The sequence below is a fragment of the Haliotis rubra genome, unplaced genomic scaffold, assembly GCF_003918875.1.
Source record: "Haliotis rubra isolate DU_JTF1 unplaced genomic scaffold, ASM391887v1 Scf627, whole genome shotgun sequence".
NCBI lineage: Eukaryota > Metazoa > Mollusca > Gastropoda > Lepetellida > Haliotidae > Haliotis > Haliotis rubra.
In genome coordinates, this window is record NW_025767332.1 from 525,501 (window position 1) to 643,684 (window position 118,184).

The following is a 118,184-nucleotide window of genomic DNA, read 5'->3' on the forward strand; positions in this document are numbered from 1 at the left end:
TCTGTCAGACCTTTCACAGGTAGGAGCACAATGGACCGACCTGATGAAGAAACACTTAAAATTTATCTTTGAAGTCTCGCCAACAGGCCGTGTGACTGACGCACCTGCGTTGGTAGCCAGCCCTTGAAGCTCGGTAATACTAGCTCTCCAGCAGCATTCTGAAGTGTAACACCTCATATTCACGGATCACAATCCATATACGATCCTTTCAAACTGAGCTCCTGAATCACTGGACAATCACTGAACTGTCAGGCCCAGACTTGATTACACACAGACCAGCCATAGAACTGGACACAGCATGAAACACATATGTTAAGGAAATGACTTCATCTCCATCCCAGGTAACTTTTATACCCAAGAAAGTAAATTGATTGGCGCTCTATTGTAAATCAATCGAATTTCCTCAGTGGACCACTGATAACAGTGTGTAAAAGAGTTTTGAATAGTGGCCTGTCCCAAAAAATGATCAGTCCTGAACAAATACAGCCAATCCCAAAAACTAAAACGCTTCATTCAAACCAAGTTAAGTTTATTTTTTCAAATATTTCCCCCGACCGAAGGACAGGCTTACTTATTTAAAGAGTTCGTTCTTCAGAAAGATTGACCGTCAAGGACGGGCTATATTTTATACACTGCTAATAATGAATTGGTACTGATTATTTCCCTCCATGAAAAGATCATGCACACCTGCTATCGAACACAGAACAATTCTTGGGGATGTCCTCTTGCAGTGTCCAGTTGGTCAGTTTTCGCATCCAGTTCCACATCGTGTATAATATCTTGACCAGTAATCTGACAAATCATAACAGACATGAAATGTGACAAAGAAATCTTTATTTCTTTGAAATGTATACTTTACTTTGACATACCTCATAAATTGTACAGACAAAGCTACACTTGTCATAATCACTGTCAGTTACACACAGAAAGCATATAGTTGTGTTCAAGCCTGGATAGCTCCATGTGTGGCTCATCACCAACAGGCATCAGGGCGTGACTGACCTCCACAAGGAGTGCATGGACCTGTTAAAAGACGACACCTCCCTGACCGAAATTCAACTGCTGTGTATGTATGTCTGGTTTAAAGATGAGCAGCTCCTACCATTCAACCTGTAAATGTGTCTGGTGACTACTAATAGTGTATTTCATGATATCTGTACCAAAAGATAAAGCAGGATGGGCCAGCGGGGATTTTCGTTTATTTATTTAAAACACATGTACTGATTCAGCACAAGAATCAGTTGACATAATTAAGACTTATAACTAAAATATTTCTGCTTCTTCATCTTGAAGGATGAACAGGTAGGTGGCAATTCAATGGACACACACACTCACACACATAATGTTGTCGTAGGGATCTGAATCTCAGTCATCAACATGACGAGTAAACCCATCGCCACTTGATCAACCACCCTTCTTTGTTTACTCTAAAAAACCCAGTATGTCCTTTTCCAGCATCATCCAAGCATTAACCCCTTAAATGTCATGACTGATGGTAGTCTCTAAAAGTGATGATCGGTGGAGCTTGTTCACAGCATACAATTTGTCACAAAATATCTCATCGATAAAAGTGATGCTGTTCCAGGGATAGGACTGTATATGACATCAGTGTGATGGACAGCAACAGAGCAAGATCATGAAAGAAGTAACAGATGCTGATGAGCAAAACCTGGTATACTAAAGCGTAAAGAAGACGGTGCACACTACTATAATCTCAACTCCTTGAAGTTGGGGAAACTCAAGCTTTTGGAACAAAGGATGTCGGACATGGTGACACTTGTTCTGACTGCAGTGTGACTGCTGTACATGTGATCTGGACAAAGGTGGCTATACGAATTGTGAGTCTGTAGCATGATACCCACAACCACAATATAAAACACAGGTACATTACGGACTACACTTATCAAGCATAATGATTGTACACTGCAGGAGCCCTAGCTGGGAACGGGACCAGATCATGGTTGTAAGATGCTAGGGAAACACAGGATTATGGGCAACTGCATGGGCAAAGCTTCCGACACTATGATACAACAAAATACCTGCTACCATCTACAGCTCTACAGGATCCCCTACAAACTGATCACGTATTTGTCCCAGTCTCCCATTGCTGTTCAACTGACAAACATGGAGTCAGTTTATAAAAGTCTTGCAGAAATAAAACCTTTGTTGTCAACCAAAATAAAAAGATTACAAAGTATGGGTTACCATCAGAGGAGTCAGCGATGTATAAAACAATGATAAGAATACTGTACAGAGAGGCCATAATCATATAGTTCAACTTTTCCATCTTGCATCAGAGATTTATATGCCTCCATTTCAAGGGAGGTAAATCTTGTCAGCAAGACCAGTCTATGAAGGCAGCCTTGATAGGATAGCTTTGGTTGTATCGATACAGGTTTGGCAATACGTATTGCAACACCAGGGATGGGATACGATGCACGCACAAAAATACCCAAACTGATCTGGAATCTGTTCAGCAGACTTTGGAACATTTCTGTATGAACTGTATCATGACCAAGCCTTGGTGTTACTGTACGGCAACATGTGCTGGGAAAACGCTGTATCGAAACATCCCGTGGACAACTATTTACAATGGTGAGAAGGGCTTTAACAAGACGAGAGCAGATTATATCAACACTGCAGGACTAAACCACTCGTTGTAGTAATCACAGACTCGGACAAACAACACCAGAAAAATACCTGCTTGAAGGGGTTACCTCCCTTTCCATGCAAGCTGAACAAGAATTGGAACTCATTTTCTGAGGTCGTTTGTCGTAAGAATTTTGCTCTCAATATGACAGCGACTGGTCCACCTAAATGTCAAAGCTATGACAAGTTTAGTAAGGAATAAAATAGAACATATATATACTTAATGACACTGTTAGAAGCAACCATCCTGCTGTTATGACATAAACGATTAAAACAAGGCTATAATTCCAATACCCTTTAGACTGCTGAGAACTCTAATAAGTCAAGATGTCAATCGGAACTCCAGTATGTTATTGATTATGTTTCAAGTACAATATTTAGAATGGAATCACCAGATCAGAAACAAAAGTTCTTCTCGAAATGTTCAGGAACTTCTCAGCAGTCTTCAGGTTGTCTAGATTCCCCTGTTTTGTTACATCACAACCACCATCAATCTTAACATCAATATACAAGTTATCTGTCTAATAACAATATCTATACAACAGGGAATCTCTGCAGTCGACCTTGACCCTGAGTTAACCTTGACCTGGAAGATCAAGGTCATATCGTCATCTTTAGGTTCATGAAACCAATCTGTAATTTTCCATTCCATATTTCACAAAGACGAACTGGTTATTAAAAATATTTATTTCTTGACATTATATTTAATTGAAGGGAACTGTAATCCCTTCGTTTCAAAATGGCCGTCTGGGATGAAGGAACTGAAGACAACAATGAAGTAATTCCAATCCTGTGATTAACTCTTGTGAGTATTGCTCCTCTTTCAGACCGACCTGGCCTTGATGAGGGATACATCAACACACCACCCATTCAGTATCAAATGTAGATGGTGGAGAGCCAGCGATATGCTTGCATTTATTACAACAAGATATATATTGAAATGACAAATCTGTTTAACATTAAGTGAAAATCATCTTTGGTTAAGAAAAACAAAACAACTAAAGTGTTCCAATACAACAATTTCCAATGAATAAGGAAACAATATTTTCTCCTTAGTTTTGACAATAATACTAAAAATTCTGGTGCAAATATCTAATAATCAAGAAAATCAGAACATGAAAAATACATAATTTCTGTTTTAATGACAGCTATCACATGAAGTCAAAGAGCCAATTGAAATGTGTAGGGAGAACATTCCCTTGTGCTGTTAAAAGAGAAAGGGTTAACAGACCATCACACAGACAGGACATGGCAAGATTTGTCACAGTTACTCCCATCAGTAGATATTAACTCTTCCACTGACAAATACATACTGAGAAATGGAAAAACTGTCTGTGCATGATCTGATGAAAATCAAACCAAACTGTGATTCTTTATATTGTAAGATACCAATTTACAGACAGCTTACACTACCCTTAAAGGTGCAAAAGTTCACATAAAAACACAAATAAATTTCCCCAAATCTTACACAATCGTGTGCAGATGACTGTTCACATGTGACACAGATCCCTTGCACCATGAATACTGGTTGATTCATCATTGTGTTCCTATTTGTCTCCGTGTGAGTGAGTGAAGGGTGGTTCATGCCTTGATGCTGTTGTGGGCGCGGCCGCTGCTGCCACCCCCATATTCCAGCTGCTGTACGCCGTTCACCATGCGGGACTTGAGGACCCCATCCTCCTCTACCAGCACAGTCTCCTGTCCATTCTCAACAACTCTGAAATAGCGAATCCATAAATAATGTTATTTGTTATTTCAGGCCAGTCAGCAATTAATACAGGCTTTTACCTTGACGAACAAAATTAGGGGTCCACAGGACACCCACTTACTACTTTTGAGGGTCCTAACGTGAAATACAAGGGTCATGTAAGGAAAGAAATGACCTAGCAGTCTGCACTCTAAGGTTTAATGATTAAACATCATATCAACTTTATATTTCTAGTCACAAATTTTGAACAATGAATATATTGTACGTCCCAGGGAATGCAATAAAACATACATATATTTCTGCGTCCATTCTTTACATTTGTGCGTATTGGACGCACATTTCTGTGTGGTGTAAAACCCTGTAACAGCTGTATGATGTTGACTGTAATAATCTGGTCTGGGTGAACCAAAACTGAAGCATGCACACTAATCAGTGTTTATGCCAGGGACAAACAGTAAATAGTCATCCTGGCCTTCAAAACCAGTTGATTAGAACTTTTCTTGCATATGACCACAAACATCGAGTTCTGGAAACCGTTTCTGACCTGGAATCCCCATGTGGAAAGAAGCATGGGGTGTTGTAGACCTGTTGTGCCCTGTGACCTGGGAACCTATTTTTCTGGTGAATTGATTGAATTAAAATCTGAGAAAGTGAAGATGGGACACTGTCGGGCAGAAACATATACACTAGAGAGAATGCTATGATATTTATAGCCGACTGGGAAGTACTGGCAAACGACAGGCAAGGTACCATTCTTGAATGTATTTATGACCTGGTGAGGGGATTGAAACACCAACATTCAGCACTCCAGACAGATACACTAGACAGAGACTACATATATTATCTAAGTTTCTAATCAAACTATCTGAAAGCGAATGACAACAGCACTTACTTCTTCGTGACAATTTTCTTGCCGTTGATATATTTGGTAGAGGTGGAAGTAGAGCGAAAGTGTCCGGCTCCTGTGGTGGGGCCGCTAAAACTGGTACTAGAGAACTGAGAGAACCTGCAATACAAACACTTATATATCACACAATGTCATAGCAGCAATACATCACACAGTGTTATAACATGTATACCACACTGTTATAATCCAATTGATGCAAGTGGACCAGTGTTTATAACATGTATACAAGTGTTATATCATCATATCACATATAGGTGTTATAACATGTTTAACACATATACATCACATGTCCAAATATTCTCCAACCATATAAAGTGTACATTCTATGACAGTTGTAAATCTATGTGTAAAAGCAAAGATGGGTCAATAGCATTTTTTAAGGTGAAGCATAAAGGGCTGTTACTGTCACAAGTCTATGCTAAACATAACAGTCCTCAGCTGACATTTAAGTAGGGATCTGAATATCTTGAGTCCATGCAAAGATAAAAGCTATGACAGCTTTTACTCAATACTGAAAAGGCTGCCGTTAAATGTTAATATCTAGAGTCTGTACCAAAAACTTGAGAGTTTGATATTTTTTAGGGTTAAATACTTTGACATTAACTAACTCAACTTACTTGACCATATGAAATTTTACAAGACTGGGACTTTGGCTAGTTGCAGACCGTACCAGATGTATATAACTGCTTTAATGTTTGAGTGTATCTATGTAAGTCTGTTCTAAACTAATCTGTAGTTGTGACAACTGTAAGGCACTATTACACAAGTCAATATGGCAAACTATGCAAAAGAATTGGTGTTAAGACGGTCAAAGTCTTTATAAGAAATAAAAAGCATAAACTATCTGCCCTTAAACGCGCCCACTGATAATTTAAAAAAATCTGTAAGTAATCTTCGCAAGTTACGATGCTGTGTTAAGCTTGTAAAATACCTGTGTATGTTACAGGTATTTCTCCCAGATTTAGAGCAGTGTAGAAATAGGATGAACAACTGCCTTGTAACTTTTAATCAACATTTACACAAGGTCAGTTCCCTACAGCTCAAGAGCTGACAAGTATAAATCTTATACTGTTGTCTTCAGTGTCCATATGTATGCATTTTCTATGCACCCCAGGTGCTTGTTAAAGTGAATAGGGCATATACAACTGTCATAGGTCTGTACTGAAAAACAGTAGTAATCGCAGTAGTAAGCCACATATTAATCTCACTATTTTAACTGTACATATTGAATTATTGGGCTTCAATATTGAAAAACTAAAGGGTGACAGTGATCAGAGCTAGTTTGCATGGATTTCAACACCAGTATTATTCAAATAAAAAATAAGGAGGTGACACAGAACAGTTCCTTGTATAACAACACTCTGTAGCTATAAAGATCCACACAATGTCCTTTTGGATTTAATTAACTGCTTAACAGATGACACCAAGGTCGACAACAGTATGAAGCTGTACCCCTAGGGATTGGTCAAACTGTACAGGAGCTGTGCTATGGTCTCTAACTACAAACAAACCAGGCAACAGAATGATTTGAAAACAAACAAAACAATAAATATAACAGAATATATCTACACAAACACAAAAGAAATCAAAGAATCATGTTAGTGAACAAAACAAAATCAACTCAATCAAATGAAACAAAATATTATCAAAGATGCTTTCTAACACAACCAGGAACTATCAGGTGCACTAACATCTTCTTCATGAAAGGTGTATTAGTACAGGCAATGATGTCATCATCAAAGGGAGATAACTGGTAATTTTAAGAAGTGTTGCACTCTAACAGAACTCATCTGTCAACATCACCTTGTAACTAAAGGATTTCACAAGCTGAGAATGATGGGGCACATTGCAAGTGTTCAACATTTACCTGTCACTTTGACAGTTAGGTACAGCAATTGTGTACCGAACAAGAACACCTGGATCAGGCCTCACAAGGAAACAATCTATGACGTCACCAAAACACTGAATGTGGATAACACAACTGACAAGTTCATTTCTATTGACACTTCTTGGATATTTCCTTGGTAGGCCTGGGGAAGGGTCAGGCTCAAGCAGAGGATCTGAGGCAATGGCTACTGATCTGGGATTTTCCTTGTTTAGGCCAGACCAATTTTAATTCTTGTTTTATGGATCCGCTGGTCGTATTTTTTCAAGAATAAGAAAAAAATTAAAAAAATAAAACTTTTTTAGCCGCTCGAAAAATAAAATCCTAATGTTAAGGTATACGGGAGCGAGACTTCAACTACGCAAGTCAGTTTGTTGAACACCAAAACACTGAATTATCTAACAATAGTTGTGTTAGAAATGAGTGCTCCAAGCACCTCAGCGAGTGTAAACTTGAAAAACAATGCCTTTGAAAAACTCATGTGGGTTTTTCCTTCGACTGGTGACACTCGTTTTCCCGAGGACAAAAAGCCGTAAAACAAGAAATAAAATTGGTCTGGCCTTAACAACAAAAACAGCCTATTCTCGAAAATGCTGGGTGATGTCCCTATACTATATCATGCTCTCAATTCCTCTAGGATCACTTGATCAGACCACACATAAACCTAGAACAATATCTCTGTGTGTTTCATATTGGAGTAAAACATTTTGTCATAATAATTGTGACCCTGCTCAACAAACTGATAAAGTACAAATCCCTTGTGCATTTACTGGTTTGACAGCAGTTAAAATTAATGTATGGGCAATACAGCAAAGACGACCAGGGTCATGGAGTTACCTCCCTTTTGGGGGATTTCACTGTTTGCCATTTTGACTCGGGCCAATTTCTTGTACAATTTCACAAGTCACAATATTCCAATTAAATGATGGAAGGATGTTAGTGAATAGCTGACTATAGAGGCTCTACATGAAGCGAAAAGCAGAACATTTTACTCTACGTCTAAGACTGCCGGAACATTTATGGCAACCCTTCATCAACCCATAACAGAGCTGTAACAATACACTAATAATTTTACATAGAAACACTGTGAGGTCAAACCTAAAAACATTTCAGGTGAAATTTACAGTTACTGCTTGAATAAGAACCAAAACCAAACTCTACCATCGTCAGTAGATTGTATTATAAATGTCGAAGATAGCCATTTGAAAGTTGGTTCAAAAGGGACACAGTTTAGCCCTTTGCTAATTATCTTGCAAATGCTTAATGAGTGCAACTAGGCGGCTTCTAATGGATGATGGGATGCAAGATAGCTGATACAAGGTGCTTCTCAAATATGCAATGTGATAAATAACATGGACTTCACAGGTACTGAGCATCTAAGATGAAGAAATACGGTACCAAATGGCACATACTTCCACACAAAGACATCATGGGTCATGAACTTGACGATTCTGATTCCACCAGAACAACAGACATTTGGTTCAAGAGAAATAAACAAGTAAACATTTCCATACGTAAACCTGATTTACCCCGTAACTGTCAAGCAACTACAAATACTTTTCAGCAACATCTACCTAAGCTGTAAAGTTAGAATAATTCTAATTCAACAACCAGTGTTTTCACAGGAATACCCAGTTGATATTTTAGCAACTGGTATGTAACGCATTAAGATATAATTATTAGATTGTCATCCTCATCTACACCCACTACCAAGGTTCCCACATCATATCATATTGCATCCCTCCTGAAGAACCTACAGATTAAAAAAATCCATACATGCTTCGTGCAAATTACATGTGAACAGTTAATGTACAATAGAAACATAAATATAATTCCTCCTGCTTCCAAGTTTTGATCACTGAGGATGAAAATCTAAAAATATATTGTGCCGTAATCTGGGTTTGACAGTTAAAGCGAAGATCATTCGCCATGACAAAAACACAGGGAGACAAAAGGAGGTTCGACTAAACATGCGATCATGAGATGCCATGCTTCAATCTATACGGAGGTGGAATTACCCTGGCGAGGCCGAAAGTCCGAAGAAAGGGTCATCAAAGATGGAGGAGAACCCAAACCCAGTGTGTACGCGGGGCACGAAGCCCCTCATGGGGTGGCTATAGCTGCTGGGTTGCATACGCTGCTGCATACGGTCCTGGCGCCGTCCCCCGGGCTGGTCACCACGGCGACGACGGTGTGGTCGCCACATACTGAAACATGGCCGCTTGGTGACAAGAGAGATAACTCTATCCTGACATCCTTTGTTGTAGTCCTGAGCTCCCAGAGTGAGGCTCATGTCTCCAGCAACCAATCAGCTTGGTCGCATAGTTCATTTAGTATCTAACTAGGTTCTGACTCAAACAAGGGGCGCTACATTAGAGTTCTTAGGATTAAATTTCAAAATCTTAATGAAACAAGAATGAATGTCATCAATAATTGTGCACTTACAAACATTGTTATCTTATAATAATACAAAGTACCATTCATACCTTGATCAAGTTCATTACATTTATATATTTTCAATCTTTCATTAATGTTTTTTTTCTTCATGACATTTAATTAAATTATAGACATTACAGAAATGATTCCAAACAAATTGCCAGAGCCCCTTGTTGAGTCAGAGAGAGCCACGTTTTGGCCGAGAAGCCATGCAAATCTGACAGCCCAGAAGGACGAATTCCTAGTCACACCTCGCTCTACATCGACACATTGTGTCACACATTGTACTCACAAACATTAACTGCACATTTACTTAACATGGCTCAAGTCCGTCGACATTATCATCTGTATCAATGCACACCATCTTTTCAAACGAAAACATTTCAAGCGTTCTAAAACAAATGGCTGATGCCATATTTACTTCCTTTAACTGTACTATCATCAGAAAAGTGAACAATCTTAACACTAAAGTGTCTATTATACCTTGAGCCCTTTTAGACATTACTCGCACCTTAAATTACATGAATGTCACATAAAAGAAGAGTCATTCCAAATAATTTCTGAAAGCTGCAGCACACACACACTGAATTGTTTTTGTTATTCTTTGGCTCTGGCATGCTTGTGGCACTGACAGAGAGACTGAAATGAATGCAAATGTCTTTAGTAAGCATTTAGCGAGGTTAGAAGCTTGTGCAGTGAAAGGTGCCGCGAAGAACGTATCAATGTATCCTTCCTTCATTTAGAAATGTGCCCAGCCTACAATGTTTACACAAGCAAGTCTAACTAGACTAGTATCTCAATCTCAGGTAGGGAGAACCTAACCAGACACTCTAGGGAGTTATCGCTAGATATACACCCCTGGTATATCACTAAAGTAGACACGAGGAGCTGTAATAATTGGGATGCTACCATCTCTCTAACAACCTCTCTACGGGGGCTTAGGGATGGAGTGGAAGCAAAATCTCCTGGTTTCGGGACTAACATCACGTAAGACAGTTTATACAGAATACATTACATCGAAACACATGTAATAACATCATGATAGTCAATGTCAACAATACAAATCTTGATGAACAAAATGAACTTAGATGCTCAGCTTTGACAGTACAACATTGCAAGATTACATGGTGATTCAGTATTGCAAAACAACGAACATGCCAAGAAAAGTCTCAGTACTACTACTTTCATGACAACTATATAAATGCCATGCCATGCATTATTCATGTACAGAAAAACGAACCAAACAAATCAAGCACAGCTGAAGTGCAGTTGGACCAATCACCAATAAGAACAGTATAACAACACAGAACCTTAGTAACAAATGGAGTAGTAAAATTAGTGTGTGGTGGATAAAACGTGTGACTGTCATATTTACTGTTGATGTTGAAGATAATATGCATCAAATACTGATGTAAAAATACAAAGAACTTGTTACATGTTAATGGATTTTCTCTCCCATTCTACTCAGAATCCTAATCATCATCATCATCATAACAATAATCATCATCTTTGAACATCAATAACATTCTCAGACAGATTCTGCTGATGAATCTTACAGACATATGTTAGAGTGGATATTACCGATTGGGTGCAGCTCTAGAAATGATTTAAAATGTATACTGTAGACCCACATATTCCCGATAGCAAGAGTGTACAATATGCATCACAATATATAAAATGTATATAGAAGACCCACATATTCCTGATAGCAAGAGTGTACAATATGCATCACAATATAAAAAATGTATACTGTAGACCCACATATTCCTGATAGCAAGAGAGTACAATATGCATCACAATATATAAAAGCCTGTATTGGAAGATCCAGTCATAAATCATATTCATGGACAGAAAAGACACAGAAAGTACAACCAGAGTATCCCCCTACATAGCAAGAGCAATACAGCATATACCCTACATCTGTACAAAAAAACATCCCAACAGTTAAAAGACTAAGAGACAGAATAACAAGATACAAGTACACTGAACATCGAAAGGAATCTGAGAAAAATATTAATACAAATATAAAGAAAAAATCAACTGGAAGAAATTAATTTTAGATAAATAAATGCAAAAATTCTACAGTAATAACATTAAAATAAAAACAAGATAGAAATAGAACTGTATCATTGATAATACAGTGCTTGAAAACTATCTTATTCAAAGAATTCTACAAATTCTATCAGAATCTATAAAAATAATAGATGTAGAAAGAATCCTTTTGAGAAGGATTGCTTAAAGAAAACAACGGAATCACAGACTTCTACACAGATTGTAGAAATGGACAAAAAGAAAGAAAAGAAAAAAAAACCCTGGAAAGGACCATTTTCTGAGTCCATGAAGAAACTACTCAACTGTAGAGAAGGCTAAAGCGAAGTACAGGCACTGTCTTCCCCGTCTACCTAGCCCTGCCTTAGACACTACAGCTTTACAGAAGCAGTTACACTACATCCAACCATGCAATCCTCTAGGGAAACTCCAATGAGTCGGAGTCATGAAAATGTAACGATAACAAACTGTGGATACACAAAACAGGCTGTAGAACAGGTTCACCCATCAAGGCAAAGTGTCCAAGTTTTAGATTTTAGAATTTTTAGATTGATCAGATTCAAGAACATATTTTACGCTGGTGAAGCAATGTTCAATGCGACGATGCTCTCTAAAGATGCCATCACACTATTGCTGGAATATTGCTCAAAGCTACATAAAACCCAACTCACTCCCTCTCTAAAGATGTTCCACATGTAATCTTGATAGCTTCGGGTTACAATTAAGGCAAGATACTTTATTTATGATAACTTCGTTAATATCTCATGATATGACATTTCCATGAAGATTCGCATACTATTCTGGAATCTGATATTGGACAGAATCTTGTGAACACTAGTGTTTTAGCCTGATTTGTTACATATCCACAGTCTGGGCTCAACAAGAGCCTGATACTCCCTGTCATTTGTTGTCTACAGCAGCATTCCAAGGGAGGTAACTGTACTTACCCAGACGATGCAAATGGATCAGAGTCGAAGAATGAGGAAGAAAATACACTAGAACCCCCTGGGAAGCCTGTAAAAGAATGTTCGAACATCGAGCCATTGAAGTCTCCATTGCTTGTACCTACAACAAAATACACCTATGTCAGTCAGCTGACCTTTGACCCATGCCACATTTAAATTTGTCCCCAATACCAGCAGCAATTAAAAAGCGGACACCTGATTCTTTCATAACACCATACTCATTCCATGAACAATGAAAGATTAACCATAGCAATATGAAAGAATCAGATGGTGTTCAGCTTCTGTGCAGTACATATATACTGTACTAAAGGTAATGAAAATTTGTACTTATTTTCTTCATTTTATGGATTATTCTCCAAAGGGTATGTTCTCCCAAAGAATACATGATTTTGGAATCTGGTGATTTTGGAACGATACCTCAAGATAAAAGGTGACTAAGTGCTGGAGCTGTTACAGGTGACAAGTGGCAATGTGGTACAACGGCCATGAGTGCCTCTGTGTACCTTGTGTGTAGGCGAGTCTGACAACCGGTACGTCCCAACCATGGAAGTCGGACATCCATGAACCACTTACCTTATTGTTTAGTCCAAGCATATGTTAATATATCAACGCAAATAGCAGGAAAATTATTGATGCAGCTGGAGTCAAATTTACCCAATCCTGCCACAGGATCTGAACCAAAAACCTGGGCAGATTCCATGTCCACATGACCAAAGAGGTGAACCAGGAAGAGGACATACATATGATGACATGTAGCTGGCCAAAGTAGATGATACTTGCAGCCATTGTGACTATCAAATCATCCTTTCAGACAAGTCCAACAACAAGCATGGGGTGCTGGGCACCTGTCTTATCCGGCTCTGTGATTACCGAAAGCGCTCACTATACTTACTACGGCCATCGTCGCGGGTACCAGAAGCTGAAACTAAGGTATTATTAGGCAAACATGTTGACAACATCCTCAAGTCTCGGGTACACTGCCATAGACACTGGTACGTCGCAGCCGAATAACACTTGAGACAATCAAATTACACTTGAGACAATCTCTGTATTATAACTTACGGTGCCTAACATTTACACCTACCTAAAGACAACAACAACGTTCATTACAATTGAGCATGATTTGTGTTAGCATCTCTACCTTTTGAAAGTAAGCATTTGAGTCCTGCATATTGGAAGTTTATAATTTTAAATGCTTTTCTTCAGAGGAGTCACCTAGACTTATTCAGAAATTCATATTCAGTTCCCGGTCTGCAGCAAATGACAGTAAAATTTCGAACTTGAGCTGAAAGTTTCCCAATTCATCAGAACTTGCAAAACTAAGAAATACTGCAATTTTGAGCATTATCACACTTTTTTTCAAATTTTCCATCCGAAAGCAACTTCGATAAATCTTTGGTTGGATTAACAACCAACAGCTTGAAATAATGGTAATAGCTTGAGAAACACATTCTTCAGAACGTGGTTCTTCAGGACCAACAGGCTGCGTTGTACGACACAACCTTAGAGCTACGACTGTCGTGAGTCTACGTTTAGGTATTTGAGTTAGATCACCATAGCACCAAAACCGCTTTGTACAACAGCTCCCACAATGTTTTCATACCACTGAATATGTGTGGCAACAGCCATGGAACATGTAAAATGTGCATACCAAAGAAGTTCCCGAATGGATCGTCTGTTCCGAAGAAGTCTCTGAAGACCTCCTCCGGGCTGCGGAGCGTGAAGTGGAAACCAGCGTGGCTGAAGTCATTGAAGTCGTCATTTGTGTATGAGCTATTTGACAACCCGTCCTTGCCGTACAAGTTATACACTTCCCTCTTCTTTTCTGTAAGAAATGAGAGTAACTGATGGTCAGTGCTTAGACCAGTGTGCAAAATAGTTTCCAAATTTTGCTAGCCAGTCGGGGTAGCTATGCCTGAAAGTTACTAGCCCACAAAATAATTTTCTAGCCCGAAATTTGAAACTAAGCAAAATATTACAATAGATGAGAATAAGATATTGTCTGCATGACACTAAGATGTAGTCATCAGTAAGCTGCTAATATGATGAACATTTTTATCATAATCTTGCATGATTTAAAAGTGTATTAAAACTTAACAAGTCGAAGAGAGTGATATATTCACAAAATGAACCCATGAAAACTCACTAGCCAGTCGAGCCAATGACTGTGGAGATTTACTGGCCCGACTGGATTTTTACCAGCCACAGGATAGCGGGCAAGTGGCTATTTTACACACTGTTACACCCAATCTCTAAGTACAATAACATGAACAGTTAGCTCGGTCGCACTATTCAGCAATGCATGAGACTGATGGCCATCATCCACCAGTCTGCTGGCCTGGCAGCCCAAGGTCACCATTACTGACCATGCTCATCTGATATCAAATTGACCTGACATGGCCCTTATTCTTAAATTAACATGGCCTTCTCTGACATAAGGTAAATGAATGCTCTCAGCACTCTTGTTTCAAAATGTGTGTGAGTGTTGGGGGGGTGGAGCACTTTCTAATGTGCCACTGGATGCCACTATTCATATGCCCCATTGGGTATCTACATACTGATGGTTACCCATTTTCTGCTTGGTGTCCTACCAGGTACCCACTTTCTGCTTGGTGTCCTTCCAGGTACCCACTTATTGTCAGATGTCCTAACACATCTACTTACTGTCTGACAAAACTTCATATGCCTCAGAGATTTCTTTGAATTTTTTCTCGGCTTCATCCTTCTTGTCTGGGTTCTTGTCTGGATGCCATTTGAGTGCTAGTTTCCTGTATCTGTAACACAACATGAAATGTCATTAACACATACCGTATATTACCGTAGATAGGCCAACCCCATAGATAAGCCGACCCCCAAACTTGACCCTTGAAGTCAGTGTCAAAATGGTATGTTTCGTACATAAGCCGCCCCCGCGATTAATCGCGGCAAACACAGACCACAGACAACTGGCAGTTACCAATAATTATAACTTTGGTCCAAATATCATACCTATTGTAGCTGGATGATCACATGTCAACAAACTGGCTTGCTTATTTTACCCCATTCAACAATCATGAACAGATTACTGCCTCGTTTTCCATGGACTGCTTATTTACAGTAACATCGGCAAAAATGTGTGAATCTAAATGGCTTGCATATTTTACCCCATTCCATGTGCTTACATAGAGTATACTACACGAGGTCTCATTACATACGAGTTATACGAAACGAGGTCAGATACCATAGGAAGGTCACGAGTTTCGTATAATTCGTATGTAATGAGACCGAGTGTGGTATTTTATTTATTACCCACGTCTTACATGCAGTAAATTTACAAAATAGCGCATTTTATATATTTTTATGGTTTCAAACCGAAACCAGTTTCATAAAGAGGTTGCGGAAGAGTTTTGTACTGTAGTACAATATTTGCATGACGTCACACTGTAATGAAGTCACTGCCTTGGTAACCGACGTCACGATGTATGTCAGTTGTCATCAGCTCGTACAGCCTTCCTACAGTAAACTACTCCGTAGCACCCGTTTCTTGGTTTGGAGTTGCTTCATTCGGCTAACATCACTGGTGGAAACATTGCGTTTATGTTTTTCGACGGACATAATGTCTCAGTTCGACTCACAATTAAACAGCGACACGGCAATATTCGCAATGTTTACATTCCCACAATGCATTTAAGTTGTAGAATGAATGAATTCACGTGTTTGTTATGAATGTTTGACGTTATATATACGTCAGAATGTGACCTAATTGAGAGGTCATCGTTAGAATCTCAGGTCAAGTTGTTACGACACAGGTCAACGTGATATGACACTCGTGTGACGTACGAGATTAGTATGCAACTACCCATACGTTGACCATATGGGTAATAAAACTTCCGCTTACCACGTTCATGAGGGTCCATATAAACTTAGTGTTGATTATAAATTATTTTACATTTATAGAGCAAAAACTGCAATTAAAATTACACAATGCTGGGATATATTTCTTTGGGTTAAATAATAGTACTGGAGAGGAAGGAGGAAGGAAATATGGAAATCAAAATGAAGAAGTATGTTGTAAGTGTATTTCTATGTTTTCTGAGTTTATTAAACTCATAGAACGGAATATTTGTCTTTGTTGTTTGTATCTGTTAATTTTTAATAAACATGTATTTGGACAAAGAGATAAAAAAAAAAAAACCCATGAAACTGAAAATAATCTTAATCTAGGCAGATATGAATTGATAAAAAGATTACTACACTTCATTTTTCATACCTTGTCCGATATCATGGCTCAAACCATATCTGATCTCGGCCTGACGGCCTCAGTCAGATATGGGTGTCTCGGTATGATGTCGGGCAAGATATGAAAAGTGAAGTGTAATAATCTCTACATACATAAGCTTGTATTTTAGTGCTAGCTAAGCGAGACACTGTGACACAAGCTAGAATCAGATCCAACCACTCCTTCTCTATCCATGTACTGTCAATGTGGTCCTAATTATCCAGACAATTGTGTCATCCCAATGTGGCAAAACCATATCCCGATGCCATTTGTCCCTGCCAATCACTGCTGCCCTATGTACATCTAAACCAGGGCCTAGATTTTCGAAGCTCTCTTAGCGCTTAGTCATAAGTTAATGTATGGAACTAACGACTATCTTAGCGTTAAGAGAGCTTCGAAAATCTAGGCCCTGCTGTTTAGATGACTATGACAACGATGGGGTACGTGGAACTACCCCAGAAAAAAAAGGAAGAAGTTTTCACAAAATATCAAACAAAAATCTATAGCACACTCAGTGACTGAATTGACAGAAAAACTGAACGGCTAGATGACAAAATAAAGGTACAAAGACTGAAATGCTGCAATGAAAAGCAACGAAGGCCACAATAAACATAAATAACCTGCTACCAAAGCAGAATGTATCCCATCATTAATTTCCCTTCACATTCTCAGGTTGGCACATCTGATGGATGAACTTGGCTATAAATAGCTCCCTCATCAGACGAGAATAAACGGGATAACAGGAGAAATAACTCATTGCTAGACTTGCTACACATTCTCCTCTACACATCAGATGGAGCCTATGCCTAAAACAGTTCTTCCTCAAACATTACATATTCGATTCTCATACAAAATAAGTTACTCAAAGGGTGAAGAACCAATGGTACCATGTTGCCGGATATGAGACATCCACAGAAAAGATCCTAATTAAGGAGCACCAGTCGACTGATGTAGCTACGGTTACTGCTGCATCGATCTAATACCATCACACTAACGGGAAAAGGAATCACGACTAGCACATCATTTCTTAATCTTAAACACCTTAAATCACAGTCTTTCAAACTCATTACTTCCAGTCAAAAGAAACTTCATTCAAGGTCCAAATTAATCCTATTAACGGACTAACATTATTAAATATCAGTAGGATCGGGTAAGAAATTAAAGGTCAAGTATAGCCAATTAATGACCAACTGATCCTGGACGTGGTCTCCCAGGGGGGATCAATCTGTGGCGGTGTAAACCCTAGCTGGGCTTCCTCCTCCAGCAGCATACGGAACTTATTAATAACTTCTGACACATGGTCCTCACTAGGAGCACTACTGGTAACCTACAGACTCACCTGTTGGGGGCAGCATGGGAGGGGGAGGGGTACGGGGACCAGGGAGAGTGGGATGTTGTGGGAAGGGAGAAGGGAGCTACACAGGCAGTAGTGGTGTAGTGGGATAGGGGATGTTTCTGTGTAAGAGGCATGTCTGGGTATGTGTTTCTTGCTTGTCAAGTGTCAACCTTGGATAATAATAATAATGTGTCCATTTATACAGCGCCAAACTCCACACTAGGTATGCTAATAGCGCTAACAATCAAGGCACAGCACATTATTACCATGGATAACCCAAGCTGCCTGTTAGGCGCTAGAAGGTTACAGTCACAGTACTTTTTCCACCGTGTACCTATGGGTGACAAGAGTCAATCTTGAACAAACTCACTTGACTAAGGTGAGACCAAATGTGCTTCGTTGTGGGGCAGGACTGAAGCAGCAGAAACTCTCAAGAGTCAAGCTGGGTAAAAGGTGTGTCAAGCTTAGCATAAAGGTGTGTCAAGCTTAGCATAAAGGTGTGTCAAGATAGGTAAAAAGGTGTGTAAAGCTAGGGGAAAAGGTGTGTCAAGCTAAGGGAAAAGGTGCGTCAAGCTAGGTAAAAAGGTGCGTCAAGCTAGGGGAAAAGGTGTGTCAAGATAGGTAAAAAGGTGCGTCAAGCTAGGGGAAAAGGTGTGTCAAGATAGGGGAAAAGGTGTGTCAAGCTAGGGGAAAAGGTGTGTCAAGCTAGGGGAAAAGGTGTGTCAAGCTAGGGGAAAAGGTGTGGTGTGTCAAGCTAGGGGAAAAGGTGTGTCAAGCTAGGGGAAAAGGTGCGTCAAGCTGGGGTTAGGGGTATGAGGGACTTCGGAGAGGGTCGTGTCAAGCTTTGTCAAGTTTCTTCCATAAGTAGGGGGCATAATCATCATATTCAGGTAGTGGATGTGTCCAGCTTTGGGGAGGGATGTATTTAGCTAGGATAAGCAGTATTAAGGTGTGTAACAGAATGTGTCTCAAGTATGTTAATGGCTGGTCTGTTCAAACTTCAAAACCCTCAACAAAAGAAGCACTTGACTGATTCTCTTCAGTAACCAATGTTAGACAAACCATCTTCCTGCAGATTAACTTATCAAGGTACACGAGAACTTTTCTCACACCAGCCTATGTGAGATCATTCCTCAATGAAGCTGAACCACCTTGCTGAGTTTATTCCCTCTAACTTCTAACTGAAAAAGGTCCTCCTATGAGAGCCATTAGGCCTGACTATAGCAGACAACGGGAAGCTGAGACTAGATGTTATGACTCAACCACTTGACGCGTGTACAAACAGCTCCAATGCCCGCGATGCCAGAGAGACATCTTCATCCACGATGTGGAAAGGTGTATTTTTAGTTGTGTCTACAGGGCAGTTCAGCACAAACAGGGGGAGGTGCACTATGCTTTGTTTCCGTACATTAAGGAGAGGATACGTTTCGGTCTTTAAGTAAAGCAATGATCCATAACTGAAGTATTTAGTTTTGTAACATAATCAGACTAGGTTGCTCCTAGTTCCCTTGCTGCTGTCTTAGTCATGAATAACGACCAATACTTTCCTACTTCTCAATTTCCTAAACAGTACACACAGCTCAACCGATTGCTGACATTTTGAAAAGAAAATTATTCTCCATATTTCATTATTTTGGGAATGAATCACACATAATGGATTTCCTCATCACGCAAACTCAATATTTACCACAGATGGAATTCCTAGGACTACAATGTATCAGGCCCGAGGGGCTCACCTTGTTATTGAAGATTATGGACTGATCTGCTAAAGATAGCAAAAACAGAATATTCATCCCCACACTGGGGCTGTTTGACATTCACTGATGATGCTGAATGTAAGATCTGAGGACTTCTTCTTCTCTTATCAGTGTGCTTTGTGTTGATTCACAGATGTGGAATTACATCGGTTAACATATTCTTGAAATATGAATTGTCAAGCAATCACTGCAAACACTGAGATCACATGATACCTGCCCCTTTGATGTTGTGTGCTGTCTTGCCAAAAATATATCGTCATGCATGATTGATTTCCGGAAAGTGTGATACAATATTGTGTTTTGTCCATTGTTGGTAATTGAGTTTTACTGTCTGGATCCAGAAATCGGATTTGCAGCTGAATAACGCATTTCATGCAGTTTATAATTCATTTCAAATAAATATCTTCCTATATGTGAGGTGTATGGATATCTGGGATCCAGATAAACAGGGTTCCACTGTATAACATGTATGACTTAATCCACTTGTCCAAGGCTTGTGTCAAGCAAAATTCTGTCTGGTCTAGAAGCTTAAGTGATAACAGATTATAACAATAAACTCTACAGAAAATGAACTGAAGCAAAATATGGGCAAGTAGTTGATTCCTCAACTTAGCATGCATAAATGATGATGATGATGATGATGATGATGATGATGATGATGATGATATTACTACTTACGATTTTTTTATATCGCTTTCAGTTGCACTGCGCGGAAGCCCAAGGACTTGGTAGTAGTCTGCCTTGCTTGTAGATGGCATCACTGGCTACTGCGTGGACACCTCACGCACGTTTACAATCAGCAAGTATCAAGTATCTGGAAACAAACAGCACAAATTAAACACAAGCAACCTTAACATATGCACAGTCAGGTTGAAGCTGCACTTCTCTGCTGTGTTACATGACTGTGTGCCAAGTATACAATCAGGTCTGTCACACCACTGCTCTCAATGTCTGCATAGTCTACTCAAGGCAAAAGTACTGTGAGTGAGTGAGTGAGTGAGTGAGTGAGTGAGTGAGTGAGTTTAGTTTTTTACGCTGCACTCAGCAATATTCCAGATTTATGGCAGTGGTCTGTAAATAATCGAGGCTGGACCAGACAATCCAGTGATCAACAGCATGAGCCATATCTACAAAATTGGGAACCAATGACATGTGTCAACCAAGTCAGCGAGCCTGACCACCCAATCCTGTTAGTCTCCTCTTTGGACAAGCATGGGTTACTGAAGGTTCATTCTAACCCGGACCTTCACGGGTGAGTGAGTGAGTGAGTGAGTGAGTGAGTGAGTGAGTGAGTGAGTGAGTGAGTGAGTGAGTGAGTGAGTGAGTGAGTGAGTGAGTGAGTGAGTGAGTGAGTGAGTGAGTGAGTGAGATCCCTGTAGGGAAACCTTCTCCAACCCTCAACCCCAAAGAAGTAATGAAAAAGTTCATCTCTAACATCTCATCTCTGACATGAACATATTTTTTAAGGAAAAAAATTAAGGCACCAAGAGACTCTCTTCACTTCCTAAAACTGGTAATCTAGACTTCAATGCTAAAGTGCAACAGTTTCCCGTACTTGTTGAGCACTAGATACAAATACCAATAGTTGAAAACCTCAAGGTCATCACATGCTAGCAAGTTTCCAGCACAGATTAATGTTGTTTGCAATAAACAAAGTCATTCTTTCCCACTTAACATGCATTGTAACTGCAGGCTCGCTCATGATCTTTCCAGAAAATTCCTGCTACCTTACATCAGGTTTGGAAGATCACCAATCTACTAAGAATAATACACTTTAGGAATTTAGTCAAAGAACAAATATTTTGTTTCCGTAGATACTTGTCAGGATACTACCTTCCTCACACAATATCAATAACATGTAAAATTATGGTGAGGTAATTTTTTTCCAATTGTAAATAGAAACACTACTCCCACATGCATTCTCTGAATAAGTAGTGGGAGGAATCGTGTACAAATATCACTGACAGAGTACACACAACAGAGAGAGCGAGTTGGGTTTTACGCTGCTTTTAGCAATATTCCAGCAATATCACGGCAGGGGACACCAGAAATGGGCTTCACACACTGTTCCCAAGTTGGGAATCGAACCCGTGCCTTCCGCGTGACGAATGAACACTCTAACCATTAGGCTATCCCACCGCCCTTCAACAGAGAGACATGACCACAACCACACTACACAACCAACAAAAGACCAGCTTCCATTACACCCTAGGATGCGTACTAACACACTCTACTTATAATCCCATTTCCTCTAGACATCAGGTCAAACACCATCCGGCAGTGTAACTAGGACTTCGGTCTTCCTGTTACCGATTGAAAACTCAATATAATCCACATTCTTTCTTACCCTTGTGTCCCTGTATTCATTCAATTTTACTCCTAAATTCTTCAAACTTAAAGACCAGCATTTTGAAATCAAAGTCAGACCAGACAATGATCAGAGAAGGTCTTGTTTGTTTACTGTTTCACGCTGCTGTCAGCACTATTCAGCAGAGATCTGTCAACACTCAAGTTTGGACCCAGCCAATTAGTGATTGACATAATGAACACCGGGCAATACCTTCAGAGTACAACTGATGTTACCATTCAAGTCATCTGACCTACTTTATATTAGGACACATCCATGGACAGAACTAGATTGCGAGGAACTGATTCTAACCTGGTAAAACGCAAAAGAAGATTACGCAACAGGAAGCTAAACAGAAGTTATATTAATCTCATTTTTTCCCAAAATGACAAATTCATCCTGATCATGTTTTTTCCATCACACCCTATACAATGCTTACAGATGCTATTCTAAAGATTTGGGCATTTATACTTTTTATGAAACAAAGTTCATAGACCCCTATCATCATGTTCATGCCTGTTTTGTTTTTATAAAAATGATTGAAGCTAATCTATTGTTATATGTCATATGTAATAATTCAAACTGATTTACAGATGGGCAGATGTAAATATTATAACAATTATTTGAATTCTGAGATGTTGTTGTCTCCTGTGAGACCAGCAAATCTGGGGCTCCTTTCATGAAGCAACGTTTACTAAGGTAAACCTTAACTCCCATTCTTTAACATTGCACTAAATTTACCTTAGTGACTTATGATCACCTTAGTGCTTTGTGAAAGGAGGCCCTGGGTTCAAAACTAAGAGCACCTGACATATGAAAAAGAAAACAATGATTAACATGTTCAAAATCATCAATTTTTTGGTGTAGTTTTGGCCATTGGACCTAATGTAATTATGTAAAAGGAAGAATCAAATCCTCTCTCTCTTAAGTGATCCTGCTATCGTTACAAATCACCACACTGAAACTTACATTAACACGACAAAACATGACGAAATGCGAATTGTTTAGTTTCCATTTGGGAATTTGTACTGACATTTGTTGCAGATGAGGGTGAGTGAGTTTGGTTTTACATCGCTGTTAGCAATATTCCAGCAATATCACAGGGACACCAGAAATGGACTTCACTCATTGTACCCATGTGGGAACGAACCCAGATCTTCGGCTTGGCGAGCAAACACTTTAACCACTAGGCTACCCCGCCGTTCCAGTTGAAGGCATGAGGCCGAGTACAGACCACTAAACAGGTGTTTATACATCACTGGAATATTTTACCATAACAAAACACATCAGTAAGCAAACTGTTTCCTATGTGCTCTCTGCTGAAACTACTGCAGCAACCAGTGAACTAGATTCATGCAACATCTGGTGTTACTGTCTGTCTGGGGAATATAAATCGTTATACAATACTCCATTCACACACTGCTGGCCATATTGTCGATATAAAACACAACACAACTCCATGTAAGTGATAAAGAGGCCATTTACCAACATTACCTGGTTTCCTCAAAACAGTTCATCCTTACTGTTGATAAAACAAAGCATTTCATTTTCAAATCAACAGAACAGCAGATAGGACTGTGTTCAGCCATGCACTATGTATTGCATACACTATGCATTTAAAAACTCTCTATTTGTTATGCATTGATAACTGTGGGTTCACCGAAGTGCTTTACATGGTCCAGGCTAAAGCAGGGCCCCAGATAAGGGCCGTATCGCCGTATGTACGGATATAAAATAAGCACGATATGGTAGGAAATAATTTAGAAAACATGGCAGATACGCACCACAGCAATGGTGCATGGTCTTAAAATCATTTACAGACGTATTTATCCGAAAACGTATTGTTTTATTGTTTATTGACCAGTTTACACAAGAGTAGCAATGTTGTGGTGCATACATGAAATGAAACACGAGATTACTGATTAAATTCCAGTTTTTCCAGTACTCCTACATTGAAAAAAATAAGGAGTACGTACTCCTGATGTTGAAAAAATATCTGGAGCCCTGCTACAGTCAGCATAAAAGCACTGCTACAATGTTGAAATCTACCCTGCAGTTAAAGTCCTAGCCCAAAAGGGACACTCAGTAGTCCGTCCTGATTATTACTGGTCTGGCACCAGCCAAGAACGCATACACGCACACACACACACAAATTTGCGGGCAACTGAGACAGGGTCTTTGGTGTGAGAAATGGATGTTTAGTTTTACCACTACTTCATATGTCCAATAGCAGGAGTTGGTGAGTTTAGTTTCACGCTGCACTCAGCAATACTTCCACCGATAATGGCTGCCCAATAGCAGGAGTAAGACTTCAAAGTAATCATATACACGCGATAAAGGCTGAGTCATATGTGTGTTCAAGAGCTAAACCATTACTGCATATGTGTACTCCACTTGAGCACGTTAAAACTAGGATTAAGTTGTCCTGCCAAACATTCAAAACATGTAACCTAGGATGACTAATAACAAGTTTTGTCCATACAAGCTTGGCTGAAAGTGTAAGATCTAGAAGTTGCTAGTCTCTGGGACCAAATATAACAAGCAAAGGTGGACAAAAACCATTTCCGAAATTCAGAGAGCAATAATGACACTGGACCTGGCATTGTTTGTGGGTCATTGGCTTACAATCTGTATGATGACACAATGCCATGTAGAAAGTGGTCAAATGTAACATATGGGAGGCATGTACACAGAGGACTGTGAAACCTTGTTAATCTGAAAAGTCTGTGTTAATCAGATTTCTATACTGGGGGTTGATATGTCCAACTGATCCTAGCTCAACAGGAAGATTCTGGATGGAAAGCAGTGTTTCTGGATTTACTAATTTCAGCGTTATGGTGTCTCTGTTAATCATGAAAGTTAAGACTGTCTTAGCGCTAAACAGTGCAGGTACGTAAGTACCTATACATGGTATATAACATTTACCCTCCATAAACTTTTTGTTATTGTGCAGACGACATATTTCTCTCGATAATGTCACGATACAACACTATGGTCAAGTACAACGCTTTCAAATGTGCCAGTTTGTATCTTCAATGAAACAATTTTTATGGCTCTTTGGCAAGTAACTAAAGGAAATGAAAGTCATGGCATATGTATATAGGTGAATTTATATTGGAAGTGTTCAAAATTAAAGACGTTTTTCGGAACCTCGCAGTTTGATCCTACAGTACTTGAGTCAAGAGATCCCATATATCTCAGTAAGGCTGCCTTAAGCTTCATGTTCAATTTAAAACCGGGCAAATGAAAGCTTACCTTATATTTGTTCCACGTCCAATAACAATGTCGATGTTGGTCAACTCACACAAACCAGTGTAATTCACAGCAAACATGAACAGGCAGACCTGTGTCTATCAACGTCAGTGAAAGCTTACTAATCCAGTGTTATGCTTCAACAGTTCTGTCCTACAAAGATCCTGTTTCCTCAGGAACTGAGTACAGTCAAATGTCACAGTGAACTACCCAACAAGACACTATCTAGAAGTTTCTCATGTAGTGTATCCCTGCAACACACCAGTACCACGCTCTGCTGATGGTTGATCTGTCACCATGGAGTATGCAGTATGTGTACTTGTTGTGGGACAGCCTGTATCAGGGTGCTACACACATTGTATACCACATACAGACCACGGCACAGCTGGAGGGATCAATACTTGCAGCCTCAACCACACCGTCTCATTACTTGCGATACAATTATACAGTTTTCAGAAATTTAACAGTGAGGCCTGGGGATGATTTGACTGTTTCAATGTTAACATGAACAAAACAAGCCCTTAAAAAATGTCCACAGTTTAGCAAATATCGACATCCAGGGGCACCTGCAGCTGTAGTATTTGAATAACGAGGAATGAATTAAAACTTTAAATTGAAACATTAGGGCTGTGACGAGGACCCTGTGTTGATTGCTGCTGTGGTATTTGAGTGAGTGAGTGAGTGAGTGAGTGAGTGAGTGAGTGAGTGAGTGAGTGAGTGAGAGTGAGTGAGTGAGTGAGTGAGTGAGTGAGTGAGTGAGTGAGTGAGTGAGGTTGGTTAGATATACACGACTTTACAGCAATCTTCCAGCAATATCACGACAGGGGACACCAGAAATGGACTTCACACATTGCACATGTGGGGAATTGAAACCGGGTCTTTGGTATAACGAGCGAACGCTTTAACCACTAAGCTACCCAACCGCCCCTGTGGTATTTGAACAACTGGCAAACCTTGATCGAGTTAAAATTTAAGGTCACAGCGGCAATGTTTTAGTCATATCGTTACCAGAATTTGAACATAAATTGGAAAGTTCTACAGTCTTAACATTCAGGCTGTGAGAAAGAAGCCTTGACATACCAACCTAATCTGAAACACTTTATGAATGCACAAAAGAAACTTAAATATGATCATGTTCACTTGTTTATATCTCCAAAATCATGGAGATATCAAACCAATTCTCACACAACTTACATACGGCTATCTCATATTCCCCCACAAGGCCCCATAATATCTACCTTCTAACATCTCATCTCATATAGGTCAACCTCATATCTAGCCCTCACATAACCTAGAAAATATGTCATGCCCCCTCCCTGTGGCAAACTCTCTCAGTGTTCAACAACACTGTAAACGCAGCAGTCAGCTTCATTTAACATCTTCCTATATTAAATGGAGATCAGGCTATGTCAAGTCGCAGTCCTAACATATTTGATTCAAGTCTTTCAAACATAACTCCTATTGTCTGCCAGCTCGTAAAATATAGAAGAAGGTCAAAACTAGGCAAGAGATCAAGTGGTCCTTGGCATTGATTGCCCTTCTGATACCAGTTGAGGATTTATAGGGTGTCTACTGCAAACACCTCGGCAGCAAATCTAGGTGACCCCAAGATTCCCCTAAACTTCAATACCTGACCCTGTATTCTAGTCTATAAGTTATGAGTATCTCAAACACAAAGAAACGATGTCAAGGGTCAACATGTACAAATCACAATATTTGTCCTTTAAATAGGTAAAATGATTTTACATTTTGTTTGTCGTTTAACACCACACTCAGCAATATTCCAGCTACATGACAGCAGTCTGTAAATAAGCAAGTCTGGACTAGACTATCCAGTGATTGACATCATGAGCATTATCTACTCAGCTGGGATACGATGACATGTGTCAGTGTAGTGAGTGGGCCTGACGACCCTGCCAAGCCTTTAACAAAACTCAAGGGTTACTGAAAATCAATTCTAACCCAGATCAATTTACTATTGATGATCATATATTCAACATAATGTCGTGAAAGGCAGTGGCTATCATTTCCGAGTCGCACGCGGACAACCAACAATTAACAAATGGGAAGGTACTACCACACTCAGCAATATGCCTGCTATGACACCCACCTGAAAGTAATCAGGTCTTGGCTGGACAAACCAGTGATCAATATCATGAGCAATGACCACATCACCAGGTCATGCCACTGACGAACACCATCTATCATTTTGTTATATGTTCACAGACATCAAAACAAATAAATAGTGAGAAAACATGGTTTGTTTGTTGTTTATGCCACACATAACAATATTCAAGCTATGTGAGAAAGGCCTGTATGGGGCCGACTCGTCCAGACAATCAATAGATAAACATTATGAGCAATGACCAGCACCAGGCCTACCAAACAAAACTTTCCCACTGTGCAGAAAAACGCAGATAAGCCGACATTAATCGTGGAAATAGCAACATAAACACATTACCTCACTACTGAAACAGTAAAAACGTCAACGAAAGACTATGACACTGCAACATTTTTGTATCAGCGAACTTTGACCTCTACTGTGCATGTGCATTAAGATCTGTGCTTCTTTCAAATTTCCGAGCAACCTTGAATCGCCTCGCGTAGTAAAAGTATTGAATATGTCGAAATAATTGCAGTCAATCATTTCATACGAATGGCAAGTAAACTAAACAAGTGTGCACACAAGTATGATGACGGTAAATGTCAAATAACACGACAGAAATACTTTAAAAAGGGAATGTAACTTTTGTCCAAGCTGCAAATGTTAACATGTGGTCGAGACTTCCTTTTCCATGTGCGCATGTGCAAAAACGAAGTTGCGGGCTCTTTGTTTTTTATCCAGTTTTAGCGATTTAAAGTTGGTGTTTTTACTGTTTCAGTAGCGAGGTATTATGTTTATGTTGCTATGCCACGATTAGTGTGGGCTTTTCTGCATTTTTCTGCACAGTGGGAAAGTTTTCTTTGGTAGGCCTGAGCACTTTGGTAGGCCTGAGCACTTCTTTGGTAGGCCTGAGCACTATTGGGTTATGATGACACACCATGGACAAAGTCGCTGTGCCAGACTACTGATCCATTAAAATATCTTTTACATCCAGGATAGGTGACCCGTGAAGATTGGGTTAGAATTGGTCTTTAGCACCCTGTGCTTGTCATAAGAAGTCAACTAACGGGGTCGGGTGGTGAGGCTCGCTCACTTGGTTGACATGTCATTGTATCCCGATTGTGTAGATCAATGCTCTTGATGTTGATCACTGGATTGTCTGGTCAAAACTTGATCATTTACAGACCGACGCCATATAGCTGGAATATTGCTGAGTGCCGTGTAAACCAACCAACCAACCAACCAAACCAGGATAAGTTGCTAGGGATACATTCTAACCTAAAATACACACAGGGTAATACATTCCTATGATGTTCTTACATTACTTACAGATAACTAAATAATTAACAAGAGAAAACAAGGTATTAATAAAGCATATATGATGTGCTTCTCCGTTTCCTTTCAGCGATGTTTATGTTACTGTCCAGCATGAATATAATTCTTTTAAGCATAACTGTTTCTCTTGCATGTTTAATGTTTATGCTTAATACTATCTTTCTCATTATTATCGTGAAAAGACAATATGGGCCCTGTAACCATAGTAACCAAACTGAGCCAAACAAAACAAACATGTTGTCATGGTTGTGAGCCATAATTTGAGTGTTTCCTGGTACTGCACTATCATGAACTTAATGAGACATTGATTAAATTCTATTTTCTGTTGCAGCTAGCAATATTACAACTACATACCACTAAACTTTGTCTCGAGAGTGTCTGGGACACTTAAACCTATGGCCGACAACATGGTCGAAGCCATTGTGGCAATTGGCAGCTTTATACACTAGTCGGTTGCCGGAGTCCAGTAAGATTCTGTTTGGTCTCATAACTCAGCCAATAATAATCCAGAGAATAACACTTTACTGAAATGTATGCTTAGAATCTATTAGGGATAATAATCTCAAAAGCTTTTGTCAAAGACTGTTAAAGTTATGAAATTCAAACTTTCACTGCAAGCCCAAGACCACTAAATAGCTAAAATGAAAACTACAAATCAATCTGGCCATATTTCTGGATTACATAACTTTACCAGTTCTCAATGCTGAGATTTTAGCCCAAGAATAGCTACAAACTGACAGCTAGTGACATACATTTTGCACTCGTCTTCCTGACATGTCTTGCCTATGTCTTTAGGAAAGCCATTCTAGTCAACAACCAGTGAAGATCCGGGTTAGACTTGATCTTCAGTAACCCATACTTGTCGCAAGAGGTGACTAACGGGATTGGGTGGTCAGACTCGCTGACTTGGTTGAGACATGTCATTGTATCCCAATTGTGTAGATTGATGTTCATGCTGTTGATCACAGGATTGTCTTACAGATTATTTACCCCCGACATATAGCTGGAATATTGCTGAGTGGAGCGTAAAGCTCAACAAATTCCCACATGAACGTATGTCTGTTTTATCAGACGGTTTGACAATGCAGGTATCTGAAAAACACTTAACTTCCCCTTTGCACTTCACTAAACTAATAACATGATTGTTGAAATGAAACAGAAATTCAACAGAACAACAGCATGAAAAGTGAGGTACGAGGTAGACGGTGAGAGTTACCTGCTCTTGGCTGCAGGGGGTCCGGTGGGGCCCCGTAGGGGTGGTCTCACAAGACAAAACGAGTTTTTTTGTTTTGTAAATATTTTATTGAAAAATATAGTTACAACTGTCGTAGGATTTGACATTTTAATGCTTATATGTACCCCAAAGAGGACCTCTTCTGAAAAAGAATCTAAATTTTTAAACAAATAACATAATTCATCAGGGGAGGAGGAGCCATGTCGAGAAAGTCATCACTTGTCATCAAAGTCAAACGTACGTTGCTGTTGCGAGATCAGGAAATTCATGGTTGTGGCCTGCCTTGTGGCAATGATAGTTCGAATGCTCTGCAAATGGGTTATCAGTGTGAGGAGCTCTTACTGCCAGTGGGCAGGCACGGCAGTAGTAGTTTAAGAACTAGATGACGGGTGGTTGCGTCTAATCTTGCTGTGAACACTGAAGCTTCTGTAGTAGATTTTAGTCCTCACATTGGTTTATATGAGCTAGAGAAAGCTAACCCCACAAAACAGAAAGACTCATTTAACTGGACTTTGTCTTCACAATGACTTGTTCATCCTGATCAGTAAATGGCAACAAACAGCACAAATTAAACACAAGCAACCTTAACATATGCACAGTCAGGTTGAAGCTGCACTTCTCTGCTGTGTTACATGACTATGTGCCTGGAATACAATCAGGTCTGTCACACCACTGCTCTTAATGTCTGCATAGTCTACTCAAGGCAAAAGTACTGTGAGTGAGTGAGTGAGTGAGTGAGTGAGTGAGTGAGTGAGTGAGTGAGTGAGTGAGTGAGTGAGTGAGTGAGTGAGTGAGTGAGTGAGTGAGTGAGTGAGTGAGTGAGTGAGGTTTTCAGCTGGATCCCGCAACATCACAGCCACATCAGACCTGGCTATCCCCGGAGGTAGGTGAAGCTTCCTTCTACTCCACACCTACTGTGAGCATCGCACCCAGCCTGATGACTGGGAAGATGAGTCTCTGACAACTCCGCCACACAGCTGGGTAAACATGACTAGGTACATTACCACTGCCCCAGCCAATCATCAATACACTCAACATCTGGTCTCCCTACACAATATTTATACCACACATTCAGGTCCACAGACAACAACTACAGGAATAGAGACGTGCAGAGCTTAAGTCAGGATTTCATCATCACTGGTCATTACTTGGGTTCTCACAACACACTTTGTAGTAATATACCTCTTGATAGCAGGGATTTAGAGGACACAAATTCCTGCAGCCTGTATGCATAAAAATTGACAATGGATGCAACAAAATATATTAGAGCGTCCAGAGGGACGCAGAAAAAGTCTAAATACTTTTTGTAAAAATTCCAATCAAGTGACAATGTGTTATCACCGAGTTTGCTACTAGCTGGGTTATGGTATTATTTGCAATATAATTACAGTTACAATGTGATGATCATGATACACAATAAAATAACAGTATTAATAATAATATTTATGTGTCTGGGACCCCCATTTCATATCTAACAATGTTTTATTAAAAGAAAATCACAATTTCATTGATCATGCATGTATTTGTTGCCTCCTCTTCATTCAACTCCCGTTTCCTACCAGTGAAGATCTGTGTTGAAATTGGTCTTCAGCAACCGATGCTTGTCGTAAGAGGCAACAAACCAGATCGGGTGGTCAAACTCACTGACTTGGTTGATACAATTTGTCATCATATCGCAATTTGGTACCTCGATGCTCATGATGTCAATCACTGAATAGTGTGGTCCAGACTTGATTATTTACAGAAAGCCGCCATAAAGCTGGGAAACTGCTGAGTGTGGCGTTAAACAATAAACAATGGTAAAGTGAAGTCCACTGGAAAACCTCAATAGTCCTTCCTGAATGACACTAACCTTAGATAAATGGACTTATATTAACTTAAAAACTTCGATCATGAAAGTGTACTCAATGAATCAAGCTGTATAATCTGTATAAACAAAAACAGAATATATTGCTGGTTGCTATCTATTCTATGTAAATAAAAAACAGAATATTTTCCTGGTTGCTACTTAAATGTTAATTCAAGTGCAAGTAATTTCTAGAGATAGCGGAACGCCCAGTGACGCCCATGTAAATACTCCATGAACTACAACTATGATGTATGGGTTTTCACATGTGTAACTCTGGGTTTTCCTTAAACAAGATGACAGGAGGAAGCAACACTCTATCCATCACCGATGAAAGTGGGGAAAAAATGACAGAGCATCATGGTTTTCAAACATGTATCATATGAAGATCATATCTCCTGGAAGCTGTTAGGCAGTAGTTGGTCATACACACCCTAAAACTAATATTTCCAAAAAGCCAAAGCAAGTCTATTATAACTGACATCGTCTTAAATAGCAATTAGAGTGAGTGAGTGAGTGAGTTGGGTTTTACACCGCTTTTAGCAATATTCCAGCAATATCAAGGGTGGACACCAGAAATGGGCTTCACACATTGTGCCCGTTTGGGGATTCAAAATAACAATTAGAAGCTGGTATGATGAACAAGTTAGATATTTCAACCCTCGGATATTTGTAACTTTATCAACTCGTGTTGATATAATTGATATCAGAAGACACTTGGGTGAGATTCTCTATATATTTTATTCTTTGTCACTGCAGTTAATTCAATGTTTCACTGTACACATTGAAGGTTTGAAGGGCAGTGTTACATCACTGGTTACTGTTACTTCACAATAATCATTAATCTCTCTGCTATTGAGGCTGGCAAGCTGGAATTTATTTACCTTAGACACTGGCTAATAATGGTTACAAACTAAAAATGTTAGCAGAATGATAATGAACTAAAAATAGAATCTCACGTTTGTGTCTTCGAAGCAGAAAGGTGTTAAGATTCATTGATAAAAGCAAAAATATCCTAGGCAACCCATGGATATTTGAAAATTTCTGAACATCTTCATACATCTGCTCTCAGAACACATGCTGAGATTCACTGTTAGAATAATGTTCAGGAATGATAAATAGAATCTCACCCATGTGTCTCTTGCTGTCAAATATTATCAACTGAAGTCAATAGAATTCTAACATAACCCTAACCAAAAAAGTGTCTCGCCAACCTGTTGCTACAGAGTAACACATAGTCTCTGAATAAATATAATAATTATTTTGATAGAGACAAAGAATTCCTTTTAAATTGAAAGGAGACGCTAATGGTTAGAAGTGAGCCCCCAATGAGATTCAAAACTTGGGACTCAATCCACAAAATATTTGTGAAATTACGACTTGATATAGGCTTACAAACGTCGTAGTACTATGAGTGAGTGAGTTTAGTTTTACACCACACTAAGCTAGACTCAAACTATATGGCAGCAGTCTGTAAATAATCGGTCTGAACCAGACAATTCAGTGATCAACAGCATGAGCATCGATCCACACAATTGGGATATGTTTGGACCCCGTTAGTCGAATTAGTTACGACAAGCAAGGGTTACTGAAGATCAATTCTAACCCGGATCTTCACGGGTATGTAGCACTATGAACGCTTTGTGGATTGGGAACCTGAACCTGATGGAGTGAGTGAGTATTGTTTTACGCCGCTTTTAGCAATATTTCAGCAATATCACGGCGGGGGACACCAGAAATGGGCTTCACACAATGTGCCTACGTGGGGATTCGAACCCGGGTCCTCGGCGTGACGAGCCAACGCTTTAACCACTAGGCTACCCCACCGCCCTGAACCTGATGGAATCAAGTCTTGCTTCATTTCAGGCTGTAGCATCGTAGAAAGGGCAGGTAAAAAAGGTAAATAATGCAGCTCAGGACTGCGAGCCAGACTACTGTTGCTATACCCAAACAGAATCAACATAGAGCACATGTAGTTTAAACTAGGGCTGTAACAAATACACATGTGGCGAATATGATATGTATCATGAATATTGGGTAACGAATACGAATAATTATTCATGAATACAATATTGTAGTTAAGTGATTGATGCACAATATGGAACGCCCATGTTGACAGTTCGATTTGTCACAGCAATAATCAGTGATCTCATGACACTCAAATTTGGTATGTAATAGTTATAGTCGGACAGTACCATGTGCAGTCTTGGCAAACTAACATGACTTGCACTTCTGCAATGCTAGTACATGTTCCATTCTTGCATATCTCACTTTGGAAAGGACATAAGGGTTCAAGTAAACCATGCTCCCTTAAAAAAATCGTAAATATTCGTTAATATTCGGTTCTGGTGACCACGAATAATGAATTGAATTCATGAAGGGCTACGGTTTGATTCACGAATATGCGAGTGAATCATTACAGCCTTAGTTTAAACATACCTGGTGAGCTAGAACTATTTATCAATAGTATTAAACATGATCAGTTGACGTCAACACCGCCAAAGTGTTTTTTTCACTATAGAACTTGTTGAAGCCATGCATAACCGTAAATGTTCCACAAGAGATATATAATCCCAAACTACACATTCCATGAATGGCACCAGAGCACGTCTATTTACATCATACAAGTACCCCTCTAACAACAGAACCTCACACATTATGCCTATACTAGCTGGCCTTGTTAGATCAAAACTTGAGTAGACAAAATGCACTCCATGTACAACTGTACTTCCATTCAGAAGGAGCTGATCTTGTTTGGTTGATCTGTTTAAACCACCTATTTCAACACTTTTTACAAGAAAGAACCATTTTAACTTCGACATGCAGTATCCTAATATAATTATAACAATAGTGAGTTTGGTTTTATGCCGCTTCTAGCCATATTCCAGCAAAATCATGGCAGGGGACACCAGAAATGGGCTTCACACATTGTACCCATGTCGGGAATCGAACCCAGGTCTTCGGAGTGACAGGCTAACGCTTTAACCACTGGGCTACCCTACCGCCCCAATTTTACATGTCAACATGGTCAATATCTAATTCATCATGAGATAAAAGTATTCATTCTGGACAGTGTCGGGCAGCTCACATTAATAGTGCTTCAGGTAACTTCTGAAAGAGAGTGTTATTGATGCTACTTTGAACAGCATTTGCGTTATATATTCTAGCAAGTAACCATGATGAGGGAAGAGAGCCCATGGGGGAATCAAACCGGGGTCTTCGGCGTGACGTGGATATCTGACAAACTATGTTCTAAATCGTCACACATTATAGGATTTAAACTGTAATCAGCATATGCTTGTGCTACTAAGGGAAGCAAGTCTGCACGGCAAAGCCAGCACCTCAGATGACTGAACAACAAAAGCGCACAATTCACAAGAATTGTGATGAGATTGTGGGCATACAGGGATATAGAATGCAACGCTAAAATACGCTAGGATGTAAATTTGCCTGACAATTTGTACTTCTCTTTAGCCAGGATACATTTCCTTCTGGCACATCTGTCAATGTTTATCTCTCAGCCCAAAGACCCACAGGAATTTAACTGAAACACCAATGAGCAAACAGCGTTTAATGTCTCGATAAGAGGTCTGATTTACCTAATGTAAAAACTTGTCAGCATATCGCTGTACAATAACAGTCATTGGGAATCCAGTAAATTATTGTATGATCAATATATCAAAATGTCATCCATATGCATATACCCATGAGATGCAAAAGGACATGTTACATTAGAACAATCCTCACACAAAATCAGTAGCCCAACGCTATTTATTAGATGTGGGATACGTAAGGCCTATAAGTGACTGACAGTTACAAAGTTTCCTTTTGTTAAGGAGGTAAACACTTGTCTGATTAAAAACTTTGACATACCATCTGTTGCCAGAGTTGAGAAATGTGACATTACCGGACAGAATACAAAGCTGAGGTGAGGTGAGGTTAAACATCACGTTCAGGATTTTGGCAATTAAGTTTGTGAAATGTCAGATCTTTCTAGTGTTTTTAATAACAGTTCTCTGCTAATTTTCAGGGTAAAAATAATATGATAAGAATGATTAGAGATGTTAAGTATTCATGGGAAATATGCTGAGCTTTTCCCATAGATTTTATCTGCCATCATACCTTGGAACTTTTATCAGATATCAGCTCAAATATTCATGAAAGGCAGGGGCAGTGGGGTAGCCTAGTGGTTAAAGCGTTTGCTCATCACGCCGAAGGCCTGGGTTTCGATTCCCCATATGGGTACAATGTGTGAAGCCCATTTCTGGTGTCCCCTGCCATGATACTGCTGGAATACTGCTAAAAGTGGCTTAAAACCCGACTCACTCATATAATACAGAAAGGCCCTATCAGGATACAATGTGCAGCTTAAATGGGTGCTGTGTTCCAAAGAATGCTCCCTATTTTGAGCAGTTGTAGACGCTGGCAGTAATACACTGTCTCTGTGTAATTAGGGAAAAACTAAAATGCTAAACTGATCTATATCATCAACAATCAACTGGTAGGCAATCAAAGCAATGTTTAGGGATTCTATCAATTTAGATGGGACTGCCAAAGAGCAAGAGCAAAGACCCCCTTAAAACATAGGCATGAGTGAGTGAGTGAGTGAGTGAGTGAGTGAGTCCTCAGACATGACCACTCTGGTGAAACCCATGGCACGGTCATGGTGTTGACAAACAAAGCATAATTGTTATTGGGGAAAACCAAAATTCAAACCTATGATAATAGGTTACGTATGTGTATAACTATAAGGGACACAAATCTGCACAGTGAATTGCTGTGCTTCAGACAACCGAGCCCTACAGCATCATTCCATCCCGTCATGCACTGAAGTGGCTGGTGAGCCATGACGTCCTCACTAGTGGTTAGAAGTGTGCCTGCTCTGACAACAATAACATGCTCCACTGATCACACAGGGGCAGTCGTATCTAATGTCGCAATTTTATTACAGGACAGACTGTATGGCTGCTGTCCCCTATTCACTTGCTTAATTGTGCATGCCAGCTACTTGCCCCATAAAAGTAGACGTCTGCCTACTACTGTGTTCAAAAGCTTCAAACACATAACCCACTGTCATTACAAGTGTCAGGTGATCCCAACTAAAAAGGACACCCTGGGATACTAAAGCATGCCACACAAAATACCTAAAAGCTTATGGAAATTTTACTTGAACCAGTTTGAAATCATGCATCAAAGTCCAGGCACCTTAAAGTTAAATGCTGCTGATTTTGAGGCCCAACATATGATAGTAGCAAGCGTCATACACCCCAGGACTCAATTACTTCGAGGGGTGCCTCTGAAACACACAGCTTTGAATCAACACTGGCAATTCATAGCTATGTCTTTCAGTGGCATTTAGAAGTTGTACATTGATGTCCAAGATATTTTTATGGATTAAACTTCTTTTTAAATTTCTCTCATAACGTTTCGAGACCATTCCAGGTCCCTTCATCAGGTGAACTGGCAGTTAGGACTATGACGTCGTCACTATGACGTCATAACTGAGTTATGACGTCACAATGCAAGTGACATCACAGTACACTAGGGAGAGTACTGTATAAGTGAGTTTGAAGAGTTAATTACATAATGATGAAATTCATGCTAATACACAACAACTGCTAATAACACAAAGGTTCCTTGATAGCAGGCTTTCCAAAAAGAATAGTAGACTCTTATTTACTCACTTATACAGTACTCTCCCTAGTGTACTGTGATGTCACTTGCATTGTGACATCATAACTCAGTTATGACGTCATAGTGACGACGTCATAGTCCTAACTGCCAGTTCACCTGATGAAGGGACCTGGAATGGTCTCGAAACATTGTGAGAGAAATTAAAAAAGAAGTTTAATCCATAAAAATATCTTGGAAGTCATAGCTAGTTGAATGGCTACTACATAAAGTGAACAGTTAGCTTTTGTTAGATGATGCCCATGACACAGATGTTGTACATGATGATCAAAACAACGAGTTTACATTTGCTGCTGATAGACGAAGAACCACAATCGGATTCAAACCATTCAATTTATCACCCGCAAAATGTTGGCCACACGGGCCTCGAGACTCCCTTGGTTAATATTTGGAGAAACATTAATCCAAGAGGAGTGGAAAGAATGAAATTGTCGTGAAAAAAGGTCTGATTGTACCAATCCATTTTGACTTTAACGAGAAGGGTTTTAGATAGTCTCAGTGAATGAATACAGTTTTACTCCGCTTTTAGCAATATTCCTGCAACATCAGGGCAGTAGTGCTGGGAATTGGCTGAAATCTCACAATTGATGATTGCTTCATTACCAACGAACAATAATCAAAAAAAATTGGTTAGCGTCATTTTTCAGATTTTCCTATCCACGTTGTTATTGCAGATATGTATAACATGATGCAACTCGCTTCTTAAAGTGATGACTAATATATCATGAACATAAACTTCCTGGAGTCTTCAAGAAATATTCAGTCATGACTTTTCAGTTAGTGAAGTGTGTTTTCTAAGAATTAAACAAGTTTTTAGGCCCTGACAACTTCAAAGATATGTTCCATCATCAAGTGTTTCAAACACTAAAACAGTAGTTCCAAAATCGTTTGTGTTCGATTACGAGTAAATGTGATCGATTGCTTGGTCGTTTGGTCACTGCGACCAATCTTCGATTATTTCAATTAATCGGAACACCACTACAGGGCAGGGGCACAGATATGGCTCTCACACATTGATCCATGTGGGGAATCAAACCCAGGTCTTTGTGGTGATGAGCAAACGCTTTAACCACTAGGCTACTGCACCACCCCCAGGTAATTGGCAGCCATGAAGAAACACTATTTTGGGGTATATAAAATTCTTCCATCACACCTACCGGAATGATGCATCATGTCAAAAACTGGATGAATCAGTCTTTGTATCTCTTCTTTTTCCCACCATGAATAATAAACTCATAAATTTCTGCTAGGTAATCAAATGCTAACTGTCCATCTTAAGCAGCTAGCAGGAAATGCCAACTGACACACTCAGAGATGATCATAAAAAGGATAGAACATTACCATCTAAAACGATGCCAGCCAAGAGAATAAATAAAAGTGTAAGCGTGTAGGTCAGCTGAGATCAATCTTCAGTGACTCATAAAAACTGGTGGCTTGCTGGTAATTAAAAGAGACGGTACCTAGAAAACACATTTAGTGTTGATTTCCAGCTGCTCTTCATGGTGTTAAATTATGTGTTGTGACTAATTGCTGTTCCCTGTTTCTGATCTTCACCCTCTAAGCAAATGTTAAACCTCAACTAAACCAGCAAAAACAGAATCCCTGAAACATGTGAAATGAACAACCTTTGCGAACATTTCAAAAGTTTAAATTAGATTAAAAACATTATCCGTAAGCCATCACACGACCATCCTATCACACAACTATCCTACAGCGAAATAGATAAAATGCTGACACGTCCAATTTTTAGACTTTCAGAAAGAAAAGGTTAAAAAAGAAAAGAATTTTTATCTGAAAGCATAAAATCAGTATTTCATTTAAGTGAAAAATCAATATCTGCCAGAAATACTTTGAGCCTGTCTGAATGACACTATGATCAATCATGACAAGAAAGAAAAAAACATTAAAAAGATACATAATATAACATTTGAAGTTTCTTATCAAATAACATGTTGACTTTATCTTGTGACCTGTGACGTTAATGGCTAAAAATATATACTTTGTGACATTACTCGATGAGATAAATAACATGTTGTTCAACAAGCAAACAAGATATCATCTATCCCTAAACTGTCCATTGCATTCCACACCTAGCACTGTTCTTGGCTCATTCAGCATGATTACTGGGTAATATAAAAAACTGGGAAACAAATAATAAGTGTGCAACATGGTGACAAAACAGTGTATCACTTTTAAGGTTAAAACATTCATCCAGTTGACTCAAATGGTATTGGATAAATCCTAGTAGGTCCTAAGACAAATGCAGATACAAATATTAATCGTCCATCTGGGAATGTTATTATTGGGAGTTCACATTCTTCAGATTGCAGTCTGGTGCAAACACCTACTATTCCTACGAATCACAAGTCTTTATGGATGATCAACTTCTTTATTGTGTAATAGTGACATTTCGGTATAGATACTTATATTACACAATAAAGAAGATGATCAAAACAAGATTTGGTATAGATACTTATAACAATAAAGAAGATGACCAACTTGTTTATGGTGTAATAGTGACATTTCGGTATAGATACTTATATTGCATAATAACGGAGATGATCAACTTGTTTATGGTGTAATAGTGACATTTCGGTATAGATACTTATATTGCACAATAAAGAAGATGATCAACTTGTTTATGGTGTAATAGTGACATTTCGGTATAGATACTTATATACAATGCACAACTTGTTTATGGTGTAATAGTAAAGATGATCAACTTGTTTATGGTGTAATAGTGACATTTCGGTATAGATACTTATATTGCACAATAACGAAGATGATCAACTTGTTTATGGTGTAATAGTGACATTTCGGTATAGATACTTATATTGCACAATAACAAAGATGATCAACTTGTTTATGGTGTAATAGTGACATTTCGGTATAGATACTTATATTACACAATAACGAAGATGATCAACTTGTTTATGGTGTAATAGTGACATTTCGGTATAGATACTTATATTACACAATAACGAAGATGATCATCCATAAAGACTTGTCATTTGTATTACTTACAACTTGTAGAATGTTTCTAAAACAGTTCACCTACTGGTCAGTTGTACAGAACAAGAACTTGACATTATTCCCATTAGTTAGTGTCAATGTTTAGACAAGCAAAGCTTGCGAGACCTTAGTCATGGACCAGATGTAAATTAACAACTATAGTCTCTGAAATGAACAGATTTAACAGAAAAAGAGCTCATAGTAAAAATAAATAAAAATATAATGAAAAGGATCCCTGAGACTTTCTTCATTTTCAGAAGCTGTGGAAATCTAGACTTGCCACATTTTCTAGACTTGAGTGGGATTTCTTGGATATATTTGCTTCGGGGTCTTTATGACAGACTAGGACCAGATGCTAAAGTCACATACTGTACATTTGCAACATCCACAATCAAATTGCTGCATTAGTATTACAAAAACAACTGTATCCTTCAGAAATATTTCACAACTTTTAGACCAACAATGAGAAGCCAAACCTATCAAAAGCAATCATCCTGTTTGAGGTACAAGCTCTTTGGGATTCCCTGTCTTGTTCTACTCTGACAAAGGTCTACATCTAAAGATCAGACATGGTTCCTTGTATATTGTTCAAGAGACTTGATAGAACTTGGAATACCAGCAAGGGGAAGATGAAGTGATTCACAGGCATGACTGTAGACATGGTGGAGCGAGACATATGGTTTTACTTGCAGGCCTAACAGCCAGGAACTTCTGTCCTTTCAGAGAATTAGACAATTTCTCAGAGATACTTGATGAATCATAGAGATTATGAATGAGCCAAATTGCCTTGAGCTGGTGGGTAAAGAGCTGAATGAGCCATAGTATAGAAATAGCATTGAAACATTCACCTATCCCAGAAAACTGAGACTGGAGCAATTTCTTCTTGTTAGCACACGTTCAGTAAACTGAAGAGACATCATCCCATTAATATGTAAAACATACCAAAGATAATGCATGTGCATGTGGTACCAAGACAACTAAATGCAAGATGTGATGCATAAATGTTATCTTTGGGCATTGCTAGATGGAGGTACATACTACTCAAAAGATCTTTAAAGAAAACCTTTTTTCACCGACTTTTACTAGTCACATGAAAATATTGGGTTTTCTTTAAATTCTTGGAGCAGAGAACATCATAAAACTTGAGTCTAACTTCCTATTGACATGTTTAACATTTACTAAATAATTGACTGTCTGTCCAGCATCAATCATCAATCAAAATGGATGCTAATTCCTCACTTATCCGTTTCCAGTCCACCTTTGGTGCATCCAGCTGCAACACAATCACCAGTTAACTTCATGTCATCCTGGGCTGTATCATGTCCAACCCACCACATGCATCCACAGAATAACATCAAGAAATGTTGGATATCTGCCTTCTTTGAGACTGAATCATTCCGCTTCTAATGCCATATCGTTGTGAGTTAGTTTTAGTTTTACATACATACATACATACATACATTTGTATATCGCAGATATCCAGCTCAGCTGCTGAAAAGGCGCTTTGTTTTTTCCCTCGATCACTGGATGTCAATCTCAACGGCACATTGTATTATCAATCTCAACTTCCTGGGGAGCATACAACTCTTGCAGCACTAGGCGCACCGAGTTAGTGTGGCTTTCCTATCCTTACGAGGTACCCATTCACAGCTGGGTGGACTGGGACACGTAGTCACAGTAGTTTGTCCAAGTTTACTGCATGTTGCTGTACCCACAACTAGGTGTTTGCATATATTCATGTGGCCACCATCTGGTCATATACCAATGGATTCGTGGGTTCTTTTAAGTGCACAGGGTTGTGTACTGTACACTAGGGGTTGTGACAACACTGAACATGCTGAAAGAGTCTGCACACAAAGTTGACTCCAGTGTTCACAAATGGTGTTTCAAAGTAACAGGACATTGGGTCCTGTAAGTTTAAGATGTCTGTCTGACCCATTGAAAATTCACAGGACCCATAGAATAAAATTAAACACATTTCAGATTTAACATTTCTTATAATTGGCATTGAAATTATTAACAAACATAAGAAAAATTAAGATAAAATAAACAGCAAACAAGTGTCACATGTCACATATAACAACTTCAGTCAAAGTCATTGTGAAATATACAGTCGGACACTGGGGCCGGTGGGTTGTGGACTTCTATCGGACCGTTGCAAAACTGCCGGATTTGTCAGAGGGTCAGACACTATTCCGAACACTGTGACTCCAAGGTTTTTACACCCCGGTCACAGGTGGGCTCAATCCCGTCACCTCAAGCTCGCTGGATCACAAGCCTGGCGCTTTAGCCAGTTTGCCCACCACGCCTGCTTTTAGCAATATTCCAGCTACATCATGGCAGGGGCACCAGAAATGGACTTCACAGATTGTACCCATGAGGGAAATTGAACCTGGGTCTTCGGTGTGACAAGCGAATGCTTTAACTACTAAGCCACCTCCCCGCCCCTTGTATCAAGACCACAATGTACCTACTGACTATAGATCTCCATCATGGAGTTTTATAGATAACAGAAGTTGTAATACCAGAGGTCAGAATACTACAGCATCGTGTTCTTAGAACATGACAAGCAAACACTTTAACCATTAGGCTACCCCAACCCCTTTTCAAACTGAAATGAATACAATTATTTCCATGAATATACATCATTGTATGCCTTTCTTCAGGTGAGTTTGAATTTATATGACAACAAAATGGGCATTAAATGTTAAACAACAGTTCCGAAAGGCTGTAACTGAATTACACAAAGTACTGGAAACTGACCCTTGAAAAGCACAATAAACAAGATGTCTCCCGCACAAACAATATTGATTCTCATACATGTGACACCTGTTTAGATTTTCCTGTAACAGAAGAGCTTCTTTCAGGGGGAAATCACGATTGCAGAAATAGATGATGCTAGAAAACTATTTACAACAGTCTTAGAAAAACGTTTGGATAGAACTGAACGACTTAATATCCGAAGCCCAAGCTGGCTTTAGGTCTAGTTACTCTACCACTGACAATATATTCACTCTACAAGCATTGATCTCTAAATATTTATGCAAACCACGTGGTAGGTTTTATTGTGTATTTATTGACTTTAAGAAGGCCTTTGACTATGTAGACAGAAACAAGTTATTATTTAAACTAGCACTAAAGGGTTGTCATGGGAAAATGTTGAATATACTTAAGAATATGTATTCATCAGTTAAATCATGTGTGAGACCAAACTCAAAAAGAACAAGTAACTTTACCACATCAGCAGGTGTTCGACAAGGATGTGTTCTTAGTCCTATACTTTTCACCTTTTTCATAAATGAGCTTGTGACTGAAATGTGTGATAAATGTGATCACGGTATGTTTGTTACACAAAATATTTATGATATGATGCCACATTTGTTTGCCGATGATGTTTCACTGTTCTCTAATTCTGTTTCTGGGTTGCAAAAGCAATTAAATGTGCTCCAATCTTTCTGTGAAAGATGGAGATTTCAAGTCAATTTAGATAAAACTAATGTCATTGTATTCAGAAATGGAGGCATTGTTGCTAAACGTGAAAGCTGAGTTCTAAACAACATAAATCTAAACATTATACCATATTATAAGTATCTAGGTATTCTATTTTCATTAACGTTAAATTGGGCAAAAGCATGCCAAACGCTAGCAGCTCAAGCTTCACATGCAATGATGCCTCTATTCACATTATTTCGAAAAAATAGTTGCATATCCTTTCTAGCAGCTTGTAAAATATTTGATAGCAAACTTTCACCAATACTACTGTATGGGTCTGAAATATGGGGGACATGATACTTTGAAGTTATATAAAAAGTTCACACACAGTATCATAAACGTTTCTTACAGGTTGGCAAATTCGCATCCAATAAGGCTATACTTGGCGAAACAGGGTGCCACACAATGTTTGTTTCAACACAGATAAGGGTTATAAAATACTGAATAAAAATACTTCATATGAATTGTTCTAGATATCCATACCAATGCTATATAATGTTAAAAAAATTAGATGATGCTGGAAAGCAAAACTGGGTGTCAAATCTCAGAAATTTGCTATTTTACACAGGTTTTACCCCGTTTGGTTATCACAAAGTTTGGGTGATTCTATATTGTTTACAACTATACGGTTGAGAGATATTGATTGCCAAAATTGGCATAGTTTTATATCATCTTCGTACTATTTAAGTAATTATAGTAGCATTAAGACTTTGTTGCAGCCTGAAAAATATTTATTGTGTCTCTCGGATAGGTCTTTGCTAAGAGCCTTATGTAAATTTAGAATATCTCTTCATGATTATAATATTAATCACCTACGTAGAAACAAAAATGAACATGTATATAAATCACTCTGTTTGCAATGTGATCTTAACGTTATGGAGGACGAGTTCCACGTCCTGTTTATTTGTAAAAACTATCATGACCTGAGATGAAAATATCTCCCAAGCCTATCTAATGTTAAGCACTATTCAGTGACACTCTTGTGTAATATATTAAATACAAATAATGAGGATAACTTACAAACACTCGCCATTTTCCTTAAAAATGTATTTCTATTGAGATGTAAATGGGAATAGAAATATTGCTGTATTGTTCACCACGTGACATGCGTTCTATCAAATACAATTGTATTCTAGGCTGTGAGGCCGAAATACTGAATAAATATATATCATATATCAATATTGATTCACCCATGGATGCTTTCATCTGTGAGTGTTTCTTCTACCATGTCTGCTTCAAGAATACAACCATCATGCATTAGTCCATGTTATTGTTATGTCTACATGTGCTTGCCAATGTTTTACACCTGGGCTTGGACACCGACCAATATTGTAAACGCGATATGGGAGCTTCCTGAATGTTATGTAATGGTGTAATTGTAACTCACCATGTACACTGGAGGTCTCTATAGATCTCTCACAGTAGAAGCTGCAAAGCTGCATAGGCCCTTACAAATAGTCCTATGTTTTTCACTGGTATTACCAGCGATACAGGAGCAACAGTAGCACCAAACTGTGTAATGTGGTGTTAAACAGCAGCAGTCTTTGAAATCATCGGTAGTCCAGTTTCATTGGTGTGTAATAGCTTGATGTCGAAGGAAAACCAAAAGCGGCACAAGTTTGAGACATTACAACTTAGGTGAAATCTGCATGCACAGATATTTTGATGACATACCAAGAAATATAATCAAGATTTTAACCTTCATTCATAGATTACAGGTGTGCCCCAAAATGTGACTGCCTGTGAATAGTCCATTTCACAGTCCCTGAACCACATTATTTTTGCTTCTGCCAAGCCCTTCCAGCAGTAAATGCCAAAGCTCTTACAAATCAAGTCTAGATTCCCTCAGTTTCTGAATCTCCCATCTCACTCCTCTTCAACATAAATAGATTTATTTGTTACTATCAAAATCATGTAGATTCAGAGACTAAGCATTAGTCTACATCGTGAATTATGGTGCCTTAAATGACTGTGCCACCTGTGCCCCAAAATTAAACATATGAGTCAAGGGGTCATGACCTTAAATGTTATTAGTTACAAACAGAAATGGTTCCTGGATTTAAGTACCAAAGAGCATACCCAATGACCCCTAACTTTGAACACTGGTGAGTAAAGATGAAACAGAGTACACTGTCAACACATAGTACACATGGTAAACAGAAATTTATACATTCATTCTCTGTCAGATACTGAAAATCCATGAAAATCCAATTGCATTTCAACAATACACCCACAGGAATAATTCTTCACACGGACTAAATATATCTCCTGCTTGGCAAACTCTCCTAAACATGCCATTATCGTGACTACTTGAAACATCTAAAAAGATGGACAACATCCAGATTGCAGCATTGACTTCTTCGTACTTAGATACTGGACTGAGGATGGCTTTATTCTGATGACGTTAAAGAATAATACAAACTTGAACATGTCGTAAACCAATACTGTGTCAAAAAGATAGCCACTCTGCCCATTATGGACTCGGTAACGTTCCATGGATGAATATTAATAAAGACATGGAATGGAGCAAGGATAAGAAAACAAGTACTCTACAGCTCTCCAAGCTACGGCAGTCAAAAACGGAGTCTGCTTGTAGTGGTTAGGGAAATATGTGCTATTTATATCACAGACTCTGTAAAAACAAACAGGGATCAGGGAACAAGTACAAAAGCTGCTAATCATCAAGTCTCGTTCAAATCTTAACCAAACGTAGCAGTAGATTTACCTTCATCAACATTGTGTCAGGACGTCATGGTATTTCTTCCTCACTCTACAGTTCCATGTCTCTCAGCCTACTAGTCAATACCTCACAGGTCACAAACCACTGACAGTCCAACCAACACGGAGCAGTCTGGCTGAGCTCATCAGTTACCTCTACTTGCTTCCTTCCTGATCCTCCCCACCTGTGAGCTCCAACATTCCCAAGCCCTAGTGTTGGTGTGTACAGTTCATCCCAACGCGATACTGCCACCAACACACCTTGTCTGGAGACTCACAGCTGGCGGCTACGTAGACTTGAAATACTGCAATATATCTGTTAAATTCTACACGAGTTATTGGAGTACTATATATCTGTTATATCCTGACAGGTGTTGCTGGAATGTCTGTTATATCCTACACCAGTTGTAGGATTACTATATATCTGTTTTTATCTTACAGTTACAGGTGTTACTGGAATGTCTGTTATATCCTAAATGAGTACTATAGAGTACTATAACTGTCATATAATAATGAGGTCTACTATATCATACATGAGTTACTGAAATACTATATATCTCTTCTATCCTACTTGACTTATTGAAGTACAGTGTACTCTGTCAATACCGGCATCAGTCGGGACCAAGTAAAAATGCCGGTTTTGACAGAGTGCCGGTTTAGCTAGGTTCGCTTATGACGCCTGCGCACACGGAAGTTCGCTGTCGTACTGTCACTTTAGCATTAACAAGATGTTTGAATAAGAAACAAGGCAGTGCCTGAATGCACATTCATATTGTTTAAATCAAATAAAAATGTCTGAAATCTCTTATTAAATTTCAACTGATCATATATTATCGCAGAATTAAAATTATAAACTATTTTTCGCAATGTTATTGCAAACAAGCGATTCTTGTTTATGCTTCGCGGCGGGTCCACAATGGCATTGTCAAAGAGCAAAGTAGCGATGTTTCAAACATCGAGGAAATCATTAAATAAATTGAAATCAACAATAACATTCATAAAAGTTGTCAAGCATTACATATAAAATTACTATTTCCATTCTTTGAGCGATCATGCAATGTAAGTCAAGTCACTGACAAGTTACATCTCGGCTTTCACACGATGCTTAATGTGAAAATATATCGTGAAGCATTTTGTCATAGGCCATAACCTAGCACGATATGTCCAATCGTTCCATGATTTACATTATAGGTAGCGATGTCTTTCTTAATATGTTCAGAATAGCATTATTTTACCCAAAACTTTTCGTCTTAATCTAAAACTTTTTACCGTTTACGAGGGACGGTATCCATTTCCATAATATGATTGGCTGCTTAGGTCGCGTGTCTGATTTTGACCAATCACGACCCTTATAAGCAAAGTGTAGTGAAAAGCGTCGTTAGAAACCAATCTTTATCCAATAAAAATCGCTTCTTACAAATGTGAAAATATAGGCAAGAGTACAGTGATATTGTTGATGTTCAGAGCTTTTCGCATCAAGCGATTCGCCTCTATGTAAGTGACACGTGCCACTCACTAATTAACAAGAAACTGATTGATACTTCCCGTTTCTGAATAATCTCGAGTCAATACCCATGAATCAACAAAATGTAAACACTTGCTTGTTTATACAGTCAAACTGCCCACTACATGTATTAATTACTCTGGGTAAGTGTTACGTACCACTCACTGATTAACGGGATACTGATTAACACTTCCCGTTTCTGAATAATCTGGGAGTCACAGCTTAATTGTGTTGTTACATCATTTGGACCTAATTGCATCAAAGGGTTACGCGCGTCTTTCATGTGCCGGTTTTACAGATTCGTTTTCATAACAACTTGTTCGTTGGGACTGAAAACAATGCCGATATCCTGAATAGACAGATGCCGATGTTTACAGAAGTTCCTTAATGATAACAACGTGCATTTCTGCCGGGACTGAAACTCTGTGCCGATGTAGACAGAGTGCCGGTGTTAAGAGAGGCCGGTATTGACAGAGTCCACTGTACTATATATCTGTCAAATCCTACAAGCGTTATTGAATTACTATATATCTCTTCTATCCTACTGGAGTTATTGGAGTACCACATTTGTTATATCCTACTGGAGTACTATATATCTATTATATCCAACAGGCATTACTGGAATACTGTATAGCTGCTGCTACCTCCTACTGGAGTTAATGGAGTACTATATATAAGTTACATCCTACAAGAGACTAACAGCTAGTTGCTACATAGACTTGGCATCGGGCAATATATGTTATATCCTACATGAGTTACTTGAGCACCATATATCCTTTACATCCTACGGAATCAAATGGTAGTTCCATTATTAGAATACAATGCATTTGTTAACCTGAATGATTGGATTGTAATGCCATTCTTTGTATCTGTACACTACATATGGGATAAATCTTGCATGATTTGAGAGTTATTTTGTTGGCAAGATGACTAGCAATACAAATGCTATATATCAGCTATATGTATATTACATATGACTGCAACTAAGATCCATCTGTTACAGTGTATCATATATAGTGATTATTACACGAGAAAGTGTGTCATACGACTTATACGAAACGAGTGTGAAATTTTGTATTACCAGAGCAAGAGCGAGGGCAATACAGAATTCTGCATGAGTTTCGTTTATTATCCATTTTATTCATGTACATTTGTGCAGTAAAACACGGTGAGCAAGTGTGACGGCCCTCTTCACTGACATAACGTTCAATTGTTTAATGATGTCACAGATGACGAAATACAGAAACAATGGTTGCTAGGCAAAAATGATATGTGCACATGTGTACATATGATATATATGACACTGGTTATGTTTCACCATATGGGTAATAAACTATTACATCCAATGTGAATGTGTTAATTCCAAACAAGACATAGTATTATATAACAGAACCAAATCTGTTTTCATTGCTACATTTAACATCATCCACTTGACTTACAAATTCAGAGATTGCGATGCAATCATTTTGAAGGTTGTCATCAAGGGCTTTGTGTGAATCAGTATTTTTATGAAAATAAGCATGCCTATACCTTTTGATGATCTAGTTGAACTTAAAACATCATAACAATTATGTCATTCCAATTTATTTTGTTTCTTAAACCAGTAAATTTGATCTAAACCTGTAAACTTGAGAGTAGAATTCCCTGAACACTACCAAATACAGCAAGAATAGATCATTTGTCCCGGATCTATCAACTAACCCACAAACTATGTTATCATCCAAAACAGTAATATCCTGTTGAACACACTTGCATTCAAAATGACCATGCCCATGTTTAAAGCTGTGTGATTGAGAGTGCAATCATTTTAACAGCTTGGATGCATATTTAAATTTTTGAATAATTTCAGTTGGTCGAATTTATCACATTTTCCATTAAATTAAATCATGGTATGTATTACTTTTATAATTTTAGTCGTGTTGCCAGGGCACATTCAAAATATTTCATCCGTGCCATGGGACGCAAATTAACTGTTGTATTACCATGATTAAAAAATATGGAAGAGAAATATAATTATTTTGGGTCAACTATTCAGCTGTAATATCCTATATAACAATATGACAAGATTATTAAGGGAAATACTTCATGCAGGTCACAAAATGAAAATTACTAGCACCAGTTACCCTGATTACCACTATTCATTGACAGCCATGTCCTTGGTCGCAAAGAGCTGAGGATTATGAATATGAGTTGGATCAGTATTGAGTTTGTGAAAGTGAGTGAGTGAGTGAGTTTAGTTTACGCCACACTCAGCAATATTCCAGCTATATGGTGGCGGTCTGTAAATAATCAAGTCTGTACCAGACAATTCAGTGATCAACAGCACGAGCATCGATCTGCGCAATTGGGAACCGATAACATGTGTCAACCAAGCCAGTGAGCCTGACCACCCGATGCCGATTAGCCTCTTTACGACAAGCATGGGAGTTTGTGAAAGATTTAAGTGATTGCGACCATACATTGCATAACGTAACCAATTAGCATTTGATTAGGATATACATTTCTATACCTTGTTAAGTTTTCAAAGATTAGTGGAGTACGGTGTGGTGAAATTGGGTTTAAAGTCGCCTGCCAGATTACTGCATTTATGAGTGTGGAATAATGTTAGTTATCAGAGGTACAGATAAGCTGTGTATCCGTATGCATACATTATGCAAATATTTATGTGAAAACCCAATTCTTATTAAGTCTATTGAGTACAAGTGCGGCTTGAATTTTTGTAAATACTCAATAAATTTGATCTTACATGCGTACACACAAAAATGTTGATTCTATGCGACAATGTGTGATACTTTCGATTCTGATTGGCTGAGAGCTCATCAAAACCAGCTTAAATGACAGTTTTAGGACTGCTAATTAAAGTGACCCGATTCACAGCGTATACAACGAACTTGTTTACCCTATTGTTTGTAAACAAACATGTCAGACATATCGGCAGCATCTTTGGTGTTTTTGAAGTAAAAGCGAATGGTTTGAAGAAGAATTTCTTGACCCTAATCCCAGTGAAGAAACTTCTGAAGCTGTAAAATCCGTCAGCAGCGAAAAGCGGCAGTATATTCAAAGCAGGTCCAGATCATGTTTTGAACACACGCCGCGGCCCACACATGCTAACCTGACCTGACAAAGCATACTTGTTCCTGAAATATAGCATTTATGTTGTTGGAAATATCTTATTTTGTTCATTACAACCTGTCCCTCAAGCGGGACGATTCCAATTGCCAGGAAAAAGGTCCCTTTGTGCCTTGTGTTTAGCGTCAAATCGGTTTTAAAATGCTTATCAGTCATGCTAGAATGAAGATAAAGCAACTCTGTTTTCAATTTTATGCGGTCCTTTGTCGTTGATTTAAAACCGGCTAAATGTTTAATTTAAAATTAAATTTATATTACATTTAGCGGTCTTAAATCATCATAAAAGAAAAACAGAATAGCTTTATCTTCTAAATCATAGTGATGCGGATGATAGATCAAATAACTGAGGAATATTCAGAGGTTCTTTTTCGACACATGAACTTGGCAACTTGCAGTCTTTCTTATCGTTTCTTATATTACAGATCCAATATAAAGAACATTCAAACTTTATTATATTTTTTACAATTAATGGAAAATGGCAAAATATCCAAGTGAGTTTGAGTGAGGTGGGTACAATTTATTTGTTTACTCGAAGGAAAATTAGGATACCCAATTGAGATGAACACAAGCAAGTACATAACTCAATGACCAAAAAAGTTATCTGTAGCTCTGGTTATATTGTGCTGGACCACTAAGATAGATACTGCAGATTTGCCCATTAAGTCACAGTACACTGTGGCAGGCTTGGTAATGAGTAATATGTTTCAACATCTTATAGTATGAGTCTAAATGTGACCAAGATATAGAACCACTTAGATATGCTCTATCCCCTACACCACAGGATGTCACTTGTGGAATGAATAATTGATTAGAACATGCTCTATCCCCTACACCACAGGATGTCACTTGTGGAATGAATAATTGATTAGAACATGTCATGTATAATAGCCAATTACTTGCACATCAGAGGAAAGCAATACCTGGCCACATTCAGTCGGCAGTAACACCTGTATCCACAAGCACCTGCAGCCAGTCTAGAGTCTCCTCCCAGTCTGGTAGAGCTATCCATGGGATGCATTCCTATGCCTATCTCTATGCAGTTCACCCTGCCTAATTTAGCCGCTTGAGTCATACTGCTGAAAACCCAGAGGTCTACAAGACCTGCACTTCTCATAGCCATCACACCCCATTTCAACTTGCCCTCAACTCTTTGGGAACCCACCTGTCAGCTGACATTTGTATCCTCCTAGAAACGGGACTGTCCACTAGAAGCTCACCAGTTGGACAGGAAGTCAGACGGCAGGTACAGCATGGTGGTATAGTGAAGGGGAAGAGAAGGGTTGAAGAGGTTGCGTGTGGGGGAGGGGCAACCGTTCCTTCCGCTACCTGGCAGTACTAACTGCTGACTGTCAAGATTACCATCTGTTATGCATCAACATTAACAAACACTGTCTTTAGTCCATGGGAACTTTTTCATGATACCTTCCATGTTTTAGTTTAACTTTCAGTGCTAAAAGGAAATGGCTCTAGGGATCATCAAGATTACCATCTGCTTTCTATGCAATCAATACAATCTTTAGCTACACTATACCTGGTTCAAAAAGCCCAAAAGAGGGAAACTTAGTAACCCCCTCAGTGATATACTACTTTACATGCTGCTACAAGAAATGACTGTTCACCATCTGCTATCCACATAGAAACAGTAACAGATATAGACAGCAACAGTTGATTACCACATCATCTCATCCTGCAATCTTACAATATACAGGGTTGTACCTTGCCCTACAAAACTAGGGGTCCAGAGCACATGCAAAAGGTCCATACAGGAAATATGAGAGACATGCAAAGTAATGAGTGAGTGAGTGAGTACTGTTTTACGCCACTTTTAGCAATATTCCAGCAATATCACGGCAGGGGATACCAGAAATGGGCTTCACACATTATACCCATGTGGGTAATTGAACCCGGATCTTTGGCGTGACGAGCAAACACTTTATCCACTAGGCTACCCCACCGCCCCTGCAAAGTTATGAAATAGAGTAGTGCACTGTACTGCAAGATGTAATTATGATGATTATAACGTTTATCACATGACCTGTATACTTATTAAAGTCTTTAAAGGACATAACATTGTTATCTCATCATTAATGCCTGGATTAATCCCTGGCTTCTGTCTGTCCATTGCCATTACCAATCAGTGCTGATGAAGTATTGGCTTCCCTGGATGTTATCTTATCACTGTTGTTGCTTCACGTATACTCATATACCTAGTTTCCTAGTTATTTCTTTCACCTTATGAAGGAGGAAGAATATACTCCGAAACATTGTGTTCCTCAAAATAAAGAAGTTGACAACCATAAATTCTCGCCTCTATGGATACTCTTTGAAAATTTGGTCCATTCTATACATTTGCGTGTACTTGACACCTATTTTTGCATCCTTCAAAACCCTGAATATACATTCCCAATAGAAGGTTAAACCAACAAAACCCAAAGACTAACACACCAAAGGGGATCCTTTGGGTCATCACAAAAGGTATTCACATCAAGGAACCCACCATAATTGTCAAACATCAGGGTTATGACACCATCCCTTTAACGCCGAGGTATGTATAGTCTATGAAACCTCATTGACTTATATATACGGTGTGACAAGCGCCATGCTCCAAGTATGCAGAAGTGTATATTATTTCCCAGTAACTATTGTGGAAAAGGTTTGAGTTAATGGATTTCTAAACCAAAAGACGTTTGAAAACCAATTTAATTTGTAGATGGTTTTACCAGGCCCCATCTGGGTATTTTCTAAGCACTACAGCAATATATTTAATATCTTTAGGAAACTGACTAAATTAAAAATCGAGGCATGACTCAATCCTATCAAAATACACAATCAATTAAAAACATTTCCATCAATATTTGCAGCTAAAAATGCAGTTCAGCTTGACATCTGACACCAGCCCAGCCAGCAGTAAGCTATTTCAGTACATCCTCAAGTTTGTCAATGAAACACACTCTGAGCAGTTTCCTCCTCTGTACACCTCACATCTACGTTGAACATGATGATGCTACCTGACAACACGCTGCGTGGGAGTGTTTGCCAAATCAGTACCGGAAAAACAGACAAACACTGTGTCTATCTCAATCTCAGCTCCTCTGATAACCCAGAGAGTCGGGTTCCTACCATTGGTTGGAGTGGTTGCACAATAGCAGCAGTTTAGCCAAGCTATATATCCGACATCGATGTCCACCAGCAATATTAGGTAGATACCACAAAGAACTGCATACCATCAAGCTGTGAAAGATGGCAAACAGAAAAGTATACATGATAATACTAAGTATAGACAAGTGAAAAATAAAGAATGCCCATTGCATGACAACTGCTGTCAAAATTAATGTTTGAACATCTTGAACAGGAATAAGATAAAGGGCACCAAGAAGTCTGAGATTCTACTTAACCTGGGGACAAACTGACTCAGGCTAGCAAACTGGCAGAAATTACTACCCCTAAAATACTGGCAGTTGCCACATTAATTACGTTATTGTAACTGTCACCTAATTTTTTGGTATTTTTCTTTCCTCAACATAACCTTTTCAAATAATACAAAAAGATTGTTCCTTATCATGCAAAAGAGTACTGAAAATAACTACGTAATCCGTATGTCTATCATGTTACTTTAAGCTTGGGAACTAAGAATACACACCTATAACTAGTATGTCTCACAGTCCCTGAACCACATTATTTTCCCTCCTGCCTATCCCTCCCTACAATGCTAAAGCGCTAAATGAAGCAAGTCTAGAATTCCCTAGGTTCTGAATCTCCCATCTCACTGGGCTCCTTTTTGATTTTAATGGATATATTTGTTACTATCAAAATGATATATATTCAGCTATAACCAACAAACTACTAGGTAATGGCATCCTTTGTTGATCACATATAAACCATATACAACCCACAGAGTTAGGCAGAACTGAGTTCATAAAAACCTTGAGTGCACTAGAGCAGATATCAGTTCATGCATGCACACTAGTGAATTATTTACGTCATCCCGAGGGCATTGTTGTTGTCTTGATGTGAATCTAATAGTCGGAATGACCTATTTTCACATTGGAAACTACATCATAGCTGAAGATATTTTATGTCATTCAACATTTGTGATCTATGATGGTGCTCAGTGCAGTTTTCTAAAAGTGTAAGAAATAATAAGTAATAAAGAAATGATCACATCTACTAGTGTGAAATAAAGGATTTTAGGAAACTAAGATATAACTTCCTGCATTTCACTTGCTCTCTCTCGGTAAAAACAAGAATTCTGATACGTTTCTTATTTTCAGGTCACGTTGCTATAGCTATAATAATCTGTATATATCACCTACAATGTATAATGTTTCAGCTATTTTAATATCAGCTGACATGGTTAAAACACTTCCTGGTCCTGCATTGTAATGTATATGCCATGAAGGTGTATGGTAAGAATTGATATCTTTACATGATACTACAACCCGGTATACATGAGTTTATCACCTAGCAGGGACAGTATTTATCTCACTGATAAGTACTCTCAGTACAATAAAACGGATATATATAATACATAACGTAACAATAATGATGAACAATTTGGCCCAGTTAATATAAGAGACAAACTACCAGAAAGGCAATCATATAATACCATGCCTTACATAATCCCAAACCATCAGCATGTCCAGCTCATTGTTATTCGCTACTGAACCCTCAACTCTGCAATATTACTGTTAGATAATTGTGGCCTGTAAATATTGAAAGTCTGGGCCTGTGAATCCAGTGATCTGTACTGCACGAAACATGCAAATCCGCCAAGCCACCAAGTCTGACTACCCAATACGCTTAGCCGTCTCTCACATTATAAGAGTCACAACAAGTAAAGGTTGCTAGGGACTTGTTCCAACACGAAATCCACACTTGGGTGTATCTCATTAGAAACCAAGGCAGAATTTGAGCCAAAAATTATAACACATATGTATTTTTTAGCTCACATTTAAAATTTTTTACTTGATAACTGTTGAATCTCACTTGCAGCAGACACAAACTTATTTGCATTTTCCTGACACGAAAAGCCCACATATTTCAAGAAAAATATCTGACATTGTTGATGTAAATAATGTTTGTTTGAAATGTATACTTGATATCTGCTTCTGTTTTCCCAATACTTGTGACTCCCATACTTTTTGTTATACTTGTACATGTTGAAAACTAATTTCCTGGGAGTCATCCTGACCTTGAGATCTTACAGAAAGGCTAGGAAACCCTGGCTTCAAAACATCAAAGTGTTAGGACAACTGTTTGCCTTTTTGAACACACGACAAATGAGGTCAACACCATATCACAATACAACCAATAAACATGAATGAACTAATTTTGTTTACATATTTACCTTAACCATGTTTTAACTTACATGTCATGCATACAGGCAAAAATGTCAAAAACTGTACACTGTAGACATGGCAGCACAGGACAGGTTCATCGTAACAGGTGGTGCATACTATTTTATACTGTCCCCGAACAAACAACAAACATGATAAAATCACCCCACTGTCAGTCCACAAATGGAATGTCCAAACAATCTCAAGCAAACAATGGCCTTTGTCCAGGCAATAACAGGGCCTTATGGGGTCTCTTGGCCCGAATAAACACTCTCTTGTCAGCTATTTAGTATTGGAATAAATTTACCTATAAGGTTAAATTAAAATAATTCTATAAGAGAATCCTGACATATTACTGGACCCTTTTCCACAAAGCAACTTTAGAGCTAAGGTGATCGTAACTCCATTACTTTAACATAGACTTACAATTGTCATAGTACTACAATCACATTATTTGACAGGACCTAGACGGCAAGGGATGAAATGCGTTCAGGCTGTTTCTGTTTGAACTTAGAAAAAGATCAAAGTGGAATTGAAGCAACTGAATGGGAACAAATAGCCGCTCTGGGGTCTTTTGGACAAACTAGCCCCAAGCCAGTCCTAAGAAATGGGCAAATGGTAACTGAAGGGTTAAATTTGTAGCATAAACACACTGGTCAGGTATTAGTTGGATAACTGTGTGTCCAGGCTACAAGCAAAAGAGCCAACCACTTCATTACAATGGTCAAGCAATCAAGCAATCAAGAAATTGCGAGCCAGGGCACAGTCTTTCTACTGATTGAGAAAGGAGCATCAAGGTCTAATGTATATGGTTTATAATCCATCCACTTGTGGAAGATGAATTGGGGATTATGATGATTATCTGTCCTGTCAGTGAAGAAGTATTGGTGCCAGTCCTAAACCTTTGCTGAAGAAACTCCAGGTTTCTTTCACAAGGGACGGATAATTGTACAAGTATGGCGATACAGGGTGAGGATATATGTAAACAGCAACCTGTGGTTGAATGGCACAGCTTGTGTGGCTTATCGATCTACGAGAAAACTATTAATACTGATACAATTCCTGACACCTTTCAGCAACCTACCAGTCTTTACAAATGCCACTTGAACATATTACACAACACCTTACAGGTTTCTGTCTGTTTTAGACAGCAGCCTAGTCGACATGGTCAAGCCCTGAATATACTCTGTATTAGTGATGTAGCTCCTTACAACTTTCAACTCTCATACCTCAAATCCTGAGACCGATATTGATACTAAAGAAATTACCACGGGAATGCAGGATCAAAACAATCTGTACATTTGATGAAACATACTTTAGTCTGCAAAGCAATCAACAGACACAACAATTGCACATACCCATAGACACAATTGGTTCAGACATCCTTTGCACAACTCTACCAACTGCCACATCATGTCACACAACCACCCCAGAATCCCAATCCTCTCTCGCACGGACGCACGCACGCATGCACGCACGCACACACACACACACACACCATAGAATGCAAAGAGGAAACAAACCTCAAGCATAAATCAAAACAGGAAGTGGCATTTTTGTGGAACACAAGGGGAGACAACTCTATTTCAACAACACACAGATCACCAGAAAATGTGGTTAAACTATAACTTTACAATACATTAGTTTTCATTTATTTTGGGAAAACAGGTCAGTGAGTGACTGTGAGAAGTGCTTACAATGTTTCACTTCCCCTGGGACTAGCAAAATAGTTACCAAATCAAACCAAGGCCATGCATTCACATCAGCATGATTAAACTTACATTTATTCCCGAAATAAAGACACCGTATCAAAAATATATACAAACTTAAAAGTAGAAACCGAATGGAGCTGAGAACAATCCTTAATTTCAGGGCTGTACGCAGTCTACACTTGCCAGATCACTCTAGACTGGACATTGACGTCTTTTATATTCATTATTACTGCTAGTCTAGCATTAAACTGGAGTAAACTGGAGCAGAGCTGTGTTTCTGTAAGTATTCCATGGCTGGTTATCTGAGGCAGGTGTCTCTGGTTCCTGCTGGCCTCTCCAGTTTATCAGGGCAGAAGCGTGTCAGCCTCCCCAGCAAGCTTCCACCTCTCAACACCCAGGGTTGCCTCCCCTGCCCCCTCACCCCAGAGAAACCACATCCCTCACATGCCTTGCTTATCAAACTCACCTACTTATATACAGCCTAACTAGGCTCAATTATACACTCGTTAGACTTGGTAGATGGATGGAGGTATACAAATAGTATGGGAAGCAACTGCTGTAGAATTTCATTTTGTATGTTGCTAAATCAGTTTGTCATCTTGTCTGGCTAAAAGGAACACGGGCATCATTCCTGACTTAATTAAGAAATGGGTCGGGGAATGTTTTAACTTTCAAAGGCATGATAAGGAGAGCAATGAATATCTTGAGGACATGATATAAATAACATGGTGGCTGTGAGCTCTTAAACTCCTCTGTGGGAAACATCAGTAAAAGTAAGGGAGATAACCTGGGATTGGGGTGGTGGGTGGGGAGAGAGAGAGGGTTGTGTGATCTTCAGCCCATTAGGATAAGATTTGTTTGTTTGTTGTTTAAGGCTTCAGTCAGTAACATCCCAGCTCTATAATGTTAGCTGTAAATAGCTAAGTAAGAGCCTGACAATCTAGTGATTGATCGTACGAGTCTGACCTACCGATATACATGTATTTGGTCACCACCACCAACAAACACAGGTTGCTGGGGACCTACTGTATGTTGATATATCATCTGCCTAAACCTGGAGTCCCCACTGGTGAAGGCAGCAACAAAGGCTAACATCCATCATGTCCTATTATTTGCTAAACACAAAATGACAGTGAAATGACAACAAAAGTATTTGAAAGTTCAGTGGGTCTGCTAGTTTCATATTATTTGTTTGTTTACCATTTAATGTTGCACTCAGCAATATTGGAGCCACATGAATGAGGTCAACAAATAATCACATATGGACCAGACAATCCAGTGACTGACACCATGAGCATGAATCCAAACAACTAAGATACAATGATAATCATTAACCGGGTAAGCGAGCCTAACTACCACATCTGGCACTAGATTCAGATGGCATAGAATACCTCAATGACCCCCCATATTTTCTACCAGTTAGAGCATGAAATATATAATGAATATAATGTTCTCAATTCAAGGTCTCTCCCCAAAGAGAGTGTTTCTCACAACCCTTTCCTGGCTACACTTGGTAACTCTCCCCTTAATCCCCAGCCAGGCTGATCCCCAATGCAAGAATGGCACTAGACTTGCACAAGTCTCTAAGGTAAAAAATAGTTTAAATGATCATTTCTAAAAAATAAGAAATAAAAAGACTGAGGTCCGCTTATCTACACTTGCCTCTTTGAAGGATAGAATATAATATTACTATACATCCATGGGCTCAGCATTCAGTACAGCCTTGGAGCAAGGCTAGAATGGCACCGCATAAACCCAATGAAATCATGGACATGGCTCTTGGCAAACTCCAGAATATTGCTTCAAATCCAGACCTGTACCGCTATGATCACAAGTGTTGAAAATGTTATGGCTTAAAAGGAAAATAAAAAACAACACAGGCAATATGACAGGCAACGAGATACCGAGATACTGAATAACGTCAAAAGTGTAATGTAAAGAATGTTAAGTGATACTTTAGATGTTCAGAAATAATCCATTACATGTAAACAACACGTCTAAAGACAACTGTCAAAAAGCAATTCCAAACCGAGCACCAGACATGAGACATTAGATCTGTAGGCCTACACCAGCATCCGAATCTACAAATGCCAACTCGCCAAAACTAGACCCTGATATGGATCATGCTGACACAACAACACAAGTGACTTGCCTAGGTGTGAGGTGTGTTCTGTTACCTCCTGGGCAAACACTGGCAACAGTACAGCTCACAATGAGGTTACGTCTGGGGTGTAATACACAGCCTCCTTCTTGCAAAATTGGACGGGTATTTCACACCTGCACTAACGAGACAAACACTTGTCTCACTCCCTTTCCTTTGCTTATTTCACGATTAACAGCTACTGGGTTTTCTCAATGACAGGTCTTGATGAAATCACCCTAAATAATGACCATGTCATCTGTGATGGACGCTTGCAAAATCTCTGCAACAGCTTGTCAGTCAATAACATATGCTACGCAATCCACAGAGAATCATATACATTGGACATATTTGAACTAATTTTAAATTTTAGTCATAAAGTTAGTTTTCTTTTCTCTTCAGAACAAGACTATGACATCTTGATTAAAGGATTTTAAAAAAGGTTAAACACTATGCATTTTTATTACATAATGCCATTCAAACATCAAAATATACCACATCTGCACCATCCATTTATGAAAAATAGTCGTAAAAATTATAAATATGCACCAAAACTAAAACCACTTTAGCCCCGCCCACTCGTATGCATATTTTTATTTTTAGCGGTCTGCCGTCTGTGGGTGTGACGTCATTCCCGAGAGTCCGCTCAGTGTGTTGACATTTCAGTAGTGTATACGCCATCGAGTTGAAAGTGACACGAAGCGCAATATTTTGAATGAAACGTTGTTGTGATTATGAATTGGAAACTGACAACTGCACTTCGAGTTTTGATTATTATCCAACTGCATAAACAACACGGCTGTATCGATACATTTCCTGAGAAATTCTATTTGACAAGAGGAAGGGCATAGATTGTTTACTGTTGTCGTGCGGATTTTGTGAACCCCTCCAAGCATGGAGTTTTAAGTTGTAGTTGTTTTGGAGCAACATAAACACTCCAGTAGCTAGCTATATAAAGCAACAGTTGATGAAAAAGTACGTCATAGTTTGCGCTCATGTCCTATTTTCGATCAGAGATATATTTTCACAGTCCACTGTCACTGTTACTCAGTAGGGCCAAGTCATCTATTTCCCGTGACGTGTGTGTTGTGGTGTGTGTGTGTGTGGAGGGATTAGGATGGGGGTTTGCATGGACAAATGAGAACTTGCAACATATGGGTGCGGTGGTGAGAGAGAGCACATAATTATTAAAACATAATTAAAAATGAGTCATATCAGATAATTATCCTCCAGGGACTGGTCCCCCACCATGTTAAAATGGTATTTGAATTGTGTGAGTGTGTGTGTGTGTGCATGTGTGTTAGGGTTAAAATGATTAAAATGTTGACTCTCACACTTTCTGTCTTTAAGGCAATGTACAATAAATAAAATGAAAATGACTGCTCTGCACTGGCATAAAACTTAGGTTTTTATGGACCCCTTGTAAAAACATCATGTATATATAGGTAACTTTTAACCCACTTTCAAAAATGCGAAATCAGGGAAATGTGTTCATTCAGATAATGTATTTCTTTGAGGGTTTTGTTTTTGGCAAATGTAAAAATGCTACTTTAATGCTACTTTTTAGGATGTACATGGCAGCATTTCACATCAATGAAAACAGCCTAAATACCCTAGAAGTGACCAAGACTGGAGAACCCAAGTGGGCAATCAGCTACCCCTTGTCCTAAACCAAGAGGTCAAGCCAGTGAACAAGAAACCAACAGGTGGTAAATATAATTCAGACAATCAATAATATTTTGTTGAACTGGTGCACTCCAGTTGCAAAAAACCACTGTTCCTATTGCTGCATATTTTCCCCTAACTAATGAGTCAACACTAAGTCTTGTTTGCAAAGACACTGGTTTTTCATCCTCATATCTATTTTCCCTCTCAGCATTTGTTAAGACAAAAGTACTTACTTTTTTAGTGCAGATTTCAAAGAAAATTATTATTATGTTTGCCAAAACAAAATATACTGAAATTGTGTTACAAAATGTCTCTAATTCAATGTAAAATTTATTCACAGAGTATGTGGAATTCCTACTCAGGGCCTGGATGATTCTTTAGAGAAGAAACATGTTTACAGACTTGCAGGACACAACAGCCTATTTTCCCAGGATATTCTGCCAGACACTTTCATTTATAACTAGTAAACAGGAACTGGTGAATTCACTGACATCAAGATATAAAATGAAATCATGTATATGTGTCTAGGATGTGAACTGAAACCAGTTGTGCCTGATGTCTTAAGGTCTATTGTATTCGTCTGTTTGAATCCTGGGACTTGTTCAGATGGTAAATGTTTCCAAATAGCAGTCACCACTGTGTCACATGGTGTTATTGGAGAGCAATCTTGTTTTCTTAGGTTTTTACCAGTCCATCCAGTTAATTTACACGCATGCCTTTGCCATCATGATGTTGGTGTACACATTGTATTCATTATTTGTCATAAACAGTTTGTATGCAAATAAATTATTTGCTTTAATTTTTGTGTGCTGGTTTCTTGATTTGATCGATGGTCTTTCTTTGGGACTGATCACACTTTACACATTACTACTAGAACACAATGAAGACTTTTCTTTTTCACTAGCTGACAGTTAAAGAGAAAGATAAGGATTTGTCAGTTCTATTTTTTTGTATGTATATTTCTTTATTAATGTAATTTTTAGAGTAAAATTGATATTTTATACTTATCCTGACTCATGCTCTTTTTGCTTGTCTTCTTCTTCTTGCGAACATAGTGGAACACTTGTATCTCCCTAATTGAAGCTCCCTTCAATGTAAAATCACTAATTAGTACTCAGCACGAGTTACCTCCCTTCCACAAGCGCGGGAACGAGGGCGCCACCTCCACCCATGTGCCTCACTCTCTCCTCATATACTGAGCCCAACATTTGAATTTACAGGGAAATCCAAAGTGTTATGTGGGGAGGATGGGAGGGCTTACCTCATGAGTCAGGATAAGTATAAAATATCAATTTTACTCTAAAAATTACATATTTTTCCTTATCCTGACTCATCTCTTTTGCTTGTAGACTCCGGAGGAAGGGAGGTGGGAAATATATAATACTTTGGATTTTAATAATTAGTGATTTGAACTGTGATGATTGTAATAACCCTATGGGAACTTCATAAAAGGTACTGAACTGATGAATTCCTGCTGCTAACTTATCAGCTGCCATATAAAGGTTATTACAAAGTACTTATTATGATAAAGTATATATAACATTAATACAATGCTTAAGACTAATAGACTTAAGCTTGTTAATATGCTAGTATAAACTCCTTAGAGTTTGTTAGCTAAAATACTTTAAGATATAAACATAGTACTAAGCTTAAGATATGATTAAACTTAAGCTAATTATATAATAGCAAAACTCTTTAGAGTTTGTTAGTTAATATACTTATATGATATAGATATAATGCTGAGCTTTAGATATGAATAAGCTTTAGCTACATATATAATAGCAAAACTCTGTAGAGTTTGTTAGCTAATATATTTTTACAATATGAGTATAGTACTGTGCTTAAGATATAATTAACTTAAGCTACATATATAATAGCCAAAACTCTGTAGAGTTTATTAGCTTATAGATTAATAATGTAACCATAGTACTAAGCTTAAGATAAGATTAGACTTAAGCTAAATGTATATAGCAAAAAAAAAAACTCCTTAGAGTTTATTAACTAATATACTTTTATGTTATAACCATAGTACTGAGCTTAAGATATAATTAAACTTAAGCTATATATATAATAGCAAAACTCCGTGGAGTTTTGTTAGCTAATACATTTTATAATGTAACCATACTGCTTAAGATATGATGAAACTTAAGCTAATTGTATAATAGCAAAAAACCCTTTAGAGTTTGTTAGCTAAAATACTTATATGATATAAACCTAGTATTGAGTTTATGAAGGAAAACTTAAGCTACATATATAATAGCAAAAACTCCGTAGAGTTTGTTAGCTAATATACTTATATGATATAAACATAGTATTGAGCTTAAGATTTGAAGGAAACTTAAGCTACATATATAATAGCAAAAAAAAACTCCGTAGAGTTTGTTAGCTAATACAAGTTATAATGTAACCATAAAGCTTAAATTATGATGAAACTTAAGCCAAATATATAATAGCAAAAAACTCTTTTAGAGTTTTGATAGCTAAAATACCTATATGATATAAACATAGTACTGCGCTTAAGATATGAATAAGCTTAAGTTACATATAGCAAAAAACTCCGTAGAGTTTGTTAGCTAATACATGTTATAATGTAACCATATTGCTTAAGATATGATGAGACTTAAGCCAAATAGCAAAAACTCTTTAGAGTTTGTTAGCTAATATACTTATATGATATAAACATAGTACTGAGCTTAAGATATGAATAAGCTTAAGCTACCTATATAAAGCCCAAACTCTGTAGAGTTTGTTAGCTTATATATTTTTACAATCTGAGTATAGTACTATGCTTAAGATATAATTAAGTTAAGGTAAATATATAATAACCAACTCTGTAGAGTTGTTAACTTATATATTGTATGATGTAATAATCATAGTACTGTGATGATAAAAGAACTTAAGCAAATTATATATAGCATGTAGCTATTTAGTACTGTTATAAGATAAGTAGAAATCTGTAAGATTGACTTATCTTCTCGAGAACTGTCAACTGTAGTGCGAGGACCATGGGATCGAATTGGTGGATACCTGAGGCGTCCTCGGTGATGATATCTCTCAGATAATGGTTGGCAACCACCATATCGGATCTCAGAAAATAAACCCTCCATTATTTCAAATAACATTGTGTAGATCAATGCAGAAGTTAGCTCTAATATCATGAGTATTAAAAGCTCATGGAGGGTCGGATTGGGTCCATCCGTCTTGTATGCGTAGTATGACAGTTCTGATCAAAGCGGAGATATAGTGCATTGAGATTTCATTCTGCGTAAGTTGATGATAGAGGAAATAATCTGTTGTATTATTCCCTTCTGTTTGGTTCGGTGGAGATAAATTTACAGTGCTCTTGCTGGCCATCGTGATAGAATCATCGTATCATGAAGTCCAAGTATGTCATCCAGGCGTGTTCATAAACCTCACTTGTGAGGTGTTGGAGCACTATATTCAGATCCTCAAGTTGGAGGGTGAAACTTCCGTTTTAATTCTTCAATCAGAAAGTTTAAGTAGGTTTACTAACCATCTAGTTGTGTTAGTAGCTTGATTATGAAATTCAGCTGTAGTCTGAGGCGGCTGTGGATTTAGATCCACTTGTATCCCGTCGTCTAGGTTATTAAGCTCTGCGAAGTCCTTGGCGATGTAGGTGCACAACCAGGTGTGTCTGTCCTCGTTGAAGTTTATGTAAAATTGCCTGACTGCCGTGCCTCGTCCTAACTTGACAGGGGAGGTCTCTAACCTGAAGAAAGCAGCCCAATCATGAAGGTTCAGATTAACTGGACTGTAAGGAGGCTTGCTCGTTCACTGAAATATAGTTGTCACTTGTAGCGTAAGTGTTGACCTGTGAAGTAAGATCGACCTCTGCGTGGAGTGCGTTGTCCAACAGCGGTCCAATCAGAACAAGGCATTTTGATTCTGTAGAATACCAGCTGTGATGTCACCGGTGTAGCAGGAAAAACCTTGTATAAAATCTTGCCGTCGTTGATATTAGCATAATCGTCGGTCTTCACCGTAGCTTCGAAGTTACCCAGTGACCACGTGTTTGAGGGTTAAAGGTAAGCGCGAAACCTCGGTAGTGAAATACCTCGCTCTGTAATATTAATGCTGGGTAGGTTATTTTCCTGGCTGTCGTGAAAGTAACTTCAGTTTTGAATATAATTCCGACTTTCTTATATAAAGGTACAATAAACTTGCAAGTTGTCAGCTTGTAGACTGTATACATGAATGTATCGTCATAATTGTAGAATTAAAGCTGAACTTGTTGTACATATTTCTTCTCAGAAACTTTGCGATTATGAGTTATACTTCGCTGTAACAAGGCTGCTGTTCAATTTCGATATTGAATTGTCTGCAGATCTGCGTAATGGTCGCATGTAGATATACTCGTATCGTAGTCGGGATTGCATATTCTAGCAATCTATCACGGAAAGGTTGATTTCTGTGAAGATCTATGCAGCGTCGTTGATTAATTAATATAGCGGCGTTTGTGTTGTAAATAGCCTGTGCAATTGTCTTAGCGTAGGCTTATAGGCGGCATATGGCATACAGTTGATAGACAACTTATGCGATGTCTTGAACGGACTGGCAGTAGCTATATATGGCCGAGTGGCTAATATATGGAGACCTTGGAGGAGAATTCCTCGGTGGGCCCGGAGATTTGTGAAGCTCTCGAAGTATCAATCTAGATTTCCTGTGTGAGGTAGACTTGGAGCCACTTAGCCTTAGCGACCTTAGCGAAGGTATTGAGTCAGAGCCCGATCAGTATATATATAATATATGGCTTGCCCATGAGCGACCTCTGTGTTCAACAGGAGTGAGTGAGTGAGTGTATTGTTTTACGCCGCTGGTGAGCGTAACTGGTGAGGCTCTAGCTCCTTCGCGGAGGTGGCCTGGGACTTCCTAGGCGAAGTGTCTAGAAATCGATCAATATATGAGCGTTAGCTTCATACAGGGTGTGGTTCTTGCTGGTTCTGCATAAGTAGAGCCGAGTAGATCATCCTATCATCTTCAGAAGTCGTGTCCGCGAAATCTGGTGATAAGAATCTCATTGATCGTTCTAGATCTATTAATGCCAACAACATCGCCTCTGGCGTTTGAACTATTATGGCTTTATGGTAGGCTGTGTCCACATACTGTGGCACCGCAGCAATCGAGTCGATTGGAGGTAAGGTGATGGCGTCTGCCTCGTCTTCCTTTATCAGGTATGTCTGCGCCGAGTTGCCACTCTTGGAAGGTGAAGAGAGATCTAGGTTGTTTACCATCCAATATCGTATCTCAGCGTCTGAGAAAATGATGCCTCCATCATTTTCTATCCCAACATCACTGATGAGAGGTTGATGCTCTTCTGATGGTGGACTGTGTATTTCTATCTCTATGTCGGGTGGCCTTCGGGGAGACCTGACTGTAGACTTGTGTGCAGACTTGTGTGGTGACCTGTGAGGCGATCGGCGTGGTGATATGCGAGGAGATCGACGCGGTTAGCAGTAGCGGAGATCGTGTTGGTGAACTGCGTCTATCGTTGACCTTCGGAGACCTGTGAGGAGAATGTTGATAGCCCAGCGAAGCTCGTGTAGTCAGGTGTCGCCAGCGAAGGCCTTAGCGAAGGCCGAAGCTTCCTCTGCGTCGGTCCTGGGGAGCGGCGATTTGACCTTCCAGCGAAGGCTTCCGTGAGTCTGGCGGTCTGAGTCCGCATCTAGGGATGAAGCGAGGAATGTGATGATCTATCCGCTTAGCCGAAGGCCGCCAGCGAAGGCTGTACATCTGGGTCGCCGTGGAGGTGGTCTGCGACTTCCGCCAGCGAAGGTGGCTTCGTCGTGGCTGCTACGCTGATGGGGGTGCCTCTGGGGTGTCGTCTGCGTTGGAACCTTCAGCGAAGGCTCGGGCCTTGGGCTGGCTGCTTCCCAGTCTGTGGTGGCCCTCCATCATGATCATGATTTGCGCAACAGTTCATCTGGGATGGTCTGCGGCGAATTAGTCGGTGCCCTCTCTGCGATGTTAGCGGCGGGACCCTCAGGAAGTCGTCTGGCGTCAGTGTAGAGACATCAGGCTGCATGGCGATCTCTGCTGATGTCACTGTAGCTGTCTCCGGTAAGCTTCTTGTGGCGTCGTCGGGAATGATGATCAGCTGATCATCGTAGAGGCCAGTTCAGCGGCTGGAACAATCTCGGTGAGAAAGTCCTAGTAGACCGTTGATTTCCCCTCAGAGGTCGGCGCTGCCCTGGGGAGTGCGAAGTCTGCGTTGAGTGTTGGTAGCGGCGGGACCCTCAGGAAGATCATAGAATATCAGCGTTGGTACATCAGGCTGCATGTTGATCTGCGCTGACATCACTGTTGCCGACATCGGTCATTCTTTTGATGTACATCAGGTATGATGATCGGCTGATCATCATACAGGCCCAAATCTGCGGCGGGAACAATCTCGGCTGAGAAAGTTCAAGTAGACCGTTGATTTCCCCTCAGAGGTAGCGTTGAGATGCAGTAGAAAAACTCTAGTCTTCGGCTGCGGCGATGGGATGTCTGGGGAAGCAGGACACTTCTTGGAGGCGGCCGGACTCGTCCCGCCTCTCCACCCTCTAGCGGAACACCAGGCGGGGGGCGGGGTCGACCAACAGCAGTAGACTGGCGAGGGTTCAGGTGTATCAGTCATGGCTAGACTCTGCATGCAGCGACCTATCTGCTGCGGCGTCTCAAGCGCCAAAGTAATTATTTATTAAAGGCAGAAATGGATAAATTAGTACCGCAACTGCAGCGTGAATAAAATGAACATGGCGCAGTACAACTAGGGCATATTAAATGCGGATCAGCAGCAGAATAAAAGCGTAATCTGCAACAGAACAGAATTTTTATCAAGCGTAATCCACTGAAACAAACCGGCGTCCCGTGAATAAACAGTAGAAACACGACTAAATATCAATATATAATTGTTGAAGGATACTAGCTAAACCTCTATAGATGTCTATCTGAGGGTAACTAACTAAATATAATCAAAGGATATAGTGTGTCGGAGACACAGGTGCTCTCCGTCCAGCTCACTGGTGAGAAGAAGGAAGAGTGAGGCACATGGGTGGAGGTGAAGCCCTCGTTCCAGCAGCTTGTGGAAGGGAGGTAACTTCGTGCTGAGTACTAATTAGTGATTTTACATTGAAGGAGCTTCAATTAGGGAGATACAAGTGTTCCACTATGTTAGCAAGAAGAAGAAGACAAGCAAAAGAGCATGAGTCAGGATAAGGAAAATATCCTTTACAGATAAATGTAATCAGAAGACGCATTTTATGAAATAAAGCTGAAAGTTACTTAATAACCTTCATAAAATCATGAACCTCGAACGTAACTATTTCAGTGTTTACCTTCCCATACCGATGTATACCGGAAGATAGGCTCAACACTTTGATCGAACATTGCCGTTATCATGACTGCAAATGTTACCGTGACCGCAGAAAAATGAATTCAGTATCTAATCAGATTTCCATGAACATGTGATAGGCAAGTGACTTGCATACAAGTCTGCAGTAGGTCTATTCAAAACGTAGTCGGGATCGTCCCACGGCTGTATGTTGTCAATTGGTGCAATCATCGTCAATATTTCTGCCGGTCTTACCGCTAGAAATACTTTTAAATTGAAAAGGTATGTGATATTATCTGTATCTAGTATGCCATCCAAAGTCAAGTTTGACTTCGTGGATTGATTTATTTGCTAAACTAGAAACAGACCTCAGTAAGTGAACAGGCTCGGTACCACTGTATTTTCCGTGTGTTGATGTAGCGACTCTCGGGTATGACGTCACGAAACCACGTGACCATCTACCTCATTATCTTGCGTAATCGTGAAATGCTTTCGAGGGAGGTGTGTTTTAGATTCCTAATACAAGCTGTATAATGAAATATTACCGTTTTTAACTGTATTTTGTGATTATTATATATACCCAGGGGTTCATTAAGGGCGAAACTAAACAATGTGAAGTGACCTTTCTAAAGTTTACAGTATGCAGTAACATAAATTAGCCATGTGAACCCAAACTTGCATCTTGACAACATCGTCAATATACTTTAGACAGTCACAGGTAAGACACAGACACTTGTCTGTTGGTCTGAGTCAGGTGAAAATCTAGAAAGACTAGTTGTTTAAATGTGTTTTATCGAAACATATACGTCTGGTCTGAGTCTAGTGAAGGCTATTGAAATCTAGCCAGACTAGCTGTTTAATCTAGTCTTATATGAAAATCTAGTTACGTTACATAAACCCTAGTAAAAAATGATCTAGGGACTAGTTGGATATCACCAATGGTGTCTAACTATGGTTAAATGTTAATGAACAAACTTGTACATTTTCCCATACACTAGGAACTGTAACCCCAACAAGGTAAGTACATGTACAATTTGGTCAAACTAGTCCCACCACACATTTCTAGTTAGACCAGTCCAGCAAAGGTAAAGAGAATACAGATAGGTAATGTAAACAAGGAACAAGCCAACAGACCATGAAGTATTTAGTACGTAGGCATGTCAGCAGATTGAGAGGAAACTACATGTAGACGATGTAGTAAACTGACATCCATCTTCAGATAAATGATGAAAGGGTTCTCAGTCACCCATGGTAATACCATTATATGTTCATTCTACTATCAGTGCAACCATGAACCCTAAACTTTAAGCTACCCCATCTTAAGGGTTTGATATTCAGCTTGATTAGTAATGATTAGTCATGATAACGTGTGTACTTACATTATGCCAACTTCTAGGGCTGGGACGGGTAGGAAAATATGGAATCGAGTACCCGCATGTACTTACTCGATTCGGAATCGTGTACCCGGAAATGTAAGGAATAAAGCGCTTCTGTCACCTTTCTAAATATCAAATCACGAGTTGACAGAGATTTTTATAGAAAAAACTTGAAATGATGTCAATAAGACACTGAAACTGAACATAGGCTATTTATTTTACGTCTGTTTAACCAGGGAGACTGTTACTTGACTCCTCACTGCTCATGCTCAGATATATTACAGTCGTTAATGATAACCTCCATTAATCGGACAATGCCAATGATGCAAATGTTTGTTAGGTCAATAATGAAAAAGACAAGTCTGCCCTTGCCATTTGAGTTCACTCCTTTTCCGGGTACTCGATTCCTAGAAATAGGACTCGATTCCAGCTGTACCCGACCCGGATTCGAGTACCCGAGTACCCGTCCCAGCCCTACCAACTTCCATACACAAGGTGTATGCTCAAAGTGTAACATTATTACCTGGTCAATAGATCAGTGTCTATTACAACCAAAGCCTATCAAGCTGCCTGTGAGGTGCTAAAAGGTTACCAGTCATATGACATCTCATCCTACTGGGTACCCATTTACTGCTGGGTGAACAGAGGCTGTATTCAGCAAAGTCACACCTAAGGTGAGACCACATTTATTACATATGATTAATCGTAGGGCAGGACAGAAGTCTGAAAAACTCGGAAGTCAAGCTGCCAAACATGGTCACCTATTCAAGAACTCTCCAGGACCAACGTAGCTTAACTTCCACTGATTTGTGACCTGAGCACTATGCACAGGACCACACACCACTGCTACAAGGCACGCATGCCTGTTCAACCTTGTGTTATCAACATGATCATTTCCTATGCCTTATTGATCTTACTTCATGTGTTACTGAAACTTGAATGTGAGACCTGCACCGGCTGCAGCTGTATCTACCTAACATATCACCTATCAATCCTGAGTACAATTGTGGCAGTGTGTGGTACTGCTCCAGGGCAGATTACCTTGTGTTAGAAGTACCAGTTGTGTGTTTAGCACTCATTTATGGGATTCTTACAACAATCTGGTATGTTTTCAAAAACATCTATATCAATCATAAGAATCTTAGTTCTTACATGACCTGGGCTCCAGATAAGGGCCGTATTGGCGTATGTACGGATATAAAATATGCACGATACGGTAGGAAATAATTTAGAAAACGTAGCACATACGTACCACAGCAATGCTGTACGGTCTTAGAATCATTTACAGACGTATTTATCTGAAAAAATATTGTTTTATTGTTTATTGACCTGTTTACGCAATGTTGTGGTGCATAAAACGAAACACAAGATTACTGATCCGCCATTAAATTCCATTCAGTACTCAAAATGTACTCTTAAGTTTTTCCAGTACTCCTATATTGAAAAAATAAGGAGTACGTACTCCTGCTGTTGAAAAATTATCTGGAGCCCTGATGACATAAAGTTATCATAATACTGCTACAATTCTATAAATATCAGGGGCAGTGGTAGAGGTTAAAACATTCACTCGTCACGCTGAAGACCCCGGGTTTGATTCCCCACATGGGTTCAATGTGTGAAGCCCATTTCTGGTGTCTTCTGCCATGATATTGCTTCTGTCATGAGAAAGTGGCGTAAAACCATATTCACTTGCTGTTTCAGTATGAATAAATTCACCTGAAGATGAGAACCAAAATTACAACAGTCTGGGACATTAACCACTAATCCAAAGCCCAAGTCAAGCCGAATTCTTCAGCAAGTTCTGTAAATAATAGTCTAACAATAATAGATAGCATCAAAACCTACCAATAATAGCACATAGCTAAGTTCAGGCGAGTAGACTAAATAGTCTTTGGCAAGTTCTACAAAACTGGTGTAGGTCTCTTGCACACTTCTTTATGAGAGCAGGTTGAACATTTGTACAGGTAAAAAGGTTACCTGGCCGAATAGGTATTCAGACAAGAATCTGTCAATTCCACAGTGGGTATATCTTACTGCTGTATCACTTTCCATCAGTACACCTTGCACAAAGACAGTGCAATTACTGCGTTCACACCTATACGTTACACCTAGGTATTTACTGATGCTGCAACTGAGAAAGGTTAGAGAGTGTTTCACTGCCAGGTCACGCTGACCTGGTACTGTCAACATTAACTAACTTCAAGGGTGTGGCAGCAGCCCTCGGCCTCCCAAAGCACGTTAGAGATTCTAAACCTCCCAGAATAAACTCTGCAGGGTTTTAAATAACACATAATATCTTATGCATTGTTGGTGAACATTTTAACTCGCATCAAACATGATCAGTGAAAACAGAAACTACAATCATCTTAATGAACATGTGTGCCCCAGATAACAGAATCCATAAATGTGAACTTGGATAGATCGGTTGTGACTCATTTGGACAACAGACACTAAAATAGGAAGAGGCTTTTTCAGTCACCAGATCTTCTGATATTGGGACACAAGAAAATTTTCAAAACAAAACTGGCACAAAAACACAAACATTTTATCTAGCAAGAACTATTCTGCAACCCTGGGTTGATCAACATGATCAACAAACGCTATTATTTTCATTGGTCTGCAACGAAAGTGCACTATACATAATTTCCGAAAACGTGATTTTGTCCTTATATCATCCACAATCTATATTCAATCAATCTGTCCATTAGTAGGATTGTATGCAAAAATTGTATTAAATCTGTCATGACTATTGAATATAAACAAACTCTGGAAATTTCAATCTGTCCACCAGTCTAACCATCCAGTGCCTGAAAGAATGTTGGCATGTTCCCAAATCTGGGTGAGATCTGAACAGTTGCCAGAAATGTACCTTGAGCTAGATTCCAGAAAGTCCATGTTATACCTCCGGTCTTATTGATATCTCCTGGCAGGGTAATAAATCCATTGGGCGTCATTGGGACATTATCTTTGGTCAATACCCTGCTTGACAGTGGAATTCATGAATTTCTTACTTTCAACATTTACATGATTTGGGTAATGACAACAGTGAACATGGTGATTGAAAACTGTTTTACATAATTATTCCAGTAATATCACCAGGTTTACCAAGAAATGTTCTGGGACTGACATTTGGCCCATAGTCTGCAGCAAATTTCATTAAAAAATCCCAAATAGGAAATATATGTTTCACAATTCATGTTACATCCAATTTTATTGATATTTCAATGACAGCACCAATAAAATTGTAAACGGCAACAACCATATTGCACTACTGACTAGACAAAAACAGGTTGCACCTGCTGTTCAACATACTGACTGACTGAGTTTGGTTTTACGCCGCTTTTAGCAATATTCCAGCAATATCACGGCGGGGGACACCAGAAATGGGCTTCACTCATTGTACCCATGTGGGGATTGAACCGGGTCTTCGGCGTGACGAGACAACGCTTTAACCACTAGACTACCCCACCGCCCCTGCTCAACATACAGTTACACATAATGTTTGACACATATAGTGATCTCCATGTGGCCTTTTCATTGTAAAGAGTAGTGTTGGGAATTGGCTAAAATCTCATAATTGATGATTGGTTCATTACAACCGATCAATCATCGAAAATAATTGGTTAGCATCATTCATGAAATTTTCCTGGTTATTTTTGTTTGCACAAAACCATATATTTATTTGGGGTTTTCTTTGTGCAAATTACACATCTTTAAAGGATGACTAGTATGTAAGGAACATAGAACATAAATTTCTTGGGGTCTTTAAGATAAATTCAATCATGACTTGGAACGAGCTTGTAGTGCTCATGAAATGTATCTGACAAAACCAACCGTGTCAAAAATATTGTTAATGCAAAAAGTGTTCCAGAATTGTTTGTGTTCGATTATGAGAAAACATGAGCGATTGCTTGGTCGTCTAGTCACTGCGACCAATCTTCGATTATTTCAATTAATCACTAGTAAACAGTGAGTGAGTGAGTTTAGTTTTACGCTGCTTTTAGCCATATTCAGCAATATCACGGCGGGGAACACCAGAAATGGGCTTCACACATTGTACCCATGTGGGGAATCAAACCCGGGTCTTCGGCATGACGAGACCGAACGCTTTAACCACTAGGCTACCCAACCGCCCCCACTGTAAACAGTAGTAAACAGTGGCAGGACGTCTGCTGACAATAGTAAACAGGGATATATGAGCGAGTTTAGTTTTAAGCCATTATTATCAATATTCCAGCAATATCACGGCAGGGGACACCAGAAATGGGATTTAGACATTGTGTGCATGTTAGGAATTAAACCCAGGTCTTTGGCATGACAATCGAAGCCTTAACCACTAGGCTACCCCACTGCCCCCAGAGGGATTTAATACAATTCAAAGAACTGATATTCTGAAGACGCTGTGTCCGAAGGAAGTGAACACAAAGAAAACTCCTGCATGGTGCTTTTATCACAGAAGACGGACATATTGTTGTCGTCGGAATGGTATAATATTCTGTGATAACTTCACATGGAGTTCTCGCACTGTGGTCCACCATGCACATTGGAGAACATACACGTGCCCAGAGCGCGAAATAGCCACTGACCTGCTAGCCCGTAGTTAGTACAAATCCAGTCGGGTCAGTAAATCTCCACAGTCACTGGCACGACTGGCTGGTGAATTTTCATGGGTGCATTTTGTAAATATATCACTCTCTCCAACTTGTTAAGTTATAACACTTTTAAATGCAAGGTTATGGCCTGATAAAAATGTTTGCCATATTAGCAGATTAATGATGAGACATGTGTCATACCGACAATATCTTATCCTCATCTATTTTTGTAATTTCTTTGAGTGGCATTTTAGAAGTTGGGAAGTACAATATAGAACTTCTTTTTATTCGTGAGTGCGACGTTCGATACAGATTCTTGTACCGTTGTCAAGCATAATGGAACATGAAGAAGGGGAAGTATATATATACTGGATGTAACAATGTAACAAAGAAGCCAATGATGTACAAGTAATAATGAGATGTTTATACAGTAGAGTTTACACATAAGATGCACTCGTCCACCAAGCCCAATCTACTGTATAAACTCTGCTGTATAAACATCTCATTATTATTTGTACAAGGTAACATCATTGGCTTCCACGCCTGTCCTTTGTCTACTCTCTGGCTTCATCAGCTTTCTGCCTAGCCAATTATGTTAATTATGTTGTTTTCTTTGTTACATTGTTACATCCGGTATATATATACTTCCCCCTTCTTCATGTTCCATTCTGGGAAGAGTTTCATAGTCCTTAAAATTATTTCAAGGGGCAAGTTTCAAGAACACATAAAGCATGTGGGGAAAAACTTTGAAATCGGAAGATATTGGAAGTTCTATACCCCTTGGAAATGCCTTGAAGTGGGACCTCTCTGGCAGTTGTAAACCCCCTCAAAATATCTTAAAATGGGAATTTCTGGAAACTCTAAACCCTTTGGACTGATTGACTGAGTTTAGTTTTACGCCGCTTTTAGCAATATTCCAGCAATATCACGGCGGGGGACACCAGAAATGGGCTTAACACATTGTGCCCATGTGGGGAATCGAACCCGGGTCTTCGGCGTGACTAGCCAAAGCTTTAACCACTAGGCTACCCCACCGCCCCCAAACCCTTTGGAAATAATTTGAAGTGAGTAGACACCATGTCCATGATAATCTTGTTATTATATATATATGTTAACCTTTGCAGGGCTTTGATTCTGGAAGTACTGTACATTCACTTTCTCTCCCACAGTAAGGATTGGGAAGTGACTTGGTGGTGGAAAATCAGATATTGCAACATATTCAGGAAGTCTGGGTTTTTCATGTCATGTGTTGAAGGCAGAGGTAATTTATTGACAAGAAGTGGGGATTATTAATTCAAAATAGTTCTCCAAAATGTTCTAAACATAACCACATTACCACAAGGGTTGGTAAGTAAACTGTCATGGTGGTGGGAATAATAAGATATTGAAATATAGATCAGGAAGTTTTTCATGTTATGTGTTGAATGCAGAGGTAAATTTGGACAGAAGAAGTTTATTCAATTCAAAACAGTTCTACAAAATGTTCTAAACATCACCTTTTATATGACCAACTGTGCGAGTGAATGTCTCGACCGGCCATTGTCTTGGGTCTAGGGTCACATTATCAACAAAGCAATTAATTCTTTAAAAATATTCTAATATGAAAACGAATACGTAATCTATCTTAAAATAATTTCTGAAACGAAAGGAGCAATCGGTATATATGGTTGTGTCTGTACTCATTTCAGATCTAATCAAGTGGCTGTAAGCTGTAACGGTCTTGTGCAGTCGTCACCACTGAAAACTGAAAAAAAGATGGCCCGTTTCGTTTGAGGGCATATTCTAAAACAAAATCGGATTATCGTGAAGTGTGGTTGAAGTAAAGTAACAATAAATCATCACGTTAATCCTTAAAAGATTAGTGATTATAACTCACCTAACGATAACAGTTCCTTATGACACAATATGGACTGACCTCCTGTTTCTATTTATAAACACAAACGTGATCTCGCTCTCGCGAGAATATTACATAATTGCGCATTTATGATCGAACGGGTAAAAATACAAATATTGCAGTAGGTCTAAATAGAACATGAACAATTGTTTGTCTTAATTAAGTTTTATTAAGTACTTATATTCATTTCGTATCACGGGTTTCCATGGCTACAAACAACGCGGGGCGGGCTCGACTGGATTCACTTATCACATGCGCAAGAAATAGTGCGATCTAGCTTTTACATACTTACGGCCGTCCTAAAATATTCTTACCCAGTCCTTGACCCATTATTGTTACACGTGACATACGATGATGGTGCTCGCTATCTAACCTCACTTATCAGTTATCAACCTAACTTGATTATTTTTGCGAAGCTCACGTTTTTCACAATACAAAAAGGTGAAACCTACAGTTAGATGCAAGCGTTAGTGCACTAGCTATAGTCTGTTTGCAGAGAAAACGTACCGATGAATGTCACTTTAAACCAAAAAGTAAAACAAATAAAATGAAATTAAGACTGCGAATCCTCATGATTTTTACCTTGCCAATTGAACATTTAAATCTCAGAATTTTATTCGACTTAGGATAAAAGTTGTTTAACAAACGAACAAAAACTCCCTGATACACCCTCGATTATGTGAACAACGTGATGTAGTGGAGATACACTGCACTGGATAATCGATTCCATCCACATGTGATTAAGAAGTAAGATAAAATGTCTTGACAATTTAACCAAGAAGTGTAACATATAGAAGAAATAAAAAGACACCTGCATTTGCATGAAAAATGGCGGCGATAACGTGATTAAGAAGGCGGAACAAATGTCTCGTATAATATTTAACCATATAACTACTGAAAATGAAGACACAACTAAGAGAACTTCATTGTTTCGTTAGAAGGAATAACATGCATCGCTGAAAGGATGAAAAAAGACTTGTCGCAATTCGTGCTTTGTACAAAATTGATGACATGTGTACAAAACTGATGCCTCGCCACCACCGAATGGTCGACCTTTATACAGGAGAAAATGTTAGAAAAGTAAAATCAACAATAAAAAAGAGTTTATAATGTTGATAATGTTATGCCCATTGCATGAGCCTCTTTGTATCGTGACCGGCAGTAACGAAACAAGAATCTGCATCGAAGCGTCTCACTCACGAAATAAGTTGTTCTCCATAACGTTTGTCTATTGCAAAAGTACGCAGAACTGTTTCAAAGATTTCCAACAACATCGTCGGTCGGTACAAGTAGGAGATTTTACGTCCGCCTCGATTTGGGCCGTTTTCGGGAACCTGAAACAGGGTATAAGGTGTAACTGTACATAACTGAATCCGGGTGTTCCCTGACATCAGGAATGTATATACTGTTAAAAAAAAGTTCTTTTACATAGGTAAGTAAAGCAACAGTGTTTAAGGCTGCAAAGATACCTCACTAGACTGGGTGCAGGGTCATAAAGCAAGGGATAATTGAGAACATTTGTGTTGAAAGTAAACCAGTACCATTTTAACGTCAACATTCGAACGGCGATTTAAGCACATCGCCAAAACGCACCTCTCAAGAACTGCAAGTGCAGTTGTGTTTTCTTCACTTACCCATGCTGTTAGCCTCTTTGAGTGACTACAACATGCCATTAATCGAAGCCATGTGACAGATCGCATTGTGACAGAGTATGGTGTTAAACATGGTGAGGATGTCGGAAGCTCAACGTCAAAATGCTATTGGCTGTCTGGAAGCAGTAGCGACACAACAAGATGTTGCCAACAACTTTGGTGTTTCCAGACAAACCATTTCAACCTCTGGCGGCGTTACAATGCCAATGTCCGCGACAAGTCAAGGTCAGGTCGACCTCGGGTCACAACTGCTGCAGAGGACAGCTTCATACAACTGCGTCATTTGCGTGATCGAACCTCAGCGCTAGCAACACAGCTACAGCCATTCCTGGACTACGCAGGATCTCGGACCAAACTGTTAGAAACAGGCTAAGAGAGGCCGGACTTTCAGTCAGAAGACCTCTCCAGCGTTACGTCCTAACCCCACGTCATGAAGCAGAGCGTCTTCAGTGATGTAGATTGAGGCACCGATGGACCAGGCATCAGTGGAGGGAGATATCGTTCACAGACGAACCCACTTACCTGCTGCAACGTGCTGATCGTCGAAGGCGTGTTTTTCGACGTCGTGGGGAATGCTACGCCGCCAACTGTGTCCAGCAGGCTGATCGTTTTGGAGGTGAAGCGTTATGGTGTGGGCAGGCATCGGTTTTGATGGAAGTACAGACCTTGTTCCGAGGAAGGCAATCTTCTGGTGTGAGTGGTGTGCGCTATCGTGATGAGATTCTCCAACGTCACGTCACGTCATGCCTCTCATTAACTGTCATGACGGGGTGTTTCATTATGGAAACGCCAGACCACACATAGCCATTGTTTATTCGTGAAACCAACGTAGCTGTTCTGCCTTGGCCTGTTCATACCCCGGATTTGTCACCTATTGAGCATTTATGGGATGTCCTTGACCGACGTGTTCGTGAACGACTTGTTGCACCTCAGAAGCTTCAACTTCGATGTCTTATTGCTTCGATGCATCATCGTCGTGAGGCAGTCATTCAGGCACGCGGTGGTCACAGACGGTACTAACCCCCTCCTCCTTCTGAGACATGTGAACCGTGGACATTTTGAAAGACCATCAAACTTGTGATTCATTTGTAAGCATGGATATCTTACCTTTCAAAGTACTGGAATATACCAATGTAAGCATGCATGTTGTTGTTTGTATGTTCACTTTAACACCGATGTGAAAGAACTTATTTAACAGTATATTTCGCAGCTGTTAAGCCACAAATTCATACCACGTACAAACTCTCTCGGCATCAATCCAATATACGAGGCATCCATTTTTGGCAGTGTGTGTATTAAACGTCTCCATCACCGACCAGCACAGGAGATACTTTCGTAACAAAAGGGAAGAAATCGATTTTGATTTGATGAGAAACAACACTTCAAGTTTGAAAGCACTGACATTTGGATAAGCATTTTCCTTGCGGGAACAAGATTTGTTTGAAATAGACTATAATTTAGTCCAGTTTACTTAAAGAGCTATCTGCGGTAGTAGGGTATGTACCCCTACCCTCTAGGTAACCTGGATGTCATTTATCTCGGCATCCCACTCTAGAATCACATCAGTGTACACAACTAAATATATGAAACCAAAAAAACTGGCATTTCGACACAGAATGCTAATATGCATATTCAGGGCTAAATACGTTTTTATTTGTGACTCATTGCAAGAAAAAAAAGAAAACTAAATTTCAACATTGCAATATTTGCATCCGCGTACCAGATATACACTCTTCAAAAAAAGAGAAGAAACGCATAGGTATTTTAGAGAATATTGGACTCATGTAGCTGCAGCAAAAACAACACAAATACATGTATACTACTATTATTTCTTTCCAACACGTCATCTTTGTGTGATTGTAAACAGCCTCAACGCAAAAACGCGGTAATTGTAACTTTTCCTCTTGTTTTAGAAGCGTTTGAAGAAATATTCGCCAAAACGTCACCAAGAATACATACAAAGCAAAATGCACGTGCAAATAAGCTTAAAAGCATGCAGTATCGATCACTATGAAAAGGCAAACATTGTTTTTAATTTTGTCATTCGTCTTTTGCCTAGAAAGAGGAAATCATGCTACGACTGGGTGCCGCCAATCGAAACATTGCCATGGGCAGCCTTGAAGCTGGGGAGTCACAGTCTGCAGTTGCCCGACATTTCAACGTTCATCAGAGCACCATATATCTCGCCTTAGAGATTGTTTCCTGGAGACCAATTCCGCCTAAGATCGCCCGAGAAGTGCTCGTCCAAGAGTTACCATCCAAGCCCTGGACCGCTACAATCACCAGAGACCAATCACCGCCGACAGTGCGAAGGCGTTTGAGGCAGAGAAACGTCAGATGTCGCAGGCCTTACCGGGGTCCTATCCTCACTGTTCGACATCGTCGTGCTCGTCTCCAGTGGGCAACACATAATCGGAATCGGGGTCACCGGGAGTGGCGAACTGTAGTCTTCTGCGATGAAAGCCGATATTGCGTCTCGACGGCTGAGTGTGAGTGTGGCGACGACGCGGGGAGCGTTTTGCAGATGCTTGTGACCTGGAAAGAGACTCGTGGGGAGGTCCGAGCATAATGGTGTGGGGTGCTATTGCTCTCAGTCACAGACTAGGCCCTTTGGTGTTCCAGAATATTGGTCCTGGTAGAGGAAATGGTGTAACATCTGCCCGCTACATTGATCAAGCGCTGACTCTTCGTCGTGCCACATTTTGGTCGTCATGTAAACCACGTTTCGAATTCCAGCGTGACAACGTGCGTGCCCATACTGCCAGAGCAACTAGAGACTTTCTCCGTCAACACGGCATACAAACTCTTCAATGGCCTGCCCTCAGTCCAGACTTAACCCCGATAGAACACTTGTGGGCGAGATTCAGAGGAGGCTAAATTATGTGCGACCATGGCCGACAACTGCAGCTGAACTCTCTCAGGCGTATCACCGAGTATGGGCGCAAGTTCCTATGGCCTTCATCAACCGACTCATCCACTCCATGTACAGACGATGCAACGCTGTTGTCAACGCCCAAGGAGGCCATACACGTTATTGACTTTCGGATCGCACTGTCGCGCCACCTGTCGTCAGTTTGACTTGTCATTGTTTGAAATTCGTCTTTAAGTATTTATTATCAACCATGTCAATTTTGAAATCTTTCCGACAATTATTATGTTATTTACATGTGTTTGAATTAAACTGATTACAAATTTCAAAAAGGGAGTGACGTTTTCTTTGCTGTTGAGTGTACTTTCCGTGATATGTTCGTGCACAAACGAGACCGCCATTGGTTCCTTCATGACCTGATAAAACCCACTAGATCTCTCAGGTCCACAAATAAATGTGCTTTAAAGAAACATGTGCTCTTGGAAATTGTCGCAAATATATCATTTTGTCATTATTGTAGGCGCTATTGTGTCAGAATACTTGAACCCCGTTAAAACACACACACACACAAAAATAAAATAAAATAAACACACAAATTTGCCCTTGTGCCCAAAGACATGCTTGTCTTCCACAGCACATACATATTGAAACAGCAAGGAATTTTGTACGTACCGAGACTGACCACAGCGCGAGAGTTTCTGGGCAAATGGATTTCCAGAGATAAACTACGACACGTTGTCACCTGCAATGTATAGGTGCATAAATGAGACAATTACTGGTTCTCCCATTTTTGACCAAATCAATAAGCCTGCATGATCTCTCAAATCTACAAATTGATGTGCTGTAAAGTAAAATGCATTTTGCAAATAGTTCACCTTTTCTACACTATTGTAAGCGCTATAAGTATACTCAAATCAGGATTTCCGCACCATAGAAATGGATTGAACGATAAAGCTATCCTAATTCAAGAAGCCCGTATACGGTGTCTCGCAACCGATATTTTGTTATACCCATTATATCTCCACGTAATGGATGTTTAGCACATACAAGTTGTGATTGTGTATCAATACATGTTTGACTATATAGCTATACTGCTGTTGTGTTTAGTTTCGCTATTGAATGTCCTTAACACAAAAAGTCGTAAAGCACAACAGAGGCTTTTCTTTCTGTGAAAATTGCGATATTAATGTAGACGCTAATATCTAAACATTATTCTACCAAACATTCATTAATAGTATTTTAACTTTATGCTTTCATGCCTGGTATGGCAATCTTCCTCTTACACAGAAAACAAACTTGACAAAATTGTAAACATATCCAGCAAAATTTGCGGCTTCAATTTAGAACCTCTACCTTTTCAGTATGAGTCAACTCTGGCCATTCAGTTGGATCCATCACACTTTTTAAATGAATGTTATGAACTTCTGCCTTCTGGCCGCCGTTTTAAGATCATGTATTACAAAACTAATAGAACTTCAAAATCATTTGTCCCATACAGCATAAAACTTCTAAATCTGCCTCCAAAATTGAGATAGTGAAATCTATGATGAGGTACGAGGATTATTATATTATTATTATATATATGAACTTTGATTATGTTATAATTCAACATTATATTCTGATTAGCTTGGCATTGTGTACATATACTTTAAATTATTTGCTGTTATATGCTTGCATTGGCTCTTTGAATGCAAAACAAATTTCCCTTGCGGGACAATAAAGTTTATCTTATCTTATCTTATCTTATCTTGTACCTTCCAGAGAATTCCCCAAATATATTCAGAGGCAAAAGTGGTTGTGACCCGGATTTATGTCATTGGTAATCTTGTGAATGGATTTTTGAGTTTGAACCAGAGGAAGTGTGTTAAAATGGTCGAAGAAACGCAACCAAACAATTGTCATTCGAATTGCACGAAATTGCTCGAAAGAAGAATGACATATTCGAGAAAAAGGCCATCAATGTTCAGTATGAATATCCAAACAAATAGACGCTTGTTATTTCCACTAACAAGTGAAGTAAAAACACATCTGTTCATCGGTCGGGAACAAATTCAACGCGCCACGCCTCGGGGGGAAATGGCAGCTGGAGGTATGCTTCAGATTGGCACTTACCAGCCTGACGTTGTTCCTCGAACAACAGTTACTATAATAATAAATAATAATAATAAATAATTAGTCCATTTGTATTGCGCTAGATCCACACCGACAGCATGCTCATAGCGCAGACAAGATAGAATTTAGGAGTCACATGTAAAACATAGAGAAAAGGTATGTCTTTAGGTTTGCTTTGAGACATGTGACTGTTGGGCTTGTTCTAAGATGAGCTGGTAACTCATTCCAATTCATCGCGGCTGCAACTTGAAATGAGCGAAAACCATAGGATTTCAACTTCCATTTTTGAATGTGAAGTAAGTTTTGTCACTGGAGCGAAGCTGTCTGCATGGAAGATATGGTTTGAACAGTTCTTTGAGATAGGCCGGAGCAGTGCCTAGTATGCACTGGTAGACAAGGGTTAAAACTTTAAAGTTTATCCTGCTAAGATTGGTTCGGTTCGAATATACGAACGCCAAAAGTTTCAGTAAACACCTACTTCTTGTGCTTTGATTGTACACAGCCTTTGTCAAGTTATCTAAGTGGTTGATTGGTACTATAACCGTATTTGATTATACCTTTAATTGAGTCATAAATTGAGGGGTGGTGGGTAGCCTATTGGTAAAGGCGTTCGCTCGTCACACCGAAGATCCGGGTTCGTTTCCACATGGGTACAATGTGTGAAGCCCATTTCTGGTATCCCCGCCGTGATATTGTTGGAATACTGCTAAAAGCGGCGTAAAACCATACTCACTCATAAACTGAGCCTCGTGAATAGCGACACATCCGGATACAGAGAATCTAACAGTGGGCAGTAATTTTCGTACAACCAATGTGTCTTTTTCTCTACTGTCTTAAAGTGATAACAGCTCTTTGCATTTTACTTCCTTGCTCGCCTTGGCACCTAAAATGCCAGCTATAGAGGTGTATTGCACTCTTCATGAATAATAAAACAGAAACGCATAGGGCTAATTCATACTTAATTGAATTTGATTGATACAAAAGTTCCTGTGCAAAACATTTTAACCCACAGTTGAGATATTTCAATAGGGCTTTAAAGGGGAGGTGGGTAGCCTCGTGGTTAAAGCGTTCCCTCTTCACGCCGAATATCCAGGTTCGATTCCCACATGGGTACAAGGCGTTATGTTTTGTCCCCCTCATGGTACAGGTGTATACACCTTTAGGTATTTGTCAAAGTAAAAACATGAGTTTTGAGACAGGGGCACTGGGCAGTACTACCGTGACAACATCCAGGAGGTACACGTGGCACCATTTGTGCACCGACATGGACATCGTATTGTGTTTCGGGATGACAATGAAAGAGCCCACGCGGCTGGTATTGTTACTGAGCAACCTCAGCTCGAGAATTTAACCACCTTACCAATGCCAGCACTCAGTCAAGACTTGTCACGTGTCTAGGACATCCTGGGACAACCACCAACCGCTCTCTAGTTAGTGAGTATGTTTAGTTTTTCGCCGCACTCAGCAATATTCCAGCTATATGGCGGCGCTCTGTAAATAATCGAGTCAATCCAGTGATCAACACGTCATACATGTGGAGGTCCTACAGAAGTCTCCGACTCTCCTCATCCGCAGCTTCAGGTGATGGGGCTTTATTGAAGTGGATGTACCCCTGGGCCAGCTCGTCAGACCCCTCACCGGACAGGATGACCACTGTGTCCGTCCTCTCGCTGATGTACTTACTGACAAGGTATAAACCTGGAAATAACATCTAACATATGAAATTTCTATTTTGTTATTGAGGAGCGTTGATATTTAAGGCAGTGAGTGAATGAGTGAGTGAGTTTAGTTTTACGCCACACTCAGCAATATTCCAGCTATATGGCGGCGATCTGTAAATAATGGAGTCTGGACCAGACAATCCAGTGATTAACAGCATGAACATCGAACTACGCAACTGAGATACGATGACATGTGTCAACCAAGTCAGCGTGCCTGACCACCCGATCCCGTTAGTCGCCTCTTACGGCAAGCATGTGTTACTGAAGATCAATTCTAACCCGGACCTTCACGGGTTCTAACAGCTCTCTAATAATGTAATGGAATAAATCAAGTTAACACAGGACGTTAGATTGGAAGTATGCCTCGTCTAATCCTGGATTGTTTTGAGAATGGTGAGTGAGTTTAGTTTTACGCCGCACTCAGCAATATTACAGCTATATGGCGGCGGCCTGTAAATAATCGAGTCTGGACCAGGTAATCCAGTGATCGACACCATGGGCATCGATCTACGCAGCTGGGAGACGATGACTCTGAGGCATATTCACACAACATTACTGGGTTTAATTTTGCATGGTAAATGGCGTGGTGGACAGTGGGCAGCTTTGGACAATCATGCAACAAGTGAATGGTCATCTGACGTTCAACAACTAATACAAATCTCATTCAGATGCCCCTGTTCAACTAGCCATCTCATTAAAGATATAAAATATCAATAGTTGTGACACGAATTACGCAACACTTTATGGCATAACTAACATGCAGTTATTTCCCGGAAAAAAATAGAAACAAAAATAATTTAACGTTAAAGGTTTACTCACCCACATGCCTAGAACAACAACAGAAATATAGGAAGAGTCAAGGGTGTTGGACACTGTTGATTTTGTTGATGGTTCTGGGCGGTATTTTATATTAATCTGTAATACTACATATAATGGGTACTTTGCACACAATTATTTGTCTGATGCTCCTCCCGTAAAGCAGACCGCCCCCGTGGTGTAGAGGTTAGAGCGTCCGCCCGGAGAGCGGGGTATCCATGCTTCATTGCAGCATGGTATCTCAGTGGGCTAGCACTATAAAACCAGCTTCAGTCTGGGTTAGTACAAACAGCAGCACATACACATACACACGCATGCACGTCGACACATGAGTGAAATATTCTCAAGCACGACGTTAGACCCAATTTCACCTCACCTCACCTCCCGTGAAGCCGGTCAAATCTCACGATGAAGACACGGCATTTAAAGAAATTAACTAGCCAGTGATGTGGGACAGAATCTTAATGTCAATGTTGATTTTGTTGAAGTTCCGCAGTGCTGAACGTTAGAGAATTGAGCGGCGAATCCAGTGAGTGAGTTAAAAGTTAAAGTCACATCGGCAGTATTTCAGCCATATCCTGACTATGTAAAGTTGTAAATTTGTAAATGTATAAATGAATAAAACCGACATATATACTTACCTGTCTGTAAAGGACAGTAAAATACCTAGTCTATCACAGACTTATATTTAAAACTAGTATATAACCATAAAACACAATATCTATCTTTACAAAACAATATAAAATTGGGCTATTGTTCACCGACAACTGAAGGTAGATCACCATACTAGGGACCATGGGGACTTACAGTGCTCTTGCTAACTGCATGGACCCAAGCTGGATTTACACCATCCCTTCAGTCATTGGCGATCGTATTACAGTTTAGACAAACATTAAAATGACACATATTCTACGATTCAAAACACGTAGTATGAAGAAGCCTTTGAATAAATTGGGACTTACATACACTCTCAGGGCACAACCGTTTTACGTTATTTCAACACCCTTTGAAGGAAATGCCACTAAAAGTCAAAGTTATTTATACTCAAAACCAGTATCAACCAAGAACGTCAAGTTTAATTTGTGGCGAATCATAACAACATGGATTGTAGTCAAACTTATTTATTCATTCTCACAAATTAAAAGTCATATTCTTATTACAATGCATATCAAAATTGATCAATTAATTCAATGATTAAATGAACATGTACATTATTAAAAAGATCCTTCATCGTTTTTACATTGAAATACGTATCTCTTGTGATGGAAAAAATCAACTCCGTCAAGCAGGACACCCTTTACCGTGATTCCTTCATCACAAAGGACACAAAACGGAGGATCATCACCTTTTAATAGATATTCATGAGTATATCAAAAATGGCCAAAACGACATCGTCTTAAAATGAGCCTTCAAATCTGGACTGACAACCCAAGTAGGTGTAACCAATATAGATTTATATAGCATGTATATTTATTAATGCCTACTTGTGTGTCCCACTTCTGCATCAGATCACGGATGTACGATCTAATGATAGCTTTCTAACCGGAGTGTGGAATGAGAAGTAGTGTCACAGATTTGTCGAGTGCTGCTTTAGCAGCAAAATCGGCCATTGTGCTACAACATTGCTGGGTAACCAACAGAGGACGATGTCGTATTGGCCAGTGGCAAGGTCACTATATAATTCAATAATTTCAATTAAAGGTGGATGTTTACAAGATAAGTCTTTAATAGCCTGAAAGCACGAACGAGAGTCAGAAAAGCGGCGAATCTAGAAGCGTCACTGGCTCGGTGTTTTAAGGGAACGCTCCACGAACGACAACTGCATCGAGTTAGACGAAGGCTTGCTGTCAATTTAAATCATTTATCAATGGATTTATTGAGACTGTCCAACACCTTGTCAGTGTATGCCTAGCCTTGCCACAAACGCAGTATCTAAAGCGACATTGACACAGTATCTAAGCCACATGAGTGAGTGTAGTTTTACGCCGCTTTTAGCAGTATTCCAGCAATGTCACTACGGGAACACCAAAAATGGGTTTCACGCATTCTGTGGAATTGAACCCGGGTCTTCAGCGTCATGAGCGAACGATTAAACCATTAGACTACCCCACCACCCCCTAAGCCACATGAAGGCATGGTCGATCTTTTTACTACTGTGTTCGGCATGCTTGTGGTTTTGACGCTGAGGCCCTCTCCTCGAACGACTCAGAATATGTAGAGGTCGTCGTGGAAAATGTTACTGATAAACTTCTTTGCAACAAGCACGTATAACCCTCAGATTATCCACACAATACTCCTGACCTTGACCTTTCGATAAATTTAATGAAGTCAGTTGTATAATGGACTTCTCTATTCCTTTGACAAAAATGGCAAATGTGCGAACCTCACATAAAAGGTAGGAGACCCGTGAAGATCTGGGTTAGAATTGATCTTCAGTAACCCATGCTGGTCGTAAGAGGCGACTAAAACGATTAGGTGGTCAGGCTCGCTGACTTGGTTCACACATGTCATCATATCCCACTTGCGTTCATTGATGCTCATGCTGTTGATCACTGGATTGTCTGGTGCAGACTTTATTATTTCGCTGAAATATTTCCGAGTGGGCGTTAAAGAAACAAGCTAACAAAACAAAACAAAACAAACAAACACACAAACAGTGATGCCAACCTCTTGCAATGTTGGTAGCAAGGTAATGAAAAGCAAAATCGCTGGATTGTCTGGTCCAGACTCGACTATTTACACACCGCCGTCATACAGCTGGAATGTTGCTGAGTGCGCCGTAAAACTAAACTCACTCACTCACACAATAAGGTAGGATACTATATCGTGACAACCCCTTTAAAATGATGCAACGTACCAGGCAAACAACATCTGAAAGGAATTACAAAAACAGCATAGTGATATGCATGAAATGGATTACTACATAAATGGATATAGGTAATTAATGCAGTAATAACTGGTTGAAGCCAGCTGTGCGTGAGGCAGAACAAGGTAGTTTATGAGTTGAAAAGCCATGACAGCTGTTGTTTTAGATGATAATTGTAAGTGGATTGGATGACATATCCTTGATTAGATGAGATATCCTTGGTCTATGTTGGTTGGGGCTTGTGTCGGCGGATTTGAACTGCTTCTACCAGTTTTAGCGGAATCCTGAGGTTTTTAAAATAATATTTCTTTCACCTGATGTCGTAGTAAGGACAGTTGATAGTGAGGCTTGACATGGCTGATTTTCGGTCTGATATGGTGGGAGATGTTAAGTGTTCTTTGATTTTAACGTTTACAGGGAGGGGAGTTTCACCTACATAGGTTGGTTTGTTAGTTTACGCCGCACTCAGCAATATTCCAGCTATATGGCGGCGGTCTGCAAATAATCCAGTCTGAATCAGATAATCCAGGAATCAACAGCAGAAGCATCGATCTACGCAACTGGGATAAGGTGACATGTGCCAACCAAGTCAGCGAGCCTGACCACCCGATCCCGTTAGTCGCCTCTTACGACAAGCATGGGTTACAGAAGACCAACTCTAACCTGATCTTCCCTGCGTGAGTAAAACGTTAAGTTTATACATGTGGATCGTTGAATGCTATTTTTAATGGACACGAAACACATGTGATACACGTGGTCTCACCTTAGGCAAGTGAGTTTGTTCAAAATTGCCTCTGTTCACCCAATAGACAAATGACTACCCGGTGGGATAGGTCATGTGGGATAGGCAGCTTGTGTTATCCGGGGTAATAAATTGTTTGAGCGCATTGAGCATGCATTATGCGCGGAGAAATGCGCATGATAAATTATTGCTATGACATATTTAGATGAAAATGCAGCAGAGAGGGCTCGGGTGATCGTAGCACAGTCAGGCTGGCAAGGCTCATTATCAGCTCAGGGCCCTTGCCCCCTCCTCTACACGCAGCCCAGACAGCGAATGGGACTTCTCCCAGGAAACACTGCCTCGCTAGTCGAGCCCACCAAGAACTTTCCGAAGAATATGAAGGCTCCCCAACACTGTAGCCTTCTGCATTACCCATGCAGAGTGTCAGAAGGGCTGTGCTCCCGGTGGAGAACCCGGACCCTCTCCTGATCTCTGCGCCAAGAGATCAGGAGGTACCTAGCAAGGGCACCGAGAACAATGGAAGCTTGACGACAGTGTACTTGGGATGCAAGCGAGACATTTTAAAGGCGAGGTCCGCATATTTATCATGCTTTTCCTGAATCTTGCCAATCACATTGCTGTCAAAAGGGACAGAAAATTCAAAGATGTAAATAAATTCATTGGCTTTATCAAAAAGCACAAGATCAGGTTTGTTGGCAGGAATTCTTCTGAGGCTGTATAAGGGCCTATTCCACAGAAGTTTGAAAGCATAATTTTCCATGACGCCCTAAACATGTTCAGGGTCGTACCATGGATGGACCTCCGCATGGCGGAGACGGTAGTAAAAGCAACGAGCCATGCCATCGTGTCGTTTAAGATATGCTGTTTGTGCCAAAGAAGGGCATCCACTGACAAGGTGTTGGACAGTCTCTGTAAATTCATTACATAGTCGACATTTCATATTGATATTTTCTTTAAGAATCACGTTTCTGCGATTACGAGTGGGAAGTGACTGGTCCTGAGCAGCAAAAAGGAAGCCCCCAGATTCACATTTGAGACCAGTCGACTTCATCCAGACGAAGGAGTCGGTTGGATTTCTATTCTGTTCCACACACTGCATGTGCACACGATGCAGTGGTTTCTCAGAAAGCCTCTCCACAAATGACCGACCCTGGGCAGATTTGGTGAATGACTTCACCTGGTTAACATCGCCATCAACAAAATCAACATCAAATTTCAGATTTTGTTCAACAGCCTTGGCACGCTTAAGATAGCTGTAGAATTCCTTGCTTTCATCATGAGTCTTGACATCATCCGATAAATAAATATGTGCAAAAGTACACAGTGATTTTCTATCATAAAGAGCCTCCATATTAATCAAACCCCGACCTCCTACTGAGTCAAAAAAGACACTTCACATTCTTTCTTCAGGGCACTATAAAAGAACAAGAGATGGTAAGATGGTTAAATTGTTATTATTTCATTGCTGAGATCTGTGTGATGTACTCGATACACTGACAGTGCCATAATCAGTTCCATTAGGCTACACCGCCGTTCCAAAACATGGGTATACAGAATGTCAAGTCACAAGAATAAAAATGCGAAATTTCTCAGTTCAATATCGTTTATGGCTGCCCCGCGCATTCACCACTGCCAAACACCGTCTCCTCATCGACTGCCTGATGCTTGTGAAGACGTGGTTGGGGATTCTGCGCCATTGCTCTTGCAAGGCAGCGCCAAGTTCCTGGAAATTCTGAAGTTGGTTCCTAAGACCACGCGGCCTTCTCCCAAGTGCATCCCAAACGTGCTCTATTGGATTAAGGTCAGGGGACCTCGATGGCCGTTGATTCCAGTGTTTTGAAGGAAATTTCGTGTCAACATCGCGGTAAGCGGCCGAGCATATCATGCTGGAACTGTAGACCTGGGCCATGAGCCGCCATGAAAGGTACGAGTTCAGGGGTGAGCACCTGGTCGCGGTAAGCAGCAGCAGCTGTGAGGTTTCCACGGATGACCAGAAGTTGGGAACGGTTGTTCCCACAGAATGCACCCCACACCATGCAACTTCCGCCCCCGAATCTGTCGACTTCCTGTGCACAACATTGGGCACACCGTTCACGACATCGTCTCCAGACTCTATGCCTGCCGTCCGCGAATCTGAGGGTAAACCTGGATTCATCGCTAAAGACGACTCGATTCCAGTCTCTCTGGGTCCATCGGAGGTGACGTTGGGCAGCAGACGTTGACGTTGATGAAACGGCGTCAATGTTGGCCCACGATATGGACGTCGAGAATGGAGATTGGCAGCCCGCTACCGATTTTGAATGGTCTGTGAGGACAGTCGACCTCTAAACATCTCAGCCCTGGTTCGTGTAGCCGGCAGAAATCTGTCACGTAGGTGACGTAGGACGATTTGACGTCACACGTGGACGACCCGACCTTGGGCGATCAGAAGTGGTGCCAGTTTGTTGTAGTCATACGACGGCTGCATCCCATTGCTCTTGCGACGTCAATAACTGACCTTCCCGCTTGCAACATGCCAACGGTACGTTCACGTTGCACATTTGACATTCGTGGCATTTCAAGTACCGTTAGAACTGTGCTTTACAAGTGTTTTTTTCAATTCTTGAGGCCAATGCAAACACGTGCATATGAAGAAAACTTCGATGCGAAGATCACGTAATCGACTGCACGTGCAAAACCTGATTTGGCACTAACGTCATTTGCACGACGAATGGATGGGTTCGAGTGGGTTTTGCTAACGTTTTTCTAGAGTCGAAAGATAGTGACCCCATTTCGGATACATAGATGTATCATCAGAGAAAAATTATTCATTATTTTTCAAATTACATTTTGTGAAGTTTCTTTTTTGACTCAGTATATAAACGGTTTTAAAGAGGAACCAGGGTGGTGGGCTCTGTTATCAGACATGATCCTTCTGGTCAGGTGGTCAAGACTCTGGATGTCTTGTTTTGTCCAATCAACTACTCCAAAGGAATAGGAAAGGACTGTATTGGTGGCTTTGACCTTGTTTCTAGCATTTAGCTCTGAGCGCCAGATTTTCTTTAAGCGAGATTTGTACTCGACCCGAAGTTTTTCTTGAATTCGGGCACTCTGAGCTTGTCTCGAACTTGCATTCCAAGATAGGTGTAGGCCTGATCTTCCACCAGATGCTCAATAACTCCCCCCCCGTTACTTTACTGATCCACAATTAACTACCTTGCCACGTTTCAAATGAAGACTATCGAGTCCAACTGTCATGCCAATATCATTAGAAATGGACTCGACAAGGAGAACCTGTTCTTTCAAATTGGTATCTATTATTATTATAGAGTCAGTTTTTCAACAAGTAATAAATATAATGATCAAAAAATGAAAATACAACTTTATGGATGACAACTTCTTGTTTATTGCATAGTCCTCCATAACGTTGTATGTTTCATTATATTTTGAATGCAGATCAAACAATTATAATGACCCATTTGTGAATTTATGCTTTACATTTCATTTGTTTCTAGTAATTCAGAGAAACACAATGTGACAATGTTGTATAAATGCTAATATATATATTCATATATTAATCAAACGAATGTGTATCGTGACGAGCTGCTGCCTCTACTTGTCTGTATATATTCCCTGTTACATTCCAGTCTTTCTCTGTCAAGGTAGGCGGCTTTTTCACGTTTCTGTAATACTGATATGCGTATGATTTAGGAATACACAATTTTGCTAGTGACTGTACCCTCAAGGGGGGTTGAAGTATTGTAAAATTTAAAGTTACCAGGATGTTTAAACGTAGTATTCTTGTTATTTTAATTTTGGCTAACATATCTTACAATCGCAAGCAGCTAAAGGGATGGTGTAAATCCAACTAGGGTCCATGCAGGTAGCAAAGGTACTGTAAGTCCCCATGGTCCCTAGTATGGTGATCTACCTTCAGTTGTTGGCGATCTATAGCCTGTTTCTATATTGTATTGTCCAAATAGTGCTATTAGTTTTAACTTTCCACGCTAGTTTCAATTCTAATTGTGATATTCTAGTTATGTTACTGTCCTTTGATGACAGGTTTATATAATAAACACATGTTCCATTTCAATGTCCAAAATGTTCTCGTCACGATATGGCTGAAATATTGCCGATGTGACGTTAATTCTTAACTCACTCACTCACTCTTACAAATACGTACTAGTCAAGGATTTGCTGTGGGCAGCCTAGTTAAGTCATTTCTAACTGATGTCGTTGACACTGAGATATACTACTCACGCTTTGCTAAGGATCACAAAAATTGCCAACTTTGCTTACACATAGATTTATAATTTGAAATTATATCCATTTAAAACTGGATAAATAGTAATATGGTAAACAGCCACTTTAACCTAACCTTATGCATATGCACATGATACATGAGTAACCATAAACATGGTTTTCATGGCACCAATCAACCATTTTGCAAATCATGGAACGAGTCACTGACAAGTACACAACACCTGTGAATAGCAGGTATGGGATCCACAAGATGCAGTGACATACTGAAACCTAGGATCCATACTTACAATAAGCTTAGATATTTAAACCAAATTAGACCCCACATCATAGTTTTCTATTGAATCAGGGGCGCTGGGGCTCGTCACGCCAAAGACCCGGGTTCGAATCCCCATATGGGTACATTGTGTGAAGCCCATTTCTGGTGTCCCCCGCCGTGATGTTGCTGGAATATTGCTAAAAGCGGCGTAAAACCAAACTCAGTCAGTCGGTCTATTGAATCAATGGTTTGATCCTTAGCAAAGTGTGAATAGTATATGTTAGGTATGACAAGTTGTTTAACATTCTAAGATGCTTCGCCAAAGATCAAAGGCGTTGACACTTTTGTATTACGTCACACGCCATTCTATTGGCGTGTTGACGTCAGTACGCCAGTTTAGTCTGCCTCCTTGTACTCGAACGTACACTAGCTCGCTCGCTCGCATATATAGGAAGACTGGTCATTCTTCATTGTTGCGCAACCCTATTTGCGCTACGGTTCACCTGTGGTCCGATGTTTTCAATGTTTGTACTTCTGGGGCTCTGTTTTGTAGAACATATATATTCTGAAATATTTTTAGATTCGTATTTCTAGCGGATATTTATTAAAATTTATATTTATATTTGTCTGAGAGCAAGACGGTTTTTTCACAATCTCATACTATATGATTTCCCTTCATGCTCAAGCTAACCTTGGCCATATATATGACAAATATAACAAAAACAACCATTACAAAATAAGGAAAATGATTTATATTGGCGATTTTCCTCATTACATTTCATAGTTCACAACTTTAGTATTCTACCTTTCCTTGTATGATATGTATATATACGCAAAGAACTTAGTTAAGCACCCACTGACATATCTCACGATTGAATGAACCCCGATCGTAACCCTTTGGAGCATATCTGGGACTTAATTGGTCGTAGCGTGCAACAAAGGGTTCCTCCAGTACAGAACCTGGCCCAAATGGAAACTGCTTTACACGAGGAATGGCGTAGACTGACCCTTCAGAGGATCAAGAGGCTGACGGGGTATGGGTTGGAGAGAGCTGGCTGTCATACAGTCACATGGAGGTACACTCGGTATTGACCTTGAATCACGTAAGACACACAATAGAACATTTTGAATGTTCCATTCACCAATAAATTCAACATTAAATAGTCCTGGGCCATACTTGTACAGACATGGTTTTGTATGAAAATCAGTGGGTTTTTTTTCAAAATGAGCAATTAACATGGATTCCAATCATTTGGTCGTTGTGTATGGGTCAAAGGATCATACGGGTCAGAAAAACTCATGTTTATCCATCGTGGTTACCACGAGACGTTTTATGTACGTGTTGAAAACCTATCATTGCAAAAATACAGGGGGTGCTTAATTAAGTTCTTTGTGTATGTTAAAATCGTTTTCAAACTGTCCGAATTCATAATGAGTCGAAATGACAATGAGTAAACCATCACGTATATCATTTTGTGTGTACATGTATATCAAGGTACAGAAACCTTCTATTAGCTCCTATTTCAAAAAGATGATCTGAAAGAAAAAGTTCTATTTCCTGGACTTTCCATACGATATTTTAAACAAAGGTCCCAGTAAGAGCAAAGTGCGAACCCGAAGGTAAGATAAAGATGAATGTTTCCTATAATGTGATATAAACTAGTGCTCAAAAGATACTATACACCGCAAAATAATGCATAAAATCAAAATTCATAAAAATCAAAATGACGTGCTAAAACCATACTGAGCCATGTCACACAAGTACAGACCCATCCTTTCCGGGAACAAACGGCGAAACAAATTAACGGATCGGCTAAACGTCGCAAAAAATAAAAAAATATATTTTCTTTTTTTTTTATAATTGATAATTTTTATTTCCTGCTTCCCCTGTTACAGAAAAGGCTTTAGAGCCAGGAAACTCTAGGGTCCTTTGCAAGAAAAGTTAATTGATAACAGGAAAAACAGGATTTCTTTCTTAACCAAGCACAAAACAACAACACCAGACACCACAACACATTCACTCACCAATCACACAAGTTTCAAATATTTACAGTAAGTTTAAGTTCAGGTTCATTCAGTCTATATTTTTCATTAGGGAACAAGAAGAAAGAAAATCATTTAAAATTTGCAAAATCATGATATAACATCCACTTTTTATAAAACGTGTCTTGTTCACTTTTACTGAAGGATATATTCTTTTCGATAAAATACCTGTCTTGTAAATAATGTCTAAAATGTTTAAAACTAAGAGTAGTTTTTAATACCTTACATTTATATATGAAGAATTTAGCTAACAACAATATTAAATCAAACACATTATCAGTATATACATTTGTTCTCATTCCAAACACAGTAAGTTGCAGGTCCAATTTCATGTTGTGAACATGTTGACATTTATCATTCAATAATTCTAGAAAACATTTCCAAAAAGCTTGCACATGTTCACAATACCAAAACAAGTGGGGGATTGTTTCAACCTCACTTTGGCAAAAGGTACATAAGTTGCTTTCAGCTAATTTGATCTTAAATAAAAATGAATTAGTTGACAGAATACCATGTATAATCCTGAACTGAAACCATTGAAGTTTAGTATCCCTTGTAGTCTTTAAAGGTTTTAAAAATATTTTTCCCATTCAAGTTCAGCAAGCATACAATCCTCCCACTCATTCATGAATTTTAAGTTTACATCAGATGCAGTCAAAACATAGTAATAACACTTGGCTCCCCTATTAACAGACATCAGTTTTCGATTAACTGTATTACCATCTAATGGCTCAAAAGAAGTAGGTTTCATTATCTTTAACTTAGTTTGATAAGTTTTAATAGGCATGATAAGACCATTATAATGGAGCAAATTTATGTCGAGTTCAAAAGTGTTCTGAAATTCCTCGAGAGTACGATATCTTCCGTCTAAATTGATAAAATCACGAATCTGACTAACACCTCTCTCAAATCAAGCAGAACAGAAAATAACTTCTTTACCAATTTTTAAGTGCTTGTTATAATAGATTGGTTCTGTGATGAATTGATCAAATGAACATGGTTAAATCTTATGTGCAAACTTGTCAAAAGCAGAAATACAATCATGCCAAAATTCATTCTTAATATATTTAGAGAGTGTACCTGGAAAAGAATTACCAAATACAGCTAAATTTTCCATTTTGGGGGAGGAAGCATAGCACAAACATTTCCATTTGGATTCATAGCCAATATCCAACAACTTTCTCATCCAAGACAATTTTAAAGAACTAACATAAGAAGAAGCTTCTACCATACCAAGTCCACCCTCTTTAACAGGCTTACAAGCCACCACTCTTTGATCTTATCAGGTTTACCACTCCAGAGAGATTTAAATAGTACTTTGTTTAATTCATGCAGGAAGTTGCCGGGGTGGGTGGGGGTGGGGTGGGGGGGGTGGGGGGTGGGGTGGGGGTGGGGGTGGTTGGGAGGGTAAGAAAGAGATAATTCAATTTTGAAATCAGTAATGATTTTATGATAGCAATTCTACCAAGTGGTGTAATTATTCTTCTCATCCACCTGTTGATAATAAACTGAATCTCAAATAATTTATTTTCAAAATTCTTTCGATCCATAACATTTAAATCTGTTGAAAATATTACACCCAGGAGCATAAAATATTCTGGATTCCTTTGTATGTTCAAACAAGGTAAGTATCTGATTGAACTGTTCTTTCTGGTCCCTATCCATATTACCTGAGACTTATCATAGTTAATCTTAAGACCTGAGATATCAGCAAAGAAGTTTAAAGTGTCAACAGTAGTACAAAAGATTTCTGAGAACCATCTAGAATAAACTCTGTATCATCTGCATATTGCGTCAACAGATACTCCTCCTCATTAACTGTAATTCCTTTAATATCATTATTCTTTCTTATAAGACCAGCCAGGATCTCGACAAAAAGGATGAAGATATACGGAGAAAGAGGATCGCCTTGTCTACAACCTCGTTCAACATCAAACCAAGGAGACAATGTACCATTTATAATCAAACAAGATCTGGCATCATTATAAAGAATAGTGAACCACTTGATAATGTCCTCTCCCAATCCAAAAAATGATAATGTCTTATTAATAAATGACCAGGCATTAATCAAATGCCTTTTCAAAATCTATTAAAAATAACATTCCAGGAATATCATTAGATTCTGTGTAATTCATCAAATTATATATCAATGTTATGTTATCACCAATGTATCTGTTAGACATGAATCTTGTTTGATAAGGACTGATCAATATTGGGAGAACGCACTTGAACCTCTCAGCAACAACAGATGAAAGAAATTTATAGGCAGTATTGAGAAGTGTAATAGGTCTCCAGTTTTTCAAAAAAGGCTTGGGCTTATCTCCTTTTGGAATACAGGTAATGATACCTTGTCTCTGAGTGACTGGCAGGTAACCATTAGCAAAGCTATAATTAAAAGACCTTAACAAGAAAGGGGATAAATCTTTCAAATTTCTTTTATAAACCTCATACGTGAACCCATCCGAACCTGGACTTTTATTACTTTTGGCCTTCTTCAGACATTTTAGAAGTTCATCATAAGTTATTGGACCTTCTAATGAGTTCGATTCTTCTTTATTGAGCCTACACAAATCTTCCTCTGAAAAACATTCATCAAGGTTACAATCCTGGGAAGAGTACAATCGTTCATTAAAATACTTTGTTTCAAAGACTATATCGCTTGTACTCTCTAGAATAGACCCATCTTCCAGCTCCAAGTGAGACATACCCTTATTTACAAAATTCCTGTTTTCTAGATTGCAAAAATAACGACTAACCTCTTCCCCTTCGTCTATCCCATAGCTCTTGAGCGAATAATAATAATGCCCTGCATCTGAGCTTTGCGAATCTCCTCTAATTCTGTCCTTTTTTCCTCCAGTTCCTTACAATCTGATAAGTTGGTTTCTAAACGTTTAATGTCATCTAATAAATCTTTTTTGGATTGAGTTTTTTTCCAAAATGAAGAATATGAAATAGACTTTCCCCTGATTTCCATTAGAAGCGTTTCCAAAAACAACTGATCATTTACAGAAAAATCAATTTCACACACGCTGACCTCACCAATATCACTATCATGATCCAATGAAGGAGCATATTATCTGACAACATTACTAATGGTTTCTTTAACAGATAAAACATATTTAGAATCCCTTAATAGTGAATTGTTGAATTTCCAATATGTACTTTTATGATCATCATTTTCAGATAATTTCATTTTAATGTCAATAAGCGAATGGTCTGTTCTGTATCCAACATTTATAGAGGACTGACAAATAATGAATATAAATTCGGCGACACCAGGAAGAAATCTCGCCTTGCTTGTCTGATAGGATTAGGACGCCTCCATGTATAGCTGTGTACTTCTTGGTTATGGTCTCTCCGAACATCTACAAGGTCAAGATCTCCAATCATCTCAATCACTTGCTTTCTAGCATTAGGGTTGTTTATATGTTGATAATTAAAAGTATCCAAAGACTGTTGTAGACACAAATTTAAAGCCCCAGCTATAATGCTATGAGAAAACATGACGGCGACTCCTCTTGACTGCCCGTTATTACTATTAAATAGTACATCAGAGCCCCATTCACTTCTAATAAAAGGTTCCTTTTCTTTCAAAAAGTGGGTATCTTGCAAAAATTAGATATGATATGACACGTGAGCAACGCAGTAGTAAAAAGAACACAAAAATGCCACGTTTGGGGCAAATCGAAAGAGTGAGAGAGAGCTGTCGGAATGGCCCAACAAGGAGCTAACCACACCGTCATTGCCAGAACGTTCGGCTGCACCCGAGCAACTGTCATCAGGCTGATGCAACGACTAAGACAAACAGGCAATATGTCAGACAGGCCTTGGAGTGGTCGACCCACGTGTGACAACGCCTGGTGATGATCGCCACATCCGGACAATTCATCTGAGAAATCGGCGACGTCAACGGGTGCGACGGTACTAGGACAACGTATCAGTCGACATACAGTGTACCGGCGACTAAGAGAACATGGTATTCGAGCACGTCGACTCTACCGCGGAGTGCATCTCACTCTTCAAAACCGACAGTCGTCGATTGACATGGGCCAGGCGAGTTCGACGTTGGCAGATGCGTGATTGGCGACGTGTGACGTTTATCGACGAGAGTAGGTTTTGCCTGTACAGTAATGACGGCCGTGCTCGTGTTTACAGAAGAGTAGGCGAACGTATTTTGCCGAATTGCGTTCAGCAAGTCCGACTGTTTGGAGACGGTAGCGTGATGGTGTGGGGTGGGTCTGTCGCAAGCTCAAAACGAGACTTGTGATTATTCATGGCATCCTGAATGCTCGAAGATAGAGGGATGAAGTTTGGTGATCAGCTGTGTTGTCATTTAACCAGCAACAACCACGTGGCATTGTCTACCAACACGATAACGCAAGGCCTCATACAGCAAGACTGACAAACGACCTTCTCAGTAACGCTAACATCTTTGGTTTGCCGTGGCCAGCATGTTCTCTCGACATGAATCCGATAGAACACTTATGGGACTACCTGGATCGACAAATCAGAAGACTACCAGCGCAACCTGCCACCGCTCAACAACTGGAACGATGTCTCCTACAGGAACAGCAACGGATCACGTCTAACGTCATTCGTCGTCTTACGTCATCAATGCGTCGACGTGTTTTGGCGTGTATTGAAGCCAGTGGTGGTCACACTCACTATTGATTCAACAATTTGATTTTGCAGAAAAATCCGCCTTGTAGATTTGTGTAAAAGTTCAGACTATGATGGCACGCCTTTCAGTGTCAGTCAAACGGTGCTTTAATACAAACGGTATTTATATAGAATTTATACAAATATAGAACCAAATTTCAGGCAGCGCCATGTGTGGGATCTGGGCCGTGTTCGGTAGTGATGTAGATGTCTCCGTGCAGTGTAAGGTGTTCCACAAGGTGGCACATCGGGGACCAGACGCCTTCAGAATAGAAAAGATCAACCATTTCCAGAACTGCTGTCTTGGATTCCACCGATTGGCCATCCTTGATGACGTCAGAGGGATGCAGCCAATGAGATTGTACACTCATCCTCACATATGGCTGATATACAACGGGGAGATCTACAACTATAAAACAGTATGTCGGTTTATTTAATAACCAGCCATCATACGACATGTTCTAGGTCTATTCATCAAGCATCCATCACGAAGTCGGTACAATAATATTTTTTCTGTTATGTATTGATTGACGAGCTGAACAGCAAAAAATATAACACACTTGTCGAGAAATCGGTACCTACAGAACTTAATTTTGAAATAAGAATGCACCTTGCAAAATCTATGTACACTTACGAAGTTATATTCACACACACGCACATGCACACACAGACTGTCCATTATTTGCTAAAGTTGGATGTCATGAATACAGACAGACAGAAAAATCGGAGTTTACCAATAGGCAAGTGGATTGAACGCAGATATAAGAAAAGTGTCGGGTCTTTTAAACGTACAGTAAGCTCCAGGAACTTCTGTAGTCAGGAGACCTCGGGAACTGTTAAAAAGTAAGTAAACTATCATCACAGCAGAGTCCTTATATGCCGAGAGGGTAACGAAGGTGACAAACGCTGTGGATGTGCATGTATTTGTGATCAAAGGCCCGATTAAGGTCCAAGACCAATGATCAATATTGTACGTGCGCTTCAATAAATTTGCTGCCATTTGCACTCAACGATCCTGATATTTTTATTTCCGGCTATGTCCTTGGTCTATATTCAGCCCAAATATTCAGACAAATAGGTTTATCCAACACATAGTCATGATACATAAAAAATATTTTCTTTTCATTTAATGTAATCTTTCATATTTACATATCTTTCATATGTTTATTTCATCCCAAAAGGGGATTCTATTTAAAATCCAAAATCATTCTTAGAACGTTTTTGGTTTGTAAGTATGTAAAGCCTCAGTGGTAGTGAGATGTAATTTCATTGTGACGTTAGGATAAATAGTGACGCACGATGGTTTGCAAAGAATTGTGATGCAATTTCAAATACGCTTGTCCTCCAAAAGGTAGCGAATCAGCATGGATTTCACCCGAGCACAGATTGCGACGGAGAACCAATCATTCACCTGTATGCCAAATATGGTATTGATTTCCCCGCCCACCTGGATGGGGTGTTCGCCTTCTGTCTTCTCGACACAGCCAACAGGAAAGTTTTCATTGGTCGAGACACTTTTGGAGTCCGCTCCTGCTTCAAGCTTGTCACCGATAGTGGCTTCCTGGCTGTGTGCTCAGAGGCTAAAGGTCATATGTTAAAATATCATATTCTATTTTTAGAGTAAAAAGTCATAAAAGTCTGCTTGATGATTGTTTGCTTTTCCTGCTAAATGACGTCAGTCTGTAAATGATCGAATCTGGCCCAGGCAGTCCAGTGATCAACATCATGAGCATCAATCTATGCAATTGGGATGCAATGACAGCAAACCTGACCACCCGATGGTCGCCACTTACGACAAACATGGGTTGCTTGAGACCAATTCTAACCGGGCTATTCACGGGTCCACTAAAGCGTGGAAACTTTCCATCATTTTTTGTCCATATTTCATCCCCGCTGTGATTGCTTATTTGTTTAGCACCACGTCACATCTGTAAATTGGGATTGCTCCCACATTCTAACACGCCAAAATCCATCCTATATTGTGTAAACAACCTCACTCACTCACTCATAGGTTTGTTTGGATTGAGCCACAACGTAAGCGACGAGGCAGCTGACATCGTCCACGTCGTCCCCGGTACAGTGGAACAGTACGACCTCGACAACAACGGACGCCACGTTCCGGAAGATGAAACAGTTCCACTCTATTGGCGACACCCCTGTACAAAACAACCGTCCCTCCCGACTCACTTGGTAAATGTCTCAGTTATGTGCTTGCATTAGAGGGGCGGTGGGTAGCCTAGTGGTTAAAGCGTTGGCTCGTCACGCCAAAGAACCGGGTTCAATTCCCACATTGGCACAATGTGTAAAGCCCATTTCTGGTGTCCCCCGCCGTGATATTGCTGGAATATTGCTAAAAGCGGCGTAAAACTAAACTCAGTCAGTCAGCCAGTCAGTGCTTGTATTAGACGATAGTCATGTAAGTGCAGACTCTATGTAGTCTACAAAACTATTCACGCACCAGTTTGAAAAGTACCGTTGTTACTAAGTTCGAACTTATAACAGAGCAATAATTACAGTAGAAAAAAATATGACGGTTTAATTATGTAAAGGTTGGTCATCAAAACATATTTAACAAATTACAAAATTGTTTAGACGCAAAATGTTATTTGACCACAAGTTGAGGTCTCAGTTTTATGCTGATGAAATGACTTGGCCTGAGTTTTCGACGAACCACATGGTTGGCAAAACTGGGAGCCCGCAGTGATGTCTACGGAGAACCCGACAATTGTAAACCTCCAGCCCCTAAATTTCGAAGCTCTCTTAGCGCTACGATTGTCGTACGTTAATGTTAATGTATGACGCTTACGACTATCTTAGCGCTAAGAGAGCTTCGAAAATCTAGGCCCAGGACCTGAGTCTTTAAGTCTTTAAGTCTTTATGTCTTTATTCAGTATCGGAGGCCTCGTGGCCCAGATTACAAACTGTGTTGAAATACAAATTTCTGTGTGGAATGCTTACTGCTTACAATATATTTTTGATAAGTACAATGATAATACATGTAGAAATAGTTATGTTGTACAAGAATTTATTGACATATGTATTGTGACATAACCAAATTGAATATGAGTCCACTGGCTGATTGATTTAGTAAAGTGAGTGTGAGTGAGTGAGTTTGGGTTTTACGCCTCTTTTATCAGTATTCCAGCAATATCACGGCGGGGAACACCAGAAATGGGCTTCACACATTGTACCCATGTGGGGGAAGCGAGCCCAGGTCTTCGGTGTGACGAGCAATTTAGCAAAGAGAACCGATTATATTTTTAATACAGAATTCTACCCTGAAAATAAATATAAATATTGAAGACTAATTACCCGATCCATGTAGTCCCCTCTTTGGGACGGGCAAATATTGAGCGGACCCTCTATTCTTACATGGAAGCTCCACGCACTTTTAACTGTTGTAGTTTGCTTATATTCAGTTCGAATAAGCACCATTGGTATAATCTTTAAACAATGGCACATAATACTTATGTTGCATACAGTAACATATAGTGTTATATTCCAAATGGAATCTTGTTTCTACAGGAAGTGGCGTGGCAAAGAACATCCGGGCACTGCTAGAGGCGGCAGTGAAGAAACGCCTAATGGCCGAAAGAAGGATTGGGTGTCTTTTGTCGGGTGAGTTGGCCTTCGATTACAAAAGGTGCAAGAGTAAGGTATCTATCAGACTGAAATCCATAGTATTGATGTAGTGTTCATGAGTTAGGGTCAAATGAGACAGCCGCAAATACAACAAACCCCCACACACACACACACACACTAACAACCCCCCAACCCCCAATCCTCAGAATATCAAGTGTTCAGGCACCATTTGCTGGATATCCGAGGCAGTCAACCAACTATTAGAATCATGAATACGTTCCCATATTGTTTACAGTATAAAAGTTTATCAAAATAATAAATACCAGGGACAACCTGAAATTACTCAGAAAGGGGTCTTTTCTACCATATCAATAATTAAAACTGCGCTTTGGCTGGATAGGTGATAGAATGCATCTTTCCGGTTGTGTCATTCCAAAGGTGGCCTCGACTCGAGTCTGGTAACGGCGTTGGTGGTTAAGCATGCCAAGGAACAGAAACTGCCCTACCCCATACAGACCTTCTCTATTGGCATGGAGGGGAGTACGGACATCATAGCAGCTAGGAAGGTGAGTGTTGGAGCATAGCATTACCCCATACAGACCTTCTCTATTAGCGTGGAGGGTAGTACACATATCCTGGCAGCTAGAAAGGTGAGTCTTGCATCATTACATTACCCCACACAGACCCTTCTCTACCGGCATGGAGGGTGGTACAGATATCCTGGCAGCTAGAAAGGTGAGTCTTGCATCATTACATTACCCCACACAGACCCTTCTCTACCGGCATGGAGGGTAGTACAGATATCCTGGCAGCTAGAAAGGTGAGTCTTGCATCATTACATTACCCCACACAGACCCTTCTCTACTGGCATGGAGGGTAGTACAGATATCATGGCAGCTGGGAAGGTGAGTGCTGGAGCATGATATTACCCCATTCAGACCTTCAGCGTTGGCATTGAGGGAGAACAGATACCATGGCAGCCATACGCCACTGGGTTAAGAAACGAATACTCAACGAGCCAAACCATTACGGCGGAGCTAAACACTTCAGTTAATACTACTGATTGCATTCATCAAGTTACACTAACAAGCTGTACCACGCGAATGCCTCAAAATGTATGGTTGCTCCTGAGAGAAAATGAACTTACATTCTATATTTCGTTGCCATATTTGAACGTTCACGTTGTCTTTATAATGTATGTGTTTCCATGTAGGTCGCAAGACATTTGGACACTGAACATCATGAAATTACCTTCACACGCCAAGAAGCCTGCAGTATCATAGATGAATGCATTTGCCACATTGAGACATACGACATCACAACCATCAGATCTTCAATTTGTACGTATGACTATATGCAAATGCTAAATAGACTAAACCTTGAGCATTCTGATACAATTTTCTAATATTACCGGATAAGACCGTAATGATGTTTTCAGGTTGACAAAGCCAAATCTCTGGACCAGTTTCTTTACTGGACCGGTTTTATACCTTTAAGCCTAATCCTACACAACTCATTTTTCTGATATTATAAAATAATTCTAATCCAGCTTACCTTACATGTTTAACTTCATCATCACAGTCTTATCTACTTTAATTTAAAATATCAGACCCGTGAAGGTTAGAATTGGTCTTCAGTAACCCATGCTTGTCGTAAGAGGCGACTAACGGGATCGGGTGGTCGGGCGCGCTGACTTGGGTGACACTTGTCATCGTATCCCAGTTGTGTAGTTCGATGTTCATGCTGTTAATCACTGGATTGTCTGGTCCAAACTCGATTATTTACAGATTGCCGCCATATAGCTGGAATATTGCTGAGTGTGGCGTAAACTAAACTCCTCACTCATTCACTCACTGCCTTAAATATCAACGCTCCTCCATAACAAAATAGAAAAGTCATATGTTAGATGTTATTTCCAGGTTTATACCTTCTCAGTAAGTACATCAGCGAGAGGACGGACACAGTGGTCATCCTGTCCGGTGAGGGGTCTGACGAGCTGGCCCAGGGGTACATCCACTTCAAAAAAGCCCCATCACCTGAAGCTGCGGATGAGGAGAGTCGGAGACTTCTGAAGGACCTCCACTTGTATGACGTGCTGAGAGGGGACAAGGCCACAGCAGCCTGGGGTGAGTTAAAGTATCATCTGGGGCGCCCCGATCCATTCCTAGTTAATAAACAGAACCAGGATTGGAAGTAGAGAGAGCTCAGGATCCTCGGGATGACCCCCATCCATTCGTAGTTAATAAACAGAGCCAGGATTAGGAGTAGAGAGAGCTCAGGATCCTCGGAATGACCCCATCCATTCGTAGTTAATAAACAGAACCAGGATTGGATGCCGTGAGATATCAAGATCTCTGGGGTGTACCGCACCCATTCGTAGTTAATAAACAGAACCAGGATTGGGTGCAGAGACACTTCAAGATCTCTGAGGTGTCCCACATCCATTCCTAGTTTCCTAGTTAATTTAAACAGAACCAGGATTGGGTGCAGTGAGACAGTGAAGGATCTCTGGGGTGCCATGGGGCTTGACATGTGACCTGTGTTAGATTGAGCAGGGACATGCCATGTATCTGAATGCTACCGTGCTACCATTGAAAGGTGTTTATGTGTTCTTGCAACCGTTAAGGTATGCTGTTGTAATACACACTGTAAATGTCTATTTAAATCTTTTATACGTCCTGTTCCCAAGACTGGAGATCAGGGTCCCCTTCCTTGACCATCAGTTCACCAGCTACTACCTGTCCCTCCCTGCCGAGGACCGCGTCCCCAGGAAGGGGGTGGAGAAGTACCTCCTCCGGTCAGCCTTTGATGGCATGAACCTCCTGCCCAAGGACATCCTGTGGAGGCCGAAGGAGGCCTTCAGCGATGGAGTCTCGGCTGTCAAGAGGTCACTCTTTGAGGTCATACAAAATTTCTGTGATGAACAGGTAATTGGTAACGTGAAACAACGAAAATATACGCAAAGAACTTAAAAGATCACATATACTCTAGGGGGTACAAATACATAAATCACTAACTGGCATCGCTATAAATGAAACCCCGTCATTAAAAACTACTCACTTCGGTCTTTAATTAACTTAAATCGACCTTTTGACAACAGTGCACAATTCTCACCCGCAAATGAAATTTCAACCAATCAGAGCGGGGCGTCTCTGTGACGTCATATGAGAAATAGATATGAGGGCCAATGCAGAATTCATCTACATTTCAGGGGGTAAATTATCTTGTTTACAGGTTTGTATAAACCTGAAATCCAACTGTTGTGGAAAATGAAAGCTATATGTTCTCACAATCTACTGTCATTTAATTTTGTCTCCTGCTTTGCCTAGCTTCCGAGTTACAACTTGTTTTCATAGACGATTCTGTCATATTCAACATTATAAACATCGATCAAAGGATTAACGGATAACACGTTGATTGATAAATAACTTTTATCTTACACAGCGGATTTGTCAAAAGGTAGTGTTTATGTATGTAGATTTACTAATCTATACTGAAGCACCCCTGTATTTTGCAATGATAGATTTTCAACACGTACATAAAGCTTCTCGTGGTGACCACGATGGAAAAACATGAGTATGATCCTTTGACTCATGAAAACGACAAAATACCTGGAATCCATGTCTATTTGAAACGACAAATGCCTGGAATCCATGTCTATTTTAAACGACAAATACCTGGAATCCATGTCTATTTTAAACGACAAATGCCTGGAATCCATGTCTATTTTAAACGACAAATGCCTGGAATCCATGTCTATTTTAAACGACAAATGCCTGGAATCCATGTCTATTTTTAAACGACAAAATACCTGGAATCCATGTCTATTTTAAACGACAAATACCTGGAATCCATGTCTTTTTAAACGACAAATGCCTGGAATCCATGTCTATTTTAAACGACAAAATACCTGGAATCCATGTCTAAACGACAAATTTTAAACGACAAATACCTGGAATCCATGTCTTTTTAAACGACAAATGCCTGGAATCCATGTCTATTTTAAACGACAAAATACCTGGAATCCATGTCTATTTTAAACGACAAATACCTGGAATCCATGTCTTTTTAAACGACAAATGCCTGGAATCCATGTCTATTTTAAACGACAAATGCCTGGAATCCATGTCTATTTAAAACGACAAATGCCTGGAATCCATGTCTATTTTTAAACGACAAATGCCTGGAATCCATGTCTATTTTAAACGACAAATGCCTGGAATCCATGTCTATTTTAAACGACAAATGCCTGGAATCCATGTCTATTTTAAACGACAAAATACCTGGAATCCATGTCTATTTTAAACGACAAAAATGCCTGTCTATTTTAAACGAATCCATGTCTATTTTAAACGACAAATGCGTGGAATCCATGTCTATTTTTAAACGACAAAATACCTTGAATCCATGTCTATTTTATGATGATAATTGCTCATTTTAACAAAACCCACTGATTTTCATACAAAACCATGTATGGCCCTGTAATGTCCTATCATTTGGGTAACTTTCGAAAATACACACCCAGCACACGGAAATACAAAAATACGATTCAGGAAGAATCTGTAGGGCTCTGTTATCCTAGCCATGTCGTTCTAATGAATGAATTGCTGTAATTGTAACTGTTCCAGGTTAGTGAGGAACAGATGGAACAGTCAGCATCCTCTTCCCCTTCAACACCCCAGGACGAAGGAAGCGTTCTACTACAGGCAGGTGTTTGAGAAGTACTACCCGTCCAAGGCAGACTGGGTTCCGTATATGTGGATGCCGCGCTGGACAGATGCGACTGACCCTTCAGCAAGAACACTTAGTTTTTATGCGGAAAAGTGATCATGTCTGAAACAACTCGTCTCCTTTCACGAAGCAACCTTTATTAAGGTTAACCTTAACTCCCATTTTTAAATATTGCACTAAGGTTAGTGACTTACGATCACCTTTGTGCTTTGTGAAAGGAGGCAAGGGTCCACACTGCAAAAACAGTTTCTCAAACACAGCATATACCCATTCTTTCTGTTACATTTTCTGTTTAACGTGGCACTCAGCATTATTCCAGCTATATGAAAGTGGTCTGTAAATAATCGAATCTGGACCAGACGATACAGTGACTGACATGATCATCGATCTACGTTTCTTGGACACGATGACCAAGTCATCGAGTATGACCACCTGATCTCGTTAGTCGCCTTTTACAAGCCTTGGTTGCTGAAGTCCAATTATAACTCGGATCTTCAAAGGTATATTTATATGTATAAACTTCAATAAACCAAGTTTATTCATGCAACAGGACATCACGAAGTGAGCCCCATTACCTTTATTAGGTCAATAGATGAATTTGCAAGAGGACCTGCTTTGTAAATCAGATGATGAAATCAACATCACAATATAAGGCATTAATACTTTCAACAATTTCCCCAAAACTAAATAAAGTCAGACAAACTACACTAACTCATTGAACTCCTGGATCAAAGGAATCATCGGATCCTTACGTAAAATCCTTATGTCTCCGCCAGCGTAATACTAAGTATTAGAATAATGATACGTGGTGACAAAATAACGTTTATGTCAGTAAGTGAGTGAGTATGGTTTTACGCCGCCTTTAGCAAATTTCCAGGAATATCACGGTGGGGCACACCAGAAATGGGCTTCACACATTATACCCATGTGATGAATCGAACCCGGCGTAAAGAGTGAACGCTTTAACCACTAGGCTATCCAACCGCCCCATTTATGTCTGTAAAGACTGAACACAAACACATATCCGATAGTTTGCGCGCTGTAGCGCTACACACACAGTTTGGGTGTCATTCTTGATTTCGATACTTTCACTTGAAGGTCGATTAATCTCTGTGGACCAATATTTCTGTCCACCTTATTGTTTGTTTTGTTTGTTTCTTTTAATCAGAAATCCGGTTTCCAGATCCGGAGAGTGAATTTCATAATACACCGTAACTATATTGTGTCCACTGTTAATGATGTTTGTTTTACTTTTCATTACCTTGCTACCAACATCGCAAGAGGTTGGCATCACTGTTTGTGTGTCTGTTTTGTTTTGTTAGCGTGCACTCAGCAATATTCCAGTTATATGGCGGCGGTCTGTAAATAATCGAGTCTGGACCAGACAATCCAGTGATGAACAGCATGAGCATCAATCAACACAATTGGGAACTGATGACATGTGTCAACCAAGTCAGCGAGTCTGATCAGCCGATACCGTTAGTCGTTTCTTACGACAAGCATGGGCTGTTGAAGACCAGTTCTAACCGGTGTAATACATTTATAACTTCAATAAATCTAGTTTGTTCTTACAAGTGGACGACACAAAAGAAGCCTTCTTATTTTTTGAAAGGTTAGTGGTAGATTTGCGTGATGACCTGCTTTGCAAATTAGGTCATGAAATCAGTATCACAATATAAATCATTAATACTTTCAACAGGTCACAATAGGTACAATAAGCTAGACAAAACCTCTAACGAGCATTTTCGCGGGTTCCTACAGTAGGGATCTGGTTCTGCATTTATCAACTAGCGATGAGGTGTTTATAACGCTCTGATTCTCCATAGGCTGTTAGCCTGCTATGACAGGACAATGGCACAAGTATCAACAAACCCTGACAGATGACGTTCAAGTGTCCCAGACCAATCACAAAATTCCGGAATCGGTTGATCAGGAAAGGGGCTTTACGAAATGGAGCTTACACGTCGATCCAGATTGCTGCAAATTTTCCAATATGGCGATGAATCACTTTTGGTGCGGGGCGGCATGGCAGAGTAAGGAAGAGTATGTGGACAGTATTATAGTGTTACCACACGGAGTCCATTTGTTGTCCCGTGGTGAGGGGTCGACATTTGGTCTTTGACGTCGTCAACGCCCCTGTTCATCGTCTTGACCAGTAATCAACCCAGACCTGACGCCAGTTGAACGTCTTAGACCTAACAGAGTGGCGTTAACGCCATAGCCACCGAACACGTGTTAGACCTAACAGAGTGGCGTTAACGCCATAGGCCACCGAACACGTTGGTTGAACTTGCCCAGACTCCCTCACATCAGCCTTTGGAGATTCACATGGTTGCATATTGCGCAAAAACTATACTGAAAGGCAAATGAAACGTCGTAATATTGGAAACATTTCTTACTTCAATCTCAAACAATACTTTAGTGGGCAATGCAGGCTATACGACCACGATTCATGGTTTCCTCAAACCTGACTTCCGGTGTATGTTTAAAAAAAAGATTCAAATACTCCACTGATACTTAAATGTCATTTGTCGCGGCTGGTATAAAGTTTGTGATACAATTATTCTGTTGCCATGTGTTTGACTGTGGAAACGCGATGCGTGGTCCCCAATATATACACATGATACCTAATTAAGCAGCCCCGTAACATAAGTTACTGACTTACCTATTGATATATAAATCTTGAATTGTAACGATGACATTTAATGCACCTGTGGCTCCCCAACAGACATCTGTGCAAATAGGACTGTAAGAAACCGCATAAAAGGAGGGCAAGAAGGGTGATCAAGCGTCCAGCCATGACGAATCTTCACAAGAGGGCTTATTTGGAGTGGTGTTTACCCCAACGTCATTGGAATTTGACGTCATGGAGGACGGTGCATTGGTCGGATGAGAGTCACTTGTTATTGCACATCATAGACGGGCGCCAGCGAGTCTTGGGGACCAAGAACAGTGCCTATGAACCTAAGAACACTAGACTGACTGGCTGAGTTTGGTTTTACGCCGCTTTTAGCGATATTCCAGCAACATCACGGCGGGGGGACACCAGAAATGGGCTTCACACATTGTACCCATGTGGGGATTCTAACCCGGGTCTTCGGCGTGACGAGCGAACGCTTTAACCACTAGGCTACCCCACCGCCCCTTAGAACACCAGAACATGAGTTCCTTACGGTGGATGATCTGTCACGGTCTGGGGTTGTCTCTCCCAATATTGTAAACTTGACGTGGTAACTGATCGTGGAATCTCACTGGCAGCCATGACATCCGGGACATTCTGGATCCTGTTCTTGTGCCACATTTTGATAACCACCGCTCGCCCTGTATTTATGGATGACAACGCCTGACCACATCGGTCTCGACTTGTGACAGTATTTCTCAAACCACACTGTAACCAAACTTCCATTGCCTGCTTTGAGCCGGATGTGAACCCATTGGAGCCTGTCTGGGGCATTCTTGGGCGCCGAGTGCAAGCACTGGATCCGCCTGTACAAGAGCTGGGATGTTTGGAAGCAGCTTTGCACCGGTGTATATTTAAAAAAAGATAGGCTCAAATACTCCATCGATACTAAAATGACATTTCCAGTATTACGTCGTTTCTTTTGCCTTTCAGTATATTGCTACAAGCTAACATATCTAATGATGATTTTGAAATTTGAAGTTATTTCTGAGAATCCTCTACCTATTGAGGCGATTACAATTACCAATCTTAAATCAGACACGCACATATCAGGGTTATGTTGAACTCCGCAAGATGACAGATAATAATATTTGACAAAGCAAACTATCCAAAGGTTACTGGGGAAATCAGTTGCACGTGTTAAAACTATATATCAAATATCAGGGTCAACCGTGGCAACGCGTGATACATAAACGTTCGTTGAACTATAAAATAAATGCATCACTGATCGCCATAAGCTATGTGGATCTGGAATATTACGATATCGCGGTTGGTTGGTGATACAGTTATATACCACGTGGGTTGATTATCGGGTCAATATCTTGGGTTATTCCTTTTGTGAACCACACTCTCAAGGGGTTGGTTATCGGATAAGCAGCCTTGTCCAGAGGTTGGTTATCATATAACCCCTAGGGCGGTTATCAGATGACAATCCCCTAGGAGGTTATTGGGAACAAGGCTCGGCTTCGAACCTCACCTTTCTCGCTTCCGGTATCGCACCTCGAGAAGAACTTTCCTTAGCATATCGGGTTTGACAACCCTATGCCTCTCTACCTCAATGTTTTTGTTGGAAACATATTGAATACAAAAATACAGAACCATTAAAATATTTTTATTTATTTTTACAATATCTGCACACTGCATTTAATAAATTGGAAGCGGCGGGACCTCCTTCCACCTTCGATTCTCCACAGGGTCACTTTGAATAATCTGAAAATGAAATAGTTATTTAAACAGGATGCTCATGGTATTTTTGTAATGAATAATTTGATTTACTCCAATGATTAATTTTATGATAGATTCTGTTAATGTGAAAATGACGTCTACCAACAAATTACATGCATCAGTATCAAGCAAGTTTTAATACCAATCGAATACTGACAACTGAGACTTGGGTTTACCGGTACAAACAGATAACCAATGGAATGGGGAAGGCGGTAGGGCACTCTTTACCTATAAACAGTGCAATTTACAAACAGATAACCAATGGACGAATAATGTTTGCAATTTCATTAGAAGAGTTAGTATTGAGAATGTTTATTCCCTAAAATTATGTTTCCACTGAGAGAAAAAGAAAACATACTTCTGGAGTTGAAGCACTGTGTTCCGCTTTGCATCGTACTTCCTCTGTTTTTGGCTTGTTACTTGTGAGAATGCTGCTGACCATCTTCATGTGGCTTTCATTTACTTTCCTTTACGTCCGCACACCTGCAACAGTTGTATAATAACCAATGGTACTCTCAACAATCAGATAACTTCCCAAATTCATGCTGTCGTGCTGGCAACTCAATTTCCCAACCCAATTTAAGCCCAATTCAAGGGTACCTAGGGACCATTCAAAATTTATGGCTAGTGGTGGTGATGATGAGTTTTATGGATAAGCAAGTACAACGTGAATAATCCCCTACCCAACCCACCCTAAAAATATGGACAAAGTAAGTAGCCCCCTGCATATTATGTACGAAATCATTGACCCCCACCTCCCTCTTCCTATAATTCTCAGCATTTTTAAAAATATTTTCACAAACTTGCAGACCCCCAGTACATGTGAAAAAAATTGATGACACCCACTACCCACCCACCTCATCTTCCCAGTGAGTTAGTGAGTTTAGTTATAAGCCGAATTCAGCAATATTCCAGCTATATGGCGGCGGTCTGTAAATATTCGAGTCTGGACCAGACAATCCAGTGATCAACAGCATGAGCATCGATCTGCGCAATTGGGAACCGATGACATGTGTCAACCAAGTCAGCGAGCCTGACCACCCGATCCCGTTAGTCGCCTCTCACGACAAGCATGGGTTACTGAAGGCCACTAAGCTAATCAAGACCTTGGAAAGAGTTCCGCCTGTACCCCCCACCCCCGTGAAGAACCAAAATTACAAATCAACATGCATACCTCACCCTAAATATACATTCAATAAACTAGAACAGATATAAAAAAACAATCAATGAACTTATTTCAGTTTTGGAATAATACACCGGGGAAGGATTCCTCCTGGAGCAAATATACTAGGTAAAAGAGGGGTTACGGGCTGAACTCTTTCCCAGACGTTCACGGATCTCACCTTCCTAGAAAAAATGGAAGAACAACACCACGCTTCCAACTGAGTACAAGTACAGATATAGACAATGTTATGTAGGGTACTGATACTTACCACATGACCAGTTTGTTTCAAAATCCACGCCGGCCTGGAACAGAGTCAGAAGCAGTTGCCTCTGAGAAGCCAAAAGCACCTCCATGTCGGAATTCATTTGCTGTGATGGCTTGTATAACGCTGTCAGCTTAAATCACGTGGTTTTCCATTGCACGGGATTGTTAATTGCTCGACTTTGCACGAGATTCTGGTGCAGCAACGTATCTCGCGACACTTACCTGGCATACAATGCAACATCTTTGAAAATCATTGTCAATTTCAAGTGTTGAAATGGCGTTTGTTGCTTGTTTGTATTTTTAACACTTCCGAAAGAAAATTAACAAAACTGCTCTGTTAAATTTTTATTTTTTCAATATATCACTGATGTCTATGTAGGAGACTGCGAATGCCTTTTCATATTTGTTCGTTATTAACATAGTCTTTACTTTAGTTTTGTTCTTATTAGTTCCAAATCTCCCCAACAGTGTATTTCCATACATTGTATCTGTATAGGAGACAGCTAGTTATTTTCATTTGGGGTTATTGATTGTCTGGATCATCTCGAGGCAATATTTGAACAAGGCCCGGTTTCTCACCACCCTTCTTCCCTGTATCGCACCTCGGAGAAGAACTTTTTCCCTCAGCGCACATCGGGTTTGAAACCCCACATGCCTCTACATCAATGTTTTCACTGTCAACATCTTCAGCAAATGAATTAAGCAGAACCATCTCAAAACATTTATCCTTGTACTGTAGCTTCTGGAACATTACAGTTAACCATAATCCAACTAAAATAAAGTGGCGTTTTTGACCTTTAGAAGAGAGCAAGGAAATGATCATTCTTGTGCTTTAGGATTCTGCTTCGATAATCACCTCCTCGGTTCCTCGAGGGTGGTTATCAACAGCGGAACCAATCGCTAGGGCGGTTATTATTTCACCCATATTGTTGCTATGTGTTTGATCAGGAAAGCAGGCGCCCCCAATATATACACATGGAACCTAATTAAGCACTCCCCAACATAAGTTACTAACTTACCTATTGCTATATGTGTCCTGACTTTACCGAACCAGGTCCCTTTCAATATTATTTAAGGGTTTTCATAAATCAATAGTCAAAAACATCCCAATATGCAATTGAAGTAACAATTTTCACCCACGATTGTAGGTAGAAAATCAGAACTCAATGCGCCAACCTGTATAAACGCCAAAACTTTTAATGATTTTACCAGTATCTGTTACTAAATGGCACGAAGAGGACTACCAGAAACAAGAGAAGATGGCAAATTGGAATGCACGACAGCGGGATGTCATGCAGAGCTACTGGGCGACAGCTTAACATTCACCACACCGCCATGAGTCGGCTTGTTCAAAAACACCGTCAAAACCAACAAGGTTAAGGACTGGACAAGGGCAAAGGTCAACCCGAAAAGACGTCTCAAGTTGAGGATCAGGATTTAGCAAGCCTTGTGGACGTCAGCCTTTCACTGCAAATGGCGTCCCTGAGAGGCACCTATATGGCTCCCCAAAGACTTACTCTGACTGACTCGACTGGGTATATGGTCTTACGCCGTTTCTAGCAATATCCCAGCAATATCACTGCAGTGGACACCACAAATGAAGCTCAACAACTTCTGCCCATGCGGCCCTTCTGCGTGACGAGCAAACTGGCTTTAACCACTAAACTTCCTCACCTTCCCTCCCCAACAGACGTCTGTGCAACAATAGTGCCTGAAACCACATAAAGGGAGGGCAAGAAGGGTGATCAAGCGTCTAAGCAATTAAGTTCCATGTGTATGCTTTCATGCTGTCACTAAAAGAAGGGACGAATTAAAGAAACAAACATTGTATTGAAAATCTATCGACAATCAACCGATTAAGCTCAAGCGGCAATAATTTAACTGCCTGGTTATTAATAAGAGTTATAATTCATTCCGGAACACACCGATTACGGGCAGGAATTGGAGTTAATATAATATTCATATTTTTTCAGTCATTTTTTAGGAAATGAATTTCGGAATAACTTTGAAGTGTCTGTATTACGGTGAGCTTCCTTGTGGGGGCGTTAGTAGCCTATTGTTGGTTAAAACGTTGGCCGAAAACTCGAGGTTCGAATCCCCACGCAAGGGTACAATGTATAAAGTTCATTTCTAATGTCCCCATAGCAATATTTGCTGAGATGTTGCATAGTTGGGCGGAGTAATGCTCGATTTACACTGAACACATCGAAACCCCAACTTCTTTTTACATTATTGGCTAATATGTCGGTCTCTTTAAAGAAAAATGTCAGGCTTAAAAAAAACCGTTTTGTTTGTTGGGGTATAGCTAAAGAAGCGGCGTAAAACTAAACTCACTCACTTTCTTGTGAGGGTGTTCTGTATCTCTGAGCAATACTGCAAATCGTCCTGCTG

At 39.7% G+C, this 118,184-nt stretch overlaps 2 protein-coding genes across 7 annotated transcripts; one reads left to right on the plus strand and one right to left on the minus strand.

Moving 5' to 3' along the window:
• Positions 1-817: 817 nt before the first annotated feature.
• LOC124256399 (dnaJ homolog subfamily B member 6-like) lies at positions 818-77,724 on the minus strand. Of its 6 annotated transcripts, none has more exons than XM_046690405.1 (8): positions 77,648-77,724; positions 20,629-20,764; positions 15,264-15,373; positions 14,251-14,424; positions 12,582-12,699; positions 9,168-9,356; positions 5,250-5,363; positions 818-4,366 (listed from the first exon to the last, which is right to left on the minus strand). In XM_046690405.1, exons 2-8 carry the CDS (start codon positions 20,706-20,708, stop codon positions 4,231-4,233), a joined length of 921 nt encoding a protein of 306 aa, XP_046546361.1. In that variant the 5' UTR covers positions 20,709-20,764; positions 77,648-77,724; the 3' UTR covers positions 818-4,230. The 6 variants fall into 6 exon arrangements, with proteins under 6 accessions (XP_046546361.1, XP_046546362.1, XP_046546363.1 ...); XM_046690406.1 differs by lacking the exon at positions 77,648-77,724 and adding an exon at positions 46,989-47,111; XM_046690407.1 differs by lacking the exon at positions 77,648-77,724 and adding an exon at positions 25,553-25,859 and having other exon boundaries at positions 12,582-12,648.
• A 24,092-nt stretch (positions 77,725-101,816) lies between these two features.
• On the plus strand, positions 101,817-110,055 carry LOC124256396 (asparagine synthetase [glutamine-hydrolyzing]-like). The gene is given in 11 exon segments (XM_046690401.1): positions 101,817-102,069; positions 103,002-103,232; positions 103,658-103,804; positions 104,538-104,627; positions 105,172-105,264; positions 105,667-105,794; positions 106,442-106,568; positions 107,148-107,358; positions 107,918-108,155; positions 109,857-109,903; positions 109,905-110,055. Coding segments are annotated over 11 exon segments (1,716 nt in total).
• The last annotated feature ends 8,129 nt before the right edge of the window (positions 110,056-118,184 follow it).

Coding starts and splice junctions, on each gene's coding strand:
- LOC124256399 (XM_046690405.1), bottom strand. CDS start 20,708: ATGCCATCTACAAGCAAGGCAGACTACTACCAAGTCCTTGGGCTTCCG. Junction 15,374..20,628: donor GAAAGCGATATAAAAAAATC/GTAAGTAGTAAT, acceptor GTTGTGTTACAG/ATACAGGAAACTAGCACTCA. Junction 14,425..15,263: donor ATATGAAGTTTTGTCAGACA/GTAAGTAGATGT, acceptor CATTTCTTACAG/AAAAGAAGAGGGAAGTGTAT.